Source organism: Coloeus monedula, assembly GCF_965178545.1.
Source record: "Coloeus monedula genome assembly, chromosome: 5".
NCBI lineage: Eukaryota > Metazoa > Chordata > Aves > Passeriformes > Corvidae > Coloeus > Coloeus monedula.
This window is the reverse complement of record NC_138785.1, coordinates 49,689,466-49,833,644: the sequence shown is the minus strand read 5'-3', so window position 1 is coordinate 49,833,644 and position 144,179 is coordinate 49,689,466. Positions and strand designations below refer to the sequence as shown.

General features: G+C 38.0%; 1 protein-coding gene across 1 annotated transcript; it reads right to left on the bottom strand.

Moving 5' to 3' along the window:
• Positions 1–60,281: 60,281 nt before the first annotated feature.
• GABRG1 (gamma-aminobutyric acid type A receptor subunit gamma1) lies at positions 60,282–113,263 on the bottom strand (the record flags this gene model as incomplete). The annotated part of the gene is made up of 9 exons (XM_082281606.1): positions 60,282–60,560; positions 65,346–65,557; positions 68,642–68,794; positions 68,923–69,060; positions 70,248–70,330; positions 73,084–73,304; positions 89,806–89,873; positions 96,973–97,121; positions 113,172–113,263. 9 exons carry the CDS (start codon positions 113,261–113,263, stop codon positions 60,282–60,284), a joined length of 1,395 nt encoding a protein of 464 aa, XP_082137732.1.
• Positions 113,264–144,179: the final 30,916 nt, after the last annotated feature.

Below are 144,179 nucleotides of genomic sequence, written 5' to 3'. Positions count from 1 at the left end.
TAAGGAAAAAAAATCACTTTAATCAAATTCAGCCACAGTCTTTGTCAAAGACAAAAACAAAACAAAACAAAACAAAACAACTTTACAAGATATTTTCAGTCTTGACTCCAGACCAAAGGCTGAATATGGACTGGTTTTAAGAATTATACACTGAGAGTTTTATTACAATGATTGTGCAGAGTTGAAGAACTTTACATTACTGGGATAATACTGATTTTAACTTGGTTTTCTTTAATGTGTTCAATTGTTGGGAGCATATTATTCCCAATACTACCTCAAATGCAGTACCAGAATATTTCTTTTTTTATAAAAGAGGCAGAGAGTTTTCTAAACATTGATTTTCCTAAAGCAAAGCTTCAGATGAAGATTATTTTCTTTCATATCTTGTGATTTTTTATTTTTTTAGTGCTAGACATATTAAATCTAATCGTAAGTTCATAATAACTGAATTCAACATTTGAAGGAAAATCTATACTTTGCAGAAAGCTGAATACTCTAGGCACTTATCTAAACTGTGATTCAGAAGAAAAACCACATTGCGAACTCTTTTCTTGGCTTTTTCTCTTTTTCCAGCAGGAAAAAAAAATGTCACTTACTGCTTAAGAAATACTACTGGCCTTAGAATTGAGAGATGAAAATACCATTGATGCCAAAATAAAAGAGTTCTGCGAATGGACAGAAATGTTCTCAGATACCAAAATAAAACCTGTTGAGGAAAAAATTATGACAAGGCACATCTAAGGTTTGGTGGCACATCTGAGATGTTAAGATCATAAGTTAACAAAAGCACAGAAATTAAATCTATGTTTCATAGTAAGCCTAATATCTTTATGTACTGATTCTAATCATGCTGGTCTGTAGAACACAATATTGACTTTAATTAATTTTTTTCACATGTTCCCAACTGACTCAAATATAGGCAAGTGGAGATCAGTTAAAATGCATTACACATCCAAATAGCAAAATTACTGATGCTGCTCCTGCCTGGCAATAGGAATCTGTTTACTCCAGAAAAAGACTCTCTATCCTTAAAGATTGAAAAATAATACAAAAGAAAAAAAACCCTGTATTTCCACAACAGTATTTTGAATGATATGTTTGTTGATTCAATTAAAGTTAAGTAGGTTCATGGTATCCTGGGGTAAGGTCACAGAGATCTCACATGAAATGTAATGTTGTCGTAACAGTCATATCATATCAAACACACAACATAAAATTATCTAAAAAAATTAAATTTCAGTAGCAACTGAAATTTTTCCCAGGATTACAGAAATTCAGAGGAAGTTCTTCTAACCAGTTTACCAGAAAATCAGAAGTTGTACAGTAAAAGCCTAATTCTAATGTCAGTCTCCCAAATTTTCCCCTAATTTAATACCATGAAGTGCAGTTCTTGTTTACCTCAGTTTAATCAAGATCCAAATCAAATTTTGTGCAGAATTTAGGAAGTCACTGACTGTCCCAAGTAAAGGAAATTTCAGAAGGAAGTGGGGCCAAAAATGTGCAGACACAGAAAACTCTTTCAGGTGCTCTTGCATTTTCTGATGCAGAGTTTACTAAACAACCTGTTCCCTCCTTTTTTTCCCACTCTAGCTTTCCTGAGGTGAAAGAAGAAAAGAATTAGCTGAAGATATTGGCAGTGAAAAAAGAAGGGGAGAGAACAAAGAAATCTCTCTTCTTAGAAATCATCTTCTTCAGCAGTCTGCAGATAAGAAAAATATGTCCTTTCTCTACTGGAACCTTCCTAGATCACTATAATAAACTAATTAATCTCAGATTGGCAGGAAAAAGCATTAAAGTGACTTTGAGCTTGGTAATAATTACTTGCTGAATGCAAGTGGTCACAGGCTTCTCCCATCTGCAGGGCTGTGTCCCATCTCCTCAGTCCCACCAAAAGGAAATTCTGATTTATTAGTAGAGGTTGATGGGAATAGGGCATTACTCATTGAAGGGATTTTATTTTTTATTTTTTATTTTCCTAGATGAGAAATCAAGAAGGACTCATGAGAAACAGTAAATGTACGGACACAGGGAGGAACATCTACTGCAAGTCCTGCTGAAGGAAGCATTTATGTCCAGCCTACTGAGAAATCTAAGGGAACCAAAAAAAGGCATAATGGGAGACACTGAAAGAAGGAAGAGGATGGGAGTGTTGTGGAAGAAGAAAATTAAGTCTAAAGTAAATAGTTTAATGAGAAAGAAGCAGTCTTTAAAGCTCATGAGGAGGACAGAAGTCTATTGGGGACAGCCTAGGGACAGAGAGGAAGAAAAGCAGAGGGCCCACCTCCTTTTATCTGGTCTTACAGGAAAGCAAGCATGATTAGTACAAGCTTACTAAAGGAAAACAGGGACTATTTACATCTTTAGATATATAAAAAAATCAGACTAACAGAATGGAAGAACACTTATTTCTGACAGAGGTGGAATGGCTCTTACCAGGATGTTGGCATCACTAACCTGGCACCTATGTGAGTTTTTGCTGCCAGGATCAGACAAAAGAGATACAGGAAGAAAGGAATGGCTCAGAGAGTTATGCCAGTGGGGAAAGAGGAAAGCCTGAGAAGTTTTGAAAACACAAACCCTTCAAACAAATTCTTTTGTCTGCTGTGAATGCTTCACTTTTTTAAAATATGAATCTTGTCATTCAGTGTTACAACTAAAATGTTAGCCCAGCTAACATTGTGAGAGCACATAGATAATACAGGAAAGGTGTACCTGACAGCTGTGGAGAAATATTCATTAAAAGTGAGGCAAAAGAGCACAACCCAAAGGTATTCTACTGCATTTGAAGTATACTCACTGAATTAACAGAACAGCTATTACAAATAAACTGTGCAGGCAAAACAAAGGGTGATAGCATCATAAATAGTAGTAGGGGAAAGTACAAACAACAGGGCAGTATTCTTGTAGTGATAAACAAGGTTCAATCACACTGAATGCAATTATTTTAGCTGCAGACAAAACTAAACATAAACAGTATGAAATGCTGAATATATACTGAAAAAATGTCAAAAGCATATGCTTTTAACACATCTTCAAATGATTTTGAAAGAAGAAATGTAACTGGTATTACAGAGCAGCAACAGTGAAGTGATTTTGACTTCTCCTTAAATAATGAAAAGACCAACACAAGCGTAATGAGTAGCAATAGGGGTTCACGCTACACAAAAATATTACTGAGAAATCACAATGGGTGGAGAAAGCTATTCAAAGGCTAAAGAAAATGCCATCCCGAGGGAGATACAAAGAATTCAATCACTATAGCCTATGCAAAACAAAGTTAGTGACAATTAATGTGAGTGGCTTCACAATGTCCTACAGAGAAAATCTCTGTTGAGACACTTGGTGAGCTATAAGAGAAAGAAAGGCAAAAATCAGTGTCTGGAAGCTAAAACCAGACAAACCCAATATGAAAACACAGAGTTTTAATACTGATTAATGAGTGGAAAAACAGTTTTCAGAGGAAGTGATAGATTTCCTCTTTCTGTCTTGATCCTTTCCCATTAAGACTGGGTTTCTGGAAGTTAAACAGTAGCCAAACCAGGCTACTGTTTGGGCACAGGAAAGGAATAGCTGGAGATTAGCTGCATAACCATTTTTCTGCTCCTTCTAGATTTAGGTATTCTAAGTCCCTGAAAGCATCTCAAACTGGGGAGATTAACAGAGTACTCTTAGAGGGCATCTCTAGGTCTTCGGCGGGAGGACGACAGGGGGGTTAATTTGTCCCAAGAACAGGCACAAACCTTTCTCCCATTTGTATTTCAAATGTCAGCAATCTGTAATGCTCTAGTGCTTGGCAGCAAGCTGTAATGCTCTTGTGCTTGACAAGAAGACCAGATCACTTTGAAAATAATGGCAGTTTGGGGAAAGTTATTCTGCTTAGGGAGCTTACCACTGCTTTAGATGCAGAAGTCACCATATGACTTGACAGTGATGGGAGCAGCCCATTCCTTACTGACCTTTATGTTACATTGCTGCAACAAAAGCAGAAGTTGTCCTTACATATCTGCCTTCTAGAGTTAACCCAGACTGGAAAATCCTGTAGTTCATACAAAGGTAGGGAACACATGAATTATAGAAAGTATTTATTCTTCTGAGTAATGTGCCTATCTGACATGACCCATCTCCAGATTCTTGTCCCTCAGGAAATCTAGCACACAGGAAGCTAGAGGATAATTAAGGACAACAGTTGCTTTATTTATGAATGCCTTTGCCTTTATCCATCTTAGCAAAGCAGCTTTAATAAGCTGTCAAGTGTTTGTTAAGAAGTGTCTCTCAATGTCAAATGTCTGTAGATATTTGTTGTTACAACCTCTAATCACATAGCTGTAGCTTTTTCATACAAATGGTACATAATGAAGATGTGTCTCTGTTATTTCTTTATGGTTTATCAAATTGATAATTTTCACCCACCTTGGGTTTACTTGGGATATAAGTTGTTCTGTGCTCATTTCTCAAGATAAGCTTCATTTGAGAAGAGATATGTGACCAGTGGTTTTGCTACCATTTTTTTTACTATCTGTAATTGTAACTGCTACTATTTATGCTGTCAGAAAGGGCAGAATAGACAGAGGTTTCAAAAATATTTTTTGTACTGATCATGCTACTGATTGTTCACTATGGAACTGAATGGATAGCCACTTTCAAAGAAAGAAGAAAGAAACTTTCATTGCAGAATTAGTGATAGAAGGCACCTGTCCTTCTAAAGGACTTTATGGTGTAGAAACATTGATTTTTAACAATGTACTTAACGCAAAATGTGGAAAATGAAGCATTTTAACAGTTGCTGCATATTTTATAACTGATTTAATTGACTGTGCCATTTGAGACATGAATGACATTTTAGCTGCCAAAGTTCACAATAAATTCAGCTGCTGGCAATGTAATTATCCCCAGTCATTTATTCATCTGTGTGTTTCCAAGCAGCAAGATTCCTGCTTTTACAGATGTGATAGGTAACTGTGTCTCCTTTTTACAGGATGATGTCTATGTTTCTTTTTATCTGTTTATTTCTGACCATTACAGAACCGCACCTGAAGGCCAGGGTGACTCAGGTTCTTGTAAATAGATGCCTTGGAGCAGATTAGAGTGATACAACAGTAAATGATCAGTGTTTATAAATATATACATGTGTAGGGTTTACTTTAGAACAATTTGGTTGCAATGGAAAGGAGGTATGTAGCCATTTTGGTTATTATTACATAAAGTAATACAACAATATAAAAGCATACTTAAGAAAATGTATAATGAAAAGAAAAAAAATAGAAAGAAAGGTTAAGAATAGAAAGGTATCACTATGCAGGGATCCAGCAACAAGACTTGATTGTTGCAATTTTGATGTCTGTCAAAAGTGGTTGTTGCAGTCTTGATCCACCGGCTGTGGGGGAAGTCTGTGAAACACAAAGTTCAGTGCCTTAATATATGCTCAGGCTATGTGGGAACACACTGGTACCTTCCCTTGGGGGGAGTTTTACACTGTCTTTTGCAGCACTGTGGCTGTGCTGTAACACTGTGGATCATGGGCAGTGCTCCCAGAATTTAGTTTGGGCATGCTTCGGGGGTCTTTGATGGTTTACAACACCTTCTAAAATGTGATAGTTACAGGTGCCTCTCATGTCACCATAGCTGAACCAGTTATGCCACAGCAGAAGGGATGAATCACGTGAATGCTCCAATACCTTCCCCAGCTGACAGTGCAGGGGGCGAACTGAGCCACTTGTGTAAGAGACACTGGCACGGTAAAAAGCATTATCGCACCTTGCAGGATCTGCTTCTTATGAACCTTTTCCCTTATCTATCTCAAAACCCATCTTCTTGCTAAACAAATGCTGATTTTTCATGGTTAATCCTTGGTGCTCGCACCCTCTGCACCTGGGCTGTTACTGTGTTCATCCTCAGCAAAGCACCTGCTGCTTTTGCAAATGGCTGATCAGTCACTGACCATTAACATTTTAGACTCACACAATGACAAAGGAATGATTAAACTTCCTGTAATAGGAATAGTACATTCTTCCTACAAGAAGTGAAGAGTGGAAACTGGAACAACTACATTTTATGAATAATCCAAATAGTAAAGGAGAAAGTTGAGTATTGCCTGCCAGAATTTCTCAACAAAACAACACACAATTTCCCTGGCATAATCAGTGAAAAATATGTCAACTAGAATTTCAAAAGATAGTATTAAATAAGAACTTACATTTTTTGGATGAAAATTAAACATAGATTTGTAAATACTTGTGTTCATGGCCCAATTAGTGCATCATGATTATGCCACAGTAATTTCTCCATTATAACTACAAGACTGGAAAATGTCATTCTGTGATGAAGGGTCCTGTGCTGAGTCCCACTCTAGATGAAGTTATTTCCTTTCTGTGCATTTAGAGAAGCCTTGGGAGGTTAACCTTGCTAGGCTAAAGCAAGTGAGTCCAATCTACAAGCCCTTTTCTGATGTAATTCAGAAGCTGCCTAGAAAGGAAGTAGTGTTTAAGTTATTTCCCTCCTTTTCTGTGGATTAACTGTCTGTGAACATGAACTGTAAGTCACCTGGGTACTTCTGAAATTTATATTCACATTTTTATTTTCCAGGAACCACCACTTTCTTGTCATACTCAGGCATAACAATCAAAGTCTCAACCTTGGCCAGCATAGCAAAAGCAGCAGTTACTCAAAATCGACCAGTAAAAATACTTAAAGTCAGAAAATCTCAGTTAGAGGAATTTACTTTCTAAGAAACCCTTGAAGGTTCCTGTTGTTCTCTAGTGCAAGCCACTGAGGCAGTCATCACCAAAAGACACCTGTAGTTCGTGACAAGTATTTACACTAGGCAATCCTCCATTTCATAAGACATTTTTGCTAGTCAACTGAACTTAATATGGACCTTGTACTAACAAAAAAAGGACTGGCTGTGGATGTGAAGTTTGGAGACAGTCTTGGTCACAGTGACCATTTGATGGTGGAGCTCAGGATCCTGCATGGAAGAAGCAAGGCAGTAATCGGGCTTACAACCCCACGCATCAGGAAAGCTAACTGTTTTCTTAAAGGTCCTACTTGGAGAAATGCATGGGTTAGAGCTCTAGAAGAGAGCTAGTTAACATTCAGGCTTCACTTCCTCCAAGCTCAGTATCTTTGTATTTCTGCGAGTAAGAAATCAAGCAAAGGGGTCAGGAGACCTGCATGGATGAGCAAGAAGCTTCTAGCAAAGCTCCAACAGAAGAAAGTGTACAGAATGTGGAAAAAGGGACAGGCCACTTTGAAGGAATATAGGAATGTTGTCAGAGCATGCAGGGGTGTGACAAAGAAAGGCTAAGATCCATTTGGAATGAAAGCTGGCAAGGGATGTCAAGGACAACGAGAAGGACTTATTCAATTGAATCAGTAAGAAAGGGAAGACTAGAAAAAATGTCAGCCCACTGCTGAATGAGGTTGGTGTCCTGATGACAATGGATACAGAGGAAGCTCTGGAGGAAGGAAGAGTTTCCTTTGGTAGAGTAGGATAGGGTTAGAGATCAATTAGGCAAACTTGATAACGGCAAATCCATGGGCCCTGATGGAATACATGCATGGGTGCTATTGATAAGCCACTCTCCATCATGTTTGAAAGGTCATGGAGAACTGCAAAGGTGCCTGAGAACTGGAGGAAAGCCAATGGCACTTCAGTCTTCAAAAGGGCAGAAAGGAGGACCCAGGGACCTACAGGACAGTCAGCCTCACCTCGATCCCTGGTAAAGGGGTGGGATAGCTGCTCATTCTGGATGTTGCTGAGCATGTGGAGGAACAGAAGGTCAACAGGAGTGGTCAACATGAATTCAGCAAGGGGAGATATTGTTTGACCTATCCAATAGCCTGGAATGACTGCCTGGTAGATGAGGAGAAAGCCATGAATGTTAACCTTGACTTCAGCAAGGCTTTTGATTCTGTGTCCCACAAGATACTCATAGGCAAACTTAGGAAGCGTGGGCTGAGCGAGTGGACAGTGCAGTGGGTTGAGAAATGGCTGAATGGCAGATCCCAGAGGGTTGTGTTCAGCCATGCAGAGCCTAGCTGGAGGCCTGTAACTCGTGGTGTATCTCAGGGGTCAGTACTTCAAGCTGTAGATGTGATTTTGGATTTTTTATTTTCCAAAAGTGTGAAGAATGTTTGACAAATTTTATCAGAACATTTCAAAGTTTGCGCAGTGAGATTTATATCTTAAAGATCACTATATCTTATTTGAATTACTATTTAACTTTAGCAATATTTATTAACGAGAAATTATATGTGTAATCAGATGGATTAGCAAAATCAATAAATTCCAGCAGTCCATTTTTAACACTCTTTTAACGCTGCTTTCCGTGCTAAGGAAACGGAATGCAATTCTAATTCATTATATAATAAGACTTCTGATCTAAATACAGAATTTTCTTTGAATTATATAGCTGCTATTCAGGCTAATTTATACATGACAGATTTGTTATATGCTAAGTGTAAAACTTTTCACGAATTCTCAAAAGGGATGTAGGAAGGAGATGGCAGAAGAAAATAAGGTGACCAATCCATTATAGCTGTTACTGGCAGGTGCTTTAATTCAAACTTATAGATCCAAGTCTGATCTTTAGAAAACTTCATAAGCTTAGAGGCATCCCTGCTGACTTCAGAATTAGCATATGCAAGATAAAAGCAAATGCAATTCTTAAATTATTACCATAGCAACATTATTAAAGTTATGTTAGATAAGACTGCAACAATGTTTCTATTTAGAAAAAAACAAAACAACAACACTTCCTTCTCTTTAGTACTCCATATAAAATGAACCATTACAGAAATATTTACTTCAAGTCTGCCTCACAATTAGAGGTTATTATCTCAAGTAATGTTCGATCACCACTGAAATAGTATAAAATCTTTGGTGACTAATACATTGTATTAAAAATTTAACATCCTAAAATTACAGATCTAAATATTTCACTTACAACTGATCCACAAGCCATACTGAAAATTCCAATAAATAACCTCATTTGGAGTGTAAAGCCAATATACTTTCCACCCATTCCAGCAGTTGCTCCATAAGGATACCTTTATGTACATATGCACACTGAGTTTACTAGGCAACATTTTCAGCATTGTTTGCAGTTTGAAGTTACTCAAAAGTACCCAGCACAATCCTATTTCTGCATGTAGCAATGCATGACAGGTATATTTTCTCTTTATTCTAGATTATCAGAACTTTTTCTTTTACCTTGCCTAAATGTCTCCTAATATTAATGCCTCTATCTTTTCCCATTAGGAAATATCCTAAAATATAAACACATATTTGATAATTATGAAAGGAGCAAGAGCAGAAAAGTGTTATTCAGGAGACTGTTGAGTGAAAACAAGATAGATATGGTCTTCTAAATTGTCATCCTTTAAATATTACACCAACATTTTAATGGGTAAAAAATTAATTTACATCAGATTAGTTAGACAGCTACTTGGGAGTAGAAATGCACACAAAACTCACAGTGAACTGGAATCACAGGTGCCCCCAATGCTCTCATTTGCACAGCCTGGATATCTTTCTTCTGCCTTTTCAGATACCAGTAATGGAAAATGAAGTGGGAGAAGTTCCCATAAAGTTGCTGTGTCAGCCAGAATGATTGGCACATGATGCACTCTTCCTTTCTTCTTGCATCTACTTGTTTCATCCTGGAAGGCATTCTAGTCTGCAAGAGAATTGGAAACAAGGTATTACTTGTAATCAGTCACAAATCCTTGGCAAGAAAAAGAGAACAGTGAGTTTCTTGCTTTTAGACAGCTTTAACATTTTTTTCTTTTGGTGCTGTGTGTCTTCAGGATGGGACAAGCATTCATTCAGGCCGTGCATAAAATAAATACAAAGTGCTTCCTATTCCCAGAAGAAATAAATGCTCATTCTGAACCAATTTATTGTAGTCAGCCTGAAATTGATAGCTTCTTCTTAATGCCAAAATCTTCATTTCTGAAATCAACTCCACAACCTCAAGAAGACATCTTTTGCTGTAGTGTTGATTGGCATGCTCTCATCTGAAATGACATTGTTTCTAAATGTGTCCAAATTTTCAGAATTTAGAATCATATCCAAAGATTAATATTTTGCTTGTTGCTTTGAGTTAATGTCCTAGATTCACCTGGAATACAGTTAATTTTTCTTCTAGTAGCTGGTACAGGGCTATTTTTGGGATTTAGTATGAGATTAATGATGACACACTTAAGCTTTTGTAGTTGGTAAGTAGTGTTTACTTTAAGTCAAGGGATTTCCAGTTTCCCATGTTCTGCCAGTGAGCAGGCGGACAAGAAGCTGTGAGGCAGCATGGCCAGGACAGATGACCCAAACTGGCCAAAGGGATACTCCATACCATAGAATGTCGTGCTCAGTATATAAACTGTGAAGAATGGCCAGGAGCTACTGATTGATCACTGCTTGGGGATGGACCAGGCATCAGTCTCCAGGTGCTGGGTGATTGTATTGTGCACTGCTTGTCTATCTTGGACTTCATCTCTTTTTTTTTTGTTTTGTTTTTGGTGTTGTCTCCCTTTTCATTATAATTGTTGTTGTTATTTTTATTTTATCTCAGTTATTAAACTGTTCTTAACCTATAATTTGTACACTCTTCCTGATTCTACTCCTCATCCCATCAGGGAGGGAGGGCGTGGGGAGCAGCTGTGGTGCCTAGCTGGGGGTTACACCGTGACAGATAACCAGATGTGAAACATAGAAGGATTATAATGAGGTTTCCATGAACGCAAGGCATCAGCAAGGATGAATTATAGCAGGAAGGGTAAAACTCCTCATTAGATTGCAAGGGTCTGTCTAATTAAAATTTGCAAAGTGAAGAATGACTCGTGCTCTGTATTCTGGAATGCTGTGAAGCTTTCAAGGGAAAAAAATCCCCACGATTCTTTCAGCATATTACCCAGGCTGCTTATGTGACCTCGCAGGCACTCTCTGAGTCAGAGAACATTCTGAAAAGAAAATTTGTCTTTTAAACTCTCAAGTAGAGCATATGGAAGAGGTGGGGAAGAAGGTATCAGCTGGTTATATGAAATGGAGGTTTTGATTCTTCAGTAGTAATGAATGGACAACTTCCCTCACCAATTCTTTTTCCAGAGATGTCCTAAAATGAGATGTCTCAGAAAACAATGCCATATTTAAGCCTTATACATTTGATTTAAACATGCTCCTCGTTACTAATAAACCACAAAAATTGTGGGATACTGACTCAGTTCACAGTCCTATAATTTACCTGAAGTATTAAATTATTAATAATTGCTCCTCAATTGTAATTATGAACTTAGGAGAGCTGTTGGATTAGCATTTCTAGTTTGATGTCCTATTTTCCTCTTTCTTTCAGAAGTGCAAGTGTCTCTGTAGGCAGATAATGAAACACATAGTAACTTGGCAACCTTATAGGAATACTGAGGCAGTGTTCTCAGAGCTTTGTTTCTCCTAGTTTCAGGAAGGGACCTGGGGATCCTGGTCGATGGCAAGTTGAGCATGAGTCAGCAGTGCCCGGGCAGCCAGGGGGCCAACCATGTCCTGAGGGGCATCAGGCACAGCATCGCCAGCCGGGCAAGGGAGGGGATTGTCCCGCTCTGCTCTGCACTGGGGCGGCCTCACCTCGAGTCCTGTGTGCAGCTGTGGTGACTGCACTTAGGTTTAATATCAGAAAGATATTAAAATATTAGAAAGTGTCCAAAGGAGGGCAACAAAAGTGGTGAAAGCCTTGAGGGGAAGCTGTATGACAAGCAGCTGAGGTTGCTTGGTCTGTTCATCCTATAGAAGAGGAGGGGCAGGCACTGATCTCTGGTCTGTGGTGACCAGTGACAGGACCTGAGGGATTAACCCAAATTTGTGTTTGGGAGATTTAGGCTGGATAGTAGGAAAAGGTTCTTGCCCTAGAGGGTGGTTGGGCACTGGAACAGGCTCCCCAGGGAAGTGGTAAAAGCACCAAGCCTGTCTGAGTGCAAGAAGGGTTTGGACAACGCTCTCAGGCACATGGTGTGATTCTTGGCAATGTCTTGCGCAAGACCAGGAGTGGGACTTTGATACTTTTGGGACCTTTCAACTCAGGATATTCTATGATTGTAATATATTTTATAGTTTCCTAATCCCAAAAAGACTCCTTGCAACAGGATTAATGTTTTGAAATGGGAATGACTGCATCCAAACAAAGTCCCTCTGCTTAATATTTCTTACCCAACATAGTGGTCAAGAGCAGATGTTGGAGGAAAATACTAGGACCAACCAAGTGGGCAGCAATACTTTCCCAGAACTCCCTCACAGCCTCCAATATTTTCAGCTCAGGGACTTACTGTATGAAAATTTGTATGCTTGAATTTAATAGCCTTTTTAGATTCCACTGATTTTCCTAATGGCTTTTTGAACTAATGTAAATTTTTAACAGTCACTGCATGTCATGTCATGGAGCTCCATAGCTCACCTACCTATCATGGACAGAATCACTTCCTTTAGTTCCTTTTGCATGACTCCCAATAGTTTCATCTGGCTCCTTGCTCTTTTACCAGAAGAAATTTTGAGCTGCATCTTTTCCATAATGTGGATGTTTTTACAGGTCATTACCTTGTTTCTTACACTATTTCTTTTCTAAGCAAGGAGTCCTACTTTTCCAACCTACTCCTTGTAGAAAAGTGTTCCATACATTTGATCATTTGTCTGATTTTTTTAGCCCCTCTCTGAACTTCTTCTAGCTTTAACATTGTCTTTTTGAAAAGGGAGGAGTGTGGGAGAGGCAGATGTTCAGAGCAATGCACATCATATAAGATAAAGGAGTACCTTGGATTAGAAAAGTAGGATAAAATATTTTAATTAGATTAATACCAAGATTTCACTTTAGATTACTAGTAGCCATCTTACAGCCTAGTAAGTTCTAAATTTCCAGTTAATTCCCTTGCCAACAATGAAATCTAAATTCATTTTGCTTGTTGCAGTAGATCACTGTGGCAATGAAGTCCTCCCACATGCTTCTGGAATCATAGGTAGAGTATATAATCAATACTGCTTGGTGTCTTTAGTAATACCTCCCTTAGATTTGTGGTACCCACTGCTCAGCCAAGAAGAAGGAATAATAGTTCCAGATGTTCATAAGTTAATGTTAGTGGTGTAACTGAGCTGCAACCCAAAGTGACCTGATAAGGTTAATTTCATTTAAAGGAAATGCTGGCTTCTCATGGGGAAAATAAAGCTTCTTCACAGAATCTAAAGGCTTTCAGATTATTTCAGCTTTGTTAATTTTATCAAGTCTACATGGCCCAAATTATCAGCAGCATTTTCTGCTTAATTTAACTTGCTTTTATCACTCAGTTCTATGCGTTCAAAGATTTTAAGTTCTTAAATTGCTTGTTCCTAACAATGAACTGTTTGCTTGTGTTTATTTTATGAGAAGAAAAAAAAAAGATAAATTATGTTTTCTGGGAGGCGTAACTATCCTGCCTCAAATGTTAAGCAGCCAGAAACCAGAGCTTACACACTGACTCACTGTCATTCCTAATGATATACTGTGTCTACAAATTATTATCTTTGTCAAATCAGTCAGCAACCACACATGAGTTCCATGACAGCTGCCAAGCTTAAAAAAATGTTTCCTTTTTCTCAAAAATATGTAGCCAGAGGAAACTGTAGCCCAAAATTACTTTTAGTTTTGAGCCCAGCTCTTCCAGAATCCTATTAAAATGCCTGCTTTCAATTGTTTTCCATGGTGGCCGACAGTGTCTGCAGTCAATCCTAGTTTGATGAGGACAGTTCCCAGTGATTTTGGGGGGTTGTTTCCTTTTTGTTTTGTTTTTTAATGTGAATGTAACAAAGGTTAGAATGGCATTCAAAATGAAATTCTGCCATTCCATATTCATTGTGTCACAGTGCTTTTTAGCTCAATTTCCCCAACTGCAATGTAAAGATAATTTCCCCTGACTGGAAGCCCTGTAAACACATGCAAGGATATGTGGGTCACTGTTCAGCCATGTACTTGAAAATGCACTCATGGTAGCACTGAGTAGGACAAGTGGCAACCCTTTTAAAAAACTCAGTCTTTATAATGATTTATCCCTGTAGTAGAGTTAAATATAATGCATTATGTTTGAATATTAATGTTATTTGTAACAGCATGACACACCAAAGCAAGACATTTGAATAAAAATAACTCCTCTATTAGTTTGAACTATCATCTAAAAATACCATTGTACAGACTCATAAAGCTACACAGTGGTACCATACTACATAATTATGTCTTTCTGCCAGATTTGTGTTGTGGACAGAAACAATTAAAACTTTACAGAAGGAAAGACGTTTTTAAAAAAATTCTCTAACTCTGGCAATAAGTTCCATTAGGTTCAATAAGTGAAAGAATCCTCTTTTCACCTTGCAAACTCCTGTAAGTCATTGTTACTCAAACCCTGAGGCAGACTGATGTATAATTGAAAAAGAAAAGCCACTGGCCAAAAGCATATCCATGGAGAGAGTTGTGGTGTGTTTTGCATCCAATTTTTTTTCAAACAAAGGGTAATTCTATTCAACAAATTCAAGCAGCAGTAGGAAACTTTTATTCCACATGATATTTATTGCAATCTTTTACTGGTTTTGTTAAAATTGAAAAACTAGAAAGTTATTTTATTACAGGTTTTGTCTAACAATAATATGATTTGATCATTACCCAAGGTGTAAATGACAGCAAAAGCTGAATTAATGTACAATTTACCAACCTTAGTTATCAGAAACAAAAAATTAAGACCTCAGATTTTGATAGTCAAGTTTCAAAATGAAAGTAGTTTATAACTCTGAATGCTTCTCTCCAGAATGAACAAAATAGCTGGAATAATTATTTTCTTTAAGCCCTGTGTCAGTGCTTTCAGCACATAAGTGAGTCCGATATCAACACCTGGGAACAATACCCTATTCAAAATGTCAGGTTTTCTACAGCCCAAAGTTTTATTTTGGGGTAATTACTGACATGAACATTTTAACTGACAGTATCTGTTAGGAGCACCATAACAATAAAATTTCTAAGTGATATTGCTTTCCTGTATGCTAATGTCCAGTCATGCCTTTGTGATACTCAGGAAGTCCTGGAATCCTGAAGGGTACCAGGTTCCTTCAGGATCACCAACATCCTTCCTGCCCCAGGTTGAATAGTAGTATATCTATCAAATCACCCTAGAATAAAGTAAACTAATAGAGCTAAGAAGAAATAAACTCACCTCATTTAATCCAGAAGAGCCACAGTGGGAGAGAAGTCTGGCTGGTTGAATGTTTCAGAGATATACATGCTGAAGGTTGCACCTTGTACCATCTTACCTTCTCAGATTTAGGGAAAGATGTAGAGAAATGGAATAACAATAAGGAGGACAAAGAAAAAGTGGTAGCAGTAAAATCAGTAGTGTTGCTGCATAAAAGTTCTTTAGTATCTTTAATATCCATTACAGATTTACAAATTCCAGAGATTATACAAGGAGTCTACACTTTTTTCAACTCATTTGACAGGCAACATGTTAATAAATGAATTCAGGTGAATTCAGGTGAAACAATTTGTCCATGAAAGAGTAAAATTGTGTGATATGTCATGAATTGAGCAAAAATGTAGATGCATTTTGAGAAAAATATATATATATTATATATATATATTTATATATTATATATTATATATATTGAGAAAAAAAAATATATATATATATATAAAGTGACCCTACTAAAGTGCTTTAACTGCCCAAATTGTGACACTGTAATTGCTGCAAGCTAAATTTACTGAGTCATCTGTCAGCTGTCTAATAGAAGAGAAAACGCACTGTACCAGGGGTTAATCACAGAATCACAGAACATGCTGAGTTGGAAGGGACCCACAAGGATCATTGAACCCAACTCTTAGACTGCATATTCTCTTCAGGGCCTCCCTGCCTTCAAGGGATTCAATGTAACATGTTTCTGTGGCATCTTTAAGCCTTAAGAATAAATGATAAAGGTCAAAGTCAAAAAGTTATCTAAGTTTTTTCTGTTTTCCTCTGAGAAAGAACACTAAAAAAAATCTCAATTGACAATAATAAAATCATTAAAGATTAAAACAATAAATTTTTAAAAAAACATCTTCTCAACTTTTACATTCTTTCAGAATTAGACAAAATATTAACCAGAGAAAGAAGAAGAAAGTCCTCTGTAAAAGAATGAGATACACACCTTATAGGGAAACCAAAGTTTGCAAGTTCTAAAAGCTCTAATAATGGCTTTGTCCTGGCAAAGCTTGCCATTTAGGCTGGAAATAATCTTGCTATTCCTTTTAGAGCTGCACTGTTTGTTAGCATCCTGGCCAAGTATCAGCTGTCAAGCTAGATGACAGTAAGGGATAATGGGGAAAGAGGGCTGTTTTTGCTTTGTATATGAGCCAAGTCAGGCTTGATATTCTGTGATAGGAGGAAAAGTCTAAGCCCTATGTTCTGCAAACTTGCAAAGCTGAAAACCTCTCTGAAACTATTTGAATCTAATTAAATACAGACATGATTAGGAATCTTTTTCTGTGGATCAGATATAGCAAATGAGGTTAAATTTGGATATGCCAGTTCTGAGAAGGTGGTAAAGCAATAGTCCCAGTTTTGCTCTCTTAGCACAAGTTAGTTTTTTTCAGTGCTTGCTCTTTCTATTACTAGTGTTGGTCGTAGACATTATGAATTAGTTGTCTATTATTTAACATATCAGATCCCATCCATAATTCAATTATTCTGTCATTAAATAGCTTCTCTTTTTCATTAAATTAACTTCTTCAGTATTCTAATCTATCACAGGAACAAAAATAATCACTCATAATCAGACAAAGAGGAGGCATAACTTCCATAAAATTATTAAAATTACCCACATCGAGGTATTTTCAGATTATTATGAAAGGCTTTTTTTGTGAAATACATTGTACATTCATCTCTGAATGAGTGAGAAGGAAAGCAAAGTGAAACGTGACGTCACTGACGGAAATACTGACACAACACTGGAGCAAAGTAGGTTCCTTTAAGAAAGGGTACAGTCTTTGTTCTTGAAAGAAGAGTCATTAAGGACTAGCTTTCATTTCCCTGGGGCCATTTTCAAGTGTGGCTAACCAACAATTATCATTATTTTTTTTAACACTGGGTAATTATACTAGTATTGCGGTAAAAGTTACTAATTTTTTTCTAAGATCTTACTGTTCATAGGCAGTGAACAATCCAAAATGGCTATCTCTGCATACCACATCCTGATAAAAGAGCAAGATATTCAGCCACCAGTGATTAATTTTCTGTTGCTGCAGTGTCAGTCACGAGCAAATCAGGTTAGTATGTCAGCGCACTGGAGGAGACTGTATCACCTCTTCCTTATCTTTCAGTGGGAAAGAGTTCTTGATCATTCATTGCCAGCACTGACAACCACCTCTCATCTCTTCATATTTCCACCCACCTCCCCTCAAAAATACGTTTAAGTTTACAAAAGCAATTATTGAGTCAGCATGGGATACATTTCTTCACATAAATAGATATAAGGTGTTATGCCTGCTATATTGCGTATTTCTGAGACAAGAGTTGTACCGAACTCTATGTGCAGCTCAGAAAGTTTCAAAACAAACACTTTCGCATACCTAAGTAAAGATATCTTAGGAAAAAAAAGACAAAACACCACCAAGTAGAACAAACAAACAAACCACCAACCAACCACAAAAAATCTAAACAACTTTTGAGCTTTTTCAGCATACTGAGTGCATAACTGTCATGACACTAATAATGTGGTGCTTAGGAACATGGTTTAGTGGGGGACCTGGCAGCGTGGGGTTATGGTTGGACTCAATGATCTTAGAGGCCTTTATCAAACTTAGCTATTTTATGATTCCATGATTGGACACTTTATTTTCTTTGACAATTTCTGGCAAAGAGTAAGACTTGTAAAAGAAGGAAATGCAAAAGGAGGAATTTAAAGATAATGAGATACCAAGACACCTGTCAAGAATCTAAAGGTTGCTTATTTCTCCTGCTACAGAAAAGTGAGGTAGTAAAGTGCTGATAAGGTACTCACTACAGGTCTAAGAAGGCTTGATAGGTTAGATCAACCATAAAAATGAAAGAGTGCAATGTGAAATTTCTCATTTAATTTCTCCCTGAGACTGAAGCAAATAATTTTAAAAAATGGTGTGTACCAATCTCTAATGGTTTTAAATACTTGTTCAAACTTTTGCATACATGATCTTCACTGAGTTCCAAAATATTTCTGGAGGAACAAAGTAATTCATAATTTTGCTATTAATTCATTCAGTAATTCAGCACTAATTCTTAATATTTGAAAATTTTAAAGTTAAAAGGAAACAAAGGTGAATATAATTGCAGAGCAGTATCTATTACACACTAATTTAACAGCTCAGGAACTTAAATAACCTAGCAATCAATCTGAACTAGCATTTTCCCAGGGATTACTGAAAACAAGAACTGCAATAGTATCTTTCCCAGACATCTGAGAAGACCTTTATTTTTAAAATGAGATTTTTAATCAAGAATCCTTTAATTTTCCTGACACAGATTTTCCTTTTCACAAAAGTTGGAATCTGAAAGCTCATACAAGAGTCTTTTAAATGATGTGAAAAGCCTTCAATGATACTAAAAAGGTCAACAAAAGACAAAAAGAATGTAAAGAAAAAATCCCACATTTTTTTAGATACATTAAAATGTAGTTTTATAATTTTTTCCAGGTCCTGGTAATAGAATAAAAGAAAGATAGTGCCACTCCACAGAAAAGAGCATTCATACACTCCTTGAACCTCTGTCTGTCACTAAATAAATGTAAACCTGCTACAGTGGGAAAAACTTACAGCTAACATACGTGTATCTTACATGAATCATAGACTCATAGAATATCCTGAGTTACAAGGAACCCAAAAAGATCATCACAATTCAAATCCTGGCCCTTCAAAGGACGACCCCAAGAGTCATACCATGTGCCTGAGAACACTGTCCAAACACTTCTTAAGTCTGGCAGGCTTGGGGCTTTGACCACTTCCCTGAGGAGCCTGTTCCAGTGCTGAACTGAAAAAACTTCACTCTTTGGGTGAAGAACCTTTTTCTTCATATCCAACCTAAATGTCCCCTGACTCAACTTCATGTTGTTCCCTCAGGTTCTGAGGGATCCTGGTCACCAGACAGAAGAAATCAGTGCCTACCCCTTTGCTTCCCCTAATGAGGAAGCTGTAGAGTGTGATGAGGTAAACCTTCAGTGTGCTCTTCTCCAGACTGAAAAATCCAAGTCACCTCAGCCGCTCCTCATACAGCTTCCCCTTCAGACTCTTCACCATTTTGTTGCTCTCCTATGGATACTCCCTAATAACATTTTGACTATTTCATATTGTGGTGCCCAAAACTGCCCCCAGCACTTGAGGTGAGGCTGCACCAGTGCAGAGCAGAGCGGGACAATCCCCTCCCTTCCCTGGCTGATGATGCTGTGCCTGATGCCCCCAGGACATGGCTGCCCCTCCTGGCTGCCAGGGCATTGCTGATTCACATTCACTTTGCCATCAACCAGGAACCCCAGGTCCCTTCCTGCAGCACTGCCCTCCAGCCTCTCATTCCCCAGTCTACAGGCACATCCAGGGTTACCCCATGCCAGGTGCAGAATCCAGCACTTGCCCTTGGTAAACTTCACACACAGGTGAATTCCCAGCCTTCTAATTTGTCAAGATCTCTCTGCAGGGCCTCTCTGCTATCAAGGGAGTTAACAACTCCTCCCTCTTTACCATTGTTGGCAAATTTACTTCACATAGCTTTGGGTCCTGCATCCAACTAATCTGTGAAGAGGTTGAGGAGCACTAGTAATAAAATGGAGGCTTGAAGAACCAAACTAGTGACCAGTTACAAGGCTGATATAACCCCATGAGTTCTTTGTGGAAGGCTGTAAGCCCTTAGCACAAGAGCCCTCTGTACTCCCTTGGAGGAGAGATGCTTGAGGGCAAAAAGACTTTGCCCAGAGCTAAGCAACCTTCCTCTGGGTCATGGTGACAAAGTGAACCACCCCCAGCACGCCTTGTTTCTATATGGTAATAGCCTGTACCCAGTTGGCTGGTTGGTTTCTACCCCACCCCCTGCCTTTCCCATAAAAGCCCCCTGTTTCTGCCTCTTAGGAGGGAGCTTTTGTCCCAGGCCTCCCCTTCACAGGGACTGCTGGACAATAAAAGCTGCCTCTGTGGAATTGCTATACGAGGCTCCTGTCTCTCTGCCCAGAGTTCACCTTGTGTGATTTCACAAAGAACTGAATCACAGGAGCTGGAATCACTTGTATCAGAGAAGTTGCTACACTTGCTGAAATCCCCTGCTGCCCAGGCAGGCCGGCCACTGCCCCTGGAAGAGTTGTTCTTTGCAGGACGCTCTCTCTAGCAAGGTTGCAGCACACCAGTGCTGACCAGCATCGGACTCCCCACGATAGTTCCTCATTAATTTTTAAGAGCAATGTACATTATCAGACAAAATATTTAGGATGAAAAAACTGATGAAAGAATTCTTCAAAAAGGAAACATATGTCTTTAATAAAAAATACATGTTCAAGTTTATCTGCAAGCCATGTTGTATTATATTAGAACTAGGAACTGCCCAAGCACATGTTAAATGTACAGGGAGTTCAGGGGTTCCATCAGCAGAAAAGCTTCCAGCTAATATTTCTGAATTTCCATATACAATGTTGCTTACATAGTGTAAACTCTACTGCATTGAATGTGTACCAGACTGGCAGTCTTTGGACATATTTTTGTGCATCAGGAGCAACTCCTTTATTGTCTGGAACTTCTTTCTCTTTTAACTCCAGACCATGTATGTGTAGCCTTGGATTCTGAAGAAGGAATGACTCAAAAGATGATTAACAACTAAAATCCCAGCCAGGAAGAAGACAAAACTGATGGAGCCTCACCTAGCAGCAGACTCCCTGCACTGAAAGGCTACCTCCTCATCATGAACACTTGAGTTAGTGGGAGGCACTCTTGCATTACCAAAAGCAGTCTTAAATTTACACAAATAGTAAATTGTAATTTCACAAGCTATATACTACTCCTGAAATTCACATGCTATTTCTAAATTGGAGTTGGTTGAATGGTAAAACTGCTACATCAAAAGAACACTGCTCTGACCCCCACTGTAAAACCTTATCTTTTTTTCATAAGATTCAAAGAGACAAAATGGATTTTTGGGGATGCAAAGTCTTACTTTGAAAGAGGCAATGAAGTGTAAATTATTCAAGCTTGTGAACAAAAATTTCAGTTGCATGTATAGTAGGGAAATACTGATTCCTCCGCAAAAATCTAGGTGAAAGCAAGCTTCTAATGTAGACATAAATTTCCCATTATTGGTCTCTAGTTCACACAAACACCTTTAGTAGGTTTCTCTAATCCCATTTAATCCTCCACACAACTAGGGTGAAAAATGCAACAGAAGTCCCAATTTATGAGTTAAAAAATAAAATTTGCACTTACTCATTTGACCAGACATTTAGAATTTCAAATTAACACTCGGTTACTTAACAGGGCATTCAAATGGCAATTTCATATAGGTAAGTTGAAAAGTAAGACCATGAGAATTTTGGTATTTCTTCTTTGACTTTCCTTCATGCCTTTGTCTGTTTGTGCTTATCAATGCATTGCAACACAGCTTCAGACAATAAGGACAAGTGCCTCTTCACTAAAGTTAGTGCACTGTGTCCATTTTCCACCTGCTACAAATCTGGCGTGTAATTCACTGATTTGCTGAAATATTCCAAACAACTAAGTGAGTAAATAAAATTTATGCACTTAGTCTTAAAACTAGGCTTTGCACAATGAGCAGGATCAGAACTCATGATAAGCCATATGCAAATCACAGGAATGCTGTTCAGTCCCTGCACTTTTCCAAAACACAATCTGGACTATCTGCCACTTTGTCTCTTAAGATTGTGGTGGTGCTTCCCCCGCACCATGAGGCCTGCTCTGCAATCTCAGGATCTCCTGACAAGCTTTGACTTGAGCTCTCCTGGACTGCAGTGAGCTGCACCAGCAACTCCCTCTGAATTGGAGTTCAGAGCTCATGAACCTTCAAGTTTGCCATACTCAAAAGATTGTCGCTGACGATGAGGCCTAGTCTGACGGAATACACAGACACACTTGAGGTGCAACCCATACCTGTTGAAAAATGCTGAGAGACCTGATGTCTTTCACTGAACACTAGGAGAATTTTTGGTAGGTACCTTTACACACATAAATGTAGATGCATACTTCTTCTTGCCTGTGTATGCATGTCTATTTATTATGGTATGAAGGTTATCATGAGTCTATAATTAATTCACTGTTATAATTGTAGCAAATTCTACTGACTCACCTCATAAATGTTAAATTAGTCAATGATTAAGTGCTGCTAAACCCTTTAGTACCCTATTTTTTATCCATATCCTTTGTACCCTTACTCTCTTGCATCACCAGTCTCTGTGAAAATTTTTCTAATATGATTTTATTATGTATACTTCTTCTATGTAGTAAGTTATAGAGTGAACCTTGCCACAAAACTGTATTGAAATTCACCTTTAATGGTGATTCTTTAAGTGGCCTAACCACTTAATGGCAACAAACCTTCTCCATAGCTAATATGTAACACACAAAAAAATTAAGCTTTCCCTCAGACACAGCAGTAGTGTATCCAAGTAGATACTAACAGGTGCATGTCATCTTAATGTTAGAACAGTAAGCATAGGCTTAAAAATAAGTGTCAGCTATTTTACTAGGACACCTGTTCTTGATTTTCTCCATTTTGACAGGTGCCAGTGGGAATGTTTGTCCAAGCATCAGTTAATAGAAGGATGTTGGGGTCTCCCCCCCTGCCATGGAGCCCTGGGAGAGGGGCCCTGGGGGGAAGACACGGGGTTTCCCTGCCCCTGCTCAGTCTCATTCCCCATGGGTTGGTTTGTGTTCCCTGTGTGGGAAGGACCCTCGGGTCCCGTGACTGCAGAGTTCCTGAGCTGAGCCCCGGCCATGCGGCTGGAGAAATAAACATCTCTGAAACATCTAGCAAGAATCTGTCTGTCCATATATATTTCCTTTCCATGGGACTCCTGGTTTGATATATGCATGTTACAGTAATCCCCGCTGTAACAGAAGGAGACTTAGATTTGTTAACACTCAGAGAAAATCCTTTTTTTAATCAGCATTTCTAGCTCTCAAAAGGAAAAGTGAAAGTAAAAAGCATTTGCTTCCCCTTAGCTTCCTCTGTGCTGTAGGTAAAACAATGAATTTTGTTGTCAATTATACCAACAATGTGAGTGTATCACATTTAAACATAAAAAGCTATAAATAAACCCAAACATCTAGTATGAGTGTTAAACGCAGTGAGTTTTTAATGAAGTAGTGAGAAACACACCCACAAGCTCAGTTCTTAGGTGACAAAGGAGAGAAGATTCTTTTCACTGAATGTTGTAGAAGAGCAAGTTGCCAAGCTGAAAACAAACTGGTTCTCTCTTTTTAACTTCACTTTTGCTGCCTTCTTGGCTTGGCTTTTGCTGCCTACTTGGACTTTCTGTTTTTACTGATGGTGGTGGATCTCACATTGCCTGTGTTCTGGGTAGTGCCAGAAATGATCCCCAGGAAGATCCATAAAGTGTTCTGCAAGTACTTGAAAGTCAAAACATAACTTTGCTCATCTGAACTTCTGTCTTCCTGGGTGTCAGTCGTCACTTGTACTTGCCATACATTGCTGCCAGGCACAAACTGCTCCTTTGGAAAGATCTCCAAGCACTTTGTAAGTGAAAACAAATGAACTTAAGTTAATTAAATCTAAGGTCTTAATAAAAAACAGGTTCATTTCAGTATTCTGACAGTAATGACTCAGAAGAAGAGCATTTACCTGTCTTGCTGAAATTCAATATTAATTCTCACATAGTCCTATTTACAGTTCTAATCAAAAGGAAATAATAGCATTCATGTCTATAAGGGTGGACAAATGCCTGGTAAGCACTGGTAACAGCAGTTATATTCCCCACCTCAATTATTTTATCTAAACTACTATAGAATGATCACTAGCTCAAGGTTATTCTACCTACTTTAATTAATACTGTGCTAGCATCTAAAACTCCAACCTACAACTGGATTTCTGTCATGTCTGGTTCTGCACATACAAAAAACCCATAAAGACCAGAAAGAGCTCTTGCAGCTCTGCAGTTCTCAGGAAAATATTTAGGTAGTGTGTACCAGGAAACAAGCTATTCCTATATCCATTATGCCAAGTTATTTTCCTTTTCTTTTATCTACAGAGTTCTGCACCACAGAAACACAGAAAAGTTGGGCTATTTTGCAAAGTTACCATCTACTGTTGCTGATTAATTTTCTCTTACTCATTTTCATAATGTACTCAGCAGTTTTAAATGGGACGGAAACAGTATTTCTATTGTTTGTCTAAAGGACTTATATTACCAAAAATGGTTCTAAAAGTGAAAAGATTTAACTTCATCATTATCTTTTACAGTGCATCATTATAGAAAACATCAGTACCTACAAATGATAGCCATTCAAAGTTTAGACACTGTAAGACCATTGAGGTAAGACAGCTTTATTATGTGCATGGAGAGCAACTACCGTCTCTGGAACCCAGTAAGAAACAGCAGCTTCTGTGCAGTAAGTAATGCCTTCTGCCTCATCTGCTTGACTTCCAACATTTGGGAATTGCCTGCTCCTGTGCCCGCAGAAGGTGATGTTCAAAAATTGGCCAGCACTGCTAGACCCCAGCACCTACTATACATATAATGTCTGTGCATATATGCATTTGTATATATATGAATATATTTACAGATTGGCATTCTTTCCCTTATACAGAACTCTGAGCAAGAAGGAACCAGATCAACAGATGATACAACCTATGATGCCAGATGGATGACGTCCAAGTGAATTTATACTAAAAGGAACCGCAGACATTTAAATTTTCAATAAACATAAACAGTACCTTTGTTTCTTTTTTAAGAGACATACTGTTGACTATGCAAATTTGGGCTAAATATTGAGAATAAAAAAATCACCTTTTTTTTTTTTTTCCAGCCATAAACTAGTAACATATAGAGAACAACTAGAATAAAAGGATGAAAAATACAGCAGACTTATGGAAGGATACTTAGAAGGAGCAGATAAACCTGTTTTCTCAAGAACTAAAAAACCATTAAATTCTATATCCAAAAATGCCATGTTCTGACATATATATACACATACGTGATATACATTTGTAACTATATATATATATATACGCATAGAAATACAAGAGACTAGCACTGGGTATTTTCATCTGCTATAAATATATTACCTTTAAATACACAAACAGACTTGTCAGGCTTGCCTTCATATTCAGAGACATACAAATACCATTTTTTAATTCAAACTTCACTATTCAAATTATTTTTGGTAATGCATAAGCAAGTCCTAAACTTCTCATTATTGGTACAGGACTAAGTTACAGCTCACAGACAAAGCAATATTGATTTTTTCAAAATTATTTCCTTTCTGAATATTACCAAAGGAAGAAATACTGATGGGAAAATCACCCATTTCTATGAAGGTATGCATAGTTTTCAAGTTAGTACCATCTCAGATGTAGTAGAACACCTCAGATCTCCCACTTGCAGAGTAATAATATTTTAAAAAGTATTTTACATCACTAATATAGAAGAGAACAAAAATAGCATAACAACAAAAAGAATTTAAAAGGACTTTCAAGTGAAAGTAATTCATGTTGCCCTTATGTCTATTTTTTCACCATCCTTTGACACTTTCAAGTTCAAAAAATCATAAAACATCTATTACATAACTTAGAATTGACTAATGTCTTCCAAGATGTATGTCTGAAATCTTCTAGCTCCCTTTCTTCTCAAAGCTGATGAACTATTTGCAAAGGCTTAACCTATAATCATTTTATTACATCTTTAAGTACTTCTTGAAATCAGCTCATAGTTTTTACTAAACAACTTATATTAATATTCTTAATTTCCTCTACTTTCTGTAGAGGTATCCCTTTGTTTGCCCTACATATCAAGATGAATTAAAAATAGAGTTAAATTCCGCTTTAAGTGGAGCGTGAAACAACAACAAAAACCAAATGAAAGTTGATAATTATAATGGTGAAGATGAAATAGTAATAATAATAGTAATAATAGAAATCCTGCCACGCACCACATTGGAATCAGGGCTGATGTCCTTCTCCACCTTGACTAGGAAATCATCTGTATCAAATTCAATGTCTTCTTTGGGAGCATTTGGGTTGGCAATTACATTATGGATATCATATTTAATCTTTCCTGGTTCCCTGAACTTCTTGACAGTCTTTGTTTGTCCATGAGCAGGTGTGGTGTCGAAAAGCACAATGCAGAACAAAGCAATCAAGCCACAAATGACTATTATTCCGGGCAACAAGGCAACCAGAGAATGTAGGCAATTGCTCATGATTGTAAGTGCTCTGATGTAGTAACAGCAAAGCAAATCCCTTCAGAGAGTGCTGCATATCCATGCCAGCATTCTGGTGACCTCTTCTTAAGCCAAAGGCAGCAGTTTCGGCTTGAGCGTGTAACAAGTTCTACTATGTCATAATTGGTGACATAGGGGCAGCAAAAAATCCTTGCATGTTGACTGTGTCCTCCAGTAGTTCCAGCTCTTACACATCACAGAGCCATAGAACCAGAGAATAATAGACAGTCTTGAGCTGGAAGGTACCTTAAAGATGTTCGAGTTCCAACCACCCTATCATGGCTGAACAGTCCCAGCTCTCTCAGCCTCTCCTCACAGGAGAGATGTTCCAGTCCCTAATGAAATCAGACGTACTCCAAAGTTATGACAAACCTTTCAATTTCCACATCACAAAAAGCAAATCAGCCTGCTTAGCCAGCCTGCTGGCATTTAACATAAATTGGAAATACATCAAATATAGCTTTCTTTTGAAGAAACACCTAGTTCATCAAAACCACATTACGCATTATTTTTAGTATATCTAGTAGTCTTGTTTCTAATAGAGTCAGTAGAAAACAATAGAAAAAGTATTCACTAATATTGCCACTATAATTGTAACATTGCACCACGAATCTATATAAATATTTATGAAGCTTTGTTATTTGTTGAGAATGTTTTGCTAAGTTTTCAACAAGAAAACCATATCAGTTTTGTAGATACAACACCATATGCCTTTGGTTTTGTGCTTGAAACCATAATTCTTTAACATACCTTTTACTGAGTCTACTTGCCAAGACAGCCTCTGTGAAAAAATGAAGTCTAAAACATAAGTTATATATAACAGTTTCCATACTCTGAGTATGAAATGTGTGGTCTTGGTTTAGGCAGTTTTGTTTGCTTGCTTTTAATTGCCAGCTGATCTTTCTGGGTATAGACAAAGCCTCTGGAGGCATCATAGTAAAAGGGACTGGCACTGACTCAAGCATGCTGAGCCCAAGGTTTGTATTTAATTTGGAAAGATGTAGCTTTTTCCAAGAAATCAGAAGACTTTCATTTTGGGAACTCTTTTAGTCAGAATCCCACATCTAAAAATCAACTTTAGGCATTTGCCTGTGGCTTTAAAAGGCACTCTACTTTGCCTAGAGTGATGTAGAAAATTCAAGACACAGACTTTTGGGGGCTTTCTAGTAGTAGGAAAAAGGAGAAAGGAGCAAAAATCAGCCTTAGAAACATGTATGTCTTATCTGTAGAAGACCTTTTACAGTTTTATGACATCCTAAGGCTCCAGATGATTAAGCATACTGTCATGCTTAGAGTAAAGAAATTTGGGAAAAAAGAAACCCTCTTGCTTTCCAGCTAGTCCTCAGAGATCAGAGGGGCTGGGTGCAGCTAGGCTTAATTTCTGATTAGAAAAATTCAGCACTGTAAATTCTGGTCTCATTCAACAAGATCTCAGATGCACAAATGGTGTGGGTTACACTGTAAGTCTGGTCTCATTCACGAACAGCACAGTTCACTGTTTCAACACTTAAAGTATGACTTCAATAGGAATTTTCATAAACACAGATTCACAAATAGTGTGGTTTACTGGAGCAACAGACTATAGATTCTCTTTGATTACTAGTGAGAAGATCATTAAATCTGCAAAATATAAGGATAGATTTCAAAGCACTTTATTTTATATCTTTGACAATTACACAATAAATTAACTTTTCATAGAGAAAAACTGAACATTTAATTTTATTGGGTTTTCTTTGCCTTCTCATAAAATTATGAAAGGATTAGCAGATTTTTTTTCTGGTAAATTAACACCCACATGTTCCAGTTTTATCATTAACAAGATCTAGTCAGCACACAGTAAAAGCTGAAACAAAATGCATCTATACTAGCATTTTATTGAATTTGAGAATGGCACTTTGGAATTGAACCTTGTGCTTACTAACACCTGCTTCACTTTGATAAGCATTGTGGAGAGGCATGAAAGTGGCTTCAATGTGCTTGCCTTGTATAAAACTAAACTGGAAAATAGAGCCCAGGAGTATATGAGATGAGCTATTTTGTATCACACCTCAGATGATTAGAATATGGCTGACAGGTCCTCAGGATCAATTGTTTCTCAGATCACTTCTCTCAACTTAAACTGCTTGTTAATGGAGACATAGCCTTACAAAACCTATCTTTTCCCCTATATGCATTATTTTATCTCCAGGTGAGATCTTTCGACCCTAAAATTTCCTTGAACTGATCAGGCACCTGCTCTGCCTGTTACTAAGAATTGCAGCTGCTATTAAAGCCAAGTATAAATGTTTCTGGTACTATGGTAGCTTGTAAAAATTGGTAGACAAAACTATCGCTGCAATGGATGCTTGGCTATCTGAGTTTTGCAACCATTTGTATGTTTTAGTAAGTACAAATTTAGGCAAAGATGCATTGAAAATTTTTACAAGCTCAATTCCAATCTTCTGCTGTTAGGTACAAACCTACTCTCTTCCGCTGCAGCGTTTCATTTCACTTTTTCCACTTAAAGGGATAAATCACGTATATCAACCTTCAGCATGGAAGGTGTTTTCACAGAGCAAAAATAAAATAGAAAAAACATCTTAAAGGGAAATATACTAATGCATTTTGTTTCTACTCATGAGGGAAAATAACTTTATAATTTTCTTTCTTGTATGACTTCTTGATATCAATATGTATATAGACACATTTATTTTAAAAAATCCCATTCTCTGCACATTTAATTTTTAGAGTGTTCTAGACAATACATAATGCATAGTCTAAGGAAATTCAAATACTGCATCTACCATGATGAAATTAATTATTGCAATCAGCTTGGGTGATTTAACTTTCTAAGGACAGCCATTTTCTAGCAAAGCAGGTAAGTAATATTATCATTGGTTTCCCCTTCCTAATAAGTAAAAAAAGACAGTACATGTTTTTACCTAGAGTAACTCCTGTCATGATTGCTTGTGAGAAAAATATTGTTTGAGAAAAATCAGCATTTCTAGAGTGGGGTAAGTGGAAACTATTAAGTGACTGCAGTATTTCTTTTTTTCCAAGGGAATATATAGCTTCTACCTCAGAAGTAAAAAGTAAACTACAGCTCTGTGAAGATTAGCTCTAACATGAAGTATCTGAATTAAACATTTTTATCTTAGGTTTCAAATCCCCATTACAGAGGTTCATAGAAGAAATAAATAAAGAAATAAAAGAAATTCAGAATGTCCCTATAGAAAGACAAAAAGAAGTGCAATTCATTATTGTAAAGGTTCCCCTCCTTTATAAGTCTCAAGCAGTTGGAAACAATTCCTCCATGGCCCATTTTTGTGCTGCATAAAAAATGAATCCTGGTTCTGTTTCCCTTTTAAAAATTAACATACTGCAAACAATTACCATAGTGGTCACAAGTCGAGTAGGTCTAACCACAACTGTAAATTTGATATTCTGGAATACTGATGCCCGTTCCTTGGAAGTTCAAATCTGTTTGTTCCCAACTTCAGATTTCTATAACTGGGTGTCATGGTTTAGTAATGGTATTCTCCAATTTAGAACTCGCAGTAAAACCACTGCTCACTTCCCTTTCCCCCTCCAACTGGAAGCACAAAAGGCAAAGATCATGGGTTCACATAAGAACAATTTATTTGAAACAGAAATGAGATAAAAAATGAACAGTAACAGCAAAAATATTAATAACAAAATGTATCAGACAAAGAAATGATTTATACAAAAAAAACCCAAAATAATAAAATACCTTCAGGTCTCTCCCACCACATTTTCTCCATCTGAAGGAACACCCTTCTCCCCTGAAGTGAGAGTCCCTTTCCCCCACCCCAGCAATGATGTGAGGTCCAATAACATCAGGAGTCTGGCCACACCCCCTCACATCTATTGCAAAAAATTAACCCTGGCTGAAACCAGGACGTGTCTTCATGCTTATTCTCTGCTTTTTGCGGTATTTATAAGGTATTAATGAAAAGATGAAGAAGTTGCTGGTAACATTTGTACACGATGAAGACAGGTGTGATGTTTTGTCAGGGTGGTCATGAAATGTAAAGAAAAGCCAAGTTTCACTCTTTAAATTCTCAGTAAGAAGCATAGGAAATGTTAGAACATCTTCTTCATACCTGCAGCCTCCCAGAAAAGACCACAATCTACTCATTGCAGCATATTTTAGTTATCTTAATGAGATGCCACTTTAATCCTGAAAAGGCCATGAAAAATGATGTTGAAATGCCATCCCTCATAAGTTCCAGGCAGTGAAACTGAAATGGAGTATGAGCTTTAGGAAAGCCACTTTTGCTGACTATTGTTACATTTATCTCCATTTAAATAACTTGTGAGTTGGAAAATTGTTATTTCTACACTAAATGTGTCATGTTCTTTCCACAAACCACGTAATATATTTCAATATAATAAAATAGTTTAAATCTACGGAGTTTAATTGTCCCTGCTTGTCTTACATAATTGTTGGTGTGTAATCAATGGGATATGCTCACTTAACAAAGGCAAATTATTTCACTTGATGTTCTTCTGCCTTATCAGGATGAACTACACCTCTAGCTATATAAGGTATATTTAAAGGCGTAATATTTAAGTCTAAAACAATAATTTTTTTTTAAATAGCTCTTTATTCCTTATAAAATACAGAAAAATAAAATTTTTTCTCAATTTTTCACTTACTGCCACCTTAATGACATGTATCTGAACTAGCCCACTTTATGTTCTCTACTTTTAGAGTGCACAACAACAAAGAATCTGTTTCACTTGTTCAGGGTCACTCCTGACCTTTTCATAGGTATGAGACCAACCATATTTATGCTTATATTGACCATAATTGTAATGCAATTGAATGCAAATTGCCAAAGGCTCTTCTATCAGCCAAGTCACAATATTAACAACAATAAAACCTGAAATTCCTAAATTACAGGTACACCTGGGAGAACTAGCAACAAAATGTAAGAAAGCAAAAGATTATGCTGTGCTACTGAAATTTGAAATTTTATTTTCTACATATGAATGATTTTAGGCTGTGGAAGTACTCAGAGCTTTTTACCGGCTATGCTCGTAGTTCAATGCCTTAGAAAGCCTTGGGCAGCCTAGAGAGGCAGCACGGGCAATCCAGCATTTCAGTAGCTCTAAAAGCGGCAAATGGTAGCTGCAAAGCTGATACCACCAGCAGAAGCAAAGAGGGAGAAATATAGTCTTCAGCTTGCCTAATTCCTGCAATTAGAAGCTTTCAAACAGAAACAGAAACACACAGATGTTCGCAGAAAGGGTGCAAGCCAAAGAGAGCGTGCCCCCTCTTGTGCCCTTCTTTTTTTCGGAGAAGGGGAAAGGGGAGGACTGGGGGCAGACCCAGGGTGACTGGCCAATCAGACACTGCTAAAGAGTTTGAGTTACATTTGGGTTTGCCCCTGCTTGGAACAAAGGAGTTCAGAGCACATGGCAGAGGCAAGTGTCTTGGGGAGGGGGAAGGGAAGCTCAGAACAGGCAGCAACATTAGGCCTACCTTTTCTCTTTGAATTTGTGGCTTACAGAGAGGCTTAATACAAACTGAGTCAGACACAAATAAATGTCTGTTGCAGACACCTCCTGGGACTTACATAGGTCTTGGCATGCCCCTGACTATGTGTCTGCTAGCAAGTTGACTTCAATCAGGCTAATATTAATACAGGAAACTTTAATTAGGCATTTCATGCAATGGGCAGCGTGTAATGGGCATGAATATACCTTCTGCAGAGCAGTCTGATTAGTCATAAGTAAGCATTGCAGTAGTGCTGAGGGGAATAGATGAATACTCTGTTTTACTGGTACCAAGGCTTATTGACTCAAATAGATCACGATGAAAACATTGTTTTAATGAACTGGAGCTGCCAAGGCAAAGTAGAGGACAGTTTACATCATAAAGTTATAGCCTCAACTTTTTATATAACTAGTACAGACTAATTTAAGATGATATAAAATACCGTGATTGCAACGGTCCATTTGCAGTTGGGCAAACAGAAATCCATATACAGTTGTGTAGGTGTAGTCAGTGTTTGATAGTTTAACTTTTTCCACAATAATTACAATTATGCAGGCAGATATGACTTGCTACAATGAAATTACAGTTATTGACTAAATGGCTATATGTTTATAATGTCATCTGATAGAAACTGAAATAATTCTCTCACTCCATAGGAATGAGAAGCTCCATATGAAGCTTTTCCTTCATATGAAGAAGTACATAGAATCATAGAATTTGTGTTTAATACAGCAATTTTTTCTTAAATCATTAAAGACACAGATTTCTCTTTGTTTCATAATTATATATACATACATACGGAACAGGTGTTTATGAAGCTTTCTCTATATAACTATTTGTAATTATGTAATTAGAGATGTGAGTGTACCACATATTCCTATACTCTTAAATGCAGAGGGAGTTAACTGCTGAGAGCTTGTGAATCTTGGGATATGAACTTTATATAATAAATGCAGCAGTTACATTCTTTAAAACTCAGTAGGATTACAACTGAAATCCTCTCACTATGACACAATGGTTGTTCTAACAAAGGCAACAAGAGTGAAAAATGTGGAATTCTAGATTAAAAAATGCTACATATTATAGGTACTATGAAAATTATAATGAAAATGACACCCAAATAATCAACAGGTGTGTATGGGGTCCAACAGCAAGCAAGTTTGGGCATGTCTATCAATTATAGACACTTTAATATGGTTGGCTGTTAGCAAATCATCACTATGAACAATAAATATATTTAAAATCATTATTACATGTACAACAAGGTGTCAAGAATGGTGCCAGACTGTTTTTAGTGGTGTCCATCAAAAAGACAAGGAGTAATTAAAACACAGGAAGTTCCACCTCAACGTGAGGAAGAACTCCTTTCCACTGAGGGTGGCAGAGCACTGAACAGGCTGCCCAGGGAGGTCATTGAGTCTCCCTTTCTGGAGACATTCCAAAGCCACCTGGACGAGTTCCTGTGTCACCTGCTCCAGGTGACCCTGCGCTGGCAGGGGGGCTGCACCAGATGACCTCCAGAGGGCCCTTCCAACCCTAATGATTCTGTCATTCTGTCATTCTGTGAAGTTAGTTGTTTATGGAATGATGACAGTATATTTTGCCATCTTCCTGAAGATGAAAAAGACAAAAATACCCAAGAAGGAAGAGAAAAGATTAAAAAAAAAAAATACAGTGCTTTTTTTTTTTTTGGTATACAGACTCATTAACAGCAACTGTGCTGGATAATGAGATATAAGATATTTTGTATGGTCTTATGCCTTTCAAAACACTTGACAAGAAACATTATTTTTATTAATCTTTAACTGCAGACAAGAATTTCTTACTGTTTTTAATTCTAGCTTATGACAAAGTAGTTTCTATCATTTGTTTTTCCTGGCTTGCTCATTTTTCTGAACTTCAAATAGATATTTCATCTGATTTTACAAAATTCCGTGTTTCTTTTCAGTGACTTTTCAGAAAAGAATGTATTTGTAAACATTATTCACAGCAAAATGCGGATTTTTAATCAATCTTAACAGAACTACAAACTAACTGAAATTTGCCTAATTGCAACTTTGTTTCAATCACACTACTTAGCCGGGATCCAAAATTATGTGTGGTCTCTGCAACGGTCTATTCCTTCCCATCCCCAGGGAGACTTCCTTTGCCACTTCCTTTCTATTCCATCACTTCTGGGAATACTCCATCCTCTGTAAGCAGACTAGATTTGATATTGACCTTCATGCCTGAGAAAATGTTTTGTCAATAGATGTGAAATACAGGAAGTATTGTAAAAAATTAGTCTAAGTCTTTTGTTTCTGAGAAAATTCTTTTCAATGCTCATCACTAGTATTTTGTAAGCACACGGGACTTCAGATGCAGCTTATGGTTGCAGTCCAACCAGCAGCAGTTGCATGCATAAACAGATAAGGATTGCTTTCCTCATAAGAATGGGGAGAACTGAGCACTACTCTGGTATCTATGGGGGAAACCTTAGTATTGATGAAGAATCCAAGCAGCAAACAAAACTAGGGCACAAATTCATAACAAATCCAAACTCATCTGGGTTCAGCTTTAGCTGGCTGTCATTCGTCCATGAGTTGACCTTTTATGTGCTCTGGGCCATTTTGCTAGCAAGTATGGAGTTACTCATGATCTAGGATAAGATGTGCCACCCAGCATGCACTATCTGCCCATCTCAGCTAATGGCTGTGTATAAATCCTGAAAAGGAACAAAGAAAACCAGCACTGACTTCACATCTGGGAGGCTACACACTGGAAGGACAGAACCTAGTCACTGCTCTTCACATAAAGAACCTAAATAATATACCTTTTGGCCCTCCGCCCCAAGACACAGCACTTTCTTCAAGTAATACATCAGTAATTTCATGGTCAATAGTACACTGAAATCAAAGATTAAAATTTAGTTTAAAAAATGCTGTTAGTGGCATCTAAGGAGAGCTTTCAGTTTCACTGTTCTTTCAGTAATATAGCTAGAGCTTTAAAGGCATCCTACCTAGGACTATTTCTGAAGAATGTGGTTTTATTCTGCTGCTAACTCAGCTGCTCAATAACCACTACTTGTGGAACAAGAATAGAATGACAGGCACAAATCTGTGCTACTCTGTTTCTCCTGACCATCTTTCTAAGCATCCAAATTTCAAGTAAGATTCTGCAGGAGAATAAGAGCTGATTCAATTTCAAAGTGTAAGTACCATAGCATTATACTCACTACATACTAAATACATTTTACTCATTCTGAACAGCACTGAAAGTTTTTTCTTTTTTTTTACTAGATTTCTTAGTGCCAAGGTGTTAAAGAATGTAATTTCAACCATGATGAATTATTAGAGTTTTTTACCTAGTCTACCGCTTGCTCTTTGCAAATGTCACGGAGCCAAGAAATTAAGGTACTGAATTTAGAAACTTAAAAAATTTTGTCTCTTTTGCAGACAAAACATTTGCCTTTCTAAAAAGAAAAGGCTCTGTTCTTGTTTTAAAGTAAATTTAGAAGACACATTTTTATACCAAATAGTAGATAGTAAAAAAACCAAATTCTTCTTACTGTTTTATTTCTTTATTCTACAGCTACTCATGAAGCTTACACAATTTTACAGGACTGCTTATTCTTTCTTTCCTTCACATGCCTTGTGACTTTGTTGCACATATATGAACTACAGAGGAGAAGTTCTAAATAGGTACCAATATAAAAGTACATACAAAGAAGAACTCAAAGCTATAGTGTAAAAGTCCATACTTATCTGATGCAGACATTTCAAACAGAAGTGCTGATAGTCACAGGAAGGAATGACAAATCACATTGTTCACTACAGGATGGAGTCAGCTGGCCAAATCTCCAATCAGTTTTGAACAATCTGGTCCCCCATCATCAGATTCAGTGAAGACATGATATTTACTCTATACTGAACTTAACACCATCAATGGTCAAGGTGGTGAGCATTTTACCAGAGGGCTGAAATACTGATTCTATGGGTGAAAAAATGCTTTCACATATGAAAAAATTTGCACAAAGCTTGAGTTTCTTTGCAGGAAACATTGATCTAGTAAAAAGAAAACAAAACAAAACAAATGCCACCAAACAAAACCACAGTCCCCTCCACCCCCCAGAGCACACAATAATAATTTTCCTTTAATCTGAAATTTAGTACAAGATTTAACACTTTTCTCTACTGCTTTTCCAAATTTTCTAATTAATAGGGTGTTTTACTAGTTTTCCTTAGTGCTTTATGATTAACTATTCCTACCATGAACTGCTCACAATAATTTGCCAGAAAATTTGAAATCAAGGTCCAAGTTTTAACTTTAGTCTCTCCTTTAATGAGAATTAACTATTATCTATGGTTTTATTTTCTAAATAAATATTTTTTTTCCTCTTTCAGTCAGGTTTTGGTTTGAGCTAACAATGTCTAAGAAGGTTTGTTTGGTTTTTTTTTTACTTGTATCACATTGTTAAACATTCTTCTTTTCCATTTTTTTCATGGTACCTAATTGACATGAAAAGAAATTTACTGGTGTAAGACCACTGGAAGTATTAATACCATTGTCATTCCAGCAGTTATCATCTTCTGATTATTATTTTTAGTAATGGAAAACAAGCAATCACACAGAAATATGCATTTAAATAACATCTCTTTTTTTTTTTTCTATCAGTTGTCTTTATCTGTATGCTGGTATGTAGACACTTAAAAATGAATATCTGAACCAATTAGTCTTTGCAGCTCAGTTGCAGCCAGGATGTTTCTGCGTAATCAGAGAGAGCAGTTTTTCCCTCCTGAACTTGTGACAGGCAAAGGGGATTCACAGCTGAGGGGAGCTAAATACAGCCTTTCTTATCTCAGTCAGAAACACTCTCTTCTAAAAAGTCTGACTGAACTTTGCCATGCCAACAAATTTCAGGTAACTATATTCCAAAATGAAAGATCAGTTATTGCAGCTGCAGTTTCAAGATATGCTTTGCAGTCCCAAGTCCACAGCAGAGTTGTGGGCACTATGGGAGTGGCAGAGATAACTGAAAAGAAAAAGTTAAAACAGACTAGCTTTCAAACCCAGTATGCTGACCTGGCTCATAGCACCTAAAATGGGCTGAAGAGAACACTTTCATCATTATTTTTCAGAGTCCTTACTCTATTCCTGTTACCTTTAATCTCTAGGACTCTCAAATCAACATAAATTAAACCCCCTGAAAATGAAATACAGTTTTAGGACTCTCCAGTATCATCAAGTCTCCCCTGACACTCCTTTCCTAAATAGAAGTAGCCAGTATTATCTGATGTCATTTCATTTACAGGTCAGAGGTGAAAACCAGAAGAAGTACCTTTCTGCTGTGCTGAAATACTGTGGTCCTCTGACATCCTGTTTTTTGAAAATATATCTGGGAACAAAACTTGTGGAGCTGCACACATATATCATCAGTCTAAGAACAGATTTTGTACAGACAGAAATTAAGTCTTAGGGATTTCAGACAGCTTCAAGATTAAGGAGATACAATTTGAGATCACAATTTTGGATTTCATCACTAAATGTCTGCATGAATCCTGCTTTAGAAATTTTAATCCTTTGTAATGTCTGGTCCCTGATCCTGTAAGCCTTGCCAAGAACTGGCAAACTTGTGCCAGTGAAAGATAGTTCTTTTTGCCACCTTTCTAATCAGAAGAGTAAAGCATTTTTGTTAAAGTAACTCAGTCTGCCAGGCAGAGTCAGCAGAACGCAAATAAATAAATAAATAAATAATATTTATAAATAAAATAAATGTGTCTGGAAAAGGAAAAGGAGACACAAGAGGAAGGAATACCTATTTCGCATTCAAATCTTCCTGTGGGAAGTTCAGCTGCAGAAATAGCTCTCTGACTTACTTTGGTCAGGTCATCTTCAGAATGGTTGACAAAGATCTACTGGTCATGATGATTAGAGATGGCGAGAGTAGTAGCTAGAAAGGTAAAACTCACTGCCTTCAGCTCACCCATCTCTGCAGCATGGTCAGCAGCTGAAGATCTACAAGAGGTAGAAAGCCTGTTACATGTTCCTCAGTTTCTCATGAGTTTCAATATGTGTATGTGTATGTGTAGTTCTTGTTTATCTGACATAATCCTAAATACAAAGCTCTGAATGAGCAGATTTAGCCCATGCTTAAATTGTTACTGAGTATTAACTTTTGTCTATTGAGCTGAGTTGGATCTTTTTTCCTATGACAACTCACTAAGCTTACACATATTTCTGAGCATCTAAGCACATTTCTACCATTGAGTAACATTAGCTGGTACACAGCACTACTTTGGAGTCCCTCCAGCTCACGCTAGAGCTTCTTAAGTACCTTTCCAAGGGTAAACACAGGGGCAAATAATTAAAACAAGACCTACTCAGTATAAAGCCAGCTGGAAGATGGCAAGTTTCCATAGAAAGAAAGGAACAAGGCATTGAAGGAAAAAAAGATTTTCACCTTCTATTAGATTCTTGAGACTAATGCAAAGCAGAATATGGAAGTGTGGTTAGAGGTCAGCTTGGAGTTCAGTAGGTAGTATTTTTGGGTTTGACCTGGTTTACAGCTGAAAGAAGGTACAGTGAGCTACAAAAAAGAAAAAGGTGCTGGTTCATTTGAGACCATAACTGCATTAGCAGGAAGTTCAGGAAATAACAAATTCACACGCCTGTAAAAAACTCTCAGGCAGATTTAATCAACTTGAGCACCTCAGGAAGTAGCTCTGGGCTCTAGTAGACTTGATGAGACCACTTATCTTTCTGAAATGGTGTCTTCCAGCCTTTATAGACTAAATTCCATTCACCCTTTCTCCAACAGCTGTGCTAAACCTTAAGGGACTTTTCTTAGCCATGTCTTTCATTTGGAGTTGCTGTTTTAAATTGTGTACTCTACCTACACAGCTTAGAACTTCTGCAGACCATAATGCTGCTTAATGTAATGCAATGCGATGCAAATGTCAGCTTGAATCACTGCTAAAAACAAATGACACTTTTTTGGGGCAATTATGAGTTAGAAATGGTAAATAAATATTCTGCTGTCAGCATGTATCTGCATCAGGCTGCTCAACAGTCTGGCCTTTCCCTGCTGGTGTACTCTGAACAGCAGCAATTTTGCATTTACATTTTAATAATACTAGCAAATATTATCAAGGGGCAAAGGACTTCAAAACAGTAAATATTCGGTCTCATGAAAGAAGTTATTCTTGGATAAAACAGGATAAGTATCATGCATCTACACAAAGAAATCAAAGCAATGTGGTCTGAAAAACTATTTCGGTGATATTAATTGTATTCTTCTTGCCAAAGGAAAATTCAGTTAGTTACCAGACTTCATTGCAATATTTTGCTAGCAGTAGATTCGTATTTTTTTTAACATTGGCTGTTTTTAACATCGTTCAAGCAGTCAGAATGATCTAATAGTATGAAAAACACATATAAATTGGCCACAGGATTGCAGCCTACTGACTGTCAGAAGTTACCTCTAAATTCTGAGTTACGCTTGCAGAATTTGTAATTCAACACTGATTTAAATAAATGTTTTAAATCACTGAGACTCAATGAAAATGATCTATATTGTGATTAAAAACTACATTTTCAGACTGGAACTGTTATTCATTAAAATAAATGACTGAATTTTAACCTCCTATGATGAGGAATGTATGGTTTCTACAACCATCCTTGGGTCCCGGAGGACTTCAAGAGAGAGAATGGTCTCAGTACAGTCATGACTGTTTCACAATACAAAATAAAATGTTTCAAAATACCTTCACAAAGTTTACTTCTCAAAGTAATTTTCAGGCATAGCTAAAATTTGTGAAAGATTGCCCACTGGGAAGAGAAGAGGGTTCAACAGACCCACCACAGGACACAGCTGAGCTTGCAAGAGAAGCTGGTGGCATTTCTCTGAAAACATATTTTTAAAAGGGCAGAAAACACCACACAGGCAGTGGCAGAGGGTAGATAAGAGTGAAACACATCAGTGGGAATACCAAGATCAGAAGGAAAGGAGAAGGTGCTCCGTGGTGAAGTAGATACTCCTGAAGAACTCCCTTGAAGAGACAAAGCCAGTGCAGAGGAAAAATGGGAGGGGGAAGGAGCAACAGGGAGGAACCATGGTCACGGATGTAACCACCCACTCCTGCACCACCTGGTGGGAGAGTAAAGGACTCTGGAGTGATGGAGTGAGTGGGAGCCTGGAAAAGGGGGAATGAAGGTATTAATTTAATATTTGTTGTTTCATTTCCTCCTAGCCAAATCAATAATTTGATATCTATTTTAATTTGCAATAAGTTAATTTTCCCCAGATCTATTCAGTTTTGTTTGTGATGGTAACTGCAAGGGATCTTGGCCCCAGAGGTTTCTCACCCCTTTCCTTCCTGTTTTTTCTCTTCTCTGCTGGCTGAGGAGGAGAGAGTGAAAAAGCAGCTGGGTAGAAGTTTAGCTGCTGGCCAAGGCTAGCCCACCATGGACATAATCATTTTTCCCAGAAGCACTAGAAACAGAGAGGGTCATTTTACCTGTCATCTGAGAATAACCAGATAGTTTAGCAAAACAAAAGAAAAACATTTCAAAGAGGCTTACTAGCATTTCCACTATACAAGTAACAGAAAGAACATGTCAGGAAGGCTGTTCTGCAGATCAATAACAAAGGCTGGCCATGCTGCAATGACAAGAGCCATCATTTTCCAAAACTATATCCTCACAGCTTGATTCACTTGTGTGAATGTCCCAGTGCCTAAATTTCTGTGTTTTGTTTTGTTTCCAGCTTTAGTCTCATAAAAACTCCTAACAGAAATATGGGAACAATCTTCTAAAGTCAGGTGTCTCCATAATGAGATTGTAGCAATTCTCTTAAGTTCCTGTTTCTAGATGTACAGCATGTTCTTTCTACGTCAGAAAGAGCAAGATTGTTATTCTAGCACAGCCAAAGAAAAGCTGGTACGCATACCAAATTCCCTCTGGATGGCACTCTGGCTTAGAAACATCTTTTGCTGGCCAGAGGGTAATTCAGTAAAAGTATGACTCAGCCATCCTGTCTACTACATAGAGGCAGTCCCAAGCAGCTGTAACCTACTTGACAAACAGGTAATCTACTAGTGGAATTAAAAATTTAATTCTTAAGGCTTTTTTAGTAGAATTTCATATACTATCTTGCCAAAGAGAACCTCACCTGCAGCTGAGATTCTTTTCATTCAGGTCTCTGTTTAATGAACTTCTTTACACTTCCAAAGGTTGGAACAACCTATAGTATGATCAAGACTCAATGTAAACCAGCTTGGTAATCTTCAGCAGGACTGTACAGAAGATTATCCAAACATCATGGTTTCAATTGTAAAGGAACTCTTCCTTAATAATTATATTCTATTTCCATACTTTTATTTGTCTGTTTGTGAACCACAGAATTAAAAAAAAAAATCATCTAGAATGTAAAAAGACTGAAATTCAATTTAAGTTCAAAGTAAACTCTGTAAGGTTCAAAACCATTCTTCCTGACTCCATTATTTCTTATCTTCTGTTCAAGCCATAGACTTAACCCAGCTGATGGTTTCATTCGGGTCATACAGAATGGATCGCACTTTCTAATTAGCTCTACAGATGTTCTTGCACCAGGCTTAGGCTAAATGAGTGTCTGGAAGCACAGCTCCAAACCAAAACTGGTAATTTTGGGTAGTTTAGTTCTCCACAGAGGCACAAGGCATTTCATCCAGCTGAGGTCAACCCACTACATTCACCATTAAACCATGTCCTCAAGTGCCACTTTCTACACATTTTTAAATACTTTCAGGAATGGCGACTCAACCTCTTCATTGAGCAGTCTGTTCCAAAGCCTGACAAACCTCTCTATGAAAAGGTTTTTCCTAATATCCAATCTAAACCTCCCCTGGTGCAACCTGAGACCATTTAGTCTCGTCCTCTTACTTGTTATATAGGAGAACTGACTTCCCCCCACCTGTCCACAATCTCCTTTCAGGCAGTTGTAGAGAGTGTAAGTGTTGGGGTCCCTCCCCCTGCCATGGAGCCCTGGGAGAGGGGCCCTGGGGGGAGACACGGGGTTTCCCTGCCCCTGGTCAGTCTCATTCCCCATTGGTTGGTTTGTGTTCCCTGGTGTGGCCAAGGACCCTTGGGGTCCCGTGACTGCAGAGTTCCTGAGCTGAGCCCCGGCCATGCAGCTGGAGAAATAAACATCTCTGAAACATCTAGCACAAATCTGTCCATATATACTTCGCTTCCACGGGACTCCTGGTTTGAAATATGCTTGTTGCAGTAATCCCCACTGCAACAGATGAGGTTCCCGTCGAGCCTCCCTTTATCCAGGCCAAACACCCCCAGCTCCCTCAGCCATCCTCACAAGACTTGTGTTCCAATACTTTCACCAGCCTTGTTGCCTTTCTTCGGACACAATCCAGCACCTCAATGTCTTTTTTGTACAGACTCAGAATTGGACACAGGATTTGAGGTGTGGCCTCACCAGTGCTGAATACAGAATCACTGCCCTGGTCCTGCTGGCCACACTATTGCTGATACAGGCCAGGATGCCATTGGCCTTCTTGGCCACCTGGGCACACACTGGCTCATGTTCATCCAGCTGTTGACCAGCACCCCCAGGTCCTTTTCCACTGGGCAGCTTTCCAGCCACTCTTCCCACAGCCTGTAGCACTGCTTGAGGTTGTAAACCAAGTGTAGGACTTGGCACCTGGCCTTCTTGAACCGCATACCATTGGCCTTGACCCATCAATCCAGCCTGTCCAGATCCCTCTGTAGAGCCCTGGAGAACACCACTGGTGACCCACTGCCAACTGGATTTAACTTTTTTCACCATCACTCTGGGTGGTATATCATCTGAGGATGCACTGGAAGGTATAGAGTCTTCCTCTGACATTTTAAGTTTTGTTTCTCTCCTCCGGTGCTTGGATCTCGATCTTTCTGCTTTCTGTTAGTTCCCTTTTCTAGGGAAATGCCCCTGTAGAAGGAAACGGTGAAAAAAATATTCTTGGAAAGGTTTGTCTGGGTAGAAAAAAAGGAGCAAGGAGGGACCCTCAGCTTCCATCTCCCAGTGACAGTGTCTTCAGGTAAAACATGGCCTTCATACAGCTTTTCCCCAAGGGGATAATGGCTGTTAGAATGCAGTTTTGGATTACCTCACTGGCAACTATGATTTCCCTGCTGGATTATGAATCATGAACTAGTGGTTTATTTACAAGCTAAATTATCAGCTAATTATTATTTCTCAGGCAAGCAATAATCCATTTCATGAGGGAAAGCCTTCAAAGGGAATAGTTTTAATTGAGAACACAAAGAGTTTAGAAATACAAAGCAAATAAAGGTTAATCTCAGTTTGGTGCAAGCTTTCTGCCTTCTCTATGCAGTCCAGAGCCTCAAGAGGTGGGAGTGGCCTCAAATAGAGAGATTTTCATTTACTCTTCTGCTGTAATCCATTAAAAATGTACAGTTGTGAACCTGTCTGACTGGTATTTTAAGAGAAGCAGCCTGAAAGTGAAATGGTGACAGGCAAGATAAAACACTAAGAGAAGAAACAGCAGTGCTGGTAAAACTGAGGCAAACTCATAATTAAAAACACAACTTGCCTGGGAGAAAGGTAAAATACATGTTTTCTGTTCTCTGAGAGCACTGTCCAGGAGATATTCTGCCAAATTAACTCAACAAATTTTTCACCAAGCAAGAAGAATATAGATATTCTCTCAGATACTCATTTCTGGTTTTATTTTGAAGTACTGCACCAACTAGCCCTGAAAAAAGCCAATATGGACTGTGTGGTTGGTGTGGGGAAAGAAAGATAATACTCACCTTCCTGCCTGTGAGCCATTAGTCTCTAAGCAGACGGCACCACTGCCTTTCTCACAGGAGATAGGAGACTGGAGCAATGATGGGAAGTCTGCCTGTTGGGTTTTAAAGCTTCCTCCTTCTCTGCTGCATTAAGCAGAGATGTTGGAAAGACTCACACTAAGGAGAGCTGAGGCTGTGTATGCAAGGTGGGGCAGATAGGCCTGCAGCATACCACCAGCCTTGGTCTGGACCTCTGGGACCAGGTTGATAGTCCACCTGGGCCTCCTGCCCACAGAAATCACCAGATAAGCAGAAGAGTTTATTTGGGTCCTGTCCCAGTCTCCCTTCCCTGTCTGACCACAGAACTGAGTCAGGATGCAACTACACCCAGCTCTGGGAAAGAAGTATTAGCATATCTTTACCAAGGATCACGACACTCGGGAAAGCACATCTCAACAGACCATGACACAGCACTCTTAATAATGGCAATGAGCCCTGAGGAACTCACATCAGTTCCTCGAACCACTCCAAATCTTACTTTGAACTCATCTATTTTGTCCCTCACTGTCATGCTTTGAGAAGCAAGGATCAAATGAGATTGTGCAGGTGCTTTTTTTGTTTGTAACAAAACAAGAATTCTAAGATTTAAATTTGATTTTAGTGGTATGCCATAATTTCTTGGTCCAGTTCTGCCTGTTCATCTATCTTTGAACTTTGTGTGTCTGAAGTGCTGAGCTCTTTATATACCTGGCTGATAGCTCAAAATGCAATGCAAGCATCACTGTATATGTTGATAGAGTTTTTTGAGTATTAGTTCAGCTGCTGCATCTGAGTTTCCCAAAGGGAAAAGTGGTGGTAGGGAGAGGAAGAGGAGACAAGAAAGAACAAAATCATGAAAATCTCTAATGAGAGTGAGATGTGGGAAGCAATGGTATCACCAGATGCTAGACCCTGCTGGAATAATGGACCGAAGGTAAGAAAAATATTTACGAAGTCAAAATAGAAACCAATGGAGGAAAAAAACTATGAAAAATAATGTAAACATTACTAAACTTTTACTAAATTTTAACTAAGTGTCATAAATTGAATTGTAGCAGCTGCCCCTAATCCCTTAAATGGTGCATTTTAGCCATGTAGGTCATTCTACAATAGTGGACTGTCAAGCACTTGCATCTCTTTTAAAGTCATTAATTATTTTATGACTTCTACTTGTTTAACTAAATAGTTGTTAACATCAGTAGTTGTTTAGAAAAAGGGAACTGTATCAGTGAATAAAGAATTTGTGCTAGTTAAACACAGTGGTACAAATATTCTCTAAACAGTGCTTGTAACAGAATAAACATGTCTCTAGTACACAGTTCATGAGCAAATATGCATTCAGCATTAGCAAACCTATCTTCTAATCTGAAGGCGTTAGCTAAGGATATTTCTGTTGTGTGTTCCCTCCAATACAATTAAATCCTGGAATCACAGGACAGTTAGGATTGGAAAGGACCTTAAAGATATCTAGTTTCAACCTTCTGACGTAGGCAGGGACTCCTTTAACTAGACCAGGCTGCTCAGGGTCCCATCCAGCCTGGTTTTGAACACTTCCATAGTGGGGTATTCAAAACCTCTCTGAGCAGCCTGTTCCAGTACCTCACTACCCTCTGAGCAAAGAATTTCATCCTAACTTCCAATCTAAATCTGCCCTCTTCCAGTTTAAAACCATCAGCCCTTATCCTGTCACTATTTACCCATGCAAGAAATTGCTCTTCCTCTTTTTATTAAGCCCCCTTTAAGTACTGGGATGTTGCAAAAAGTGGATATTACACCGATGTTCTTCATCAAGTTCTGAGAATAATGTCTGGCAAAGTGGCTCCTGCGCTGTTTCCTAAGGCAGCAATAGGACGGTACTGGCTCTGTGCTAAACAGAGATATTAAGAGGCTTGCTCCTGGAGAGGAGCAAACTGAAATGCTTCAGGACATAAAGGTTGCAGGGTTGTCACTAAAGTACATAAAAACAACCTCACAGAGAGAAAAAAGTCAAATGTGCAGTTAAAGCCAATGCCCAAAACTAACAAACATGGAGGGGGTCACCAACAGAGACACTGCAATGTAATTTAACAGGTCAGAGGTTCAGTGTACCTATCAGGAATACTGTTATCACGTGGACAAGAACAACAACCCAAAGCATGCACAGGTGCACACACACACACAGAGAGGCCAGGATTCCCAAATCTGACTGCCTCACCCAAAGGGCCGAAGGATCACTCAGGGATATTCAGTAGAGAACAATGACCTGCTCAGGAGAGTCGGGTAGGGGAAGCCTCTGTGGGTGCCCAGGGTCGCCTTCTGCTCAAAGGGGTCCTCTCTAAGGGACACAACAGCACACTGTCTTGAGGTGGGACCCATGACGGTATGTGGCAATGGTCCAGAAACACAACTTCTAGTATCAAGTTCCAAGTTTTAGCCAGTTCCTGACTGCTGCCTTTGTTACAGGGCACTGCTTCTGACAGCAAGGGCACCAGTCATGGCTGCCAGCACGCTTCTGGCCCTGCTGCCCAGTTATTGACCACTAATCTCTGGCAGTCTGTAGGACACGTCAGCTTTGATGTATCACTTCCCTTAATGTGTTTTTTGGAATGCTGTGGCAATAACACACTCACATTTATCTTCATTGTTGCTGCTGGGAAATGTGAAGGTTGTCTCTAACAAGATTTTCCCATTTAGTTAAATAATTATGTTAGAATTTTAAAGCATTCTGGGTTATCAGAAGGCAGCAACAAATCTCTAGCCCAACAAATGCTGCATGGTGAAAATATTTTAGCAAATTATATTTCAAAGCACTTCTGCATGTTGCTGTAGAAATTCCAAATATAGGGAACCAAACTCATTTCTCAGCAGAGATAACTCTGTTGTTAAGCCAGAAATGTATGTACCCAGTGCAACTGACTGAATGGAGTAAGTAGCAGCTCCTGATGAGAACAGTGCTGGATGCTCATTGACAGTCTTAATTATGACCATGTGATCTCACTGTGACTTTACTATTTGCTGAGAAGGCTGTAATTCCAAACCCAATACTTTGATGCTGCTGATACACTGCTGATGCTTCTCAGTCACATCAGAACATACAGGTATTAGTTATAAAATAATTTCGGTCCTACAGCTGCAGCTGTAAATCCGTTCTATTGATTTCAGAGGAGCAATGCTGCCTTACACTGAGACTCTGGTCCTGTCAACTTTTAAATAAAATTAGATCAGCAGTCTCACTACAGCAACTAAACTTTGCTATAAACTTTATTTATTGGCTGACAGATTTTTTTTTCCCACTCATTCAAACCTCGGGCAGTGATGAGCTGTACTTGTGACTACACCTTAATTTACTGCAACTATGAAGGTCTTAGAGTCTTCCAATACTGCCTGTAGGACAAACTACAAATAAGCCCATTATTAAGATAACATGCTTTGTTATCAGCAACAGACCCAAAACAGTCAACAGATAAGCAGGATAAAATTGCTCTTGTGTATTATCATTCATAACAACAGAAAGATATCAGAGTTCTTAGTTTCACACCTCTTTCCATAGAGTTTTCAGATTCAGAATTTACTAGCCAGATAGCTCTGCTCCTCATTACTTCCTGAGGGGAACCCTAATTGTTAAATTCTGATGATTTGCCTTCATTAATTACTGATTTATCTACCTTAGGAAAGTTCCAGGCACAGAAATATCACCCATCTGCTTAATCAATATACTTCTGACTAAAGAGATGCATGTATTTCCTTCTCAGAACTGAAGTTCAAAAATATCATTTGTTCTAGTTTTCTGACAAGTCCTTTACAAGAAAAGCTGAGTACTTTGCATTCATTAATTTGGTGTTAATTTTAACAGCTTTATGGGTAGTATTATTGACATCTTGTAGATAGAAACTGGGACACACAGAATTATTTATCTCAAAACAGAAAATATTTGAGTCTTGCAGATTCAGTGTCAGTATAGGAAAAGGACAACTTTAAATTCCAAGTCTTAAGGCTTATATCTAACCTTTGGTTCATGCTCTGAGCAGAGCCCCCAGTGCCTCTTGTAGGGGTCTCTATGGAAAATAATAGGAGCAGGGAAATAAGATTAGTGCTGATGTGTTGGTGCCCCCTTTCTTTTAGGTACTGCTGGCAGGAAGCTTAGGAAAGTATCTGAACTTCTGCCAGGTTATCTATCCACTCATGTCGTAAGGAATCCCCAGCATTCTGGAACCCAGCCACTTCTGGAGGCTCTGCTGCTGAGAGCCCACTGACCTCAACACCAGCACCATGTAACAAACAATGCAAACAAAAATCATTCTCAAGGATGTTTGGTCCTTTTTGTTTTATGACATCCTTAAGAGAATGTTAAGAAAGATCTACTGCTTATTTCCCACTTCTTATCAGGTGACTTACACCAGACAAAAGTCTCTGAGGTGCTCTTCACACAGCAGGAGGATGATATACTGCATTGTCTGACTGCTGGTGGTGTGTGAGGAAATGTCTCCTTTCTTATGCCAGTATCACTTTCACAGTGATCATCTCTCACTCTCCACCATTCTCACTGTGAATGTGTGAATTAACCTAGCAATAACGGAAAATGAGAAAACAAAGGTGCAGAAATGGGTAAAATGATGGACAGGACAGTGAAAGTTTAGGAAACATCAGTGATTTATAATGCAAGGAAAAGAACTGAGAACGAGATTTCCTGAGGAAAGTTATGAGAAGATGGTAGCCAATGCTCAAAATAAGAAGGGAGGAAGAAACCTGAAGTGTTTCTCATGGCACAGAATACATGAGAAAACAGAAGAGTAGCACCTGACCTGACACAATCCATCAGGGACTGACCACTGATCATGAAAATGTTCAGTTGCCAGTATGTACCCAACATTAGCTGGTCAGGTCTGAAAACTGTTACTATATGCAGGCCGCTCACTGGCCTGTGTGGAACGACTTCAGTGCTCACAGTCTCCCTCCCAAAAGAGAAGTGAGAGCACCACCAATGTCACCCTTACCAAGAGAAGCTCTGTTGGCAGTCTCAGGGCATGTGGGCTGGGTTACTTCCCCACAAAAATCCACTGTGCAGGACCTTAGGGCATGAGAGGGAATGCAGAGAGCTTTACTTACTACTTTGAAAAGTAGCAGTCGTTTCTTTTGACTAGCATTTTTAAATATCCACAGATTTCATTTACACACTTTGAGTTCCTAATACACACTTTAGAAGACCTCTTCAATTTCTAGTGCAGATATTATTAGCAAATAATAAAATTGGATATTACTGAGAAGTATTTATTTATTATGATATTTGTTTACTTGTTCTTACAAAGTAAAAGGTAATTTTAGATAATAATAAGATTAAGTAGTTGGGAACCCTTAAAAATTTACTTCCTTGTTCTGGCTCTGCACTGACATTCAGTAATTTCAGTCAGCAAGGCTTGTGTCACTTCAAGTCACGGTAGTCTCAATTTGGTAGAAAATAATAAACTTTGGCTTGTCCATGAGAAATTAAGTCATTTTTAGCTCCTTACAGGCATGTATAGCTGAAATTCACCCTATTGACAATAATAATGTAAAATGTTTATCTTAAAAATACAGATGACAGATTTTACTTTGAAGTCTGTACATAAAGGCTTTGCCCAATTCCTTCAGTCATCAACAGTACTGTGGAAGCTAGAGGTTTGACTCTTTTGACCTAAAAAGCCATTGAAAACCTTTTATACTCAGAGGTTTGGTGTTATGAAATACCACAGTTCTATTTACTGTATGTACCATGGACAGGGCATCAACAATCTGAAAGAAAAAGATATCAATAAGCTAAGTAACAGCTGTGAAGACATAATATCAGAGGTAGTTACCAGGGAAAAAAGAACATACAATGTTAAAGCGAATGTAGGTAGTGCTGGGATCCCTAAATGTTATCTGAAAAGGATTTTTAAGAGGCTGCAGAAATCTGTGGCATCTTCCAGAACTACCAGAAACATCTCTGACCCCTTTCCCAGGGCTTTTACGTTGACTGAATCCCTCTTTCATCACCTTTCCACAGTCAGTTTAGAACACATTAAAAACATTTTCTGCAACCAACTACATGAGGAAGATGACACAGGCAGATCCTCTGGTGGGATGGTAAGGCCAGAGAACAGAATGTATTTGAGGAAAATAATGAGTGGTTTTCCCCGGGATATGTGCTTCAGCATGAGCCCTGCTCCTTGACCTGAAGCACATCTAATAGAGCATCACAACTTTCCTTGAAATGACAGGACAAAGGAGAGGGAGCCACACATCATGGCCATGAGGGATTCTGGAAGAGGAAAGAGAGTGGTATTAGCCAAGCACCAGTGCTGTCGGAAGTGAAAGTGTTGTGGGGGAGAGGAGGACCCCTCCTCTTGACAAGCAGGACATACTTATTAGCTATAAAAGTGGTCCCAAAAAAAATGTCTGATAAAAGTGGAATTTTAGCTTCAGAGATTTATTCCTATGGCGCGACTGGTGTTGTTTTTACATTATTATCAAAGGAAGGAAAGAGGAGGGAAAAGGAAGGAGGGGAAGGAAAAAAATTAAAGCAAAAAAAGGACTTCTGTATATCAGAGCAGTGTATAAAACTATTTTCACCAGAATGACCATTATCATCATTGTCTTAAAGAGAAAAGAATGTACTGCATACAGAAAATAATTAACATAAGAAATTAAGTAGCCAGGCACTATTTATTTTTTCACAGTGTAACTAATCAACTTCACAGCAGATACAGTAAAAACAATGCATTACAACTGCTTTACAAAATTCAGCGTTGAAACTCTCTTGATTCTTATCAATTTAAGAGACATCAGAGCACAAACATCTATCTATTCATTTTGTACAGAACACATTATTCAATGGTGGGGTATTCATTTTTTTTTTTAAGACTATGGCTTTCAGAGTTTTACACTTAGAAGATTACAGATTACATCTCAGTAACATCTGTATGAACCATGCACCAGGGTGCAAGCACATTTCTTTTCAATGCACAAGGACTAGTGCAACATTTATATGAAAATTCAATAGACATTAACATTCACAGTAGTGTTATGAACTATAAAACCTATCCTTCAATCTTGTTAGTCTTCTGGCAAAAGCTTTCTGAGATTTTTTTCTCTAGAGGTCCTTATAATCCAACTCTTTCTCATAACCTTACTTCAAGATTTCTGTTTCCGAAGCCTTGTGCCACCAAGCCCCTTTTGATGAGGGCCACAAGCATCTCCCTTCTGAGCCTGTTACTAGTATTCTAGTTATCAGTCTCAAAGTTTCATGTGCATTTCAATAAAATCAGCGTTTAGCAGCTGATGTACTATTCTTCATGAGCTATGCTGCTCAAAACAAAACCAAGCAACCATAGGATAAAATCCCTCTCTTTGCTTTCACATCTCCAGATATCAAGAAAATTTAAAAAAAAAAAAAGAAAAAAAGTACCCCCCAAAGGCTACAAAACTCTAGCCTTGAACCATATTTGAATTTTCTGCACCATTCTATAGCAATCTAATTTATTTAAAACACTCAGTGATGCCTAGTTACTAATTTTTGAAGTACTTGAAACTGAATGCTCAAGAGGAAATTTTTAAAAAGGGCTAAACTTCTGAAAAGCAGATTTTTTTTCTTTCATGTCTAAAACTGCACATCAGAAAATGAGGCATCCAAAAACTAAAGGTATACTATAAATTGCAAAACTCTGAGTCAATCTTTTACCATGGTACCAAGAGAGTTCTGAAAATGGAGCAGAATCCATCTACTCTGTGAATGCAGTGAAGAAATTTGCTACCTACAGATATATAGAAAATCTACTTTCCACGTAGAGGGTATTTTCATATTTACCTTTAGCGATATCATTGCCTATCTCTTCTCTCTTTATTTTTTAGTAAAAGGAGTAAAATTAAAAACTAATCTGTAAGACCCATCAAACGAAACCATAATTATTTTAAACTTCTGAACCACGCCTACATTCTAAATGTGCAAATCTAAACGGGCTTTTTCAGGACCTTATTTAGAACATAAATTTATTGGCAGGAGGAAGCTTGTTAAAATGACAATCAGGAACTGATGTGTAAGTTCTCATATCTTGCTTTCCAGGCCATAGACAGACAGACAGACAGACAGATAGATAGACAGATAGATAATGTTGTTGCCATTGTCATATTATTTTCTGTAACACCCATAAAGTTGTAGCAGTAAATGGGATTTAGCCAAGAGCATCATCTGTTTATCATCTCTGAAGTCTTCTGCTTCAGCCATGCTAATTAATAATGTTGTCAAATATAAAAATTATTATATTAGTGTTTCATTATAACCCAGCAGACAGACTTTTTAAAATTGAGAAGCAAATAAAACTCAATTTAATAACTTAAAATGCTTTAGTTTTGGTATTGCACACAAAGATTATGGCATTTTAAGAGAGGCTGAAGACGTCATGGCTTAATCACATTAAAAGACTGTGAGGATACCTTGATGTTTCCAGGTAATTTAATATAATAATGCATGAGTACATTCCAAGGCTATTGGAAAAGTACCAAATAACTAAATAGAACTGTAAATATGAGGATAATAATAATAATAATAATAATAACCCAACTGAGGAGGTTTCTGGAAGGAAAACTGAAATGGAAGAATAAATTTGCTTTGATATCATGTCTTTTTTATATATACCATAGAAGCAGTACAGAGAGTTACAACACTTATGTTCCATATTTCTTGCAGTAAGTTATCCACAAGGGCATTAATAAATAACTTTAAAAGGAACACGGATTCATAATATTGCAACATTGTCCATTGCTGCCAAAACTATCAAATTAAATGCATAGCATAAATATTCACATAGTTTAAAATATCAGCATTTTTTTTTTAAATAATGAATGAAAAACAAGGATGCACTAGTAAGGCACGAAGTCTGAGCAACTGAAACATCATGTGAACTATAGATGCCAAAACAGAGCTTTGGATTAAGAATTTGAATACTGGACCCTCAATATAATAAATACTGAGACACATCATAAATCAACAAGTGTTATTTTTCGAAGATATTTCTGTAAATTTAGGGTTTAGACCATAAATTGCAATCGTTTATAAAACTTAAATGGAGGGGAATATAAATTATAGAAGTGTTATTTGCTTAACTGAAATGGCAAATAAGGAAATATATTATATATATTTTTAATATAGGAATCACCATGACATTACCAGATTCTGAAGTATACTCGATAGAAATTTAAAATGTAATTAAAGGTATCATAACACAACCCTTCACGTTCAGACAAAAATGCAAGTGTTCATAGTGGATAACTGTGGGGAATACAAAAGATACTGTGAAGATGAAAAAAACATTTTTTTTTTTTCAGTGACTGAAGTGTGAACACAGATTGTACATAAATATTGGGCCTATGAATATGTAAATTTCCACATTTATCTTTCTTGGAAAATCTGAGCTATAGGGCAAGTGCTTTCATTTCTACTGCTCTTAGGCCATCATTGGGCAGATGGACTAACGTGACTTTACTGTTTAAAATGATCAGCACCTGTTTTCTGAATATTTCACAAGACTCCTCTATACAGTCTTCCTAAGAAGAAAAACAATTCAAGAGGAAATATATATCTGTAGTAAAATGATGACTCATCCTCATTTCCCACCAAGAGTAACAGTTTGGGATTTTGTTTTTAAGTATCAAATTGGCAAAAGTAATATATCCTCTGTGGAGGCAGTACTGGTCACTGCTTTTAACAGCCTTCAACCTTCTCAGGTCCAAGTGGTATAGGAATCCTAATGCCACCCTAGAGAGCCAGTCTGTCTCCTCACCAGGATCAACTAAATATCACTCTTCCAATGTTTGGCAGGAAGACATCTCCTACCCGCAATGTCTGGACAGGGAAACTTCAAGAGGAAAACTTTCCTTTAGAATTCAGCAAGGCTCAAAACCTGAGGACAAAGACATTGCGTGAAGCCAGCAAACACACAAAAGGATTACTTCCAACCTGAAAAATATTTTGAGTCTCAGGTAGGCCTGCAGTGTTGTATAGAAAAGTAGCTACTACAAAGAATTACAAAAGAGAAGCCTTATTATTGTTGAAACATAGATTTTAAAGAAACAAAGATTTTAATTATAGGCTAGCTGTGTTGAAATTAGTTAGAATAGGAAGGAATTTGGGCCCAGCTAGAGTTAATTAAAATAGTTAAGAGAGCTGGACCTGAAATGGTTTTCAAGATGTTAGTAATTGATTACTAAACAACTGATGATCTGTCATTTGTATGTTTGCTTAGCTGTGCTTAGAATGAAGAACAGAAACATTGCTAAGTTGGTCTAGGGAACGAGGACAATTACCAATTTCCTCCCTCCGTGGGAACCTATTCAAAAGTCACACAAGAGGAAATTTAGAGGTCACTAAAGTAACTAGGATTGTTAAAGTTCAGAAAGGCGAAAAAGGTCAAAATGAGGGAGATGAGCTTACTTCATCTATCTGGGACCACTAACCCAATTCGAGACCACCGACTCAATTCAGAACACACACTACACATGCTTAATGACATTTCAGCTCATTTCCATACGAAGCGGAGAATGAGAGGTGTTAATGTTATGAATATACATTTGTATTTTGGATATTCATAATATCTGGAAATAAAAAGCTTTGTGTTTTCTTGAATCGGGGCCCTGCGTCTTAGGGAGCTATCTCACGCAGTGCCAGGTGCCAAATAAAACATGCACTTTCTAACTCTAAACTGTTAGAGAGCTTGTGTCCGTCTCAGCTGGATATCGATATTAGATCGATATTCGTATCTTGGTAAATCACTCTGAGCAGTCTCATCCCTCTTGATCCTATCAGTGGGACTCAGGCCCTGTTGTCAGTAGCAAAATTGTCATCATTTACACATGCCATACAGCTACTCTTCCGAACCTCCTTTCTTGACTAAGAAAAGGAACTGAGAAAGAACAAGGTAGAACAGTTACAGGTCTTCTGTCTTATGTCCCCCGTGCCTCTCCTCCCACAGCTTAAGTCAGGTTGATGTACCGTAAGCAAAATATGCAGGCAAAGCAAGATTTGTCACTGAGAAGGGGAATAAAGAGTTTTACAGATTTTTTTCCCCCTTAAAATACCATGAGGCTTTTACACTTTTTTCAGAATCAATATATTACTAGTGAACAGGACCCATCTATGGTAAAAAGGCTATATCCTTTGGTCTGCTTCAGTTTTAGCCAATCTCCTGTCTCCAAGGGCCATCTGAGATTTCCTCTGAAGTCCTCATTAACTCTTCGGTGTTCTCAGTTAACTTTACTAGTAAGTAAAATCAAAATTTTATTATTTACTGACTTTTCACTAGCATCATAACATCCAAAAGACAACTCAGGAACCACAATACTGATCCCTGTGACAAGATTTAAACATCTTACCCAGGACTGCCACCAAAACTCTTCTATACCACACAGGGAATACCTTGGTGCCTCATAGCAGGACAGTCAATTCAGTGAAACTGCTCTTGTGCAAAGATAAACATGCAGGGATGAAAGATAAAAATGCAGGGATGCTTTTCCATCATTGTGGATGTCACAGCACAGATCCCTCTTCTGAAGAGACGCGCATTTCAAATTACAGTCTCAGGCAGAAATCACCCTTCCTTTTAACCAGAAACCAACCTCCTTGGAGTACCCCAGCTATCCTAGTTCGTGTCTGGCATGATCACAATTCATCTTTCTCACTTCCTGATGGAAGTAGGGGATGATAACTGAATACAGTCTGAGTCAGGTTTCTATTCCCAAATGTGTTATCCCTTGAGGGGACTAACAGCAGTGTAGGCACCTGGGTACTAGGCCTTTCCCAGTGTCTATTGCGCTAATTAATACACAGTAATTTTAAAAATGGTTTTATCATTAATAATAAATGGAGATTTTAAAAAAAGAAACTTTTTCTGATTTAACCTGCTCTCTGTTTTTCTGTCTGACATTTCAACAGAATTTTCACTCAAGGTAGCTTTCTATCGCTCATTCAGTCTGTAGTTCATGTATGGGAAATACACAATATTTTCCTTTTTATTTAAAGCATGAAAAATATTTAATTATGTTGCAGGGAAATCAAGATCATTATCACAAATACCAGTGAGAAACCTATGAACTAAATATAAGTCACTCAGATCCATGAAACATGATTCTGGGATCACTGCCACCATCAATCTTTCCCTCATACCATTGTTTCCTTTCCTCCCACCAGTTTTCAGTGCAGATTCTCAACTGAATGAAAAATGCCCATCACAAGAAGCAATCCTTCGGCCTCCAGCTGCAAACTCCCACCACCTGTCTTGGAGCAAAACTTGGTCATAGTCTTGTGTGTTCAGTCAGATGATCCCACCCATCTGGTTGAAATATTAACTAAGATTAAAATGAAGATAACTTTTCAGGTTTTGTTTCATCTGGCAACAGAGCATTAGAACTGCTGTTGCTGATAGAAATGAAACAGAAACAAGAGATCACTGAAAAAGGAAGGACAGATATATTCCTTTCCTCCATTTGAACCACCTGTGTAGCAAATCCATGGCAGGAACCAATACAGCCCAGAGACTATTCTGCCTCTCCCTGTGAGTCAGTCTCCCCCCCCCAGCACATTCATCAGGGCATGTGGACACTCACTGAGCTTTTTCAAGAACAGAAGTACAGTAATTCTTTCTGATTCCTGGCTTTGTATTTTTCAGCTGTGGAATCCTACATTAGTTTCTATCGTCTGTATCTATTGTAATGACTAGAAAATACAATATTATTTCGCAAACATGAAAGATCACATTTAAGGTATAACTGAGAGAAACTACAATGAATTCTAAAAAAATAATTATACTAACAAAAAATATATTTGCACTAGTTCTCAGCTATTTGGAAACAGTAGACAGAAATGGTGACTGATACAACTAAATGAAACATATCTTACTTTAAGCAGATAGATATTTAAATCCAGACTCCTCCTGTTCACTTTCATTTGTAAGGTGTTCACAAATTACAAAGCACAGTTCATATATCAATTTTAAACAAATGTTTTACTACCATACCAAATAAACAACAGAAAGTTATAAAAATACTGTTGGAGGTGATTCTCTTTCAAAGTCTTACACAATCCTATATCTCTGAATGCCAGAAAACTGGATAAGGTTAAAGTCTTTGAAGCACATCAACATGTGAATATAAAATACGTTACCCAGAGTTCATGCTTTGGTTGCACTGCCACTACATAAAACAGATTCATTCAGACACGGAAGACATGCACTGAAGATCGGTGAGGTACAATCATAGACAGAACCTTACCGAAAAATAACACACTGACCTGTACTCGCCACAAAAACAGACAAGTAGTAAACACCAATACAGAAATATCAAGGAAAAGTCTCTTTTTTGAAAAATACATTTCAAGAGATGACAAAGATAGGTGCAGTATAAAACAGTTTTCCCAGAATTTTTTCACTCTCTGCCTTTATGGCAATTTTTCCTCTTATGTCCCTCTCTTTAGATGAGGAAAATCTCTTATTGAAAAGGCTCTGGCTCACACCCTTAATGTTCAATTATTTGAGCTACTGAACACTCATTATTGAAATTAGTGCAAATTAAGCATATGTTAATGGCATCAATTCATGATAGCATCACTCTTTACGACAGTACATAAGCACTTGCTTTTCTGAATTTTGGTCTAATAACAGTACTAATTAGGAATAAGTTTAAGTGTGTGCTTATGCAATGATGGTCAGAATAATATGACTCCCAAAAAATGTGATCCCAGCTAAGAGGAAATCAACTTTTAGCCTGGTAAGTTTGAAAAATGATTGTAGCTTCTAACCAATTATTTATACTGTCTGTTTCTTGCCATTTTTTTAAAGTATCACTTAGATTTCTTGAATTCAAGTGTTTACATGCAGATTAGAAAGAAAATACATAGGACTAAAATAACACATTTATTACATGCCATGTTACAGGTCACTGCATTCTCATTCCTATTTGCATTCACAGTACTATGAGAAACTAAAATTATTTCATCAGAAACAAATGAAGTACACAGAAAAGTTTGTCAACAGAGAGAAGCATGTATCCATAAGCCAAACAGCCATAACATTCAAAAGGTTTAATACTCCATTACATTGTTCCATAGACATTAGAGATTAAAGACTTCTTATCCATCCCTTGCCAATTCCGAATGTTTTCTGTTCTCCCATTCAGTCACTGGAGGCTGATTGGCAACTGACAACCACATGAACAGAAAAAGCTAACTAGATGAGCCAGAGGAGAGCAGGCTGTGAAATTTGTATTTCCTCTCGTAAAGTGCCAAGTTCTTTTAAGGTTTTTTTTTTTGTTTAAAGGTGAATTAATGAAACTCAGGGACTCACTAAATCTGGGCCTTGCATTGTACAGCAAGCTGACTGCTTTCCAAGCACATATCCAACATACTGTTTGCTGAAGCCACCTTCATCCCTCCTACAGAGGAACGCGTTCAGCATGCTGTCAAAAAGCACCAACCTACATTATGGAATTTAAACTGACATGTTTCTATTGGACAGAACATTTTCTGAAAATAAGACTCTAAAAAACCAATAAATTATAGCAGTCAGTGTTGTTAATGATACCACACTTCTACGCTCAGTCCAACAGTCAGAAGAGCTTGGTAGTCAGAAAGGTCATACCACAAATAAGGTCAGTCATCCTCATCATCTGAGCTTTCAGATTCTCTCAACCACTCCTCTATTTCATCAGCAAAATATTGAAATAAAGTTTTCATTAAAACTGGATCTTCTTCCTTCTGGTCCAACTGCACATAATCTCACATTCTCTATTAAACTTTGGGACTGAACACTGGAGTAACATTTCCTCTGAAATGTGTATTGCATATCATATCTTACTATGCCTGCTACCAACTAGACTATAAATACAGTAATCCTTTCTGAGAAATTTAGAGAAGGGAGCATATTCAACAGAAATATTGGGGGGGAGGGCCTTCATGTAACATTTTCTATTCTTAGCTATTAATCATGTCTTTATCTTTAGTACTGAACATCCTTACCTACAGCCAAATGCTAATCCCATTAATCCTCTTTAAAGATCTGTAAGGTCTTCTGTGTAATGCTGACTTTTACTTAATGCACACCTTAATTTTACAGTGATTTTTGCAAGCTCACTTGAGACCAGTTTCTTTTCAAGAAAGGAGGAAAGACTGCACTTTTCCATAATGAAGACAATGGATTTAGAAATAGAAATGAGACACCAAATGCTGCCAGCCAGCCATAGTCAACACCAAGAAGTCAGTCCAGAAAGGCAACTACTGAAGGATTTCTACCAAAGTTCTCACCACAGAAAGGATGGAGAACTGGTCCTATGATTTTGGGGGGATGTATCCCATTTTGGAGAAGGGTCTGCAATGTATAAGGATTATTTTAACTCCCCCTCCATAACATGTCTTTTCCATTAGAAACAGACAAATATCAAGAAGTTAATTACCCAGCAATCCATACCACATGTTCAGTCCATTGACACCACTTGGCTCTGGCTCAGTGAGCAACATGTGCAGTAACAAAGCGAATCTACAAAACCATACTGTATGCAAAGTGGGCAAGATCACACACTGCACTCTCATGACGGGAGATTTAACACAGTGACTGAGTACAATGACTGTTACCGGCACTATTACAGGCCTTCCAAATTCTGTTAATACAAATTCTTCCAAATGTAGGGTTAGGACTTTTTCTCCGACACTGAGTATGTGAAGATCATTATTCTTAATGGCCAGAATCTCAGCCAACACCAGTCTGTTTTCCATGAAATTAGCAAGCAACGGCAGCTGGATAAGAATTTCTGAAAGTTGTAGACCTCTTGGACAGCTTCGGAGAACTCACAACAATGAAGTAACAGGAAATGGAGCACAGATATAAAAGTAATCTAAGATTGAAAGCCAAAAGTCTGTATCCATGGTCAGGATAAGACAAGCTCAGAATTATCCTTGGGTGTTTCAATATATCCATTCCTTGCTGCTCTAATATCTGCATACTGTATAAATCTGAATTAATTATGACCTAATCACACTTTTTAACATACTGCAGAGAACAAATGGCTAATTGAAAAGAGAAATATAACATTTCAACTTTTTAAAATTAGGGATTAATAAAATCATCACCTTATGGATGAAATGGATGATGAGAGTAACTAATCCCATTTTATTAAGGCTTTCTTTGTAAAGGTGTAAGAGATGCTACAAAATCCTTCTGCATTATCATTTAGGATTAAAATCAAAAGCTTATGCAGGACGGTCCAGTTGAATAACATAGCCTCTTGACTCTGCATTTTCTTAGAGCTGAAAAAAAGTGTATGTATCTGTGATAAATCTTAAGGATCTTTATTTTAAAATTTTCTCTTCAAAATACCAGTATCAGTTCTACAGCTGATCACAAGAGGGAGACTACCTCATCATATTTCCTCTCATTGTTTCAAATTTTTAAAGCATACAAACAATTTGAGTCATTTTGGACCAGCTCTAACCTTTGCTCAGTTAAAAGTATTAATGACTCTTCAATTAGTACTTTTTTTCTGAGTTTGTCAAACCTCTGAATTTACAGATAAAGATAGCCAATCCAGTAAACAAGATTGAACAGTGCAAAGGCAGTTGGAAAGAAGATTCGAGAATAGGAGTCAATTTTTGCTATACGGATGTGTATTCTTCCTTCTCGCCAAGATCCTGTGCGGCAGTCTTCAAAACAACAAAAGAAACTAGCACAGTCTTTTCCTTCTAGGCACTCATATCCATAATCATCATCACGTTCAGGGAGATGATTAATGTTATTAATTGGAATTAGTGTTGATCCAGGTCGAACAGCAATTGCAGGTGGTTTCTTAAGGAAAAAAAAAAGGGAAATAGAGTTTTGTGTGTTTTTATCCTCACATTAAATAATTCCATAGGCTTTCCCTGGCAATATAATCACCTTCAGTACAATATACAGAAATTCTAATATTAAAGGAAACAGTTTCTGGAGCTTAGCAAATTATGAACTGCTGTGTATAATTAGTGCATGCAGGCAAAGATCATGAATGACTTTCGCCTGCCACAGTGAAAACTGGGTTGTACTGGGACTTGGGAATAGTAGGTAATTAGTTACACAGACAGGGTTAGCTGATCCCATCTACACAACACAGACAAACATTTTGAAGTCAGTCACTCCTTGACAAATGGGTCACAACCAAGTCCACAAGCACGCTATAATCATCACTAACAAAGGAATGATGGTCCTCCTATCATTTGGAGTCTTTAGAATGAGACTGGATGAGTTTCTGGAAGCTACATTTTCACAAAAATAAAAAAGTTAATGGGATTAGCACAGCATCACTGGTGAGACTCATAAGGGCTGGCTACGCCATCCCCTCAGATGTTAAATGCCTAAGCAATATAGACCCCCCTTTAGAATTCAAGACATGAGTCCTTAGGAGAATGCCACTCAAGTCACTGATTAATTCAGCTCTTAATTCTTACTTTCACTTTCTGTGGGCATAACAACCCTCTTGTATCTGATAAAAACTCAGTGTAATATATGTTAAAATTCTCACTGAAAAAATCTAGGTGGCTTATTGCCAGTTACTATATATAGTGTTTGCTATTCTCTTACTTGTGACTTTTGCCTTTTCATCCTCCTTTTACTTACACTAACACAAACCACCTTTCCCCCTTTTATTTCTTTGTTTCTCCACAGTTTTATATGCATCACCCTTGTTTCCTGAATGTTTCAAAAGACACTCTCTTTCTTCATCTGTCCTTTTTCTTCTCTTTCTAAATCTCACGGTCATTTTAAATTACTCTGTAATCCTCTTCCAACTTCCCCTACCCCACCCTACCTTTGGCATCTCTTCCAAGGTCTTCAGACCAAAGAGAAGGGCTACATTAACACTACTCTAACATTGTGTTCTCTCTTTCCTACATTCTTCATATTCTGTCACGTAAGGAATTAAAACAGCAGGAAAGGAAGCAGTGAGAAAATTTAACTAGATATTTAAGTGTAAAGAATAAGTTCTCTTAACATGTAGGCATGAAAACACATGAAAAAAAAATGAAAACTGGGAAGCCATCATTTAGCTTCTTGTTATGCTTTAGAGTCCTGTTGTCCCACTTCCTGGGAATTACTTTGGCCAGTACACAGATCTCTATACATTGCTAAATTGACAATGCAGAGGCATTTCACCCACCATCCCAAGGGATGGTGTTAATGCACTGCAGTATCCACCATGTTTTCCAATAGCTTTATTTAATAAGTGTCTTCATCAGAAAAAGTTTCACACAAACTGCTGTTTCAAAACTTATTATACGTGATGACCTGGGGAGCTAATTATCATCCTAAAGGACCTCATTATTCTTTTCAGCTATGATAAAATACTGACAATACTAAGAAACAGGAGTTACACACTTCTATCCTAATATGAGGTATGTCAAGGAGGGCTTATTTTTATAAAACATGAAAAGTAAGTTCAATTTTTTTTTAACTTAAATAAAAATCTTTATTCTGTTGAAGATAACTAGGGAAATATGCTTATTCCTGATTCACACCTGCTCTGGCTTTACAAAAATTTTCTCACTGTTGGTTTTGCCCATGTAAGATTCAAGGCATGAGTTGTTTCTGCTAGTGGGGTAAAACAGAAACCCCCAACATGGAAACACCATGGGAGGAGGAAAAATTTACAGTATTGCTTTCCACTGCTCACATCACCAGCACAGACTGGAGGTGGCTACTGAATTGTAAGTTTAAAGAGGTGGCTTGCAAGAGGCAGACACAGTCATCCTATAGGCTTAACTACCTACAGGAAATACATAAAATGTTTGTAAGAGGCAGTGTGAGGGACAAGAGGAAAAAAAGACCAACACCTCACAAAAAAACGCCTTTATATAAATTGGCAGAAAATTGAAAAAAACCGAAACCAAATCAACAAAACACCCACAACATGTAGATATAGAAGTACATGCTGATTTTTTATGGACATGCCTAGGGACATTGTAGATAAAACTCCATGTATTGTGAGAAGCATTTATAATACACTCTGATAGGATCAAACCCCAATTATTCTGCAGTAACACTAATACAAGCACAAAAGAAAACCATTGTCTATGGAGATCATGGCACAGGTGATACATTCATTTCAGGTGAAATGATGATCAGAACAAGGGCCTCAACTAATTAAGTTTAATCTTTCCTGCCCAAACTCATTATCCATTCTAATGTGGATTTACATAAGCAATTCATACTATCTTTCTTGAATGATGCCAGCACATATTTTCTAAGATAAAACTGCTGTAATCATCTGTAAAATCTCACAATTTTTTTTACAAGATCATTTATTGTGCCTTTTTGGCATCAGTTCCTGGAGTAGCAACCATTATTGCATTTTGCAGTAGAAATAGAAGATCTATGTAAGGCAAGTTTCCCAAGGAAAAAATCACTTGTAAATGAGAAGTTTTCAGAAGGAATTAAACTGACTTTTAAAATTAAATTGGTGTTTTGAGTTACATATCCGTAACTACAAGGCAAAAAGAATAGAAGACTTTGACAAAAATAAAGGGGGGAAAAAGAAAAGGAAATAGAAAAAAGGGTTTGTAATGGTATGACTTCCCATTAACTAATTCGATGCCTTCTTTATTTATTTGGAGCAAGAAAAGTCATGGCTTTCTATAAACATCACCAGAATAACTCCTATTTATCAAATTAGAATCTTTGCATCTAAGTATATTAAATTTAATTCTCCCTTTTTTTAGTGTAATCTCTTTATCTTGTATGGTCTTAAAGCCATAACATGTTTAAAGAATTCTGTGCAAAAAGATTCCTTTTTTCAACGTCTTAGAAATAAAAAGCATTGTTTAAGAACCCAGTAAAACACAACTGAACAGTGTTTTTAGTATTATATTGCTAATTTTAATCTTAATGCAAATTCCAGCTATTTATTTGGTAAGTTTCATAGTTTCTATCTCATCATTATTCTACATTTTAAATTTTCACATGCACTGAAAATTTCAAAGCACTTGGCAGATTATTGCACACATGGCTGATGCGTGAACAGACTCTGGAAACTGTCATTATTTCATTCAATAGAGCATACTTGCAAAGTACTTCAGTGTTTTTTGATTTGTCAGCAGCTGATCTTTAATATCTCCCTGGTTTGAATAAAGCAGTACTTCCTGCTATCTTCATCCTCTCTGCGTTGTGCATGCCAACAGCAGACCTACTCAGCCCCCTGCTCACTAAGTGTCATTGAGACCTCTTTGGAGCAGCAACCTGAAACTGAATCTGCTGTGCTGACACTGGGACACCCCCACATTCTGCAGCCTCTGTTACCTTTTACCCTCGTAACTCAGCTGTGGCCCTTGCCAAAGCCTGCATTCTGCCCCTTCTCTTATGCCCACATTTGTTTCTACCACTAGAAGGAAGCAGATTTAAGGTTTCCATTTTCCTGTTTTTCTGGCTGTGCTGGATTCCCTGAGGATCAGAGTGATGTCTGACCAGCACAGTGAAGTATTAACCCTTCACCACTAGCTTTGTCCTAAAAACACAGCTGGTCCACTTGGAACAGCTCACCAAGTGAATCATAAAGGCTCTCATTTCCCTGCCCTCAAGCACCAGCAGACTTGCAGTGCCCCTGTAAGACACACTCCCAGAGAAGTGCTGCTCAGAATGGGTGCCCCAGCTCTTGCTGACGTGAGTTGCAGAATGGATATGGTTCATAACAGGATTTCTGCACTTCCATATCTGCAACTACTTCTGTAATTTCGTATCAATTTCTGTTTCACCCCATACAGAGCTGGTATTCAGCCTTCATCCAGAAAAGGCAAATGGTATTATGGTTCAGCTATGCTCCTGCATGCTTTGATGAAATGATTTGGAAAGGGGCTTTATAACATTGTCCTTCCTCTTATTCTCTCCAGTGTTTTCTTACTTTAAAGACGACCTTTAAATATTTGTACTGACTTCCAACAATAAATTCTTTGGAAATTAGAGTATTCTTACTACACAAACAGAAAGCTTCTTAAAATTGAATAATACCGGATCCTGAGATACCTGAAAATTTACCATAAAAGCATCAACTTGTAAAAACAGAAGGTTCATTTAACCAGCAAGCAACACGGAAGTCAATTTAGGTAGAATTTCTGTAGTGGAGGGGATTCAGAATACTGGCCAATAATAAGCATTTTTTCCTTTGCAAAGCTTTGTAAGACTCAAACTAGGTTATGCAGATCCAAAGGAATCCTCATACCTACATTATCTTTACTGCTACCGTCTTGGCTGTGGTTCTCTGCCAGGTGCTGTTTTCAGAAGCACTGTGCCCAGACAGAACCATCTCTGTGGGCACACAATTCATGGGCAGTTCTAGAAGCACTAAGGGCATGGAATATTATATCAAACCACTCTCCACCTTAGGTTCATGTGTTCCCATTCACATAAGCGAAATCATCTAAACCCTTTACTCATTAGTCATATTTACACAAAATTAGTACAAGCCTCCAACTGTAAAAAAATGACAAAATAAATATTAGTGTTAATTATCTTTGAACATTAGCTTTTCTACTTAAGAAGCAGTCTCTCAAAATGAATGCTACAATAAAAATCCCTCTGTATTTCTTTTTTTTCTTGTTTGACTAAACTTACTGATGGCTTAGATTTTGCCTTCTTTTCTTTGCCTTTGTCCCCTTTTCTGTTGCTGGTAAAGTAATGCAAGGTGCCATATTCCATCAAGGCAGCAAACACAAAAATAAAGCAAACTGAAACAAAAAGGTCCATTGCTGTCACATAGGAAACCTTTGGGAGTGACTTCCTAGCAATTGTACTCAGTGTTGTCATGGTCAGCACCGTGGTGATCCCTGTTTGAGAAAGAAAGAAAAAAAGACAGAAAGAGGGAAATGTATAGGTAATCCAATCACATTGTCACCAGAAAGAGTCATCATATTAGCTCTTAATTCATCGATGAGTCGTGTAAGAACTGAGCCACAGCAGGGTTCACCACTGACTACATCCACACACATTGGTGCTATTGCAAGAAGCCTCGTACCTATGGATGCAGCAGCATCCATGGGATCACAGAGAAAGCAGCACATTTCACCTTCCCTTTAAATCCCTCCTATTTTCAACACACTGAATAAACTAAGTTTGATTAATTTTATAAATCTGACATTAAATGTACACATAAATACAGTAGACAAACAGGTACAAATAAGCACACTAATTTTATAAACACAAGGAAATCCTTTAGCTCTTTAAAGAACAAAATACTTAAAAGGATGCATTCAGAAATAGAAGGTGTGTTATTAATCAATGATTTCAAGCTTTTGATAAACATGGGAAAAGTGAATAATGTTTCCAGTTGTCTGCTTCTGACACATAGAAAATCAAATTACATGACATTCATGGCTTTCTGGTCTCATTCTCTCTTACCAGATATGCTTTCAACACTGTCTTAAATAATAGAAAATGTTTCCCTTGATTCACTTACATACAAGTTAATTAAAAGAACAAACTGGCCTTAATAGCTATGTGTTCAAAATCTCAGCTATACTGCTCTTCATTGGTTTAGCATTTATAAGGTATTAACAGTTTCTTCTTATATTGGATGCTTCAGGGAGATGCAAAGCCTTTTACACACTAGTCCAAAATTAAGGCGTGACCTTTCCTTTGGAGATAATACTTGAACACATAAATAATTTGTTATTTATATGCACAGGACTACTAAAAAAAATAAAAAAAGGGTTACACCAGTCTAAAGGTGTCTATGGCTTATAAATCAAAATGTGGAATCAGTGGTTGCTATGGGCTGTTCCTGCAGCAGGAAGGCAGTAGTGATTTTCCAAGAGATTTCCCAATGAAATTACAGGCCTAAAAGGGCAAACAGATAAGGGCCCTAAAAGGGCAAACAGAGTTCTTCAAAAGTTCTTCACTCCCACTAGATACTTTTGAAAATCAATTAGGCATTTCTCTGTATAGCCAAATATTTAAATACCTTTAATCACCTCAAATCTTTTGCTCTGGGAAACTACAGTCTGCCAGGATCTCCCAATATATATGAGAGAAAAAGCTTTCCAGTGTACCAGACCCCAGCACAGCCTCTGGGTGGGAAGTGCCACCCACCATTCCCTGTACTGACTTCCATTCAGAGAGGACAAAAAGAGACACAAATTTTTCCAGCCCTGTCTACTGTGTGAAGGGCATATGGGTGCTGCCACAGGGAGCAAACCTCCAACAACAAAACATGCCATGATAGACCTTGCTTAGTTTTGGCTTTCTTGTTTAAACTTCTTTTTCCATAAAATAGTGTCTATTTGACAGGTACTCTCCTTCTCCAGAACATTTGCATGTGAGAAAAGTCATCCTACAATCTGTCAGATGATGAGTTTTGCATGTTCATAAGAAAGGAGTTCAGTTACCTGCAGGGAGCTGTAAATAAGATACTACAAATGTTTGTATTTCATCTCAAGTAGATGAAGGCTACTACTGCTGAAGTGGGAGCTTGAAAACTTCAGCTTAACCATGACATCAAAGGTGGATTTCTAGGTTCATTGCATATAAAAAGTACTTTGTAAAAAGAAAAAACTGGATACCGAACCAGCAGGATACTAGTAGAACAGTTTTTCCTGTTATAACTATTGTATTACAACTAGTCAGAACCCATAAGGATGTCATCCAATGATTAGTCAGTCAAAGAAATCTGATGAGATTTATGCATCATGGTCTAAAACTATCAAAAGTAATTTTCACTTATTTATTCAAGACTTTAGCCTCTCTTCACTAAACTCTGCAGTACTTTAAAATAACATAAAGTTAAGATCCAAGACTTGGATTCTCTTCCCTTGCTTTTTCATCAGGCTACTCTACTGAGCCATGGCTCATTTTTGTTTACTTTCTCTCTTGACTCATTAATCTGGCAGGCTTGCAGGTGGTCCAGTTTCTGTGGGAAAGGCAGGGAGTAAAGTGTGGACCCATGTTTCTGGTAGTAAATGGCCTTGTAGGGTGGGAATGGTGTGCTCACAACACTATAACTGATGAGGAAAATTAACTCACATCTCTCACTTCCTAAGATACAACCCTTCAGGTCTTGACCTTTCCCCCAGAATAGGTCAGACTACTGTCACTAGTTCTACTATAAGCATCTGTCACTGCTAAGCTCAGAGCTATGTCCTGTGCACTCCACCTACGTGTTTATCAGGCTTTATGTGGGGACTGCAACTTTTCTCCAAGGCAGCACATGAATCCTAAACAGTCAAACTTAGGAGACTGACACCATGCTAAACAGGTCAGCCAAGATGACACTAACACAGAGTTATATTTGTAGTGGAACTTGCAACACACTTCAGTACTGTCTGTAGTAAAAACAGAAGTTTTTGTGACTTAAAGGCTCAACTGCTTGAAGTGCAGCTTTGGTTGCAAATTTTCTGTCCTATCCTGGATCTAAAAGAATAATTGAATTGTTCTATTAAAAACAAACAAACAACACCCCCCCCAACCACAAACAAACAAACAAACAAAAACCAACCAAAAAACAATACCAACAATACAAAAACCCCAACAAAAAAAAACAAAACCTGATTTTCACAATTTTTGCTCATGTAGTAATAACTTCATTTGTTCCATGATGCTAAGTGTCAGACTAATGATCGCCACATGGCAGTCCCCAGAGATGATAAGAAAAGCATAAAGGAGAAAAAATGTGTTTATGTGAACAACAGCAGACCCACAAGGCTTGGATGAGGAATTCCATGCTCAGCATTGCCTCCTTAAGCTCTGCTGTGCAACTACAGCAGTATTCTCCTACTCCCAATCTTGCAGTTCAAGAGAAAGAATGACCAATGGTCACAATCTGAAGGGGAGTAAACTGTGCTTTCTTCACTCCCTGCTGCACATTTGTATTCTTTGGGAGTACCAGATCCTTCAAGGATGAAAAAAGACATTCTTACCCAGAGAAGTCCTTGCAGGAACTGCATCCTTATTGATCCAAAATGACACCCATGAAAGAACAACTGTGAGTATACAAGGAATGTATGTCTGAATAGTAAAATATCCCATGCGTCTGCTGAGATCAAAGAATATTGTCATAATAATATAATCACCTGAAAATTTGAAAAAAAGAATAAAAAGCATTTATATGACATCTAATATGGTTTTAGGTTGTATCGTCTTCTGTTAGTCTTGCTCTACACAGATATTGCACGAAATAAAACTCAACACTTTGCCTTACCAGACAAGGTATGAGAAATCTCAGTTGTATTTCGTAGCCCTACAAATGCAAACTGATACAATCTCCAGTATTTTGGATCTGCCACTTCAACAGAGGTCTTCTTCCATTTGTATTCAATTTCATTTCTGGGATATCCATCTAGAATAAAACAAATCAAACATTCAGCCATAGAATGTACCAAAGCATGTTTTCTGATCTCTGAAGTGACTTACAAACTAAACCAGGCCTATACATAAAGTGGATCTGAGACTGCCTATAGTCCTCTTGATACATTTAAATTTAACTACAAAATATAGGGCCTCAATTTTAAGCCTAGGTAAATGTATGATCAATCAAAAACTGTATCAGTACAAATGTTTAGAAAATATCTACATGATATTCTCAAACTCCAGTAATAAAAACTGGTTCTGAATCATCACAATGAATTAATACATAAATGTAATTACATTATTGTTAAATGACCAGGAAGAGCTTAAAAGGACAGATACTTTCAATAGTAAGTGGCCTCTTACTCCCAGGCAGCCAGCAACAGGATGAGAGGACACAGACTCAAGCTGCATCAGGGGAGGCTCAGGTTGGATATCAGGAAGAATTTCTTCACTGAAAGGCTGTGAAGCATTGGAATGGTTTGCCATCCAACTGCCCAGGGAGGTAGTGGAGTCACCATCCCTGGAGGTTGTCAAGAAGCAACCAGATGCGGCACTTCATGATATGGTTCAGTCGAGAAGTTGGTGTTCTCAGCCTATGACTGTAGGTTGGACTTGATGATCCTGGCAGCTTTCTCCAACCTTAATGATTCTATGATTACAATAGCACAATTCCCCTAGGATTTTTTTTTTTTAAACATAAGTTTGCTTCAAAAAAAAACAGAGCCTGAAGGTTGTGGTTTCACTCATATAAAGTAAGTCCCACTGAAATGAAAAGGACTTCTTATACTGATCCAACATTTACAAGAGCAGGTTGAAGAAGACATATCTTATTTTTCCTTTTAAGTATACCACATGGAACTAATTCAAAGCTGTCAAGTCTTGCAGGCATAAGAAAACAAAGTTTTTCCAGGGTAGTACATTTCCATTAACTGGAATAGGCACATTGTATCAGACTCCTAAGCAACAAGACTACTTTTGAAGTTGCAAAAAATGCATGTGATTCAACTAATTTTTTAATGCATTAAATAATGCAGTAAATCTACTCAAAACATGAACAGTCAGTTCTTTCTTATGCTGTAAGGCTTTAAGAAGTAAACATTTGCTCTCCTGCTGCCAGATTTTAAGGAAATTTAAAGCCTAAATGTAAAGAAGAAAAAAAAGTGTTTTACCACCTACAGCTTGAAAACTCCAGAGGACAGGAGTGTTCATCCATAGGAAAATTATGAAGCTGAAGATAACATTCAGCATTAATTGTCAACCTAATTAGAAAAGGAAGGGAAAAAAAAAAGAAAAAAGGTTATATTCAAGAATGCAGACATTTCAGACTACATAGTAAAGAACACACCCAGAAATAAATTTTTCCCATTCATGGTTATTATGAATAGCCTCCTGTGTATCAGCAAAACTACATCCTGCATCAGCACCAAAGAACAAAACAAGAACTATTACTGCATGCAACTTGAATCTCTGTTGTTTCAAATGGTATTTCAAGCCATTTCAAAAATTTCAATTGATTTGGGGGCACCTCTCAGCTCTATAAGAAACGGGATAAAAAGGAGGGTCTGAAGACGGGAAGGAGAGGAGCTTATTATAGCAAATAAAGGCACATATATCAAGTCAAATTGCATTTGGCATTGCTGTACCTGGTAGCTTTAAACAAGAGAAATATGTGGGGGACATTGGACTTGTTCTACATTCATGGAAGCAGTTCTGGTGAAGAAAGTATTTGGATAGGAAAAAGCAGAAAATGTTTTTACTCATTTAATGTCTAAGGCATTCAAATAATTCACAACTTATAAACATTTTAGAACTGGCTTAGTACTCAAAATTGTCTGAACTGAATCACTTTCTGCTTTTGAAAATGCTATCACAGATTTTCACAGGACTTCCAAGTAATCGGTGCAAAACCCAGTTCTGCTACCTTTCACTAGTAAGCCGAAGTAAGGGGCTAGACTCCAAACTGACTTCTTTGCATTTAAAATACCTCCTCCTTTGTTGGCAACAAAGTAGGAAGTCAGAATGTCTTTTAAAATCAACTTTAAAAACTGCCATAATGCTCACATACTTGACAGTATGCAATGCCTATATATTAGACAAGAAGGGATGGGAAAAGACTCTGAGACATGCTGCCAGATAGTTTCATAAGTCTCTGAAAAATTTATTCTACACCAACTTCCACTATGACCTGACCAAAGGTTTATAAGGAAAAGTGTATTTCTTAGCATACGCTGTGGGAGAGAAGAAGAAAGACCCTTCTCCACACTTTTGAGCCAAATTCTTGCATCACTATGGAGGTGATTTTCAAATTTGTCTACTATGATTTATGTATTTATTGCCTTTACTTTCCATTTTCAATTTTTTGATAGTTAAACACTCATATAAAAAGAAAATAAGACAAGCCTTCTGTTAAAAGCAACACAACTAGATCTGGAATCACTGATGGTGCAATGGACAGACCATGGGCTACCCTCAGAGGAGATTCAGTAAGGCTAATTAACATTTTCACCATGTCTGCCCCCTCAATTACTGACAAGGAGAGAGTGGTGATACAGGAAAGCCCACAAACCTGGAGGACTGTCAGATCATATTACTGTTCCTTCAATAAGCAAGATATGAACCTCTCAATGTTGTTTTACCTTAGGTCAAATTCAGGCCATATCCTCACCTATACAGATGTTTGCATGTTGCAGTGCTGGGTGAGAACCTGTTCTGCTGTTTTGTTACCAGATCACTGCACTTTATTGCTCATACTCTGACACAGTAATTCTAATCTATTGCTCTGTGAGGACTCACATGATTTTTCTGCTCATATTTATTTCCTTCTGTTATTTTGAATCTATTTAGAGGAAATTTTACATTTAAACTGAACGGACAATGGAAGGGTAAAGTCCAAGTATGACTCTACAATTGCTAATTAGAAAAAGAAAAAAAAATTAGCATGTCAACAGAAGGGGCTCTCTAGAGGCTTTTATAAACACCAACTGGCATAATAAACCATTTTAAAAGTGCTCTTCAGAGATGTTTGTATGCTCTCAAATGATGCATACTAAGAAAAAATTCAGTGAAGAGAATCCCTGTAAAACATTCTAATTCTTCTTACATTCAATACAGGAGAAATTTATAAATTTTTCATACAACATAGCCTGCATATGAACATAGCATAAATGACTGAGAAGAAAGTAATTAAAAGTGCTACTTTTTGTTTTAAATATATAAGTAAATAAACAAATAAATAAACTCTTAAAAAAAAATCATATTTATGGCATCCTCTGCATGGACTACTTCTTGACCAGCTCCTGATCTACTGCAAGATTTTTTAGGCGTATTTAAAAAATATGACTGAGATGACCCTAAAATAGTTTCTGTAGACTACAGCCTTTCAAGAACTGTTTGAAAAGTGCCTCAAAAATCAGTACATATAGCTTTAAGCTTAAAAGCAGCACAGGCGTCTCCCATTTGCCAAGTAGAATTATCACCAACATGTTTGCTTATGCCTAATTTGGATGAACAGATTTGTTGATTTTAATAGCTTGCAAGGGTAAATATGTTAAGTACATGCAGGACTGGGGCCTTAGCTTTAATCAAACTCCTTATAACTTTTATTATCTGAAGCATTTAATATTTTACTTACAAAATATAATTTGGTGGAAACTAGATACTGAAGTATTTAGACCAGAAATAATTTATCTGCAATATATTAGTGACAGACCACCATGATGATAAATATTACATAACATCCTTTTTAAAATATTGCCTGTACCTAAATGGGATCAAAATTTTCTATCCCCTTCAGCTTTCCTTACCAAAATATCCTTGCATTATATTTCAGTACTATGAATTTCATCTTTTTCATGATAGAATAATCTTTATTTTCTTGTTTAATCAACTCTTTGCAAATTCCTGCAGTCCATAACAAAATAGATGCCAGGAATTTGATTCATATTAATTATTTTCATATTCCTGGTCATACCAGGGTTTTGGGGTTTTTTCTATCCAAATAATGAAAACCCACCTTAGAGTGTATAATACTCTTCCATCACTCCAGATTCGAAGCAAACGATTTGGAGTTGTAATCCAGTGAGCATCAGATTTCCTTGAGTTCCGGAAGAAAGTGTCTGGAATCCAAATTTTTCCAACCATATTGCTATTAAGCATAAGCACCTTCATTGAGCTGTTAAATTTTAGACGACTGTCATACCAAGTCTGGGCAAAAATTATATCTATAGTGTATTCCTAAAAACAGAGAAACAACCATATCTATGTTTACATTTACCAAAGTCTGCAAGCCAACTGGTTTTTGACCCATATATAAATCTGAAGCCACCTCCTCTATTCTCTTTTGTATTACCATTTGCATAGCAGACAGCAGCCAGTAAACCCAGAATGAGAGACAAAAGATGCACACAGCCTTCTGTCCCTTCCTCTTCTCCCCTGACACACAGTGATTATTTCAGGAAGAAGATACATGATGGGAGCTTACTGTAACTTGGAGGTTCCCACACAGTGCAATCACCTCTGGGGGCCCTGGACAGAAATTTAAGGGCAACCTTAGTACTTCAGGGTTAGACTATGTTTGTTAAGACACATATTCCACATCTTTTAAGAACCAAACAAAACAAGCTTTCTGTATTTTCCCCCAAACTTTTCAACATGCAATTAAACATCTTTCAAGAAATTTCAGATTAGGAAGAATTCATGCATATGTAGAAATTAAACATGACAGTTTGCAGAACCATCTGTTAACATCTGCCTTGTATACCTACCAACATACAAAAGTATACATAATCATAATCAGGAAGGAAATTTCCCTAAAGAAATTCCACTTTACTTATTAAAGCCTCAAGGAAGTGCCTTCTGTAATAGAAAATAAAATTCCTCTGTAGACTTAATGGATTCGGTCAAAAGAAAGGTGGAAAACCAATAAATAAATAAAAGGAAACCCCTTTTTTATTAAAAAATTCTTGACACAGTAAAACTTGAGAGAGATAAACAATACAGGTGCATAAAAGAATTCTGCTTTTCAAGGAATCCAGCCAGTTGTTTCTGCACTTCAGAAAAAGGGGCAAAGCAGCAGCTCTCTTTGTGTTGGCACAGCACTAGACCAGGACTCTGACTTTAATGCCAACAGCCTCACTACCTGATGGCAGAAGTGATCTTCTCTGCACAGCTGCCCCATGAGGGCTTCAATGAGCACCTCAGCAGCTCCCCTGCAGGGAAGGAGCTGGAGACCAGACTTAAACACTTGGTGTTGGTTGTTCACCTCTCAGTTACAGGCTGAATGGACAGGCGAAAGCAAGGAAGAGACAGTGTTCACACTCTTACTTTAGCAAAAGGGGTTACTACTAGTTTACTTGGTCAATAAGAATGCATAGTGCAGTCAGTCAATTCTGTTTTTAAATAAAAGCTGAAGGCTTCATTGATTGGAGTGGATTTTTTTTTTGTTCATTTTACTTTTAAACAATCACAGCAGCCAACTGTACAAGTTACAGATTCCTCGTGAATTTCAGCAACTGATACCACCCACCTCTCAGGAAAGTTTGAGAAATTCGGCACTTTATCCTTGAGAAGTGCCAAGGCAGATATTCCAGGACTATCTGAAACTCTCTTAATTTTCCCACCTCACCAGATGGGAGAAGTGGAAGCTTAGGAAACAGATATGCTAGAAGGAGGCTTCCTCTTGCTCTGTGATGTATGGCAGATGAATTACCACCTGAACTGTGGTAACTCAGTGATTTTCAAAGGTTATGAACGACTAATGCATGAGGCAAACAGTGGAGAGACAGAACAAAAGGACTAATAAAAATGCATTTTGAAGGTGACTTTGATCTAAAACTCTGCATATTTTTTGAGAGTCACTGCCATGAAGGTCAAAACAAGTCCCTGATCATTTTTTTTATTTCTGTAAACAGAATTCCAGACACCTGTGAAAACCCCGGAACTGCTTAACTTTAAAATTCAGCTTTCTGTGCTCATGTGTAGTGGTTACCACTGAAAATGAAACTTGCCCTGCTGTGGTTTAAAGGAGAGCCCAAGGCAGTGCACCAGAGAAGTGTTTTAATGGGCTTTAATGGAACCGAATGAACAAAGATTCATGCATTGCCTTTACAGTATAAATAGGAGAAGAAAAAAAAAAGAAGTCAGTGAGCAAAATCAACAGACACGACCAAATGTACAAAAAGTGAAGACTGAGTTTGAAGGTGCTACTCTAAGCAGCCCCTTCACACTAGCAATACCCGGTTTGAGAAAAAAAATTATCAAAGAGACATTATAGTCAAATCCATGAAAGCAAAAAAGACCACAGGTTGTCATAGAATATCAACCACTCTAATAAATTAGAATAAAAAAGGAAGATTATTTTGAACACAAAAAACAAGGGAATGGCCTCAGGTATTCTTTTACCTTTCAGTATTAAATGTGCAAGTTTGTATCCTGTTAAATCCAAACTGCAGCACTGTGCCAGCTACTAAGAGGAAAATTAGTTCTACCCCTGATGAAACCAGCATGCCATGTAATAGAGCAGTTGTTTAAAAAACTTTTGGAAAAGAAAACACAAAAAACCCCAACAATTCTTCATGGTACATTTCTAACTGTTCAGAAATAATCTAGTAGGCAATAATTTAACATCAGAATATTAGTAACTCCTTGTTTCCAAGCATCTTGCTGAATGTCAAGCGAGATCCAAGTCCTAGCCTCTTGTAACACACCTGAAGAGACTTGGCCTCCATTTATAAGCTCACACTTCTGCACTCAGACATCTCCCTCTCCCTCTCTCTCTGCAATCACCCAACCACAGGCATAATGTTACCATTCATCCCACCTGAAAGACATGGGCTTGCAGCCTCATGGTGGGTGGCAGCAGCAGTTCGCCCTGCTCTTCAGCAGGGACCCAGAGACAGTGCTCCGATTTCGCCCAAGAACAATTATTCCACTTCTACCATCTGCCTTGGTGACATTACTATCTACTTTTCAGCATATCTGTTTGTCCTATGCCTCCCTGAGACCTCTCTGTCTTTGAGGGTCCATAATACATCCTGAGGCAGCATGTATTCTTCACACAATTCATCTTACATGGGATCACATTTTTAGCCTTTACTGTCTTTCTCTGAAGTGAATCACATATTGAATTCCCTAAATTTGCATCTCCTGAAAAATATTTCCTTTATGAAGAAGGAATCTGGGTGCATAAAATCTGTTAAAAATTAGGTAGAAAAATCACCATACTGTCTTTTCTGGGAGTACTTTGTTTCTAAAACAAGATGAATAGAAGCCCTATCTTTTTTTCAGATATTGTATAAGCAAGCACAACAGCAGCAAGATTTATATAATATTCTTTTAGTGCAGCTAATCTTTCTAGCCAACTATTTTGTTTTCCTTGTTTTCTTACAAAATTTAAAATTAACGCTCTTATCACGACTTCTACTAGACTTTCATGAAACTCACCATTTAATGCCACTGTGCAACCATAAAAACTGGTTTACTACTCTCTCTTTCAAATTAAACTAATGACAAAATAGCTATGCAGAAAAAAGTGGAATCCATCTATGGCTGTGTTAGTAACAGCCACAGCAGAATGCATGCTTATTCATATTTAGCCTCACAGGGTTCAAGAACAATGGCACACATTGGCTCATATTTGGCATTTGATTAAATCACTTTTTTTCACATCTGACATGAAGTGCCCACCTGCCTAATTATTTACAGATAACTTCAATCCTCCTCCCTCTCTTTCCTCTCTAAAAGATAACAGATTCCAAAGGCTGGGAACAGTGTGACTAATCAGAGATCACCATTAAAGGGCCAAGCAGGGAACAAACTGTGACTACGGACAAACAGGTTCATAGCCTGAGTGAAAGTCATTTAATAAATAAAAACAATCACTTCAAACAAAGTAGGACAGCTATTGAAGGGGGATAAATGGAATCCTCAACATATTTCATTGTCATGCACAGCTCAATTACAGTCAGACTTGAAAACAGGTCAGTGGATTGCTTTTTTTTTACTGGAAAGCTGTGAAAGAAAGGGAGGCAGATATTATCTGATACTATTGTTTCTCATTACAAACTGCATCACACAAATTCCAACATAATATCAATAAGGATAGAAAAAAGCCTAACAAAGAAGAAAAAGAAGAGTTCTTGGGTATTTTGCCTGACAGTCCAAAAACTGATTTGATATTCCACAATAAAAAAATTGTGGAGAGGGCAAGTAACAAGTAGCTAAATTGTGGGCTGGATTATGTTAAATGCAACACATTTTGTTTAAGAACAGGAAAAAGTGGCCTAGTTTCATGAGGCCAAACAGTAAATCAAGGAAGAGTCCCAAAACCAAACTCAGAACTAAAAAATTTTGCTACAAATTACAGACCTATAATGCAGCTAATGACCAGTGAATTTCAGAGAAAAATTAATAAAAACATATTCCTGTCACTTCATCTTTGCTCAGAAACCCACCCCAGCTTTTCTTCCAGATTCAAAATTTTATGTGAAGGGCACCTCAAGGTTTCTGTAATGACACATTCTGAAATCTGTTTTCATATGGAGCCCCTCAAAGCAGTTCAACAAGTTGACATGACTTCACTTTATCTGTTATTTTATCATTCTATTCAGCATTCTAATTCCTTAAACTGGAATTCAATGTCAGTGAGGCAGGGAATTTAAAAAAAAAACAAAATTAAGAAGGGGAAACTAAAAAAAGCATTCTACCAGTCTATATGTTTCCACAACAAGAGACGTGACTTAATACCAAATACTGGTTTAGTATGCCGATAAAGAGATTTTAAAAACAAAAAACTCATAGACAAAAGCCTTCCTAAGAGGTAAGCACCAAATAAAGCATCGAGCATTAGCCAATTTATCTTCATCTTCCCAGGGTGCTGCCAACAAACACTCATAACCTTTACCTTTTCCCTCACTCAAATATCTTTGGACATAAATAAGGGGCCATAAAGTAATTTATTAAAATATTTAACCTATCTGTGATGTATAACCTCTCTTAACAAAATGTTGAAAATGTGGCTTCTTTCCCTGGTAAGTTACTTTAAAAGTCCTTTTAAGAGATTTTTTTTGAGCTGCTTCAGGGCCAACAATAGTTTCAGAACTTAATCCCCATAGCTGAGACCAAACCAAAAGTAAAATTTCTTGGTTTAGTAAACCATTTTAGTTTGCTCACTAAAGCAATCTGAACTTACCGACCTTAGGGTGAGATCTAACAGATCCACCAAACCACAGTGCTTCTGAAACATACCTGTAGTATTACATTAATGATACTGCAGCCATGGAAGAGGTGAGTGCTGCAGGAAATGCAGTGAACAGACGTGCATAGTGTCTACTTCCAGAGTCTTTTAATCACTCAGATTGCTGTAATTATACAGATAATCACACTGGAGGATGCTATGAGAACATATGCACAGGGTAAGTGGAAATACAGCAAATCATGTCTACTGAAGGTGAGGGAGTACAGCAAGACCCACATAGTCACAATTCAGAAAAAACCTCACTCTTCACATCACAATTCGCCATCTGTGCTTATCTAGTCCTTATTTTGAACATGCAAATTGACAGATGCAAACAACAATATGAATAAAAGGCAAGATTTAGTTCAATGTTTTGTAGATTATAAACTATCATTAAAATCTTGCCAACAGTGAAAAGATAGCTAGAAAAGTAACTAAAGCACTTCAGCAAAATCTATGCTTTTATTTCATCAGCTTAGATTTTGGTCATTTGAAGAGAACAGAAGGAGAGGAAGTAGATAAGTTATATACATAATCTATATACATTCTCATGGTAAAAATTATATAAAAAGTTTTGATTTACTTTTCAACTGAAAATTGAATATTTCAGCCAGTGCTTCTCATAAACAAACTTTAAACTCTAGAAAGTACTAGAGAACTCAGAACAAAACAAAACAAAAACGCTCAACAAATGAAAAATCCCAAAAAGGTGAAACAAAAAAAAAAACCAACCAAACCCCCCCCCCCCCCAAAAAATAAAAACAAACCAACCACCAAAGATATATAAATAAATATATATCAAAAACCCAGGAATAAATACTGGCATGGATTAAGGGCTTGCTTTAGAGATTGTCAATAGTGATTTATCAGCTCCATTGACTCTACTTTCTAAATTAAACAGCTACATCTACTTTCCTGTAATTAGAGAGACTCTAGCCAAAATTGGACTCACAGGCAACTTTAACAACAAAGCTGTACATTACTCAAGCAGACATGATTTTGTAGTTTCCCTTCTTAAATAAACTATAAAGTTTCAAATACAATACTTCACCATTCAGTATGGTGCAAACGTTTTCAAAGCAAGACTAATTGCACAGCTACTGTTTGTTCTTTAATGTACCTGGTCTTCCTGCCATGGTTCAAACTCCCAGCATTGATGGCAAACAGACTTACCTAGGGCTTGGTTTCTACTCTGCAACTCCTGCAAAATACACAATCCTACATGAAATACAGCATACCTATTTGGTTTTCTGATTGATGAGGCTCCAAATATCAATTATCTGCTACACTATACAAGATATATAATACATCAGAGCATGTACGGCCACCAAGAACTTCCTAAAAGGAGCCTCTACATACATACTGGTCTCAAGAACATAATCTGTTGTGGGGACAAACCTCTACAATAGAGACACTACTGTTATTCAAAAAGGCAACATCTCAATCAACACTTACTGTATGCTGGTGAATGACACACTTCAAGAAAAAGTGTTTTGAACATGAATTCTCCATGGTGGTCTAAATAAGCACCCAGATGTGAAAGACTTGATGAAATTTAAAATCATACAAAACCAAAATAAAATGAAAGCCAAGATCAACAGGCAGTGAAGTTGCATTGACTTATTAGCAAAAGCATATTGCATTTTTTTAATAGCTACTTTGTCAGTGCAGTCACTCCTACTGCCAAGGGAGTAAGGCAACACTCTTTCCAGGGGTAGGTCTACTTTACTGGCAAACAGCTTGGAGATGCTGCTGCAAGAGAGGCCTTCCAGACTGCTCCCCTTCAGCAAAGTGAACTTCCCATAGCATGTGCCGTGAGGGGAAAAATCCTGCTGTAGGTGCCTGGCTTTTAAGAGTGAATGAGGTTTTGTAGTGTCAGCAGAGATCCTGACAGCAGCTCTTGTAGGGGCCAGTGAATTACAGCAGCTTTCCCTGGTGCACAGCAGCAGAGGCAGCCATGAAAACCTCTGCGGTAAGAGCCATTGCTGAGGTCCGCCTCTATTGCAACAAGCTGTTTACAAGCTATTGCAACAATCAAAGCACACCCTCTGCCTCTCTTCTCCAAAACCCAGCTCAAATCTAGGCCGGCTGAATTATTCCAACAACTGGAATGCAGCACGACCTGTGTCCATACAGACAGACAGATAAGGAATTAATAACAAAACAGGTGTGTAATGCTCTTCAAAGTATTTATCTTATAGCTGACACAGAGGTAAGAGGTACAGACAAAATCTAAATGCAGCTTTTCTTAGCTGCAGACACAAGGGACAGAATACAGCTGAAGAAGACAGAAAGTATTTGGAGAGGATATTAGGGCACAGGAAGTAACAATAAACTTTACAACAGAGCAGACAAGTAGACTGTGCAGCTTTGGGGTGAAAAGGACGAGTAAAGTGCTGTTTGGGTTAGCTTTAACACTAGTCAATACCTTTACCCTCTTAATGAAGTGCTGCGTAATACTTACAGTGACATTACTCTTGATTTAGATCATGTCAGATCACAACTGAACTGTGCAGGCACTCAATACTGGTTATACAGGATACATAACCTCTACAAGGAGCTTGTGGTTTGAATTTAACATAAAAGACAGGATTTGGAAAGCCAATGGGGGCATAATTACAGATAGCAACTTTAGCACAACATGAGCTTAATTCTTTGTGATAATTTTTAACCTTCACAGAGGAAAAAAAAACCATGACATGAACAAAAGGAAAAGTAAGTTTAAACAGAAACATAATGAGAAACAATGAAGTGACTTTGCAGACATTTATAGAAAGCTTCTTTCAAGCATAAAGGGCAGCTTGGTAGAAATTGATATAAAAAGTTGAAAGTATGGGAGCAGAAACTAGCAAGATCTGAGGCAGGAAATGGCCTCTTGAGAAAAAAAAAAAACCAACTAAAAATCGCTGAGGACAGGTTTTGAAGTGCCTTGAAAGTGAAAGGAAACAGTTTATGTGTGAGATCCAATGAAAGAGAAGACAAAAGAAGAACTTGAGCAAGAGATAAGTCAGTAGAAAAAGTGGAAAATTCTCTCTGTAGGACATCTCTAGATGATATGAGAGGAGCTAAGCTGCAACTGGAAAGGTTACAGAAATACATTAGCAAAAAAATGGGAATTTGGACAAGAGTTTCCATGTGATGGATTAAAAAATAAAGCAATATAAAATCTCTTTGCATTCAGAATTTGAAAGTCTAAAACTGAGACCCTATTCCTGGTTCTAAGATCCATCACATCAGAAAATTTTTAGGTATCAGTCCTCAATGACATACAATAGTGATTATGTACAGCAACTGAGAGTGTGAAAGAGGTGAAAAGTTGTAAGCTTTAAAGATGTGATTCAGTCATACTGAGCTAACAAAACAACCGTGAACACATACGAGTGACACAAGATAGTATTTTAGACTGGACAAAAGGAGACACAGAAGAGCAAGCAACTGGCACAGAAAGGTGGCTGAATTTGTGCATGAAACTTCCAAGAAGGAACTGAGAGCAGGAGAAGAGAAGAGAAGATGACCATGGAAGACGTACTGTGCAGAAGAACCTAAGGAAGAGCTTTAAGAAATATATTCACGTTGATACTTAAATAGACCAAGTGTTAGGAACACAAGAAACTAAGAGACTTTATCACAACACACTGACAGACTGACCACAGATAAAAAGCAAGCTTTTTCAGAATTGTTGTCTAGCCTTAGTCACGTCCAGAGCTCAGCACTTCTGCCATTTCTTTAACAAATTACAGAATCAAAGATCAGCCCTATGCAACTACAGAGCACTTACATCGGAAATCTTCGATACTTCAGAGGCAGTTTGGTTATTGCTCTGGCTGTGAATGCTAAGAATCTGAGATGATATAAACTGGATTTCCAATTAGGGGAGTGAAGTAAAAATAAACAGTAGTTGTAGTAGTAGTACTAGTAGTAGTAGTACTATATTGATAATTATCATTACTGCAACCATGCCAACTGTGGCTTAAGTGATGCAATGGTACAATATGAAACCAGTATTTCCTAAAGCATAAACTAATCTAAGATATAAGAACCAACCACAGCACAAAAAGACTGCAACCTTACATAATAACATTGCTATTATATGGCACACAGAAATCAGGCCACATTTTACAGCAAGGAGCATAGATTTTCCTAGTGACTTGTGTGGAACCTTCAGTACCTCTCCTGGCTTCATACCTATTAAGGGACAATGGGTAAACTGCAGCTAAAAACAGGAAAAATACTGAATGCTGTTTAAAGTGCAGACTGAAAAGATGCCTGTTCTCTGCTTTGGCTTCGGAAGGCTACGGCAAACATTTGTCAGTTGTACAGTAGCTGCATTTTCCCTCATCCCTCACCATTCCCTTCAAATTGATCACAGAAATTGGGAACACAGGAACTGCTATGCTGAGCCAGTATGAATACTGCGTGTATTTGGCCAATTCTCCCTGAACAAGACAAGCTTAGAGTTATCTTGCAATAGCACAATAGCAGTAACCAAACTGCAAGAACCAGATTAATCAATTTAAGCTAATCTTTTTTTTTTTTTTGGGGGGGGGGGGAAGAGAGAACAATCATGAAATTGTACTTGTGAAGTATCATGTAGCTTTTAGAGCTGGTAACATAAGAACTGCCAGCAGAAATATGGGGTTTGACTTCTAAGTATACTCCATAACAGAAAAAAACAATGCTCAAGCCTACTGAAGGAGTATTTACTCAGCTGCTGTAAATGAACAGTGTCCATCAATCTCAAACAGTCATCTGAGCAAGCCAATCAACCATGATCACTTGCCGTGCTGACAAGCACCACAATGATTGGAATCTGTCTTCCCTAATTGAAATAACAGAGTGAGTTGGGAAAAAAAAAATTATTCTAGCTTATTTCAAAGAAGATACTGTACAGTAAGAAGCAGGTAATATTCATAGGCTCGTTGTTTTATGAACAAATTGATCACAGAACACCTGCCATTTGAAAGAGAAATAAACCAATTTGCATAAAGTGCACACACTTGACTTTCCAAAAATTTTGACTGCTTGCACAATGAATGACCACAACCTAGGAAACCTCATAAATTCTCAAATATGGGCCAAAGTGCATCCCTCATGATCTGCCTTTCAGAAAGTCTGTATAAAGCTCATAGAGACAGTGGTTCTCCTCAAAACAGTCTTCCTCAAACATGAAAGCAATTCTAACCTCCAGGAAAAGCTTCAGGTGCATTTCACTAACCACGACAAGACCTATCAAACAGTGTTAACCAGTTCTGAATTATTACTACTATGGCAGCATTTGCATAGCCCTAAATTTACTGTGTTTACATTTCTCATGTGGAACTGTGTTCATTTAGACACAGAGCTCTGTAACAGACAGTCAGACAAGGAGGAAGACAGAGTTCACATCTTTCCTTCTGGACAATTCTTACTTTGGATTTTTTTTTCTAGTGTTTGTTAAATCCTTAAGTCAATGTGACATGTGAAGTCAATGTTCACACATGTAAACTGACTAGTTATCTGCAGGATCAGGGCCTTTCTAAATCCAGTACCATTGAGTAACGCAACACTGAATACAATTCAAAACCAGAGTTTAAACTACCTTTACAGAATAATGCACAGAAAGAGTGCGTATCTTTAAGCACTGGATTTCAGGGTACCTTTAGGTAAAGTATCTTCAGGTCATGATTACTTATACTCTAGTATACTTTGTGTAAATTAAATTGCATTGTAAAGTAAGAGTACAAACCTTCAAACCCTCAATACAAATTTAGTGACCAGTAGAATAAGTGCAGTGACACACCAGGCCATAAAGTATCCTCCACATGTGCAATAGTGTTGAGCAATCTGTTTCAGGATACTGATCCCATTGATACTTGAATACTTTGAAAAAAAAAAAATCTGCAGCTAGTTACTGCAACTAGAGAAAGAAGTGGAATTTACAAGTCAAAGGATACTTAAAATTCACCACCATTCTACATAAAGTCATAAATGGTACAATATGACAAGACAAATTGTATCCTACCAATGTCCAGGCCATGCAGTCTGCCTACTAAAATAGCATATTGTATACTCCGTGAGTATCTGATTTTCTAGGTGATTTAGCTCTCCTGTTAAAAATTAGAGTGGTAGGCTTTAAAGTATGGCTTCAACCTGCAATCACAGTAGCCTTCAATGGATAATAAGCAAAGATCATGTGACAAAAGCTAAATTATCCACAGAAGAGAAATGTCGGAAAATAACAAGGAAACTGAACTACTCTAGTGAAGTGCAGTCCTAAAAATTTATCCTGGAATTTTCATATTGGACCTTCTAACAGCAAGTTCCAGTAATAAATACAGAAAGGGAATACAGAGCATCATCTCATCTGCAGGAAGGGACATAAAAAATAGTAGCACTCAAACACACTAAAATGGCAATGATATCAGAATGCTACAAAGTGCTAAGTCATGACTTAGAAACACATTAAAAAGCAAAGGAATTTAAAAGCATCATTTTGTTTTGGTAAACTAACATATTTATATATGTATGCAGTTTTATACAGACAGATATAGACAGTGTGGTGGAGCACTTTCAGTTTTTAGTCTGTCAGTCACAATATCTGTGCATCTCTCCAGAAACAATCTGCTTCTTTCTAACTATTTACTATATGAAACTTGAGTAAATATACACCAAAGACAGGGAAAGTATAAACTCTTCTCTTTGCTCTTCATTTTTGACACAACGCAATTCTGCATCTTACTTAAGGAACTGCTCCCGCATTCCTTCTCAAAAAAATTCTCTAATTTGTGGTATTAGTCTTTATTGTCATGAGAGTTTTGATCAAACAGAAATTACAAGAAAAGGTCTTCTCTTAGTTAAAGGAAGGCAAAAATGTCTTGGAGGGCTGCCATGCCTCTCCCAGCCAGCTGAATTGTCCACTTGAGCTGTCTTGTCAAACCACAAAAGCTGTGATTGCCAGCTGTGTGCTGGCATGGTTCCTCCCTGGACATCTTGGGGCATCAGTAGCACAAAACTTTGCATATTTATGAATACACAGGGTTTGGGGGATGAATACAGGGCAGAGGAAGCTAATGAAGCCAACAGGCAGCATGGACCAGCATGCATTTTTGCACTGGGACCATATATCTGACTCTGCTACTTTGATCACCACCAAACAGTGGCTGCTTTTCATCTTGGCCCTAGCTTGGAAGGAGAAAGGCAGTAAAAGCCTAATACCTCTACTTATAATGTTCAATATAAAGTAAAAATAGGTTCTAAGTAGCCACTACATATCTAAACTCTGTAAAGAAAACCCTAGACTACTGCAGAGCTACTGAGGATCAAGATTTTGCTAATAAAAATGCACTTAAAATCATCAAATCATCAAGGTTGGAGGAAGGCTGTAAGATCATCAAGTCTGACCACCAATCCAGAACTGTAGCCCCTAAATCAATAAACCACATCACCCAGCATGAGATCCAGACACCTACTAAACACCTCCAGGTGACTGCCAATGCTGACTCTACCACCTCCCCAGGCAGCCTATTCCAATGCCTGACTATCCAAACAGCGAAAAAAGTTTCTCAATATCCAATCTGAGTATCACCTGCCTCACCTTGAGGCCAGTTCCTCTTGTCCTCTCACTGCAGGCACAGTAAAAGAGAGTGGGCCCTGCTTCACTACCTCCTTTCAGGGAGTTGTACCAAATGATGAGGTTCCTTCCCCCTGAGCCTCCTCTTCTCAAGAGTAAACAAACCCAGCTCCCTCAGCTGTTCCTCCTAAGACAGGTTTTCTAGATATTTCATAAGCCTTGCTGCACTTTACTGGACATGCTCCAGCACCTCAATGTCCTTTTTAAAGTGAGGGACCCAGAACTGAAGCACTCAAGGTGCAGCCTCACCAGTGCCAAGCACAGGGGGACAATCCCTACCATGGTCCTGCTGGGCACACTATTGCTGATATAGGCCAGGATGGCACCTGGGCACACGCTGGCTCATGTTCAGCTGCTGTCAACCAGCACTCCCAAGTCCCTTTCTGCTGAACAGCTCTCAAGCCACTCTTACCCCAGCCTGTAGCACTGCATGGGGTTGTTGAGACCAAAGTGCAGGACCTGGCACATTGCCTTATTAACTTCCTACAGTTGTCCTTGGCCAACTGATGAAGTTTGGCAAAGTCCCTCTGCAGAGCCTTCCTACCCTCAAGCAGATGAACCCTCCCACTCAACTTAGTGTCATTTGCAAATTTATTGAAGGCACACTTGATCCCCTCATCCAGACCATCCATAAAGACAGAACTTGCCCCAATATATCGACCCCTGGGGAACACTGCTAGCAACTGGCTGCCAACTGAATTGAGCTCCATGTGCCACAACTCTCTGGGACCGACCAGCCAGCCAGTTTTTTACCCATTCTAGAGTTCACCCATCCAAGCTATGAGCAGCCAGTTTTTTCAGGAGGATGCTGTGGGAGATGGTGTCAAATACTATACTGAAGTCTAGATGGACCACAGCCTTTCCCTTGTCTACTTAGCTGGTCATTTTGTCACAGAAGGAGACCAGGTTGATCAAGACAGACTTTACTTTCACAAATCCACATTGGCTGGGCTTGATACCCTGGTAGTCCTGCATGTGCCATGTAATGGCACTTAGCTGCATTTTAGATGGCTTTGTACAATGCATAGCACAGGTTAGCTCTAAAAGACAGATTCAAAAATTTTTAGACTTAGTATTTTAAGCCTAAATATGCTACTGATCCAGACACTTGTTAAAGGTGTTTCCTCAGGTTGCAGGTGCCTGAAGAGGTCACAATCTCTAGCAAAATGCACCTTAATCATGGGATGACTGTAGCATCTAAAATGTTGCGCCAAAATACAACAGCCTTCAAAAACAAGTCCTAATGAATGTCATGCATAGACCCCAATTACAAAAGTAAAAGTTTATCAAATAGCAAGGCGAAAATAGACAATTAAAAAAACAAATCTGTTTCCTCTCATAGTATGTGTTCTCTAAAGCTTTCAAACAAACATACTCCCTTGATATGCTGCTTCAGCATCACTGTCAGAAAAAATACCCTCTACATCATGTTGTATCCAAGCTTAATAGTTAAAGGACAACATTTGCCAGTGTAAATTAACGTATGTGGCAAATGGGGATTGGAAATCACAGAAAATGTATTCTCTTATTAAGTAATCAAATAAGGGACTAAGGACAGCCCTTGAAATGGAAGCAATTTTTGGATTATTAGTTAAAAATCTCAAACAGTATTGACTCCAGGGAAAGTGCCTTCCTAAGGAAACCAACAGCCCACATTAAGAGAGCTTACTGGGTAAAATTTGTTACTATTTATTTTGCTGAGAACATTGTTTCCCAGAAAGAAAACTTTTTTTTTGAAACCCTAATCAAATTATTTTCAGATATATGGTTTTACTTATTTTTACAAATGTTTGATCTCTGTGCTGATGTCAGATGCTCATACAAGCCATGTTCTTGAAGTCCAAGGCCAGTGAAAGTAATTGGCCTTTCATGAAGGCCACAGTGGTTTTAGACTGTAATTTAAATTGCTAAGTAGTTTTCTGTCCATTTTTAAAAAGACTAGAATAGTTTTTAAAGTTCTATACCTTAGTAACATTTACCTTATTACCCTTTGGTGGCATGCTTCATTATCTTTTATTTTAAGAGAAATCAGAAGGTTGGAGAGAAACATCTAGTTAATATACATTATTAAATAATAGGATCCCTCTCTCTAGTGAAGTAAGACACCTTTTCAGTAGGACGCCAATCCTTACCTTGGACTGTAAGCCAGTATGACTAGCTTTTACTAGCAGCATGGCAAGGACATCACCACCCAGCTTGAGCACAGCTCTAGCAGATGTGGAGAGACCTCTAAATAACTGACATGAAACAGTTCCATGGCTGATACTCCCAGCTCTGGGCTGAGTAAGCAGAAGGCAGCTGTGGGCACAGGAGAGGTCACGGTTCACAGCTGAACCATAACTGGAAGACTACCCAGTGGCTGTAGGGACAAGAGGAGGGCATGGGAGATGGGGCAGGGTTATTCTGCAAAGCCAGACATGTGCTGGCTCTTTAAAACTAGAAAACTGAATCTGTAAGCATTTCTCATGTTCAGTTCCAGTGTGTGCAATACCTACTGGCCCCAGGCTGAAGAGCTTTCATAGGTTACTGGAAAAAGAAGTCTCTACCACTTGCTAGATCCTCCTTACACATCCTCACAGTTTGCTTCCACAGTTAAGTTCCTTCAGAAGATGACTGGACAGAGAGAACCAAAAGAGAAATACCACAAAAGGGAGACAGAAAAAAACAAAGACACCACTTACACCGGACATGGAAGCTGGAAAATTTTCCCCACTCCATCGCTCTTATGCTCTATCACACACTTCATTACACACAGTCCTGGCCTGAGACATGGACTTCCCTGCCACAGCCCCAGGTAATGACAACCCTAAGTTTTTTCGATCACTATGCTAGAATGAATATCCTTTGCCACAGATCTGCCTCTTTATCCACAGTATCTAAGTACCACTGGTTTTTCTTGCTTGGCTTCCCATTACCAAAAGTCGCTATTCCCCACCCACACATGATGACGTACATCTAAACCACAAGATCCTCAGCAATAATTGAGAATTACTGCACTCTCAGAAAATGCTCAGAAGCACCCTGCACTGGCATACTCCAGCCTCTGAACAAAACTCTTCTCTGCCATGCAAATTCAACACTGTCAGCAATTTTGTAGGGAGGTAAAAGGAGTTTACCTTTGTTAAAGGAGGTAAACTCAAAGTAACCTGAGGGCAAGTCCCCATCTTGGTCCTGGGCAGAAGTCATGCCAAAAGGCCTTTATAAAGCTTCCAACACCACCATCTCATACAATGCATGACCTCAGGGAACTAAGAAAATACCACACACTCAACTTCCTCTTAAGTGCTGTTACTTCAGTGTTGGTACTAAACAGATAGGTGAGAGTTCAAGAGGTCTACCAGAAACCAGGTGAGATGCATTGCTCAACTTCTAAGAAACCAGCCACGTATACACATACACTGAAAAGGACACAGAAGACTAAATGGAAAAAGGAAGACAAAAGAGTTAATTTCAAATTTTTCTTTCTATGAATTTGAAGAAAAACCAAGCAAACAATGGATCACCTCACTGAAAATAATTTTGTTCACAACTGCTGTGTCAAATGTTATTTTTCTTAGGCTCTGAAGAGTAGCTCCAGGAAATCAAACCAGGCCAGAGATAAACCAGGTATATGCAAACATTGTGGAAATATTCAACACAAACTAAAACAAGAATCTGATGCAATGTATTCTGTGTGGCCCCATTTTTTTAAAAGAACAAATGTATTTTTAAAATTACAACAATTTCAAACAGAGAGACTAAATGTACCTTTGCAATAACCACAATCATATCCAACAGCACAAAAATACACAATAAGAAATGAAGAAACTTATTTAATTGAGATTAGAATTATTTCATAATATTAATCCATAGCAACATGCAGATGATGTATTCTGTCAATAATCAGAACTTACCATATTGATTGGGTCAACTGGACCGATGCTGTTAACATAGACATCTGTTTCAATTACCGTAGTTCTCACTAAACAAAACAGTAACCATAATAATTACATCTTTAATTAGCTCTGTGCATTGTCAGTGCAATATAATTTATTTAACTAAAACAACAGTGTTGATCTGATATTCTTTTATTTGATTCAGAATAATTAGATTTCTGGTTTGTTCATTTTGTGAAGGATCATATATGACTTGGCTCTCTTATTTCATATGAATTTTCAGAATTATCAAATTGAATTTCTTAGTTCATAACACAATCCCCACCCGCGCTTTTTGAACAAATATAACTAAAAAAGGTAAAGGAAGAAAAACAAATAAAACAGAAAACCCCAAAAACTGTCTTCCAACATAAAAATACAATCCTAGACAGAAAAAAAGTTTGGAAAAATTTTTTTCATACAACAAACCATGAGGTTTGTGACAGATGTGTTTATCACCTGTAAGGAATCAATATGAAGTGCCTTCTATCAATTTCTACTGAGAATGTGTAACAAATACAAAATAACTTTTCACAACAGGTTTCTTCAATTCATGAAGCTATAGCACACCAAGGGATTACTAATGTTCCTTCACCAGCTTGATGAATACACTGGTTCAAACACCAAACTGAAAGCTCCTCAATGAAAGTCATTTAAAAGTTAAACATTACCAAACTTACTTTTCTTTAAAAACAGGGAAAGCACTCTCACTGTGCAGACACAAGACCAAAAATTTTTAAAAATATATTCCCTTACAGAATATACTCTCTCCTTTGTGCATTTACAGAAGGACACAAAGTCTAAGAGAGTTTCCATGAAAGGCCCACCTCAAGTACAGGAGGCTTTGATAGTTCAGTTTTTTCCTCTTAACTGGTTTATACAGAAAAAAAACTGCACAAATCAAAGAGGTGAGGATGCATTTTAATTTCATCAATTTACCAAGAATTTTCTTCTAGTTTGTACTGGAGAACCATAATGTGGACACAAGAGGATGTTATGTCCTAGTACCCAATGGAACAAAGTGGGATAATAATAATAGAGCTCTGCTGGTCCTTTTATGATATGACACAATAAAATAAGCATCTCTTTCAATCTGAAGATAAAAAAGGTGGAAGGTACAAACAAAAAAGCATTTTGATTTCATAGGAGATGGACCCTGGGTCATTAGATATTTTTTTTTTTATACAGAAAAACTTCAGAGGTTGTCCAAGAACAAAGAGGTTGTTCAAGAACAAACCTAAAATGTTAAGAAGATTTTTCAAATTTCTTAAAACTTGAACAGCTGTACAGAAAGAAAGATGGTATCACTGACATCCTTGCAAGCTACTATGACAGGAAAGATGCATTTCCTAAACATCCCAAGATACGTTCTCCCTGCCAAGCTTACCAGGGAGGAAATTCTCCCTGACTCCAAATCTGGTTAATGATGTGAACCTAAGTCTGACAGAAAGAACACTAGTGAGGCTGCACAAAGGATTTTCTCTATGACCATAGAGCACAGAGTCACTTGGTCAGCATCCCCAGCATGCTTCACAGAAAGTTTAAAAAAAGATTCTGGAAACCGATTTATTTCCTTGGGGAAAAAATAAATACTTCCTGTCAGTGACACAGTTTTTAATGGGGGCTGTGTCAATTTTAAGAAATTCCAACTTGCATCACACGGTACTTCACCTGCCACAAGGGCTCTCCTGTGGTGAGCCACATAGTTCATTTTGCCTTTTCCATGCTGCTCTGAGTAAGATTATTAGAGGTATTAAGAGCCAGAGAACAGTTCAAAATTTTGCCTCTGTTGAAATTATTTTAATTGACGTAAATGATCCAGAGAAAGAAACCCAATTCAAGAGGGCTGGAAGAAGCTATTTTGTTACCTGTATGGTACAGAGAAAAGTACTTCTGAATTAGAAGAATCAATTAATACTTCTTGAGTTCTTGAACTAGAATTGATAAAGAGTTCATGAAAATGACAAATGCTGGAGGAAAATACCTTCTTGATACTAATTTGACATCCATAAAATTAGTATTGTTCATTTGCTCTTCACAAAGAGCTAATAGTGAAAGATGGTTTGAGATTTTCCTACCATGAATGCTTCCTATTTTACTTTAAAATTTGGTATCAGCCCTGAAAACACTACAAGTAGGAAGAAGACTGTTAAACACATCCTGCATGAAGTGCAGAACAGCAGTGATCTAAACAAGGGGAGAAAGGGCTTGAACACTTTAAATGTTTGCACTGAAGGACAGTTATGACCCAGGCTAGAGTAAAGCAAGAAAGTGAGAGGATAACAGAGTGCATATTCAAGAGGGAGGGAAAGAGAGAGAGAAAGAAGAGCACAAAGGAGCAGCTGACCACAAGCGACAGTACATCAGCTTCTAATGTAGCTGAAGCACACAGGGAACCTGTTTGGTAAACCCAATCTAGAGAGATATTCTCACTTTCTAATTTCCTGCTTTGACACCTTCTTTCCACTAGACTAAACTTCTTCTAGTTTTAAAAATTTTGAAAAATGTTTATTCCTGATAGACATATCATAGTGATAAAAATCTACCTCAACCGTTGACAAATTATTTTAGTAACTGCCCCTGCCATCCAAAGGGCCTGGGTTTTAGCCTATATTTTTGCAGGTACAATTTTCAGCTTTTGGTATTTGAAGTATCTCTTCTTGGTACACTTAAGAGCTCTTCTGATCAGCTATTCTCATTCTATAAACACCTATCTCCTGACAGAAATAATTATCATTATCGTAAAATTGCAGAACATTGCACTTTTTATTGCCTAATACTGCTCCATTTTCATTACTCCAATCCATTACTTCAATACATTAACCAAGAGCATGGTAGTACATCTAAATTCACTAACCAGTCCCCACAGTTTACCACAATTCCCTCATTTTCTAATGAAGGTCTAAGTCACATCACTTCTGTTTTTAATTATTACTTATTATGCTCTTTAACTAAGACCACTTTTGTAATTTCATCCAGGCTAATTTTCTTTGAGCATATTTTCTATAACTCCTCATTACTTGCCTAAAGAAGCATCCCCTTTTGGTGATAAAGCAGTTATTCAACAAAGAAATTAGGTGACTACCACATTCAGAAATAACAGAGACCTTCAATTTGTAATAGCTTTTAATGGAATAATACAATTCTCACAACCAGCTATCTAAGATTATTACTTACATGGCTACTTATATTGAAAATTCAACTTCAAGTGTCTGCAGCAGGCTTCCAGGTAACCTCTGAAAAATTCTTTCAAAGTGATTTTGATGAAAGCAGAGCCCTGTTCTCCACAATTTTTGCCCTTTTATTTAAAAGAAATCCATCTTCAGCAAATAATCCTACCCACCACTTTTATTATTTCCATCATTCTCTATGCAATGCACACATCCAATACCTTTATCCTTCCCTGAATATGTGTTTCTACATCTTGCTCTTGTATTTTGATTTTCTTTAATTCTTGGAAGATATTCTTAAACTCAGAATACATCTCTCACTACCTTTACTTGATATTTTCCTGCTTGTTTTGTTGCCTTGAATAAAACTCAAAACCTTTCCAGTGTTAAAATGATAATGTAAAAGCAAGCCTTTAATCAAAAGCTTTCGAGGCGCACAATATGGCAATATGCACATGTGATACAGTATTTCTACAATTTTTATACGGTTATTAACTAGTATATCAAACAAATATTGTCCAGTTAGAAGAGAAGTTGGGTAACTTCCCCCAGGTTCTGGCCCACTGGACCCCCCCCAACCTTTTAGCCCTACACTTTATTTTGTCTACAATGTAAGGTGCAAAACAAAGTGTCCTTGCTAGACTAAAGGCAAGACTGAACAGAATTTCAAGAATGTACTAGTAAGAGTTTGTTAAACTACGGGAGAGGTCAGGAAAAGTACTTGAAATTATAACTATGTATTAACAGTCTACAAAGTTACAAATACATTAAAATATATAAAAATATGAAAAATCTTTAAACATCAGTTTGAGCTTGTTACTTTTCTGCCTATATCATACTTTCATCAACGTTACACTAAGAGCACCTGTTCAACAGAATACCTCCCTAACACCTTTTATTGTCTGAGAATTAGCACTTCTATTTGAAAGTCCAGTATTTTCCATGTATCCTTTATATCTCTTAGAACATTCACACTAGTGCACTTGAGAGATGTAATTATTTACCCATGCCCTGCTTATAGGACAAGAACAACTATCCAAATTTCTCTAGGTATCCAATTTTTCTATGTCCATGAGCAATCATCCCTAAATTATGACCATTCTTAAAATTTCCATCAATGATGACTTGTCTTAAACCGCTGCTTGAACACACCCACTAAAGTTGTAGATATGTGATGATTTTTTCTTATTGTTAATCGTATTTTCAGATAGATCAGTTGTGTTTCACCCATACACATATCACTGCTGGAAAAAAATGATCTGTACATTGATAGGATAATAATAATATATCACTGTCCCTAAGATGAGAGAGGTGGAACAATGAGCAGCCAGAATTCTTTCCTTTAAAAAGGAAAGTTCAAAAATAATAGCTACGTTGATGCAGGACTGAACCTAAAACAGTGTGGTTATAAAATCATGCAGCCAAAAGGTAATGTTACAGTGAGAATAATACTGCTTTATTAGTATATCAACACTCCAAGGTCGTATCTGTAATTAAAGGTATTTATACCACAGACAGGAGACTTCATCTGATAACTACTATTATTTCATACTGAGAGAAGAATGTTAGAACCCTTATGCTCCAAACACCACAAGCCTACTACATAAATTGAATTAAAGACTAGCAAGGTTAATAAACTTGGCAAAGGGTAGCAGCTAAGAAATTAATACAACTCATGGATATTTGAACGAGACAAACAGAAAATAACAGACCGGTTTTCCCCTATTAAATTTCAGTATTGCCTCCAAAACTTCAATTTTCATTTGGCTCTCCTTTACTATCTCTCTCAACTGACTTCACGTTTAACAATGAATCCCTTATCTCACTCTGAGATGGTGAAATTCTGTGTCAACACCAGGAAGAAAACACAAAATTCTGCTCTGGGATTCAAACCGAAAAAGTCCAAGTTAAAAAAAAAAAAAAAAAGTTGCTATTTTAAATGAGCTTTGTAATTCAATCATAAGAATGTTCTGTGGGATACTAATGGTTTGAAAGGTAAAGAGAATTCCAGTTCAATAACCTTGTTGTACAAGACCTGACTCTGAAGAAAGGGATCTGACACCAGATTTTTTCTGCATATTTGAAGCAGATTAAGATGAATAAACTATAGTCTGATTTTGTTTTTCTGTCAGATATCTGCTGCAGTTCCCAAACAACTGGACAGAATCCAGTGCCTTCACCTGAAGTCAGAAATTTCAGCTTATGTTGTCCAAAATTTCTTCCTTGTGGCGAAATCATACTTAACATTTGCTCTCCTCAAAACCAAGTGAATACTCCCAAATTCATTTATTTCCTTTATTCATTACTCTGGCTGATAACTCATGAACTTTATGTTCTAGTATAGTGGATGGAGGCAGGCCCCAGAATTGGTACAGAACTTTTGAGAAGAGAGAGAGACTAGAACTATGTGAGAGAGACTAGAACTAAGTGTCTTCTTTTGGGAACTGATATTTTGAATCCAAAAAGCTGCACATTGAGTTACTCACAAAAAGACAGAGTGTTTTTCCTATCAAGACTCTCTATGTAACCAGAAAAGTAAAGGTAAGAATTACATCAAAATTCTCTCATGCCCATCTAAATGCATTTAACATGACAGAATAAATTCCTCCTCTGTGTTTTCCCCATTTACTTGTAAGTTTTATGAGGAGAGAAGAGAAAAAGAATTCTCTTTTCTTTCATCCCCACCTACCAGCTACTCATTAGAAGGAATCCTAGAAGAGACCGTTTATTTCCTCATAATCACTTTTCTGTCTGTTGCATGAAACGGGAAAAAAACACAACAGTAATCCTATACAATTGTCACACATTGAGAATTTAAGGAAAATCATGCTGGAGGACTTTTCACGTTGTCTAAATGTTTTTAGAAATTCAATTAAATGAACATGAAGAAAAAGACTTAAACCAAACTTTATGAGATTCACATGTGACCATATTATGACAGGGAGAGAATTATTGCCTTTCAATATCTTCAGGATAACAGTCAAAAATAAAACAGAACTAAGAAGTTTGGGAAAGAAAACAATTTGTCAGAAGCTTTCAAAGGAAAATGCACAGTTTGAGATCACATCTTTCTCTTCCCTGTGTAAATGAAACAGGCCTAGATTGTTGTATTATTTATCATATAAGTAACTTTCAGATTCACATGGCATTCCTTTGATAGGGAATACCAGGTACGTAACAAATACTTATGTCCTCCACCTCTTCCTTCACATTTCAGGAAATAAACTCAGAGAAAATATATTGTTTTCCTTATTTGACCCTGCATGCAAGTGGTAGACAGGAGCTGGCAAGGTTTCATGTATTCATGTTTTCAAAACAAGATTCTTCCAAATATTTACATTCAATAGTTATATGCAAATTGATGCTTTGACTATTGAAAGACAAAATTGCCTTTCTACTAGCTACAAAGTTTGATCTATAGCAATGCAGTTTTTCTTCCTATATTTCACCAGAAAAGATGGGTCCTAAGTTTTATTTTTAGACTCCTAATTTTTTTTTTCAAAATCTTAGCTAAGGAAAGAAGAGAACTGAGTTGAGTTCTATTTTCTCAAAACAGACACAATGCATTTCCCACAGTAAGAATAAAACCTCTAGGAATAATTCTTTAATGAAGTCCTACAGACTCAAGATCAATTTTTGAAATGACCATGGCTGGTTTACATCTACAATTCTGTCAGATCTTTGTTAAAAAAAACATAATTGCCTTTTAGTGACTTATTATAGATTGCTCACTGTCCCCCAAAACCAATACTTTCCATAAGAAAAAAAAAGATTATAAGTAGAACATGAAGTCTAATCTTGCACAGAACATTATTTTTACTAGTTCCAGAAAACCACTGCATTTTATTGCTCTTACATTTAGCTTGCTATACTGAGTTTTAAAAATTGCAATAAGCAGCATTTTGTCATCTTTCACAAAATGCACACCATCTCTAGTTCACTTTTGCTATTACACTGAATCCTTTTATGAGCTTACCCCCAATATCTGGCCGAAGCTTATTGTCATATCCTTGAAGCAACGAGTCCAGTATGTGAGTTACATCACCACCATGTATCTTTGGTGCAAGGACCCATGTCTTATTCACCATTAGATCTTCATCATCCTCATCATCTGCTTTATCAGCTCTATGTGATGTGATTAAAAAAAAACAAACCACCAAGATTAGAAAAACACAAGACACAATGAAACTGAATACACATAAGTTGGAGAAGAAAGAGATAAAAAATTGAAAACTGTTTAGAGTACTTTGTGAACACGCAAATGCACTTTTCTGGTGCCAAAAGAAAGAATCAGGCTCTTATTTACTATATATATACATATACACACCAACATTTTATTTTATGGTGGTGGAGAGTGTAAGCTAATAAATGTGTTAATAGAGGCATTTACACATCACCCATACAGAAAAACTCAAGCCATAAGTCAAACCCATAAAAGCAGCAGCAGGCATCATCTTACTGTCAGCCTTTTCCTGTTGTAAAACAGAAGTGTAACTCCAAAGCTTTTCCCTACACACATTTCTTTTTCAAATACTATTTCTAAGAGATGCTTAATCTTCACAATAGCATACCTATTGTATGCCACTTGAAAGAGTATCAACAGAATCCCCCCTCCTAGTAGCCTCTGTTCTAACTATGATATAAAAAAGTAAGACTTGTACACTTACTAAACTCCATTCACATTTTAAGCCAGCAAACAAACATTACATCCATATGCTACAACTAAACATTAGCAGAAGCAGTAAGCTGCAGATATACATCAATTATGTATCTATATGTATACATGGTATAGTTAACTGAAAGGAATGGTACACCATTTTAAGACCATTTGTTAACTATCTAATATTTTATCAAGAAAAAATGCACAACAAAATTAATTACATATTCATTTATTACCTATCTTTTAATTAGATAAGCAGCAATAGATAGTGAATCACTAGATCATTAAAAAAAATTGCAATACCTTGGTTGCATCTGCAAATTCACTCAGGTATCACCAAAAGGTCAAAGAATGCCTGGAAGTAGTGTTCTTTCCATTTCAGTCAAATGAGTATGGACTTCAGTATTCCTCCAGTGCTAAAAACTGCAATCTATATTACTCATTCCATTTATTTCAAGGAAGTTCTATGGGCTTGAGGTCAAGCAAAGTGCATCAGACTGATAGCAGTAACTAAGTCACACAACCTATATCCACAAATGGGCACTGGCTAGCAATTGCAGAAAATATGCAGCCCCTATAAATCAGATCCAATGTTAACACAAGTACAATATTCCAGTAAAAGAAAGGAATTAAATTACCATCCTCGTGCCAATTCGCATTGTATACCAAAACTAAAAATGTTACTGCTTTATTATTAAAAAAAGGATTTAAGGGCTTCTAGATTACACAGACATATGCTGCCCTCAAAACTAAGGGTGGAATTTTCCGGCAAGTTTACGACAGGAAAGAAGACTACCAGTATGTTCCGTATGAAGAAAGGACAGAAAAAGTCAGGAAAGGACAGAGTAAGAGAAAGCATACCTGGCTCTTATTGCAGTCCTTTGTGGGAAAGCCTCAAACCAGTCTGTAATAGCAAGGCCTTGCATCACCTCTTGGATAACACTAGCAAGTCTCACTGAAAATCAAAACTGTCATGGCTGTGGAAACTCCTCTGTCGTTTTGGCATGCCTGCTTAATTTGGGAAGCGCAACAGAAACCTTGCCACAGCTCAATAGGTTCCCAGAGGCTGAACAAAAGCACTGTTAGGGTATCAGGGCTTTCATACCTAGCTTGCTGCAAACAAGTTGAAAAGAGTCTATTATAGCTGAAAGTAATATGCAGTCTAAATACAAGGCTCACTGACAGCTTCCCCATAACAGCCTGAAAAGCTCTTTCATTCTTTTAAATTGAAATGCATCATAAAATCCTTAATCTTTACTGCACTACATAGACATTAGAGAAATGTCAGATATTAAATATTTAACATTTCCCATTAGCAGGATCCCACTAATGGGAGCACTAAAACTAGGAAGCTAAGTTTTGTAAATGTACATTCTTTTTCCCTTTAAAGCTACCTATTGCCATCTCTTTCATGTTTTGTTGCCACACAGCTTTTTTTCTCATATATCTATTTATGGTCTGCTTGCACTTTTTGGCATTTAATTACTTTATAAATTAGCTTACAGTTGCTCAGAGCACAGAGGCGATCCCAGCCTTTTCCCAGAGGCATTAAGATGATGAGGAGTTAAAAGTTAATTTATAAATAGCTCTCTAAGGAAAGAGACATAACCACCACAAAACTGACCTTCTTCTTTGTGTCTTCCATCCCATAAACAGCAGACAGTACAGTGAAATTAAGAGACCTCCTTGCAGATACAGGGCACCTGACTCTCTGGATCAGCCCAGTTATTTGCAGAGAATTTGAAGTGATTGTGACGCTATTATATTCTGCTTTAATGTTTTTTCCACAACTGTTTTAAGAAGAGCAAAGATTTAGCCAAAATGGAAAGTACAAGAGGTCATGCCATCATCACCTAAACCCAATAGGAGTTACAGCCACAACACCTCAACTCACAGTCACTTGAATATCTTGACATTTCAAAGAGTCCTTAATTTTATTTATAGATTCACAGGACAAATCACGTGGGAAAGAGATCATGAGGGGTCTCTCTAGTCCAGCCTCCTGCTCAAATCAGGGCTTGCTCTGAGGTCACAGCTGGTTACTCATGGCTTGGTCAAGTTGGGTTTTGCAGACATCCAAAAATGGAAGCTGTACAACTTCTCTGAGCTCCACTTGCCTCTTTTCTGTGATTTACTATATTTTAAAAACTTGAAATTAGCAAGAAAAAAATGCAAATACAAACACATTTCAAATTTTCAATTTTCATTTTTTTTACTTCCGGTCTTATTTAACTGGAGCACCTCTGGTCCTCCTCCAATTTTAAAACTCTGAACTACAAATAGGTATACAATGACAGCTTACAGAAAGCTATTAATGCAATTCCAGGGGGAGAGGAAAAATTCCATCCCAACATCTGAGTGATTTTCCAGACACTAGTAAATAAATCCATTTAGGAAGATACTTTCATTAGAGGCAACATTTCTTTACTTAGTGTCTGACAAGTCTTGGTTTAAAACGCACATTTCTGATGATTTACATGGAACTATTTGATTTGATCTAGGAAATACTGTACACTGAAAAAAGTGGCAACCACTAGAAAAGAAATACAATTGACTTCTCTACTAGTACACAAGGCTTACAAGAGCTTGTGACTCACTAACCCATTTGCTAAACCAGCAAAGAAACCAACATGAATCAGATAATAATATAACCAAATGTGGAAGACCTGAATTATTGCTGTTCTACATGGTGAAAACAGCTATTCTTACTCTCACTATTCCTATCTTGCCAGCCTTTTCAGAGGTGACTGACTGAGATTAACCCATCTCACTACCAGAATACCATCTTTTTAATTCTTCTTTAAAATGTGCCCAACATCACCGTGTGTAATAACGGGTTTCTGAAATGCTGACGGCACCCAGTTGTACAGTTCTGATTCCTAAACTACAGCCACTGATGTACAGCAACCAGACCGTGGTAAGAAGGAATTATGCTGGATGGAAGAAGGAGGTGACCAGTATATATAGGAAATCTTTTGAATGCCCTCCAGTGAAGCAGAGCACACCACCTGCCAACTTGAATTTTCAATCCAGTTGTTTTTGGAGGAGCTGCAAAAAGCTCCCTCAAAAGAGCAGCTAGTCATGTGAAGGCAACAGGACAGGCACAGTGTACATATTCACTTCTAGGAATATGAATTACCAGTATTTTTCATGCTAAACAGATTTTAATTAGTCTGTTTTAAAGATAGAAATTCCTTCAGATGTACACAGCCATCAGGATCAGTTGAGATGGTGTTACCAGGATTTAACCGAGCTTGCTAGACCACGTTCTATAAAGAAACACTCACTTTAGAAAACAAGATGGGTCAAAACCGTTTATCTTTTACCAAGTTCCTGTGTATCTCCAGCATTTTCTCCAGGGTTTGGAATGGGATAGAGGGAAAGACAGAAGGCAGAAAACTTCACTCCAAACGAGAAAACAGAATGTTAAATTCAGGTATGCCATTCAATTATTTAACAACAGTTAACTTGGGCTGAGGACCTTTTTACTTCTTTGCCATTAAAATAAATCTAAGAAACCTATGAAGATTAATGTCAATTAACTCCACTTCCACTTTAATGGTAGCACTTTCCCGTCTCTTTCACAACCCCAGGAAGAAAGGCAAACTTAATTAAAGAGGAATTCCTTTCCCTTCCAAGTTCATCTAAAGGTTATTTTACTATACACAGAACATAACACTTGATCCTCTCTCCATTTACTGTAAAATATATTTGTTCCAGCAAGGTTCACATTTTTCACAATGTCTGGAGAGACTATGATTTAGAACAAAAATACATCATCAAGCATTAGAAGATTTCTGTTCCATGGCACAGTGCTACTTTATTACTGCAGGTGCTAATTCTGATTTTAATGATTTTATAAATAAGAAAGAGACCTCACTTCTTAAGACACTTGCTGTTGTAACACTTTAGCTAGCCTCATAAACTCAACAGTAAGCTGCATGTAAACAGCTAACAGCAATTAGGCAAAAAGTGCCCCCATTATGCTCTCTGTCCTTCAACTAATTGGAGACATTACCATGACTAATAAATTCCTAGGCACAAATGACTAAGGACTAAGTAAGTCTTTTCAACATCAGGCAACATGCTCATCTTCAGACATTAATATCATAGGGTTTTGTTCTCCTTTAAATATGAGAAAAATTGGTCAGGTGAGATTTGAGTAGCAATTAGCATCTATCAAGTTATGTAATGGACTGGAAAAAAAATTAATATAGTGAAAGTGTTCTGACTGCTATTTACATCATGCATGTCAAAGTACTACACCTAGAAGTACATGTATAGCATAAGTGGGAGTATTTAAACAAGGCTAAGTATCAATTTAGCTGTCCATTCCTAGGTTCCTATTCCCATCCAACACACAAAAAAGATATCCAGTCTTCCAAGCTGGGTTGATTTATGGGGAACCCGTAAACCTCTGGAAAAGTAGAGACTTGGCAGGGAACCTGAGTTATCTCTGCTGATGCTTCAAGTCTGTGCAGAAGCAACTCAATCAAGCCCTTGGTATCTGTAAGGTTTAGACAATCTGCACTGTCTATTTGGAGATAGTGATCCTTCCGTACAAGGAATACTCTGATGATTATTTAATAAACAAATAAGGAGGAAAGCCAGTGTTTCAGATCATTTCTATGCTGAAAGAGCTAAAATGAATACACTTTTTTCCTTGTTGCCTTACATATGTGAATGAAAACAGTAAGACTAGTTGTGTTACTCCATTTAGCTGAGAATCTTCAGTTTCTTCAGGAGTTTTACCAATACAGGGGTAGGGCAGTGACACAGTGACGCTTACCTAAATGATGAAACATGCAGTAAGACAGCTGTTATTCACTGGCTTTGCTCCAGTGTCCTTTGTCTAAAAATAATACAATTTAACCTTTATTTTCCATTACTTAAAAAAAAGAAAAAAAAAAATACCAAACCAAACTATTTCTCTCAACTTTCAGAAAAAATGGTAATGTTCCTTGAAGTGTAAACATGACAGATTACTTTGTTAGCAGCAATACAGCTTCACAGGTTTGTCAAGATAGTGCACTTAACCAGACTAGCCTTCATAAAAAATCAGTCAAAACAGATAAGATTCCCAGGGAAGTTTTCCAACAGATCATCTAACCAGACACTAGCTTGCTCTAGAACACCAAGCATTATATGCTTGTGTGTGGTAAAGAAGTATATTTCATGGCCCCAGCTATGAGACGTCAGAGCTCATCTGACCTAGCCAAGTTCCACACATGAAAAAAGACCTAAAGCACTACCGAAAACCTAAACACGGTCACCGACACCCCAGTGTCCAGAGTCAGACATTTGTACAGAGGTTGGTGATAATTCTAGTTCAGAAGATAAAAATGTAAGTACTTAGACATGTGTCATGTGAATGACCAAGGCATAGGACCAGGTATAGACGAAAATCTCAACTCTAGCAGGACGGTAAATTTAAGAAATGCCTGAAACAGAGAAAAATTCCTTAAATAGGGATAAAAATGCAACTTCAGCATGGAAGGAATGAGTAATCACTCCCATGTCAGCAATTTAAATTACATATTTGCATATTTTCTTGAATCTTCTTAAGATAAAACATGGACCTCAGACAGACTTGCAATATCCTTAGAAGCTGAGAAACTACTGGGACTCCTGCATGTATGCAAATACTACTTTCTAGTAGCAAAAATAAGCAGGACCACATAGTCATGAGTGCTGAAATAGAAGTCAATTCCATTTTTCTACATAAGACTTTCCTGAAAGCTCACCATCACTGCTAGCTTTCAGTAGTGAATGGTTCAAACATCTCTCAAGATTTCTCTTTCAGATTTGATGGTTGACTTCATACTCATCAGTTCTATTACATTTCTGTGGAAGTGAACTCTCTTTCCCATTTCCTCATCACCATCTTCACTGATATGTTTTATGTGTCGCAGAAAATTTCTGGAAAAATAAATGTAACTGCAGGCAAAAAAATACAGCTACTGAAAATATGTCTCCAAAAAGCATTACTTACTCCTCTTAATCCTGTGGGATATAGAGTCACTGCTGTTGTATTCCTTCTTCTTTATCTTTCCTAAACTGGTTTAGACATTCCCTTGACAAGAATCTCTTTCTCCCCCCCTTTCCATTCCATGTCTGACGTTTTCATCAATTTCCCACCCCCTCTGCCTTGCCAGACTTGGGCATATTCTTTTGTGTGTCAAAATGTATTTCTCTCTCCCACTGAAGTATGTTTTACTTATTCCCTGTATCTTTTTTCCAGTACACCTACCACATACTGTTAGGTTGATTCTTCTTCTGCATACACATACTGCCTTGTGCTCTTTGTCTTTTTCATATTTGTCTGGCTATATATAATAGAATATTTATATAAATGTGGATTTTTAACATTAAGAACAACAGGTATTACTAAAGCTATCTTCCAGAAGAACAATTTTGTTCTGAGATCCACACAAATTGCTCTTCTCCAAGTCAATTTTCACATAATGCTGCATACTGTTTGAAATTACACCGGTCAAATGTTATTAATTCAAACCGATTCTACAGATCTCAGAAAAATATCATAAAGACTCAAAGCATTGCAGATACTCTTTATCCATCAGTCTTCTCACATAATACAAAGTTTATCTTCTCTCCTTGAAAGCTCATCCAAACACTGGTATGGTCAGACCAGTATAACTGCTGCCTCTACTCCTATCAAGCTGCAGTCCAGAAATCAACTGACAATTTTTCTCATATGTGTCTAACCAAGTACAGGTAATTCTCTGCACCACTTCAGAGCTGCTGGATTCTCAAACATATTCCGCTTGACTAGTATAGCAGTCTTACTTTGACCATCTCTTTACCTCCATATGTCATGACAAAAATATTCTTCCCTGTTTTGTAGACCAGATGGAGACAACTACCTGTTTCTACAATCCCCTTTTTTGTACTACAATAGAGAGCAAGGACTTTGCACAAGTAATGAAACAAAACAAAAAATACAAGTTGATTTCTGCAATTTTCCAGAGAAATTATCAGTTTCCACATAAAATTTAGAAGGGATCTTGGGAAGATTACTTCTAGTCAAAGAAGGGCCGATACCAAGTTCAGACCAGGGTGCTTGCCTAATCCAGCTGGATTAAAAATTCCATGAACAGACATCCCAAAACCTCACTGGACATCTTGTTTCGCTGTTTAATTATCTTCCTAGTGATTTTTTTCTTTATATCTAGTTGAGATTTCCCTGTGGAAATTCATCACCATTGTTTCTCATTCTCTTACCATCCACCACTAGGACGTGCCTACCTCTGTTTGCTTGATCACCTCCCTGTAAGTGCTGGGACTGATGCTGGATCCCCCAAAAGTCATTTTTTCTCCAGTCAGATCAGCCCTTGCCTCCTAGGGCAGGTGGTCCTCCTTGACCAGCTTGGTAGCCATCTACTGAGTTCCCTCCAGTTTAAACCCCAAACTGGATGCAGTATCTACATGCGGTTTCACAAGAGTTGAGCAGAGGGAGACAATCGCTTTCCTCAACTTCCTGAATCTGTACCTGATCCCACAGCCCAGGACGCTGCTGACCCTCACTGCTGCCAAGGCACCATGCTCTCCAGGGCCTTTTGGAAGAGCTGCTCCCCAGCCACTAGCTCCAGTCCTGCTGAGGGGGACTTGCCACTCAGGTGCAGGACTTCAGCACTCACCCATTACTGCAACCTCTCCTGCTCTGTCTGAACAGCAGACATATGAATCTTGGTAAAAAAACAGTATTTCAAGATGGAAAAAAAACTGTCTTCAAGAAAAATTATGCTAATATCGTTATTCCTGATGCTTTGAGCAGTTCTTGCTGCACCCCAGACACAGGAGGAAATAGGATACACTTCTCACTTCTCTTTCCTTGCAGCAATTATTCACTTCCTCATTACAAACTTACAGAACATGTTGTACAATCTCTTTTTGTAGAATCACAGACTCATTTACTTTGGAAAAGACATCTGAGATCATCGAGTCCAACCTTTGATCACCACCTTGTCAACCAGACCACGTCACCAAGTGTCACAGAGCTGTTTCTTGAACACCTCCAGGGATGGTGACTCCCCCACCTCCCTGCGCAGCCCCTTCCAATGCTTCACAACCCTTTCTGGGAACAAATTCATCCTGATGGCTAACCTGAACCTCCCCTGCCACAGTCTGAGGCCACAAGTCCTCTTGTCCTGTCTCTAGCTTCCTGAGAGAACAGGTCAACCCCCACCTTTACAATCCCCTTTCAGGCAGTTGTAGAGAGTGATAAGGTCACCCCTGAGCCTCCTTTTCTCTAGGCTAAACATCCCGAGCTCACTCAGCTGCTCCTCATAGGACTTAACCTCTAGACCCTTCACCAGCTTTGTTTGTCCTTCTTTGAACACACTCCAGCACCTTAATGTTTTTCCCGTAATGAGGGGCCCAGAACTGAACACAGGACTTGAGGTGCAATCTTATTTTCTCTTGTTGGTAAGTTGTAACTTCTTTGTGGGTTTTGGCCATACCATGTGATCAAATAATTAAAACGTAAAAAGCCACAGTCCACTGTTCATCCAGACCAAACAGCAGGAAACAAATGAAGACTTGAACAGAAGGTAAGGGGATAACCAAAGCAAATTACAGAACCTCAGTAAATATAACTGAAGAGGGACAAATGGTATTAAATAAACTGCTAAGGAAGGACACAGTGCTGATAACCTCTCCGGATACGTGAAACATGTACTAACCATGGCAGTACCAGATCTCCTGGAAGTTTCAGACCAATCATCACACAAAGACAGCCACACATAATTCCATGTGCACATCAGTACACCACTGTCTACACTTGACTGATGAAAGGTTAATTGTCATCAAGTTCAAAATGAACAGATATACTGTTGATGGACTAAGTGCCTTGATCCAAGATACACTTTCCATAGTGAAACTAGACTTAAAACAAATCTATGATAAATGAATGCTGAGAACCATAACCTCAGTAAAAAGCAGTAAACTTAATTGAATGCCATCCCACACTAACTATAAAATTCACCAAATTGCAAAGTCAACTTTCTACCTTAAAATATCAACAGCATCTCAACGGATATATCAAATGAGCACTCCTTTATAAGGCATTTTCAGTCATTTAAGCCAATGGTATTTCAACATATCCATATGAACATTTGTTCTAACACAATTCATCACTTATTTCCTGCAAAATCTTCAGGTGACAAGAAATGTACTACAACCCTTCACAAAAACAAGTTTGTTTGAAACAGTTCCAAATTCTGCTACACATGTGAGTAGGTACCATCATCCTCCTACAGGAGCCAAAGAAATATGTATGGAAGCAGCAACAGAACCAGAGACTTGCAGTGTATCGCACACTGTGATTGTGGCATATAGGTAAATCTGGCCTGAAATCACAGAAAAAGCCATACAACTGCAATAACTCAGCAATGACAATATGTCCCCAAAAGAAATACAGTGACAATAGGTTCTACTGAAATTTTAGTGTAATTAGGCAATTGTGGACTAATCCAAAGGTCAATTAATTTAGTGAATGATTGCATAAAAAAAGTGAATATACTGCGTAAGAACTAATGGAAATACCTAAACCATGTAATCAAAAGCTTGATGTCTCTCTCTATGAGCAAAATTATGTCTTTCTTGATGTAATTTGTTGTGTATTAAATGTAACACATATATTTAAAGCGGGAGAATAACACTTCTTGTTAGATGATGACTAAACTTTATGGCAGTCAGAGTTGTCCCCTGCTGGACACAAGCCATAGGCCATCAGCTGCATGGCCCTCCCTGGCAGTGCAAGAACCTAAGGTAGATGTCCACAGCTCACCTGCAGTAGGTTTGACACAACCCACTACATATCCAGTGGCTGTATGGTGATGAGATTAAAAATGGCTCTCCTCCAGAGAAAACACTAAGGACACTTTATTTCTAAAAACATCTACATAATTTATTCTGTCATGCAAATTTAACACTGGACAATTAAATAAAGAAATTGTTATGACTTACATTGACAGTTAACCACATAAATGAACACTTGATGCTATAATTTTTTACTAATATAAATTCTATCCAGTTAAACTTTATTCAGAAAGAAAAATTGGGCAATAATACTACATTACTAATAATAATAATACTTAATCCCTCATGGTACACTGCCTTAAACAAGAAGAAAACTGTATTAAAGGAAAGGACTAACAATCTATTTGAGACATCAAATAATTTAATCCAAAGGGGATGTATCTTATTCTACCTCAGATTTTTCCTATCCAGTATGTCTGTCTGCCTTCCTGAAAACAAAGAAAATTGCTGCATATAAATTTAGAAACACAGAATTAGCCATTCATACCTCGCCAGAGATGAATGCAGTGACACAGAAAAGGATTTGAGGACCAATGCAGAAAGCAAAAAAAAAACCATGAGTTACACCTGAACAGTATTGAAGCTAATCCTGTGAGAGAGTCTCTGAGCAGTATGAAGTACTAGTGAAGCAATATTCTGTGTATATCTCTTCAGAGAAAAAAATGGAAAGGGTTTAAAAGTGGTTAAGCAAATAATTAAATATTTTCTGAAGAAACGTAAGTTTCTCAGTTTTCTTATCTGAGAGGAAAATGTAAGCGGCTATCAAGTTGTCTCTTAAACTACATATATCAGGGATATGCTTCAAAGAATAGTTCGTATGACTGTAGCATGGGTAAATCCAATTCAGTGGAAATTTCCACTCTAGAGTGTCTCCAATTGTGACACATTTGTATAGAACTTTCCTTTTGGACTAGATAATTCATCCTGTAACAACTGCTTGGAATTTAACCACACTGGAGCTTCCTGTCACTCAGAGGTCAGGAGGTTTCTGCAACATATTATGAAAGACTAGGCTGGAAGAGAAAGGCACCAGGATGTTTTCTGACCAAAATGCTGATTCTTTTAAGAATTTTCAGGATTCGCTTGAGATGCTCTGAGTTCTTGTCAGGGCAAAACTTGGCAGAGGCAGTCAGAACAAGGAAGAGTTTGATGACTGGTTTCCTTGCTGAAGAGCAGATGCATGTAGACCACACTTTGTTCTTGAAGATCAGCTCCAGCCATTTGTCTATACCTTGAGGCTACCGTGCACAACCAGAAGTATCAATCCAGACCTGGATTTCCCCACAGAGAGATGAACATGGGATCCAGTGGCTGAGCCATTTGTAGCAGGTTACACTGGGAAAAAAACCAGACTTTTTCTGCTAGCAGAAGAAAATGGGAGACCCACTGGCTGGAAGCCAGAGAAACCTCAGACTAAAAATACTGTATAATACTTCAACGCATTCCTCCTCATCAAGTCTGTATGCAGGGACTTAGTTAAGCTGAAGGAGCAAACCTGATAGAGAAGCCAGGGTAAATTCTCCAGTTTTGTTTAGCCTCTTACATATTCTTATATAAGTCTGGATTATCTCAACGGTTCCTACTGATTGGAATATCCCAAATTAAAGCATATTTTAGGAACAATTTCTTTCCATCACATCCATATCACTGAAACTGCCCTCTTCTTTGAAGTAAGTTCTGTTCTGATGAACTCCTGATGACCTTCCTAGTCTCTCCAGTTACCTCTGTTATTTCAGTGTTGCTCCACAATTTACCATTTAAGTTTATATATAGAATCAAGTTTTTATACAGGCCTGTAAGGCCACTGAACTCACCACACTACTTTCAGTCTTAAAAAATGTTTGCATGTGTAAAAATGCAAAATCAGAACTTCTGTGTCATCTTCATATTAATTCAATTGCATCTGAATTACTCTGTACAAATTATTACTATTCAGAGAAATTGTTAAGAAATAAAAGTTAGTGTCATTGTCATCCACCAGCCTTCGAAAGGTTCCTGTCAGTGTGTTACAGTCATTTATAATTAGTACTTTTCTCTGCTGCTCTTTACCAAATAAGTTATGATATCGTTATTTCACTCAAGCACATGATCAGTTTAGGATGCAGTGCAAGAAAGAGTTATGCAGGTAATTCAAAAAGTGCTGTTACTCTTCTATCATAAATGGTACTACAAAAATTGGGTTTGAGCTGCTTACTTCTGGCTTTCTGTGAATTCAACACACATGACTCTTTTAGTTTATATATATATGATAGCCCAAACCAAAGGAACTCACTTTCAAACAGTGCCTATACCTAGTCCATTTAAGTGGTCCTACCTACTAGCTGTTCTATTTGAGTCAGATTAATACAGTTCCTCTAGAACTTCAAAGAAAAAACACCTATTCCCCCAATCCCCTTGTAATCTACTCTGTAGACAGACTTATGTATTCAGAAAAAGAAGTTGAACAAGGTCGACAAGAGCCCACCTGTAACCTTTTCTGTCCAGATCAAAAAGGCTTGAATTTGTAGTGAAGGTGCTTTTTTAGCATCAGGCATATTTAAAAAACAGAAAGTTAAAAGTAAATGAAAAATTGGTTCAATTTGCTGAGAGCCTTTTTTTTTTAACAGATTGGCATAGTTTGAAGGTTTCCTTGAAACCACTGTAAGAAAATTATGTGCAAAGAATGTAAGTAGTTCTCAATACTTATATCTCTTAAAACTTTTTATTAACAAAAGAAAATACTAAAAAACTTTTAAGAAAATAAACTTATTTTAAAGTATTTAAGTATTTTAGTATTTTAAAGTATTTAAGTATTTTAAACCACTGGGACTGCTGAATAACAAGTTCTTCGCTGTCACATCATGAACAAAGCACATAAGTGAGGATAATAATGAATAAACATCACAGATGTTCAAATGTAACAGTAAATCACTATTATCAAGCACTAAGAAACCAACGTTGTTATGACAGGCTTAACTCTGATCCAGGAATTTATACGAGAAGAAAACATAGGCCATATTATGTATTTTCCTAACAGATACTTTGAAATGGAAAAGAAAGTATTAGTTGACATTTGTACCTGCTGACAGCTGCATTTCAACAGAGCATTTATAACTGCATTTAAAACATCAGATTACAAAACTACAGGGAAGATATGGCCAAAATCAAGTTAAGCTTACAGTACAGTTTCAGGCATGCTGACCAGCACATACCATTTAAAGAAGTATAAATTAGAAGAAATGTTACAGTTATGGTACACCTGTATGGTTGGAAGTAAGGAAATAACACTAATTATATTGTCAGTTCTTATGCTCTGCCTATCAATTATCTGTTTATTTGGATTCAACAAGAATAATGGGCTTGCTGAACATTTAGGTCTGCAGTGACAGCTGGGTAAGTACTCTTTTCCTGCACACACCTTGTAGAAAGGCTCACAGCCCAATTTCTGCTACAGAAGAGATATCTGCTATTGACAAAAGTAGTCCTTCAAAATACTGACCCATGAAATTATATCAAGTGCATTGGCCATTCTGATCTGTTAGTGCTGAAGGTGAAGAACTGGAGGTAAAACACTGTTTTACGGGACAGAGTTCCCACATTTTGTTGTGTGAAGTTTGGTGTAATGTCATGCAGCAGCTTTTGGGGCAGTACCTTAAAAGAATAAACTCTTGGTTGGGCTAAACTTCGAGTGCCCTTGCTTAGGCTTTAGCTCCATTTGTTACAGCTGAAGCAACTTTACTCATACTCAGCACAAAGTACTTTGTGTATAAATGCACACTAAAAGTGATGCAACTTGCATCCTTTTAAAAGTATCTGTTGAAAAGGCAGATTGGCTCCAGCAAGTTTTAGAAAAATAGGCAGAATTGGTGCAGCCTGGTCTATTCTTGAGAAAAGTGTTACTCCTTTGTTTTAGTTCGAACTTCAAGGAAAATCTTGGGCTGAAACTATAGAGAGGCATCCAAAGAAGCAGAAAAATAGTATTTCCATCCTACTTTCTGGCAGACTGTTGAAGAGCACCAGAGGTCCTGAGCTCTCTGCAAACACCCATGAATTGCAATGCAGTACATACCAGAGAATCATGTTCTGCAAAACATGTCCATTTGAGGTCACTTAAAAAAAACAAACAAACAAACAAACAAACAAAATAAATAAATAAAAAAAAAAGGAGGAGGGAAAAATCTTTCAGACACCATTTTTCCATGTAATCTCTGAAAAAGAGTCAAGGCTGAAAACAGTTGATTCAGATACATGGATATTTATACCAAATATTCACTTTTATCTGAGATGTCCTGGAACACAGAACAAAACAAGGCATGTAAGTTACCTCTTTTTCTCACTGAAGACTTCTTATCGACTTATTTACAAATGGTAATGTTAATGATATGCATACATAATAAGCTACACCTAGTCTTATAATCCCAACCACAGTTTGACAAGCAAAGCAAAATAAATTATTTTTTTAGCTAGTCCTGCTTCTTTGTAACTAAGTCTTTGAACTGGTACATTAGCATGCATATTCTTTTCTCTCAAACCACTTGATAATTTCTTTCACACCTGAGGTACACTATGATCATTAAGAAACATTCTGAAGATGCACAGCTGCACTGGTATCATTTTCGTCAATGCCTTTGAAAAATACTTCCATAATTTATCAGGGTTTTAAAAGACACAGGTTAAGAAAAGTATAATCAGTGGTGTTTCTGACTAGGATAACACAGCAGCCTTCTGAAGACAAGAAATGTGATGAGATCAACATACCTCACACAGACTGATAAATCATCATTCAGTGTGAAGAAGGGGTCTAGAGTATGACAGACTTTAAAAAAATGTTTAATAGATTTTTCCCCTTTCTTTTTTTTTTTTTGCCAGTCTTTACACTACATATTTTTATATCCCCTAGAATGATAATTTGGTCTTTCACTAAAAAGACAGACACACTGAGCAACAAATACCCTTTCAGTGCTGCTTTGTGATTTTTATGAGTGTAACCTGTGGAATGGTTCACATTAGCTCTGCATTATTAATGGAGTTGGATTATCACATTGCTTTTCGTTGTTATGGGTACTAATAACGTAAGTACACCGCTGTACCAAACTGTTGTCTCTTCAGAGCCCTTCAGATCAGTTTTCTAACTCTCCTTTAAAATGCACGTTTCCAGCTTCTGGGACTTGAGCAGCTGCCCTGCTCCATCCCACGCGTGAGCCCGACCCCCCTCCCGAGCGCTGCAGCGGCAGGAGCCGGTGCCGTGCGGGAGGCCCCGCGCAGCGCACGGGTCCCGCCGCCGCGATGGGTGCCCCGCACCGCCAGCCGCGGTCCTGCCCCCTCTCCCCGCAGCCGCCGGCGGGGACGGGCGGAACCGCGCCGGGGAGCTCGATGCGCCGGGCCGCCCCCGGCATGGGAGGACTCGCTTTTCCCAGTACCGAGCCGAGCCTGGACTCACCAAGCCGCCCAGCGAACAAGTGGGATGCGGCTGAAGTTTTACTTTGCCGGTGCCGGCTCCCGCCGCAGCCGCCCGCGGGAGCCACAGCGGCAGCACCGACACGTTTTGTGGTTGAAGTTTGGCGGCGCGACACGCCGCCTGCCCTGCCCCTGCCCCCGCCCCCAGCCCGCCCGGAGCCCCCCAGCTCAGCCTGGGGCGCGATTCGCGGGTAGCCGGATCCCGGCGGGAGCAGGTGCGGGGTCCCCGCCGTACTCACCCGCTCCCCAGCCGCACGGTCAGCAGCAGCAGCAGCAGCCGGGCCCCGCGGCGGCGGATCCAGCGGGGCGCGGGGCCCCCCCAGGCATCCATGAGCGTGAAGGCGCTCTCCCTTGCCCGAGTTTTCTCCGGAGAGGCTGGCGGATAGCGACCCTACCAATCCCACCACCCCCCGGCACACGGCAGGGAGAGGGAGGGGAGGGGAAGGGGAAAAAAAAAAAATAAAACACCCAAACAGGTAGAAACCCACTCTGCAAGGACCGAACAACTCGTCCAATAGGCTCATCAGGTTGCTTCATAAATTATCCTAAAAACTGCTGGGCGAATCAATCCCTAGCAGAGGTGGAGCCTCCTTTACTAGAAGGGAAACATGCTTGGGAGAAAGGGTGGCATTGATTTGGTATTTTTCTCCAAAGAGGGAAATGAAATAGACCATGCATATGTATATATATACATATACATACAAATATAAATAGGCAGAATATATAAAACGTTAAATGTATGTTTAAAGCTACACATAGGTATTTAAATATTTCTATTTTTGAAGCTACTCAGAGGGCGGCTCTCCGAGAGGCAGCCGGTCCGCCCTGCCAAGCGGAGACCCGCAGCCAGGAGCAGAAGCGCCGGGGGATGCGCACGGACACCCACGGGGACTGCGCGTCTCTAGGTCCGGCACGATCGAGATTTTGGGGAGGGCGGCCGCAGCCGCAGGGAAGGGGGCATCCGCCAGCCCCTCATTCGTCCCCAGGAGAGGGAGCACACCCCTCCAGCCGCAGTCCCTGAAGCCGTGCTGGAGGCAGGCGGCATGCTGGACCGCAAGGGCAGCCGCGGGAATTCCGCGCCCCGAGACGCGAGCGGCGCAGGCTCGGCGGCTGCAGGCGGCTCTGCGCGGCCGCGGAGCGCCCCGGGGGGGACGGGCGGGAAGCGGACGATGCGCGGTGCTGCGCTGTGAAATGCGCCAGGGCATGCAAAACGCCAGGGTATGGGGATTTTTCTTCTTTTTTTTCCTTCTTGTCTCCTCTCGGCTGCTTCCTCCTCCTGTCTCTCTCAGGACACGTAGGCGGGAAAGTAGCCAGACATCCCCCCCCCAGCAACCTCGCACACACACCCCGAGCCTGAGGCAGGAGAAGCACCGCGGCGGAGGAGGACACCAGCGGTTCCGTGCTCGCAGCTTTTGACTGGCCGTGGGGACGGGCGGGCACGTCCCGGAGGGACCAGCGCTTAGATAAACGCGTATTTCTTCTCTCGGCTTCAGGCTGTCACCAACCCAAATCCCTGGCCCCGGAGATGCCCTCGCTCGCAGCTCTCCATAGGGCACTTATGGAGTAACCTGTGCACCGAGTTCTCGGTGTAAGGAGCAAACTGTTTTACAGTCATCATCATCATCATCATCTTCCTTTGAGTCAAGTTGTCACTGCACAGAAATGTAAATAATCCCCCATCCAGTGGTTATTCCGATGAAAGCAGTGTTTTGTCTTCTTTACACATCATCATCTGGTTATTATTTTATATATGCAGCTTACAGCTGCTTTAATGGTTAAAGAAACTCACCATGCTTCAGAGAGCTGCAGTACATTAAGTGGAAATTCAACGACTTGAAAATTAATAGCCAGTCCTGGGGGTACTGGCAGACGGTAAACGCACATATTATTGCATGACCTGAGGTCTCTTTACTGGTGGATTAACACAGCAGGCAGCATCCTAGCATGATGGCAAAGGCATGAGCTCAGAGGAGAGCATATGCATGTATTACAGAATAAGTGCCGAAGCAGCTCCTCTGCTGCAGCTGGTGGCACTAGCTCCAAGAAGCAGGATTGCTGTCCCCCTCAGCAAGGCAATAAGCACAGCCCACTCCCAAGTCCCTTACTCTCTGGGAAGTCCTTCTGCCCTGAAAATGGCCATTATCCTTAGGTTTATTATAAATCGATCTGTCAAATTGGCTGCATTTTGCAAAATATGCAATGAATGCTTATGTCTTTGCATTCTGATGTTTATGGAATCATTAAAGCTCTTTACCAGTCTATAAAATTCCAGCCTGTCACTAAAAGATATGCAGTTAAAGTGACTGCTGCGAAAATTTGACATAAGAAGTTTAAATATACTTACAGGATTCCAAGACATCTTCTTTCTACATGAACAGTTTGGAGCATCTATTTAAAACCTTAATTTCACCCCTGTGTAGATCCAGCAGCTTGCTAGCTGTGAAAGAGGTGGAAGATTACAGCTGAAATAACATGTAGCATGAACAGTGAGAAAATGGAATTTTTCACTTGTTTTCAGGGTTTAAAACACTAAGGCGCATAAAAGTACTGTTAAAAAAAATTATAATAAAAGCAGCGCCAATGATACTTCTCAAATGACACAAGACTAAGGATGACATCCTGACAAGCTGGTTTCAGATAGACCCAAATCTGATTTTTTCTTGTACTTTAATGTAAACAATAGAAATCCATCCCTCTAATAAGTAGAGAAGAAATTTTTCCATGAATAAGTAAAATTCTAGATGAGAAATAGCTATAAAAGTTTTGAAAAGCAAACAGGAAACAGAAAATAACAAAAAATCTTTCACCATCTGGAGAAAACATGAAGAGAAAGAAATCAACTCAGATTGCCTGTATTCCTAAGGAAAATAAAAGAAGTGATAAATGAAACCTGCAAAATGGAAAAGAGAATATTGAAGAAAACCTGCAGAAATTACCTAGTTGAGTGTCAAAAGAAGGACATGATACAGGATAATACACTAAAAGACAGTGAGTTAGTTACTAAAGCCTGTAGATATTTCTCATCTACTTGGTACTGGCACAGCTAGCCTAACAACTGTATTTAAATTCTCAGTTAAAAACACCTTCTGATGCTGGAAGTAAGAGGGCAATCTTTAAAAAAAAACAGCACAGAGGTGAAGAAAGGAGTCAATTGTGTCACTTCAAACCTGCTAGGCATCATTTCACAAACAGCAAATTGACCAAAGTTAAGCAAAACTGTAGGATTCACATCACTATTAATACTAAGAAGGAACAAACCAGAATGGCTTTTGCAAAGGAAAACCACTGTCTCTTATCTTCTTCAGTCATATTTAATGAGTCTATCAATAGAAGAACAGAGCTTCCTAAGTCACTGTCCTTCAAAACCATTTTCAGTCTGGCAGTTATTTGCTAAAGAAGCTACATAATTCTGGGGTCAGTAGGAAAGTAAGACCATCTTTCAGAAACTGCTTGAGACTACCGTTGGCAATTAACTTTCCATGTTAAAAAGTTGAGTACTTACAAATCTGCTCTTGAGACCATTTTATTTAACGGATTACTCACTGAACTAATGGTTTCAAAGAAATACAAAAATTTACAGATGAAAGTTTCAGATTGGTTAAGCCTATAGAACAAAAAAAAAAGTGAATATATTGTTAAATCATCACAGTGTAGGATATCAATTATAAAATGGGAAGTGATGACATACTGACAAATGAAAAATAAGAAAAATAATTCATGGGTTGAATTTGGTAAAGATTTTAAGTACTTAAATGTAAAATCACATCTCAGCTGTAACATCACATCTGCTGCTGCCTAGTAGTAGAAAATCCAAAGACATATATTCAGACTTAACTGAAATTTCTCCAGGACTCTAGAGGAATACCCGTACAAACAACAGGAGGAGCACTAATTTGAGCACCTCAGCACCTAAATGCTGCTCAAGCTCACTGAAGAACTTTCTCTACTCTTCAGATTTAAGGAGTGCAAGTAACAAGATAATCCAATGTAAAAGACCTCTAAAACACAGCCAGACCAGATCACCAGTTCCCTAATTTCTTAAAAGTGTAATTATTAATTTGGATTCCATAGTAATACACCTAACTTCATGCACTATAAAAGGAGCAAAGGCACTTAGCACAAGCTCTTGATTTCCAGTCTGGAAGACACCTATTCAACCTCAAGGTACCTACAATATGTGATTTGTCTAAAAGGACATGAGAAAGAATTTTCATGCTTAAAGCTGAAGTCCAAACAGAAGGAGGAGGAAAAAGTCCACCGCTTTAATATATAAACAGCAATATCACTATTTTTCACCTGGGAGACTTCACACTTTGTATAGAAGAGCATTTTGATTCTTCACTATTCAATTGTTGAAGACCAGAGAGGAACTTAAAAACAGTCATATGTCATTTTACATAGCTGACATCCACCTTCTGCTGTATTTCTCTTGGATATAGCTACTTCCCTGACAGGAACATGTGAGACTTGATGCCATATTTGTATGGCTGCATACCATTTTGAGTGCATAAGAGTTTTGAAAACCTAGGCTTAGTGGATGGCCCATCTTCATTCACTGTGCTTGAGAGAACTTGATGGCTCTCACATGGTTCTGTAAGGATCACTTACCCTGCTGAGAGCAAAGTTATTCAGTGTGTGGAGACAGAAGAAAAAATTATTATTGTGTTCTGTCTTCCACCAAAAAAAGCATATAGCAAGCAAGAGATCAAGGACCATTGCAGTCATGTCTTCAAAAGGATAGATTTACATAACAATATTTTGATTAAATTGCATTTGTAGACCTTAACTGTGGATTCAGAAAACAATTCCTTGTGTGCACCTCACACCTTAGATTATTAGAATCAGAGAATACTTCAGGTTGGAAGAGACCTTTGAAGATCATCTAGTCCAATCCCCCTGTCATGGTCAGGGACATCCTCAAAAAGTACACACATGACATTTGTGTGCTTGCATTTGAGAAAGCACAAACATAAGATCACAGTCACATGCATGGTGTTTAAAACCTGCAACCCAAATGAAAACAGTTCCATTCTTCTTAGGGAAGTTCAGAAAAAGTGGTTTTAAATATGTATCATCATGGTTAATCCTACCTGAATATTTACTATAAATCAAAAAAATATCTTAAACAGGATAGTAGCCTAGTGTTACAATAAATGTGAAAAACATCTCAAGACTAAAGAAAACAAATGCAAACATTTTGGTACTGGCCTTTTTAAAAGGGGCCTTTAAATCTGAGGATGGTGGATATCTGCAGGAGGAGAACAGAAAGATGCAGAAATGGAACTTCAGTGCAGTTTTTATATTGTGATTTGAACCACAAAATAATTGCTTTCAGTGAAACAGTCAACATCTTAATAGAAAATTTAACTGCTCACTTACGTTACTCATTAAAATTATTACTAACAGTACATTTTCAGCTGCACTTAAAAATTGAGCAAGAGAAGTAATCTCAAGTAGAGAAAAACTGATGAAGAAAGAGGACTGCACCTATCTTTGCATCCAGGGAAAGGGGAAGTGTTACAGCATATAAGATGATATTCCTTTACATTTAGCGTGTTACACTTCCTCTCCTTTTAAGTAATGATGAAATGAAAAGCAAGTTCAAGTGTAGACACATCTGTGGTAACTAGGCTGGGGTGCTTAGGTACAGAAAGATAACTTCAAATATCTAACATTCGCTTGGTATTAATATTGTCACTGCCTTTCACTATACCTTCATGTATTTTCAACACGAGCCAGCAAACAGCAAATAAATACATTTTGATCTTTCCTGTTTTACAAGACATAAGTCCACAATCCCTAACTCTTCTTTACCCTAAGAGCGCAGTATTATCTTTGCTTCTCCCTCACCTATCAGACAACTTCCCAGTAAACAGACTAGGACCCTGGATTTCTCAGGAGCCTGGATTTACCATCTGTCAAGACACACCTTCGAAGTCAACAGGTTTTGATAGGGAATATGGTGACCAGTGAGAAGAGGGGTACTTCCAAGTGCAAGGCCCATGTATGCGGTAGAAAATGCAAGGAGTCTTACAGGGGACTTGGACATCAAGATGCGCTCAATTTCATTTAGGAAGGTAAATCCAGCTTGGATAACCCCAAAGTCATGTGCAGGAGGTGAGCACTATTCAAACTCTTCTCCAGTCCGTGCTCTATTTTCCCAGTCAAGGAAGTGACACAGTTCAACCCAGTGAACCCCACTGGCACAAATGTACAAGGAGTACATGGTACACATTGGCACTTCAGTGCAAATGAGGAGCGTTCAGTTCAAAGGTGGGCCTTGAAGTACATGATGATTGCAGCGGATGTGCTTACCAGGACTGCTGGAATATGCTGTGCTCCAGCACCAGTGGGTCTTCCATCTATGGAACTAGATTGGCACTAGTCTAAAGTAAATCCTCTCCAAACCACACTTACTGTGGGTGCTGCCTTCTGAGTACCAATGGATTGTCTCTGAAGATCTGCTTCTGTTTCACCCCAGTATCTGCCAATGTAGCCAAAGCCACAGCAAATTATTAGAGGACTAGGACCCTGGCATGAATCACGGCAAAACAGCATGCCAATGTATGTTTGATGTATGTTCACCCATATTTTGAAATCCAATAGCAAAGAAATCTTTTCGTTTTGCTGGTTCCTCTTATCTCCAGCTAAGATGAAAATTCCCTTCAAGTGGTTAAGGATAAGAATAATTTCACAGCTTATAGGATGCTCTCAGGAGAATACTATTTGATTATCTGTCTGGTCTTATATTTTTAGAGGCTAACAGGGCAGCTGTTCTACCTGACTACTGTGAGCACTTACTGTTCCAGCCAGATCAGGAGGACAAAGACATGTGAAAATGAAAAATAATGGGGCAGGCAAAGACTGTGGTCTGTACTTTTTCCGGTTTCAAAAAGATTTGGTTGATACTTGGCTCAGCCTTTGTTGAAAGTTGAAAGTGGCTTTTCAGTACACCCTATCCTGAGCAATCCTCCTTAGAGTATAAGAAGTTTTTTAATCTGCAAAGCACAAGAGATAAAAAGGTCTCTTCATAAGGCTGGTCTGTCTGATAATTGGAAAACATTTTCTCCAGAATGACAATTTAAACTCTTGGTAACAGTATCCCATAGCAAATCTAAAGGAAGGGTGAAATAATTCTATCCAGAACATTAACACTCTCTCTGCAATATATTATGTCACTTGCTGCACTTCTACAATTGCCATTAATTGACCTCTAGGTCTCTCAATTGGAACAAAAGTCTCAGATATTTAGAGATTGCTTTTTGGTATATTAGACTTTATTTTGCTGCCTTTTACATTCTCTAAAATTGCACTAAATTTATCCTTTTGTATCTCCATTTTTCTTAAGGTTCCTTTTCCATCTTCTGATTATTGGTTACTATGCTACACTTTACAAAACAAATCTTTAATAACCAAATTGAATATATCACAATCATAAGTATCTCCTGTGTTTCCTAGAAAAATAAGCAGAGATCTGGCTGAGCTTCAAATTATTTTAATTGCTGTTGGATATTCACTACATAATCAAACAGAAGTGTTCTACAATATACCTTGGTGTAAACTCAGCTGTCAGGTCAATAGATTTATTTACAGTTGTAGGAATGGGTCAAAATACTTCATGTTAACCAGCATTGCTTCCTAGTTTAATTATTGAGAAAAAAAATTGGTCCATTATGACCGGTCCTCACTAGATTGTGTAAGGAAAATACTGTTGATTATCAAAAATCATTTGTGGATCATATCAAACATTTCAAAATTTAGCAGCATTGAGATAGCATGGAGGTTAAAGAATATATTCATATTCCACTGCGTCATAATGCAGAAGTCTGCCAATATTTTAAATACATATTTCATGGTATGTTTTTGAAACTATTTCATTGCATCATCAGCATGAAAGTGCTTTGATTTTTATATTTTTTAAACTTGTCCCAGAGAACAATAATTTTCCCTTTTAAACAACAGCAGAAAATAGGACTAGAAGATCCTTAGTCTTAGGTCTGTTGCTCCTAGACAAACTCATTTTTTTCTGGTTGTCTTTAATCACCAGCTTGCATATTCTATCATTTGCATATGATGAAAATTCATCATTCTAGCATGACAAAAAAATGTTGCTGTGCAGAGATAGTTCTAGTGAATAACAGGGAAATCAACTGTTTTTGAAAGTGGATGAGTTATCTTATGGTTTATCATATGCTCTCAGGAAGGCCATTATCAGTTATGATTATCAATAACAATTCACCCTTTTGACTGGAGACTGATGAAACAGTTGCTTTGGTTTGCACCATTGATGACTAGTCTTAAAATGATCCTTCTCTGGAGTAAATCAACCATTCTCTTGAAAGTATCTCCTAAAATAATACCACTGACAATATAGGTGATAACTTAAATTATCTTCTGCTTCAGCTGTGTTGCAAATGATACTCTGTATGTCAGAGTCTTTGATTTCCCTAATAGCTGTTAAAAGCATTGCATGTTTTTATGAAGCTTCACCTCAGTTATCACACTGTATTAGCCATGTAAAACAGCTTTATTTAGTCTGAAAAAAATCATTATAATTTAATCGGATTTAATAAAATAAACTGTAATTTAATTTTCTCATCTGTTTTGTTTCATATCTCCTTTACTTTAAAATATATCTTCTAAACTACTAATCTTTTTTTTTCCATAAATGCTCATTAGCTCCTGGCAAAACATTGTCCACCTACAGACTCACCTTTCCTTTTTTAGGAAGTATTGCAAAGGCTGTAGTATCTTAACAGCTGCCAGTCTCAGTGTGCCACAGGCTCATGACAGGTGTTGAGCAGAAGCTGCCATTTGTGCAGTTTGACAGTGTCCCATAGCTGAGGAATTTTCATGATCTATCATCCATATAACTTTATCATAGTGTGCAGTTTTGGGCACCACGATACAAAAAAGACATAAGGCTATTACAGAGCATCAAGACATGGCCATGAAGATGATGATGGGTTTGGAGGGGAAGTTGTATGAGGAGCAGCTGAGGGCACTCAGTCTGGAGGAGACTGAGGAGAGACCTCATTGCAGTCTGTAACATCTTCACAAGGGGAAGTGGAGGGGCAGACGCTGATCTCTTCTTTCTGGTGACCAGTGACAGGACCCAAGGGAATGGCATGAAGCTGAGTCAGGGGAGAATTAGGTTAGATAACAGGAAAAGGTTCTTCACCTTTTCTCTTCCAGAGAGTGGTTGGACACTGGAAGAGGCTCCCTAGGGAAGTGGTCACAGCACCAGCCTGAGAGAGCTCAGGAAGTGCTTGGACAACACTCTTAGGCACCTGGTGTGACTTTTGGGGATGTACTCTGCAGGGCCAGGAGTTGGATTCGATGATCCTTGTGGGTCCCTTCCAACTCATAATATTCTATGACAAATCCTGCTTCCTTCCAGATCAATACCAGGGCCTGGATGCCTATTTACAGCAGAGTTTGCAGTTCTTCCTGCATCACACTGTTTCTGCTATGAAAAGATTCTTTTCAGAGGACTATACCCCTACTTCCATTTTTCCAACTTGAATCTTTTTTACCCCAGACATTTTTCAAAGTAGCCACTGTAGTATCAGAGACTTTGTGTAATTTCTTAAACTACCTTATTAAGTTTCTGAGCTCGTTGCACACTGTCCACTTAGTCAAAAGAGTAGGGTTTGAGTGAAAAATCTTATGAAAAGACAGAAAAAGACAGGAAGATATAAAGACAGTCACTCTTTTTAGTGTCAGGGCTCTGCAGAGCCTTGTGTCCATCAGGAACCTTGCTTGGCTTTGCTCATTCCACAAATTGCTTCCAGTGGATTGTTACGCTGTCATCTGATAAAGTCCTGCCTCCAGGTTTTGACATTTGTAGTCTGCTTGTGAGCATTACCTGAAGTCCAGCTGTGCTCTCAGGAGATCATGGCAAGAATGGGATCTTTTGCTCAGCTTTGTTGTAGCTCCACATGCTGGGTATATAACAAAATAAGATCTGCCCCTTGTAATAAATGTTTGTTGCTTAGGAATGGTATTCTCCAATTCAGTATTCTCACTAAATCCACATACTGCTTCCCCTCCCACTCCCCTCATGGGCTGAGAAAAGAACTGGAAACAGCAATGAGATGAGAAAGCAAACAGTAACAGTAGTAAGAATAACAATAACAATATAGGAAAAATAAATGGTTTGCATGAAAAGTGCCCAACAATAAACAAATACCAGACCACTCCATCATGACACTGCTTACTCAACCAAGAGAATCCCATTCCCACCAACAATGAGGTGAGGTGGTGTCAAATAACATCTGGGCCCTGGCCATACCCCCTCCTGGCTACTGCAAAAAATTAACCCTGTCCTGGCCAGAACCAAGACAAATGTAGCACCAATGGAAAAGACACACTCGTTATCTCTTGGCTTTGGGTCACAGTCACATTGTGCCAAGCAGTAGCCCCTTTGTAAGCCCAGATAAAGTGAATCATAGATGTACAAAAACCAGGGATTGCCAGAGCCTGCTGCAAATGCAAAAAAATTGAATAGCAGTGGTGTGGTCCCCAGAACACTTTTGTAATGGTGAGTAAACACTAATTGTCTTTAAGAAGGAAAGCAGCTTGCATTTTCAGGATGATGGAGACTTTTGCTAGGAGCAAGTATTCTGGCTGGAACCTCATGTGAATTTGTTAGAAAGGAGCACCTATTTCTTGTTTGGACTTAGAATAAGCTGCTTATTCACAAGCATACAAGTCTTCAACACTTGTGACAACTTGTGACTTAACACACTGCATCTGTTGAGGACAGATGAGTTAATAATCCTATTCAAGCCACTGATGATTAAGAATGTATTGAAAATAAATCCAAAGATTAAATTGCACCTAAATAGAGTTTGGATAACATAAAAAGGCAGGATATGTTACTAGGTCATTCTTCAGACTGAAGGACTGCCATCTCACACCAGCAGAAATGACTCCTTGTTACCCTTACTCTGACATCAACTAAGTAGGTGACCACTGTTAAAAAGCTTGATGTTGTGTAACTACATTGCATTTCCTGATTTGCAATTATGCATTTTTCCAGTCAATATAAAAATATTTCAATTTTTTTTCTGCATTTTAGTCTGTAAAAACACAGATATTTACAATGTCACTGATATTTTGATAGTTAAACACTTGGGAACTAAACAGCTAGGATAGCAATTTTAGCAACTGATTAGATAAATGTGACATACAATTGATTAGACATTGTCCTGAAGTACCTCGGTTAAGAGATTTATTTCCCAGAATCCCTGTGTAGTCCATGAAGATGAAGGTACCTATCTTTTGGAAGGTTCCATTTATCTTCTCAACTTCATAGAGAGCATACAGTTTATCTGTGTGCCTAGTGCTTCCCTCCCATTTCTTTAGATATGTTTTGCTGTAGCTGGGACTACTGGTAATTACTCTTTCTGACAAATTACTGGTGTTCACTTAATTCCTGGAAGCTCAATACGGTCCGAGTCTCCCTTCTACCTTATGCCCCACTGTACAACCTCTTGTACTCTTCTCTCTGCAGTACAGTCCTGTACGTGCCATGTGATCGTGCTCAAGATTATCTCTTCCATAACCTTCTCTGACACCAACATTAGACTGACAGGCCTGTTCTTCCCCAGATCCTCCTTCTGACTCTTCCTGTAGATTGGCGTCACATGGGCAAACCTCCAGCGGTCTGGGACCTCTCGAGCTAGCTAGGACTGATGAAAAATGATGGAGTGGCTTGGTGAGCTCTTCCACCAGTGCCCTTAGTACCCACAGGTGAATTCCAAGTGGCCCCATAGATTTGTGAGTGTCTGAGTAGAACAGGTCACTAACTACTTCCTCCTGGGTTGTAGGACATCCTTGTCCCTGTATACCAACTCCGAAGGCTGGTTGTCCTGAGGATAACTGGCCTTTCTGTGAAAGACTGAGGTAAAGAAGGCATTAAGTACCTTATCCTTGCTGACAAATATGGAATACCTAAGTACCTTATGCCTTTTCCTCATCCGTGGTGACAATGTTTCCCCCCACATCCAATAAAAGATGGAGATTTTCCTTTTCACTTCTTTCGTTGTTAATATACTTATAAAACCACTTTTTATTATCTTTCACAGCAGTAGCAAGATTGAGTTCTAGCTGAGTTTTCGCCTTTATAATTTTCTCTCTACGTGATCTAGCAACACCCTTGTACTCTTCCTGAATTGCCTGCCCCTTCTTCCAAAGGTCATAAACCCTTTTTTTTTTCCCCCCTGAGTTCTGGCCAAAGCACTCTGTTCAACCATCCCAGTCTTCTTCCATGATGGTTTGTCTTTTAGCACATAAGGACAGCCTGCTCCTGAATCTTTAAGATTTGCCTTTTAAAGTATCTCCCACCTTCCTGGACTCCTTTGTTATTAAGGTCTGTTTCCCAAGGGTCTCTCTGAACCACTGTCCTGAACAGGCAAATGACCCACCTGTGAATGTCCAATGTAGAGGTTTTGCTGACCACTTTCCTTACTTCACCTAGATTGAGAACTCTATCATTTCATGGTCACTGAATCCAGTATAGCCTCCAACCACCACATGTCCCACCAGCCCTTCTCTGCTTGCAAACACCAGGTCTAATGGGATCCCACCCCTGGTAGGCTTGCTCACCAGCTGTGTCAGGAGATTACCTTCCACACACTCCAGGAACCTCCTAGGCTGCGTCCTCTCCTCTGTGTTGAGTTTCCAGAAGACATCCACCACGTTAACATCTCCCACAAGAACAAGGACTAGCAATCGTGAAACATCAGCCAGCCACTTATACAATACTTCACCTGCCTCTTCACCCTGGTAGTTTATAACAGGCTCCCACCAGGACATCTGCCTTGTTAGATGTCCCCTGATTCTTTCCCATAAACACTCAACTCTATTATCACCATCATTAAAATAGTAGACAATTAAAATACTTCCTAACATACAAGGTCCCCCACCAGCTCTGCTTCCTTGCCCGTTCCTTCTGAAGAGCATGTAGCCATCCATTGCAGCACTTCAGTCATGCGAGTTTTCCATTTTAATTCTTCATCTTTGGCTACAAAAGCATTTCTAGCCCTCATATCTCTAAATAATGGTGACTTTCCAATAACTTCTAGTCTTGTTTTAAATTTCAGATTTCTGCTTTTGTGTGGGATCTCAAACTATTGCTCAGGCTTGCAGGCCTGGAATATTATGTTGAATGTAGACTCTTCATCCTTATCCCCATATAGCTCTACCACGCAGGATAGCATAAACACATCTGTTGTATCAATTTATGTCTTCTTGGAGGGAAACAAATGTAAGATAGTATATTAGAGCAGCTGAAATAGCTGGAGAAAGCATACGAGCTTGCAAGTACACGGTGTCTTCACCAAGTCTGAAAAAATGGAGAAAAATTCCAAGCAAAGCAGAGATTAAGTGCAGTTGCTTTGGATTTACCATGGTTGCATTTGTCAAACAGACAAGTTGAAAGCAAAGAGCACTTAGCACTTGTTCAACAAAGAAATACAGGAGATAGATGAGGTAGGTTGGTTTAATGAACAATTTGCAATGTGGTTCTCAATCAGAATTTTAGGTTTGAATAGCTCTCTATATAGCTCTTTCTTCTAATATAGCCAGTCCACAGTTTTCAGTAAAGAATTCCAAATCATATTTTAAGTATGTAACAGTCAAAATGTCTGATCTTGAATGGGAGAGGGCTTGGTAATCAACCTACTGGTCTGCCCTCATTGTGTTACCAACCTGCTTGAGGTGGAGTATATACCTATGCAAAATATAAATGGATATTAAACAACTGTTGTTTGTGACCAGAATTAAATTATGGTTGTAATAACAACAAGGTGGAATCAATGAGTTAGAAATAGCATCCCTACCAATGAATTTTTCACATGCAATGCACTCAAACAGAATTACTCCACAGTTAATCCTACACAGCTTTTGACAATGTGCAAAGTGCACTAAGGATTTGAGTTCAACTGTTCAAATCCACCCTTAGTTCTAGAAGCTACTAACTCATACTGACAAGTTATAAACACTGAAAGTAACACACTATAAACTTTTTAAAATAGCTGCTCCATTTCTAGTGACTGAAATCCCTCCTCTGGTAAAGTAATTCCAGTAACAGTGATACTGCCATAACTAATAGTATGTAATATTATATTAATAACATGTAGTTACTGAAACTTCTCAGTATACAAATAGATGTGCCTGTAGAGCATTCATTTTTGCGGCATGAACCCTTGAGTTACCCTTGAACTTACCTGTGTGCTTGACTGGATTGTGCTAATATGCTGCTATATTCCTGGCAAAGAACCAGCTCCAGGCTTTTGAAGAAAAACAGTGGTGTCCAAAAATTCAAGCATAAGATGCAGAATGGGCCTTAAAAGTGCAAGAGCAGGATCGCATCAGAGCCCTTAGGGCCGCAGACCAGGGTAGTACTGGATATATAGGTAACAAAGACAGCAAAAGTCAAGTATCTAACACATGGAAAACACACTATATATACTAAAACCCAATGATAACAAACAATTTGCAGACCACCGAAGAAAGAGCAAATAATTTTGTTAGTAAACCCATAAATACAACACCAAGTGAAACCAGAAATGATGAGGAGGAAGTCCTGCTATAACCACCATTTTCCTGTCAGTGAAGTATCTCAGATGCTGGATCCAAACTACAACTACACTCCCCTATTATATTCTGCTTAACAGTAACTCCATCAATCTACTGACCCAGAATAATAGAGGTGTGTGTAGAAGAGACTAGGAAATCTGTTTTCAACCACTGTAGTATAAATGAGAAATAGTTGTAATTAGATAATTTCAAGTGTATGTGCTAGCATTATTGTGGCTAGATTAGTAATAAAATTTTGATTTGATTTCTAATACTTTAATTGGACTAATAATAAACTCCCGAGTTCGCATGACGTGTGTTTCATTAGCCCCCATGCACTGCACAAAGCATTTGGTCTGCTACCTTTGGTCTGCTACCTTACCCTTAATTGTAATTTGAATGCACTGCTCCTTAAAGTTATGTAGCATATCTCATGTAGTATTTATTCTTCTTTACATATTGATCCAATGTAATGATAGACAAATTGTTAGGATAGTTTTTCTTTTAACAAAAGGCTGTGCATATATGAAGGCCTGGTGAGCAGGTATGTTTCATCACTTTTGATGCCATGACAATCAAAATTAGAATAGTGGCAGTTCTGCCACAGGCTGTCCTAACACTCCGACGCTCTGGAAACAAGCAGGGATAGCAAAGGCTAAAGGCACAAGCTACAGCAAGGGAGGAGCACAAGCCTTTACAGCACTAGCTAGCTGCCATTGCCAAGTGGTGCTTCCTAAGCTGCACGAGTAAGAAGGCCTGTGTCACCCACAAAGAAGTTACCTGTACCCTCAGTTCACTCATACAGACACTGTTTGACTTCCTGTCCGTCTCTGAAACGCCTGCATGCTCTGGTTGCTACAAATGCAGATGAAGAGGTAATCCCATCTTGGTGCAAGTCTGGCTAGAGGGTTTGTCTTTTCCACTCACAGTTCCTCTTCCAATGTTCCTGTAGAGCACCTGAGATCAAACTCTTCCCTTTGCACAGAAAGTTCTACTTCCTCCTGTCTACAGAAGACTTCTATCTAAAATTACAACATTTCTGAGACTTTACTGGGAGGAAATCACACCAAAAAAAGTTCCTTATATCTTTGATATTTGTTTGAGTATAATTATTATTTTTCACTAGTAGAAGCATACTACATGAAACAAGGGTTTATAAGTTAGTGATAAATGCTCATGAAATGAACTTCTGGAATCCCTTATAAAAATCATGGCCAGTCAGACCAAGACACAGTTACAGAAGAACAACAAACTACTTTGTATACCAAAGCACTTTTTAAAATAATATATATCAGCCCCTTGAACACATAACCCATGCAAAAGTCCTTTCCAGAGAATCCATGTCTTTTTACGTCCCTGATGTGTCTGATTCCTTTACAGAGTTCTTAAATAATCTGCATCTTAACATAAATCAATAATCTTTAAGGAGAATGTCTTCAGGAAATTCCCTTTAAAAGGAATAATACAGTAGCTTGTGATTAAATATTGCAAATTATCAATGTGTTTGCTTGTTACTTTCCCCATTCTGAATTGCCTAAACATAATTTTTAATTTGTTTTCCCTGTATCTACTTTGTAGAAATTCTTTCCACTTCAAAATACTGTTTTAGTCGTAAATCATAAAAGACCTATAAAAGCTGTCTTTAAGTGGTGTCCTGACATCCCTTAGGGACCGTCCAGCATTCAGCAGATTAAAGTGGTAGTTCTTCAAGACTGAAATGACATCTAAGTGTGAAAAGTACTTTTCAGAAAAAAAAAACCCTCTTGGATACTATAGTAGACAAACAAGTCTTTTAAAAGACAGCTCTTGCAGAGCAAAGTCACTGCCTGGGTATTAATATATGTCTCAAGTATTTTTTCATACACTAAATGAAAGTGTCTGGGATAAAAAAAGCTGCCTGTGCTCCCTCATTGTTTACAGTATGCAGCACTGAGCTTAGCTAATGCTTAGTCATCTCCCAGCTCTACCTGTTGCTATGTAAAGGCCTCTCTAATGGAAAACAAACCATTCACACTTAAAACTAATTGCAAAGTTACCAGCTGGGCTTTAAACAGGGCATCTTGAAGATGCTGTGGTGACTGGATATTGTGCAGCAGCTCTAACATTCTGACAAAATAATTAACTGTTTACAGACAATGAGCTAGAAATGTTCTTTTGCCAATAAACATAAAATGCTCACACCAATGAAAACACAACTAAAATTCAAATAAGTAGTGTAGGTAAATTTACTAGCAATACAAACCTGTAACAGAACTTAGGAATTATATTTGTGACACAATACCCCAGCAATTACCCTTCCATGGCTGCAGTAAAAGCAGCAGGGCACTGCAGGCTCCTAGGAAGTTCATAATGTTGGAGGGAAGAGCTTCTTGGTTTAACAAAAGCTTCATAAATCTCAAAATCAAACTTAAGAAGAGGTATCTGAGGGAACGAGACTTTGAGGTTGACCTTTCTTTGCTGTTATTCCTAGAGAAGGAAATGATGGAACCATTTCAGTCTTCCTGCTCAGACAAGAAAGTACAGATGTGTTCTTTGTGCATGCAAAGTGGGAAGCATTCTTGTGGGGCAAGTTAAAGGGCAAACAAGATAAAATTATTTTTCATGCAATTCATAGTAACTGAACTGGGAATGGAAATACTGAAGGAAAGGAAATTGTAAAACTCTAAGCTGTATTTTATCAAGAGCTACAATGTGATCTGCTTTAAGAGAATTCCCTGGAGATCAGTTCAATATGCAAGAATTAATATACGCTCTCACACAGCATTTCAGTAATAATTTGAGACACCATGCAAGTTGGAAGAGGTAGAAAATATCTTAAATAAATTTGAGTTAAATATCCCTTATAAAAATGTTGTGAGTTTACTGAGCCAAGAAGCTCGTTTAGGGATATTTAGCACTTGTTACAATTCTAATTTTCTCCCACATTATTCCAATACTTAAGCAATCCCAATCACTTCTCAATGGAAAAAAAACAGCAAGCTACTTTGCCAAAATACACCAGGTAAAGTGATTGCTTACATCTGATGCATCTAGAGGGAATTTCATTCCCAAAAGTGCTTCTAAGGCACCTGGCTATCTTATAAACACAACAAATGTACTCCATCATTTTTATTATAGAGTACTAATGTGGGATTTTCTGGGAGTTAATAAAGGTTTGAATTGTCTCTAGGCCCTTTCTGAGCAAATTTTTGGTTTCTGTAGAAAGAAACATCTAATGATATGGATCCTCTGCTTGACTTAAATGCGTGTTTTCTTTGATGTCTTGATAAGTTCTCCCACTGTCTCCAGCAAACTTACTGTAATTCTTCACCATGGATTTTTGGAATAACTTTCATTGCTGCTATTTCATCTTACACAAGCCCTCTCTTCTGCTGCAGAAGGATGGGTCTTAATCTGCATCCTGTCCTGTGCAGTCTTAAGTCAGTTTGTAAGGGAAAAAGAGAAGACAGCAAATACCCTGGCAGCTGGCAGTTCCCTCCCTGCCCTTGCTACCCTGCAGGAGCAGGAGGCTCACTGTGCTGTTTGCACCACCTGCAGCTCCAAAAACCTCTGAGCATCCCCTCCCTGAGCCAGAGGCTGAGCCAGCCTACAGGAACAAGGCAGAATTTCTCAGATGATTCAGAAAAGCTAAGGAAAGGATTATGGCTTTACATATATTATAAATGCTTACGCCTTCATACCTTCAAACCATCTTCAAAGGGTATTATGTAGCTGAGGTTTGCCTGTTATTTTGCCTGACTTCTCTCCGACGCATGCAGAAGTTTCTGTAAACAAAAATGTTTCTTCCTCAGAGTTCTGTGCCTCAGAAATAAGAGGTGCATGGAATCTAATCTTCCTTGGGTTTGAGGGGAGATAGGGGACTCCGAAATGCTCTTATAAGCTCTCATACTTTTACAGAAAGAAATATGATATTGCGTATTGAATCCAAGGAAAAATTCATTTCACTAAGCTAAGAAGAAATTCACTGGAATGAAACAAGTCAGGAAAACAACCAACACCAAAATCTAATCGAAAACAACCCCTCCAAAACCCCAAACGAATGGAATTTAAACAAATTATCTTCAGAAAAGTTTGAAGGTGTAAAAAAATTGGAAAAGTACTGGAAAAGCCTGACTCTAATGAAAAATTCTTTTCAACTAAACTAAGAAAAAATTTAGTGGGATTAAATGTGTTAGGAAAAAACAAAAGCAAACAGAAACCCCTTAACCAAATAGAATCTAAACAAACTAGTTTTGAAAAAAGCTTTTCCTCCTCAATTGTTCAGCAAGTTTCCCTTGAGAAAGTGCAAGTTCAATAGCTCTGTTTGTCTGACTCTCTGCTATGAGGAAAAAAGCACAAAACTGAAATATTTTTCTTTTGATAAAACCCTCCTTGCCTTGTACATGCATTACAAAGAGCTGAAACACAATAACAACTGCCTTTATCCTGTACAAGTCACCTTGAGAGGCACAATCTAACCCTGAATTTATTTATGGTGACTATGAAATATGACTATGAAAGGGATATATAGTACTGAAGAATGAATATAAAATACATTTTAGTTGAAGTGGTACATTATTACATAATCTCTCCTTTGTTATATAGCCTCTTGTAATCTGATAGAACCCTGCAAGAACAAAAGGGAGGCACTGTAAGTGGAGGAAGATTTTCTAAAAGTCAACTGCAACACGAGCTCCCTGTTAAGTATGAAGTCTAATCAACTACTTCCAAAATCTCTGTGGGATGGCTTCCAGACAAAAAGCAGATCTAAGTATTAATATTTTGGGGAAAAAAACAGTATAGAAGAAGAGAAACACACAAAAAATGGTTTTTCATTAATTTTAAAGAATCTGCATTTCTTCTTTTTTATGCATGCCTCTATCAGAGGGAAACATGCCCAGGTTGAAGCTGCATATCTGCACCATCATCTGCTTGCAGGAAGAAATTAAGTCAAGGGTCTGTTTATTCAGAGACTTCATCAGGATGTGAGTTGCCTCAAAATATTGCCTATTGAAAATAGCAATAACTTTTTCTAAACACGTATATACTAATTTTAAATTATTCACTAATAGTACAGGTACTGATATTCACATTCTGATGCTTTCTGTGTGAGATAACTTTGAGTTACTCCCCAATTATCTAATGACAATTACCTAGACTGAGTTTCTGATTCACAATAAGGGAAATAGTCCATGAAATGAAAATACATACTCTTATCCCAGAAAAAATTTACTGAAATCCAGGTGCCTGTCAAGTAGTTTTATGCTTTAAAGAGTATAACACAGTTGCATGAGCAGGTGAGATGGAAAGCTTATACAGGTTTTCTTGTTATTTTTCTAAATATTAATTATAATTACTTTAAAAATAATCCTTAAAGAACCAGTGATTCTCTAATGGAAGACTTTTCTCATTTATTTTTGTTATAGATGCTCGCTATGAATGAAACTTAGTTTTCATGATTGTGTATACAATGTTCTTTGTGCAATCTACATTTTTAACCCTAATTTAAAATGACCATACTTCTGGCTTGGCAAGAAATATGTCTGTTGTGCTTTTTGCTGAACTTCTTTTTAAAAAACGTGTATCAATAAATCATGTTCCTTTATGTAGTCAGATTTTCTGAAGTGCAAAATAAAATTATAAGCATCAATTCTTTAAAGGTGTGTCAGACTACAAGCCAGTTTGGATTAGAAACAAGAACATTTTCTAAGATTTTAATTTTAAAATCCATCCAAAATATTTAAACATACAAATAATATACCAAACTGCCAAGATCTTTTTTTGTAATTTGCATTGAAAATAGTGCAAGTCATTATACTGAAGTATTCTTCTTGAATGATTTCTCTCCTTCCAATTGTTTCTCAATTAAAGTAATAATTTTCTTAGATGCTTTGCATATTTCACTTTAATTCCCTATGATACTGTACCATACAACAGATGTATTTTAGCTCTTTGCTCTTAAAATTAAACCATTTTTTGGGGAGGAGAATGGTCCGTGGGTAGAGGAATCCACTGAGATACTGGGTCAAAGGGCTGCTAAACAGATACCCGAGTTATTTTATGGCCTCAACACTTCTTTATATTTTAAAATCTTTTATGCAAAATGGCAAACTATAAAAAATAATGGTCCTTGAAGGTTAGATAATGCCTTCAGGCTTAACTGCTGGCATTGATCCTTGATTAGGTAGTTTGAAAACAATTCTTGGTACAACACCTATGGAAAGTCACTGTCTTTGTGGCAACATGACCACGCTTTGCACCACTACAATGAGAGGACAGAGCACTGGCCTCATCCTCTCTGCATTCCATTGTGCTTCCTTTGGGACTGCAGTTAAGCTAATGAATGAGCTGGTCAGATAGCTGAGAGACAACTATGGACCTTCCACTGGTACACCCCCTCCATGAGAGGGTGATCATCAGGGCTCTTACCTTCCTCAGACAGTTTTTGGTGGCCTGCTTACTACGTATCAAACCAAATAAACTGTCACAGGTCACCAGAACACCACAGGATGTAGGACAGAGAGTCATTAAGCTTTTCTCTCCTAGAGTGATCCCACGAGGTGCCTGTTGGTGTTGAAAGGAACCAGAGAACCTGAAGGGGAAAACCAAAGTCACGTAGAGCAGACCTGCCCTCACAGCCCACCAGGGCAGGAAAGTGTTATGGTTTTCCTCAAGGAATAGACAGGAAGCAGACTTTATCATCTCAGTAGTAATTCCTTCTAATACACATACATAATTGTGTTATGCAATGACCCACTACTCCACTGAAGAAATCTTTAGGCAGACAAAGGGGGGTTTTTTCAGATTTCAGGTATGGTCTACATTTTAGAAATTGTAATCAATAAATGAACTTGCAAATTAAATGTGTATAATAGATGTATCATCTATTAATCAGGGATTCTATACTTACTCCTTCACCATGGATCAAAATAAATTCTGATGAAGGACACTTAAAAATATTCTGCAAAGTAGTATTAATCTGTGATTGCTTCACTTAGCACAAAGAAAAAAAATTAACTGTTACTGAAAAATGGGATTGGATGCAAGGATATAGTAATTGGTGCTTGAGCAGGTATAAGGGATTCAGGAATAATTACTGCTGTGAGAAATGAAATGTTGACATACATAAAAAAATAAATGTCAGAAGTAATACTTGTATGTGGAAAGGGAATAGTCACCCTTTTTAAATCACCTTTATTAAAAAAAAATCCAGTCAATAAAACCAGGTAGAAACTCTGAGTGGGAAAGAATAAGATCTGCGATGGGAGTTAGTGAGGGGAGTGAAGCTGAGACATATTTCTTGTCATAACCCAAATACACAGCTAAAATTAACAAAACTCATAGCAGATTCTCATTTAATTGTGGTTATTCCTTTAGCATTGATGATCACTATTTCATCAACACTGAAATAATTAAAATGACATTGATATGTGCATCCTGTGCAAAGGTCTTGAAAGTTTTGCTGTTATTATAACTTGTCAACAAAGCAATTACACTTCAGACATAAATATTTAACATATAGCAACAAGTGTGATGTGTGAGTAGTGAGAAAGGCAATAATTTCAAGTAGTCATCTCTTTATGACATTGTGAGTAGCTCACAATAAATAGAAATCATCCTCTTGCCATTAATTGTCTACAGAAATGAATGGACAATTTTGAAAGATTCATTGTGAAAATGGAGAAGGGATAACAAGCAAAACATTGATTCCGTTGCATCATCTTAGCATTAAAAGGACTATTTCATGCACTTTTAGAGTCATAAATGTAAGGTATCAAAGTATAATAAGAGATCTAGTCATTCAATACAGAAGAAACTACTAAAGTCATGAAACACATGAAAAGCCTTCTTACACACTGTTTTCTGTGATGGGCAAAAGAATTCTCCTTACCAACACCAAAATGGCGCTGCAATTCTAGTATGTGTCCTACCATGGGAAAAAGTCCTTATTAAAGGGTAGGGGTTTGTACTGTTAACATGAGTTATAGCTTTACAACTTTAGAAGGTACTTTTAAAAATGTCCTTCCTTGCCTTGCAACCTTCAAAACTCAGTTCTTTTGGATTCATAATAGTGTAGCACTGCATAAATCTCAGTTGGCTCTTATTTTATGATTTCCTCTTTCCCATCTCCTAAGCACTTAAGTTAAAAATATGTATTTGTAGCCTAGCAGAGGAAACAAACCCTCTTCCATGCTCAAATTACTTAAATTGTCTTAATTGGAGCACCAATTAAGTGATTAACTGATTTTTTCACAACACACTGAAATGATACTTCTCAGAAGTGATCTATTGAGTCAGATTGTCTGCAGATTCAGGGAGTGCTGTATCTTTTGATCTTGAGCGTACACTTCAGAGGCTTTCTTTGTAACTGCAAGGAATAGAAACTGTTTTAAGGCAAAATAAGACATCAGCACACAAGGTAAGAAAGGGGGCAATAGTGGAGGTTGTCTACTGTGTTGACTGTTGCGGGAATGCCAGAGATACAGCTAATTTTTCATAAACTCCTTAATGTAGGAAAAATATATCTGCAGAATTAGAAAAAATCCTAGCACCCCTAACAGTAATGTTATACTACATGCTGGTACTGCTAGAAAAGATGCACTCCTTGATGCCAGAATTTCACATGTAATGTCACACACGTGGAGTTCAATGGGTCTGCAGAATTTAAGATGTTTGAAAACGTCTTCCAGAACTATTTGTTTCATTACAGAGAAACCAACCAAGTAAAGATGTAAAGATGTAAAGTAAAGTAAAGTAAAGTAAAGATGACCTGGAGGTCACCAGACCCTCCTTCCTACTCTTTAAGGTAGGAGTAATATTTGCTTTCTTCCTATCCTCAGACTTTTGTTTTCCCATAGCTGTCTCTAAAAACTCAGAGAGTGTCTCTATATTCCTTCCAGGTCATCTGGCTGAGCTTCCACCATTTTATATTTTAGTCAAGGCCAACTTATTCATCTATACAGGCCTCCTGCCACCTTGGCTTGTCTTGTTGCTTGCTGAGTTGGACTTTTATTGAGGTTGGAGAAAAATATGTTTGAAAATCAACCAGATGCTCTGGACCATTCTGCTCTCCAGAACCATCTACCAAGGGATCCTTTCAAGCCTATCCCTCAGCTGCCTGGCACTGAGAATGGAATTAGCACTGTGCAGAGATCAGGGCCAGTCTGCTCTCTTGCACTCCAGGGCTGGTATCCAGTTTTTTGCCTTGTTCCCTTCTCTAAGGATCCCTTAACACCACCATCTCATGGTCACCCAAGGCTTGCACATTAACATCCTGTGCATTCCTTTTGTAAGTATGAGCTGCAGCAGAGTGCCGCCCCTTCTTCACTCCTCCATCACCTCTACCAGGAAGTTGTCATCAATGCACTTCAGAAGCCTCCTATATTTCCCTGGGTTTTTTCAACTCTTTTTGTTTGGTTTTTTTAATACTGTATCTTAGTGTGAGGTGTGAAGTTACTCTCACCACTGGTAAATGGCAGAGTTGCCAGATGGATCTAGTCTTTGATATTTTCAGTACCACCTCATCACTGGCTCATTACTGGACACTTTTTCTGGTGTACTAATGATTTCAGAATTCTTTTTTTAAAAATAGAAACACTGACTGTTGTACAAAACCTGCAGTAAAAACAGCTGAACTCTACCTATAGTGAAACTTGAAGCATGGTTGACTCTAAACTACCACCACTGTCATTTCTGAAAACAGTAACCTGTTTAGTGTCAGGTGGCTGTGGTAGAAAGGAGTAACAGAAAGGTGTTCTGAAGGAAAATGTGTTCCATCAGAAAGGTTTAAGAGCAATATGCCAAGCCACAGCTTGAGGGCAATTTTTACTGCCAGTTCTTACTACCTCCAATATTAACAATTGATTTCGTGGGTGGGGGAGGAGTGCAGCAGGTAAATGTGTTGCTCTACACAAAACAGTATTCTTCATAAAACTGTCACATTCTTTGTATTTGCCACTCATGTCCAGCATTAGCAAAAAGTGATGCTAATCTTTGGAAAGTTGAGAAGACATCAAATTCCTTCCTCTTTAATAATTTATACCAGGGTCTCAAAAGATCTGCAAAGAACTTGAAAGCAGAGTTGCTTTTCAATATTTAAAATGCTATGAATATTCATCTTTCACTTTTACTCTCACTCCTATCCACCACAAATGCAAAGGACAACTGTTCAAAATGTTTTCCATGCTGGATCTAGTTAAATGGTTTTCTTCTCCCATACGATTTGTCAACTCTGCAAATATTTGTCAGGTCCTTGTTTGCTTCATATCTGTACATAAAGCACACTGTTGAAACTAAATCCTTATTCGTTACAGTCTGATTTTTGGATTAAGAGTTTCCTGAAAAAATATGCTATATTTTAGACCATTTTCTGCATTGCTGTTAATCCCTCAGCACTCCATAAATTGCCATAGGCAAGGACACCTTCCACTAGACCAGGTTACTCAAAGTCCCATCCACCCTGGTTTTGAACACTACCAGGGATGGGGCACCCACAACTTGTGCCAGTTCCTCACCACCCTCTGAGCAAAAAATTTCTTCCTAACATCTAATTTAAATCTCATGTCTTTTAGTTTGAAACCATTGCCCCTTGTCCTATCACTATCTGCCCATGTAAGAAGTCCCTCTCCCTCTTTTTAATAAGCCCCCTTTAAGTACTGGAAGATCACAAGATCTCCCCACAGTCTTCTCTTCTCCAGGCTGAACAACCCCAGTTTTCTCTGCCTGTCTTCACAGGATGTGTCCAAGCCCTCTGAGCATCTTCGTGGCCTCCTCTGGACCTGCTCTAGTATGTCCATTTCTTTCCTGTGCTACGGACCCCAGATCCAGACACAGTACTTGAAGTGGGGTTTCACCAGGGCAGAGTAGAGGGGGAGAATCACCTCCCTCAAACTTCTTTTGATGTAGCCCAGGATGCCACTGGCCTTCTGGTCTGTGAGCACACACTGATGGGTCATGGCCATATTTTCATCCCTGAGAACCCCCAAGTCCATCTCGTCAGGGCTGTTTTCTATGACATCTCTCAGTCTGGGCTCATGTCAGGGACTGCCTCAACCCAGATGCAGCACCTTGCACCTGGCCTTGCTGAACCTCATGAGGTTCCCATGGGCCCACTTCTCAAGTTTGTCCAGGTCCCCCCTTACTTCTATTGTGTCACCTGCACCACTCAGCTTTGTGTCATCTGTAAACTTGCTGAAGGTGCACTGGATCTCATTCTGTCATTGATAAAGATGTTGAAGAGCATCAATCCCAAAACAAAGCCCTGAGGGATACCTCTTGTCACCGACCTCCACCTGGACACTGAGCCATAGACCACAGCTCTCTCTGTGTCCATCCAGCCAATTCCTTACCCATCATACAGTCCATTCTCAAATCCACGTGTCTCCAGTTTGGACAGAAGGATGTCATGTTCTTCATCATCCAAGATGAACATTTATGTGTTGTGAGAAGATGCGACTTTACAGGAAAAGAAAAGGCCATCCCAGGAAAATTTATAGCTTTTCCACTGAAAGACTTGGACTCAGAACACTCATTTTAAAACAAAAAACCAAACCCAAACCCACACCTTACTAGCAGTACAGTCATTTGTTTGTTTCTAAATAAGCTTTGTTACCCTATATACTCCCTCTGATGAGTTGAGCTGTCTGGTAGGTTTCTTATGCTCCACATCATCTGGTGGCTAGTGTATACCCAGCGGCAATATGTTTTATAACCTTCAGAAAACATGAAACATTGTCATTTGTAATATGAATACATGAGTGTATTCTCATTATATAAATAGGAAACCTGTTAAACTCTCACCAAGCTGAAGAATATTTTCTTTCCAATGTATTGTTTGTTTCCTGTGGGAAATACTGTCTTTAATAAAAAAGCACCTTCATAGAGGCTGTAATGGGTTGTCTGAAAACAAGAAAATGAAAAACCCACACACAAGTCCTAAGAGAAAAGACATGAAGGGAATTAAATATTTGTGCTGTCAAAGCATTAAAAACAAAAATACAAAATGTGCTATATTTAAATTAACTTTAATAAGAAGTACAAAAAGATAATGTTAAGCAATATTTTGCATATGGTTAATAAATATTCTTCAACAGCAAGCAGTGACACATTCAAACATAAATCCAGTTATTTCTTTTACATTTTAGAAAAGTAACAATTTTCCCAGTTAAAACAAGGTCACAAATTACAGAATATTATCATCCTCTTTAATTATTTATAACTATGAAGCCTACTAAATAAGTAAACTGTCACCCAGCAGATTTTATTACATTGATGTTCAAGGTTAAGTATACTTACATTTATCATGCAGTTTCTTACTGTGCATATCTGATTGGTGTTTAATTTTAAAATGATTGGTTTCATTCTTCCCATTTCCTTATTTCTTTTTAATATACTGGGAGTGCATGTTTTCCAAGTCCTATACAGTTTCACATCTAAGTGATTCACTAAAGTAGATTTGTCATACAATGCATAAATGTTTTCTGACTCCAGCCCAGCTGAAAAATCGCAAACCATGTATGAATCACAGCCCACTTCATTTTTACTATTTTTTTCAATCAAATATAACAACATTTAGTGTAATCACTTCCATTAAAATTAAAGTGCCTTCAATTGTTTCTTAATAAAGTGACTATTTGGAGGGGAGAGGGTGAAGGGGTGCAGTTTAGGAACTGATTTTTTAACAGTTTATAGATACGGTGCATATGTATTCTAATAGATGTAAAATACTGCATTGCATTCCGTGCTATTGCTAAGCTACAGTAGCCTATAAACTGATAAAGTCAGCCAAAATGAACATCTAATAAAGAATATCAAAAGCAGTTGATCAAAGTAATATCTTGTTCCATTCACTATTTCCATCCATCCTCAATGGCATAGTTTGATGGATAAAGTATTGGAAAAAAAATATAACTCTTCAACCCGTTGAAGCTCACCTCTTTTAATATCAGATGAATGAAAGCAGTCATTGCAGTCATTAAAAACCTTGAATGCATAAGGAAACACTCCAGAACACCTTATCAAGTGAAGTATTCACAACGTTATGTAAAGAATTAAAATTTGAAAGCAAAATAGAAGTTTTAAATTATCCAACAATAAAAATATAATCATATATATTTATGTAGACTCCAACTCCAACTAGAGGAAGAGTATACATCATCTTGCATATTTTAAAATATCCTCCAAATTCATTTTTGTTAGTGTTATCACCTCATCCTAACTTACAGCACTTTCACAATATTCTTAAAGCGCATTAATAAATACCAAGAATAAACCAGACATAAACTCCTATATTTCAGTATGGTTGACACTTCTTTTAAGGGCTTATTTTCATGGATTAAAGAACTGACAACCCATATCCAAAGGAGAGCCCAGGTGTACTGTTAGGTGTACTCCTCTTCTGTAAAAGTCCTTACCTACTTCATTGATAAATATGATGAGGATGTGGACAAGTTTTATTTTAAATTCAGTGCAAATTTTGCCCTGATCTCCATCAGAGATGTCAAGCCCTCAAAGTTTGTCCTTTTTCCAGTAAGATATAATCACAGACTCCAAAAACATGAGTTAAAAGATTCACTGAGAAAGATCTGAATCTAGAAAATTAAGTGGTTTAAAGTAGAGGGAAAAAAAACATTTTATGTGATTAACAAAAGCCGTATATTGAAACAAAGTTTTGAGCCTCTAACTTCTAGTACTAAAGACCTAAAGTTCCTCACTGATACTCAGATGGCTGTAATTAATAATTGGATTTAGAAAATAATTAAAAGTTCTATTTGTTAGGGAGTTTGGGTCATCTAGAGAAATGAGGTGGAGGAAGTTTCCTTGACTAAAAAGAAAAAAGAAAAAAGAAAAAAGAAAAATTGAGATATTAAAGGGATGTAACTTGAAGTTGTTTTGCACACTAAGAGCTTTCTAGCAGGAGCTTCACTGTTGCTGGGAGGAGATGGAAGGAATCCTATCACTGCTTTATAAAGGACAATTGCCTTTACTCAAGGCTGAAGTGTGAACTGACTTTCACATAATTTTAGGTAAGTATTTTGGCATTTTAATGTGTTTAAGACAAAAACTTTATATGTGACATGAAATTATACCACACTCTATTTAGATATGTTTAGACATTTGTACAATTATAATATTCTGTGTTTTTTAAATGAAGCTATTTAAATTACTGGGTTTATTTTAAAATGTTTTCTTCCTCTACTTTTAAACTCATTGCATGGCTTTATAAATTTTAGCATTATGTGTCTACACATCATCGGGCATAGATGATGATAGCTTCGTATCCACACTCAAATAATCTTTCATGCAAATTTGTTAGAAATGGAAACATTCAGCAGCATAGACTTCATCTATTTTGTGAAGGCCAAGGCAAAACTTGTCCACTACAAAGCTTTCACAATAGGAATGAGAGATATGGAGGAGAAATGCTGACTCTCTGTGCTTAAGTGAAAGCCACGCTTCTTAAGAAAACAAAGTGTAGAATTAACAAAATTCTACTTAATTTCTGAAGCTTCTTTTCTCCCTCCACCCAAGATGTCCCAAACAGCAGGAGACAAACAGCATTGCATGGTCTTTTCTCAAAGCTGTCAGTACTTTCAAAGGCACAACTCATGTCCCCCAAGTTCAGCAGAATTATACAAGTATTTCCAGTTTATGTGCTCTAGAAGTTACTGTCCCACAACTCAAATGTGGCAATGAAGGCTCAGAACTGAAGCTGAAACAAAAATACACATTACCTCCCTCAGTGACTTCTTCCTCAGTTATCTCACATTCCACTGCCATGGTAACAAAGCCATTTGTGTGTTCTCTTTTCTCTTTTCCTCCCCCATACACCCCTACCTCCTCCCTGCTGCTTCTGGTTGATTTCGTGCAGGCAGATTTTGGTCACTTTTGAAAAGTCTCACTACCCTGTGTGTTATCTGTAATCACTGGGAAGAGAAGGTGATTCAGTAAGGCTCCTGTTTGGTGTCTAGATGCTCTTTCCTGTGACTATATGGGCAAATTGGCTCCTTAATTTAGAATAATGTTCAGTGGTATGAGTAGTCTCCCAAACTAAAGCTCATATCTCAGAACACCTACCATAATATTTTTTTAAAAGATGCTCAACAATGCAGCATTTAACAAGTTGAATTAGCCCAGATATGGCAGGTGAAGGTAATTTAATTGGCCACAGCATAACTGAGAAGTTTCAAAGCCACTCTTCTGCCACAACATCTCCAGCAGACAACTCTGGCTGATAAACTGTGCTGATCTCTAGTTTTCATGCTGATTTATAAATTACTGTTAAATTAACTGACACATGCATCCAGAAGTATGTGCCCCAGTACTACACTGGAAGCCTATTTCATAAACTTAATTTAGAATTACTGTAATTCCAATCTAACTTTACCACAATGTTTTATCTTGTATTTATTTTAATAATTTCTTAAGCCATAAAATATGACACACTGACCCAAGAATAATGGGAGAAGTAAATTAGATTAATATGTCAACCAAAAAATTCACTGGCAGATTCCATGTGCAAGTCTTTGACAGAGAAGTGACTTGCATTTTCTCACTCATTCTCCCCACTTTTTTAAGACCTGCAAGTTTTACTCAAATTATATGAAACCTCTAGATATTTGGCACGTAAATTTGTGACATTAGCTTTAAAATCCCAGACACAGATTCATTCTAAATGAAAATAAGGCCTAACTCTTGTATTCTGGTATCCCTTGCACGAGGCTCCCGTTCACGTAAATATTTACATTTATATTCATTTATCCAGTTGGAAGTCCTACAAATTTGCAACTTATGTGTACTCAGTTGGGCCACTGTAAATGTTTCAGCAGTGAAACAGTAAAGCATACTCCTTCTTCCCTAGAAGGAGTTTGCTTTAATGTAGAACAACTAACTAAATTTTCTGGTGCATGCCCATTTAAAAGCCTTGCTGATGCCCACAATAACTGCATGTAAATATTTTAAATGGGGTTTTTTTTAATGAGTTTATATAGTATGCCTACTTTTCTATGTAAGTGGGCAATAAATGTAACTTTAGCATGTGAGAAACACCTTTTTTTTCTACCAACTCAAGCAAGTGTAGAGAAAAGGGTCAGTGAGTGAAAAAATGGTTGTACCCAATAAAAGTGGTAGCAGCAGAGCTGACTAACAAGAGACAGCATCGGGCTTCTTGTGCAAACTGAAGATATGCTTTTTGCATGCAGCTCTGAGTTACTCAGATGTTATTTTCCAGACAAGCCTTGTTGGAGAAGACTTTATTGTTAAAAACCTTTGAGGAGGTCCATTCTTGGATAAGGATGCAAAACCCTTCCTTATCAGGTAATTTGACATGACTGAGCACACTCATATTTGGCATGGGGAGAGTTCTGACTATACAGTGTCGTGCATGGAGAAATACACAACAGTTTCAGCACTGTGAAGGGTTTGAGTACCTGGGATGTAGCCAAGGGTTAAAAACAAACCTCTGTTTCTCATACCCCAGTCTGGTGAGGTTTGGAGAGTCCCCAGATCTTGCTGATGTGAACATAAGGTAAGAACTCTCACTAGGTCACAGGAAGGAGACCTCAGCCACAGAAAACATAATCGAGCTATTCAAGTTCAAGAGCATTTTAGCAGGGGCCTCCATTAAACTATACAGTCAGAGCCCTTTTCCAAAAACAGAGTTAAAAGTGAAGGGATTTTTCTAC